General features: G+C 40.4%; 5 protein-coding genes across 7 annotated transcripts in view; all 5 read right to left on the reverse strand.

Annotated features, from left to right (window-relative positions):
* The window catches only part of LOC121328789 (plexin A3-like), a 99,599-nt gene extending 55,264 nt beyond the window's left edge, over positions 1-44,335 (reverse strand). Inside the window, 7 exon segments of the mRNA XM_041273844.1 lie at positions 1,268-1,282; positions 2,413-2,447; positions 2,449-2,482; positions 3,342-3,502; positions 32,281-32,463; positions 35,164-36,448; positions 43,899-44,335. Of these exon segments, the coding sequence (XP_041129778.1) occupies positions 1,268-1,282; positions 2,413-2,447; positions 2,449-2,482; positions 3,342-3,502; positions 32,281-32,463; positions 35,164-36,351 (1,616 nt within the window). The 5' untranslated portion in view covers positions 36,352-36,448; positions 43,899-44,335.
* Positions 44,336-61,003: 16,668 nt separating this feature from the next.
* fam50a (family with sequence similarity 50 member A) lies at positions 61,004-77,285 on the reverse strand. Its single transcript, XM_041273833.1, has 13 exons — positions 77,016-77,285; positions 75,075-75,159; positions 74,118-74,217; positions 72,046-72,191; positions 71,066-71,142; positions 69,394-69,460; positions 68,596-68,657; positions 66,586-66,662; positions 65,926-65,980; positions 65,054-65,102; positions 63,891-63,961; positions 63,062-63,172; positions 61,004-62,504 (listed from the first exon to the last, which is right to left on the reverse strand). The coding sequence occupies exons 1-13, from the start codon at positions 77,124-77,126 to the stop codon at positions 62,496-62,498; spliced, it is 1,020 nt and encodes a 339-aa protein (XP_041129767.1). The 5' UTR covers positions 77,127-77,285; the 3' UTR covers positions 61,004-62,495.
* Positions 77,286-80,600: 3,315 nt separating this feature from the next.
* LOC121328768 (5-aminolevulinate synthase, erythroid-specific, mitochondrial-like) lies at positions 80,601-91,010 on the reverse strand. 2 transcript variants are annotated; one of them, XM_041273814.1, is made up of 10 exons: positions 90,921-91,010; positions 89,329-89,518; positions 88,204-88,377; positions 87,503-87,725; positions 86,996-87,180; positions 85,162-85,341; positions 83,819-83,983; positions 82,631-82,899; positions 82,235-82,397; positions 80,601-81,330 (listed from the first exon to the last, which is right to left on the reverse strand). In XM_041273814.1, exons 2-10 carry the CDS (start codon positions 89,498-89,500, stop codon positions 81,176-81,178), a joined length of 1,686 nt encoding a protein of 561 aa, XP_041129748.1. In that variant the 5' UTR covers positions 89,501-89,518; positions 90,921-91,010; the 3' UTR covers positions 80,601-81,175. The 2 variants fall into 2 exon arrangements, with proteins under 2 accessions (XP_041129748.1, XP_041129749.1); XM_041273815.1 differs by lacking the exon at positions 85,162-85,341 and having other exon boundaries at positions 90,921-91,009.
* Positions 91,011-97,409: 6,399 nt separating this feature from the next.
* Positions 97,410-101,194, reverse strand: LOC121328782 (three prime repair exonuclease 2-like). Its single transcript, XM_041273836.1, has 2 exons — positions 101,091-101,194; positions 97,410-98,645 (listed from the first exon to the last, which is right to left on the reverse strand). The coding sequence occupies exon 2, from the start codon at positions 98,624-98,626 to the stop codon at positions 97,853-97,855; it is 774 nt and encodes a 257-aa protein (XP_041129770.1). The 5' UTR covers positions 98,627-98,645; positions 101,091-101,194; the 3' UTR covers positions 97,410-97,852.
* Positions 101,195-108,687: 7,493 nt separating this feature from the next.
* LOC121328774 lies at positions 108,688-115,006 on the reverse strand. 2 transcript variants are annotated; one of them, XM_041273827.1, is made up of 9 exons: positions 114,869-115,006; positions 113,677-113,991; positions 112,763-113,026; positions 111,535-111,837; positions 111,041-111,142; positions 110,587-110,605; positions 110,403-110,446; positions 110,250-110,284; positions 108,688-109,752 (listed from the first exon to the last, which is right to left on the reverse strand). In XM_041273827.1, the coding sequence occupies exons 1-9, from the start codon at positions 114,915-114,917 to the stop codon at positions 109,612-109,614; spliced, it is 1,272 nt and encodes a 423-aa protein (XP_041129761.1). In that variant the 5' UTR covers positions 114,918-115,006; the 3' UTR covers positions 108,688-109,611. The 2 variants fall into 2 exon arrangements, with proteins under 2 accessions (XP_041129761.1, XP_041129762.1); XM_041273828.1 differs by lacking the exon at positions 113,677-113,991.
* Positions 115,007-144,179: the final 29,173 nt, after the last annotated feature.

Genomic DNA, 144,179 nt, shown 5'->3' on the forward strand with positions numbered 1-144,179 from the left:
CAACAGCATGCCTCAGCAAATTCTGAAAGCCAGGGCTTTGTGCAGCAGCAGGGCTATGGTAGCGTCAACCCTTGTAAGAGTCTGAATACGGTGAATACACCCCCCCCCCCCCAGCTGCTTCCTGTAGCTTCTCCCAGCAGCCAGCTGTGGCCAGGGTGACAGGAAGGGCAGACAATCCAGCTGCAACCTTCCACTTCCTGTCAAAGGCAGATGGAACTCTGTCCAGTGTTTTCCTGTGAATACAGCTCTCCGATTGGTTAACCCAGTGACAATGCCAATCAAGGGGTCTACAACTGGCCATCCAGCTGGCTAATTATGACATTTAACTTGACGTTTTCTGGGTTTTTTATATATAGCATACTGCATTCCAAAGAGTTGATATAGCGCTCACACAAACAGATTTGTAACACTAATGGAATCTGAAATTCCCCTCTGCACTCTTTTCAAACTGAAATTCCCCTTCAGTGGGTGACTTCAAAATCAAGCCATCATTGTGGAGCTAAACGTGTCGTATATTACCCAAGAGACATCTACTGGACAGCTGTGTGCTGTGATGTTTCCCCAATAGCAGAAGCACAACAAAATAAAAACGTGCTGGCCATGATATGAAACAATGTGTCGGGAATGTTAACCAAGTTTGCTGGAGGTGACTTTGGAATAAGCAGAGATGCTAAGGTAACTTAGGTTTACTGACGTGATAACGCATGTACAAAAGTGTATGGGAAAGGAGAAATATGGCAAACAATTAACCACAGGAACCTTGTAAAGAGAGTAGTTAGTGGTTGGTTGCACTTGGATGGAGTAACAGCTGAATAACTCATTTCTATTGCTGACAACTATAACTAGCAAGATGACAGGGTCAGGCTTTAGTCACGTAGTCTCTTGGCTCACTAGAGAACAAATAATCAGTCACAGACACATGCTGTACACAGACAGAGAGCTCCCTATTCCTCCAGGATCATCAACGTATCAGTCTGAGGGATAAGCTGATTAACTGCCTATGTTAATACTAGTGGCACGTACTGTATCTAAACAATCATGTGCAATATAGATTGTAACGTGGGCATCTGGAACTAATAAATGGTTAAGATTTGGTCTCATCCTTATAGCGAAACAAAGCAGTTAAATCCATGCTTATCTTTTATAAACCTTACAGGTAAACTATGTTAACTGCACAGTATAATATAGTATTAGGGGGCTGTGTGGTCAAGTGGTTAAAGAAACAGGCTTGTAACCAGGAGGTTCAAATCCCAGCTCAGCCCCTGACTCGCTGTGTGTGACCCTGAGCAAGTCACTGAACCTCCTTGTGCTGTGTCTTTGGGGTGAGACGTTGTTGTGAGTGACTCTGCAGCTGATGCATAGTTCACATACCCTAGTCGTCTCTAAGTGTAAGTCATCTGCTAAATAAACACGTGATAACAATGAGAAAGCAGCAGATGTACGCTGCACATTATTCTGGTATATGTTTTATACAGGAGGTTTTAATCCTCTGTATGATTTTTGCACGATTCAGATGAGAGTGCGCACTTTAAGATGCAATGCAGAGGAGCACTTCTTATGCAGATATGAACATTTTCATACATGCATCCCAGCACGTTACACACTACGCAATTCAACAGAGCCTTTAGAATTTGGAGCACTTCTCTTTCATTCGTGCTACTCAAACGTGTGCTTTTTTTTATTAACCTACTGAACATCTCTTTTAACATCTTTGAAATAGGTTTGTTATTCCTTTGGTTTTCCTAACGGAGGTTCTGGGATGAAACACTTGAGACACGCATCTGATTTCAATGAGATTCTCAAGCGTTTCTCAGAGAAGGGGTAGGAGAATCTTCTCTCTGGGTTAGCAGAGCACATTAAAGCAGTTTTTACTGTCCTCGTTATCATGCACCGTTCAGCCCAGGTTGAAATCCTGCTGCCCCCAGTACCACGTTTACATGTTCATTCAGCCCGTATGTCACAATACTGACTAATCAAGTGACGAGTGGGCGTAAATATTTACTCCACAACTGGGGCGAGCAGGTTTCTCCGTACTTTAACATTCTCGTATATATTTTTGGGAGTTTTTTTTTTTTTTTTTTGGTAACAAAGAATCGTTCGGACTGTTGGAAAGAGTCCTTTCGGTTTTGTCAACAAATTAGCGCAATCGCAGGTCGCAAGGCCTGCTGGGAAAGGAACCGCCAACAAAAGTCACTCAACTCAGGTGGGCTGAGTCAACCGATAGTTACCCTCAAGCGGGGGGGGGGGGGGGGGGGGGGGGGGGGGGGGGGGAGCGCAGAGATTGGCGGGGGATCAGCTCGGATTGGCGGGCGATCGATCCATCGCCGTGGAAACAAGAGATCGTTTGTCATGTGTGCCACAGCTCTACCCTGCACACCCCGTCTGCTGCTACTCACTGTTATGAAGGGACACACCAATCCGCAGTGCGGGTCTCCAGAACCCAAACAAAGAGCCGCACGAGTGGTACTGCCCACAGCTCTCACTGGAACCGGATCACCTACGAACAAACAGGAGGGAGAGGAGCTTAGTCAGGGGAGCCACGCGCTGGAAGTGTGTGTGTGTGTGTGGTGGGGGGGGGGGGGGGGAGGTGTCAGTTCTATTCACCAATTCAGATATAACGTACCTTTGTAAGACAACTGTTTTAAGTGAACACAAATTTGAAGTGGATTTCCAGTATTGTAGTGGCATTTTACTAAGAGTTTAATGACACCCACCTGAGCTTGTTGCCTATACACACTGTGGCTAATCAAGCTTATAGTTAAACCTGGCAGGCATGGGTGACACTGCTGTGCAATAGGAGTCTTTTCTCCATCCCCGAGCCATCCTTTGTGGAATACAACACTCCAAAAACATATTCTCTATAGCAGCGGCAGGCTTGCAAACCGGTATGCACCAGTTCTTTATGAAGACATGATTCCTGAACCACAATACTCCTTTAAACCGCAGTATTTTAAAGCATCAATCTGTTTGTAGCACTGAACCACAGAGCAATGAGAAATTATGAGGAGAGGTATTTGCTGTGATCTTTTGAAAATTACTGACGGGGAACCAAAGCAGCCTCTCTGTGTTGTCGTTTGTGGTCAGATAATCAGATGATGCGTTACATTTTCAGTGAGAAAAGCCCTTGTAATGGGGTAGGTCTCTGTTTTACAAGAGCCGTTTAAGAGTGCAATATAATTACTGGCACACCTGGGGGTTCATGCTGGGAACACTGGTACTTGGGACGAAAAAGAGGGAAACCACTCCTTTACTGACTAGAAACGTCACTACAAAGCAACAATAAGCACATAACCTTGGGCAGGGCGTAAAAACATGAGGTAATGACATGAAACATGTATTGCTTTGGTAACGGCTCTCACACCTGCTTGTCACTGAGCAGATAGATAAACCGATTGTCTGGACTGAAGACCATGTCACGCTGTATTGGGCTGCCCTCTGCAACCGGCACGGTTTCGTACAGCAGGGCATTCTGGGAAGGAGGAGGAATGCCGTCCACTCGGATCTGCAACAGAAATAATTATGTGTAAGGGTGGTAAAAAAATAATTCACTCATTTCGCGATCTAAAAATAGACATTTCAATATTTCGCAATAAAATCCACGATTTCCATTACATAAGAGTAGATGTTAAAAACGTCAATGCCGATTTGAACTCGGCTCTCGCCAAAACAGCGTCGCCACATTCAAAATTGATCCCGTTCTCTTGTTATTATACAGTAAATGTTAAATATTGAAATGCTTACCTGAAAAGCAGCAAATGCTAAATTGTAGAATATTCCTTTTAAAAAGGCTTTCCATTCCCCCCCATGACTAAATTAGCAAACGAAATAAAACAAATACGGGGGGGCATCAGACATGTGAAATTTCCCCTTCTTGTGCTGGACGGAGCGATCTTTAGCAGAAATATTTCTAATCTTTGATGCAGCTGGTGTCTTTTTCGTTGAATACATTTTAAATAAATCGTGCAGCTCTAGGCTGTGTGCGTTCAGTCGTTTACCGGAAGGAAGCGAACTGAACCGGCTGCCAGGTTCCTAAATGCAGCGTAACAGGCAGCGCGTCCGTCAGGCAAACGCTGGTTACATTTTATTTTTAAGCGATTAAAAAAAAATGTCCGTTTATTTCAACTTATTCATTCAGAAATGGGAATTTTCACGGGGGTGTACATATTACACGACAATGGGCAAATCTCACGGAAAATCCGTTCTAAGAAATTCCCAACCCGATTTTTTAAAACAGGTCAAACAAAGATGAGCAAATTGAGGGAAACAGTCCTACAGCCCTTCTCCACACTCTGCATCCATGCTGCTGTCAGACCAAGCCCATAGATAATAAATAATAAACTTAAAAACAGTCGACACCACTCTAAAAAACAAACAAAAAACCCCATTAATAAATCAATAACGGTTTGTGTTCGTATAGTTTAGTAACACGTTGCTGTTTTTTTTTTTTTTAACTCCTTACATATTTTTTTAAAAACGATTTATTAATGTTCTATATTCATCTACGTTCATTGTTTGCACCCGCAACTGTGCTTCTATCCACCTCTGCACGCTACACAGTTTTTTTTTTTTTTTTTTAAGTCCCACAGCTGAATGCAATTACTGCACAGACATCGCCAGCTTGCTCCTTGTCCTACAATACAATTTAAAACAAACAAAAATTGCTATGTTGCTATGAAAGTGAAGCATGTGATTAGTTGCGACACCCAGATTATGAAGCCGACTGTCACTTTTCCTAGTCTACAATTCTGTGCTACCCTTAATGTGTCACCAATCCTAAAACTGTATTGAAGTAAGATCCTGCATCCTCTAACGATGTTCCGCTGTGGAAATACACTCTTGTTTTCATAGTGCAGTGCAACCAGAACTGAATAAGCAGCTCCTGAACTCAACCGTAACGCAGGCTTAGCACATTAGAAACATGGTGTTTGATTACAGCAGTGCAGTCGCGTAATAATAGGCAAGCTATGTGCCCAGCCCAGCCCAGCCCAGCCCAGCCCAGCCACGCCACAAGCATTAAGATCTAATATTGCTAACTACTTCTTTAAAGAAGGCTGAAAATGCTGACGACAGCAAGAGACAGCGCACCGACCACGACAGTGGACACAAACACACACGCAGCCACGGGAATCCTGCAATGCATTCTGACAAGCTGGAGAAAGACACTTAGTGGAAACACCTGTAGAAATGAGAGAAATGCTTTACCTATTACGCGTGTTACTAGAAGTTCAGCGTACAAATAAATTCGTACATAGCAAACGGGAATTCGTATAACAATTCTTTTTGAAGAAAATCTGTATTTTTATTTGTAAGATCACTGTCTGGGTGATGTAAAAAAAAAAAAAAAAAAAAAAAAAAAAAGAAATATGCCATTATCAACATCTGATTGGATGTACACCCCATTCATTCATTGGCGGATATTTAATTCAAGTTGCAAATTAGATTATTTTAAAATCAATCAATTGACGGAACCAGGATTCCAGTTGATGAAACTTGGAACCCATAGCACTGTTTGATTAATGACAATAATAACCTCTATGATGGACTGCAAACAAAACCTGAAACACCCTCCCCTTCACTGGAAGCTAAAGCATTCACGCTACCTTGGGAAAACATTTTCTAAATACATAACGCCTTTGAAGTGAACTGATGGAAATACCAAGAAAAGACTGTCTCGGCTTCAAAAGGACTTGAGATAAAAAACAATTTTGAAAAAAAAAATAAAATATAATTTGCATGCAATAATCCTAATTGAACCTGACAGCAATAAATAAATAAATAAATAAACACATTGAATGAAAACTGGAACAAACACCCACTTTCAACTCAAAATGTAAAGCTGCCTGTGTACTGAAAAAATGGTTCACTGTGACCTAAATTCATATTTTATATATATGTGTCCAATTATTTTGCCCCTGATTTTCTCCTTAAATTAAAATGTCCAATTATTTTTTCCCCCTCACTGCAGCAATTCCCCTGCACAGCTGCTCAGGAGAACTGAAGGTTCAGCGGGTGTCCTCCGATCCCACGACCCAGCCAGCTTCCTCTTCTGCACCCAGGAACTCGAGAAAGGAGGTCAGCAAGCTACCAGCCTGGAAGACAAAGGCCAGCCCTGCAGGCTCTGAGCTCACTGGGCGCCTGATCGCCACAGGGTCCGCTGTAGCGCGACCAGTCCCTGTCACTTTTATGCCTCCCTCACCCACATGAGCAAGTTTCATCGCAAAAGAATAAGTGGTTCTGTAGATGCACACGAATCTCAAGACAGACTTGGAGACAGACAGACGCCTGCCCTGTGTCCCATCGCCACACAGCAGGGGATAATTAGTACGCCAAGCCCAGGATGAAAGAGAAACCTCTGCTTCTTTAAAATTACAGAGATGGTCTGAAGTGACAAACATCATTAGTCCTTTAATTAGATTCTTCCTCGTTATGGGTACTTGGTTAATTAGTGTTGACAAGGTGGCATCAATTAGGGCAGTGCTGGCATCGCTGGAGAGATTCGCAGATGGTGCGAGAGGGAGGAAGGGAGACAGAGAGAGAGGGGGGGGAGAGAGAGAGACCTATTTTTCACAGCTATTCTGTACAATTCTGATTAATAAGAGCTTTTGTTTTGCAGTTTTAAAATTATTTTCCATACTTCTACTAAGCATTTACCATAGCTTACCCTTCTTTGCATTTTTGTTAATATACATCACCATACCTTGCTATTCTATACAATGCTTCCCTATGCTTTACCATACCTCTGTGCTTTACAATGCTTTCCTATGGTTGACCATGCTTTCATTGTGCTTTACAATGCTTCCCTATGCTTTACCAGACCTCTCTGAGCTTTACAATGCTTCCCTATGCTTTACCAGACCTCTCTGTGCTTTACAATGCTTCCCTATGCTTTACAACACCTCTCTGTGCTTTACAATGCTTCCCTATGCTTTACCAGACCCCTCTGTGCTTTACAATGCTTCCCTATGCTTTACCAGACCTCTCTGTGCTTTACAATGCTTCCCTATGCTTTACCAGACCTCTCTGTGCTTTACAATGCTTCCCTATGCTTTACAACACCCCTCTGTGCTTTACAATGCTTCCCTATGCTTCACCTGACCTCTCTGTGCTTTACAATGCTTCCCTATGCTTTACCAGACCTCTCTGTGCTTTACAATGCTTCCCTATGCTTTACCAGACCTCTCTGTGCTTACAATGCTTCCCTCAGCTTTATTACACTATGTTTTTACTGTGGGAGACTTTTATAAGGCTTGTCAAAGTAAGCATTCACCCTCTGTGTATTACTGAGGACCCTGTAAAACAATATACTGTATACAGCTCCCGTTAACACAGACTCTCAATTCTAATACAGCGATGGCTTTGCCTCACCTAGAATTTTAGCAAAAAACAAAGAAAGAAAAATATCCGAACATAATTTAGATCTTGTATCTAGCATCACGCAATAGGTGTCACTGTTTCATGTTCGATTTCAAAAAGTCACATATTTCAGCAGGCTTCACTCGACACTACGAAGCAAAATCTGGTATGGTGATGCTAAGCTGCTGGCCAGAGCTGTAGAATATTTTATTCAGACCAGCTGCAGACAGGGCCCTGCACAGTAAATCAGCTGCAGTGTGATGTATGCAACCCTGTGAACTGTGTTTTTAATCCCTGACTGCTGCCGAATGATGGCAGCTCTCCCGAATGGCCAGGAAAGCGATGATCGATGGCCTTCAAGCAGAGAGCCAGCAAGGCAGGCCATCCGTCCGTCGCGATGCAGGACTGATTTATATCGTGAATCAGGAGGTCTAGATTTTTTATTTTATTTCTTGCATGTTTAGCCAGGAGGATTCCAACGTAGGCTGACCCCTGAAAAATATACCTGCTAGCCCACAATGGAGCCTGCCCCCAGCGTTAAAGAACAGAGGTCTGGTAAAGCATAGGCAAGCATTGTAAAGCACAGAGAGGTATGGTAAAGCATAGGAAAGCATTGTAAAGCATGGTAAAGCATAGGGAAGCATTGTAAAGCACAGAGAGGTCTGGTAAAGCATAGGAAAGCATTGTAAAGCATAGACAGGTATGGTAAAGCATAGGAAAGCATTGTAAAGCAGAGAGGTCTGGTAAAGCATAGGCAAGCATAATGAAAAAGTAAAGTAACTGATAAACTGAAAAGTCACTGCTCTAATAATTAGCCACAACCTTCGGCTTCTGCCTTTTTCAGATAGCACAGCAGAAATACAACAAGGAACGACTTAGCTGTTTACAAAACTATTAAAATAGTGAGTTTTCTTTTATCACTCAAAATTTTACTTATATATATATATATATATATATATATATAATATATATATATATATATATATATATATATATATATATATATATATATATATATCTGAATTGTTTAAAAAAAAAAAAAAATACTTTAAAAAAGAACAAAAAAAAAAAAAAACCTAAAAAACACAGCCTCCAGCGAAGGATTATCCCCTTAACAAAATTTTCCAGCCGTGTGCTCCAACACGCTGTGCACATTTCCCATGCTTTAATTCAATTAGCCCTTGATCCTTTCTCAGTGAGATCAGTCTAAAAGCATTAGAGGGCTGGAGGCCTATCCAGTGGTTAACGAAGGCTATAAAGTTGCGTACAGTAAAACACTCTCTTTGTTCTGGCCCCACTGCGAATGGAGATGCAACCCTCCTTCAAATCTGTTAAAAGTGCCATCTGGCGACCTTTGACACGACCCCTGGCTGAAGCCCATGACTCACCTCCTGCTGCTAAGCAATTGAAACAAGGGGTCTGAGAGTGTGTGTGTGTGTGTGTGTGTGTGGGGGGGGAAGGGTGGCAGTTATTACTATCAATGTGAGGGCAAAATTTGAGAAAATGTCCCAACAAATAACTCCTGAAAAACCGAAGTTGTGGGACAGTCCCCACTTTGTAAAACATTTTTTTCAGAACTAAATATGCCTTTGAAAAACAAACAAACAACTAAAAGTGCCAAAATATTTAGTTTGTTGCCGACTTTCACCCTGTGTGGTTTTTTTGTCTGACTGGAGATAGTAATATTAAATAAAAATATAGTGAGAGTCAATGAGAAGCCCCCACAAGTATAGGAATACAAACGTGTGTGTGTGAGGCAATTACTAAAAAACACAGAAGAGAAAAATAATAATAATAGTAATAATAAAATAATAATAATAATAATAATAATAATAATAAATGTTCTGTTTTGTGGGCTTACAGCTTGCTGCATTTTCTGTGAAGGCTAAACGTTTAAAATCGTCAACATTGTCGGAATATTTCATTATTAATTTATCGATTCGGGTTTTTTTTTTTTTTTTTTAAATCTTATTATGTGTTTTGCATTGCTGGCGACCTGGCATATTCAGCCAGTGTTGTTTATTTTCCACGCAGCCATATACCTGGCTACCGAAGTGTGCGTCTCTACATTAAAATGCCGATCACTTCTTCAGTTGCTTTCTGTTTTACGCATAAAATACGGTTGTTATCAGCCGCAAACACGCCACCACCACGATATATCGCGGCTGTCGGGGTCCAATCTAAATACGATCAATAACGAGGGCGGCGATATAGCGGGAGACCTTTAGAAAAACAAATACTGTACATCCTCGTTTTATCGGGGGCGTCAGGGTCCAGTATAAATCCTCTAGACAACCCGCTCTCTCTCGATTTTCGTATAAAAAGCAGCACAGCGTTTTAATTCGTACAGCGGAGGGCAATTGTTTCAACTCCGATTAATTTCCTGCGCCTTCCTCTCCTTTCTCAAAGATTACGTTGCCAACAACAACAGAGGAGGCTTGTTGCTAGGGAGCTGACGTCACTGCCCTGTGGCTTTTGCAAGTGCATTGCTGCCGCACGTGAGCACCTCGCTAGCTAAAATAAAAACCGCTTCAGCAAATATCTAATTTGCTTTGTGTTATTGTGCAATACGCGTGTAGATGATAACAGTACGATATTAATGCTTTGTAATTGTTTTGTATATTGTTGTTTGCGATGTGCAGTACAAAATAAAAATTCTAAGTGACCATGTATATTTGCAGCTAAGGCAGTTGGACAGTAAAAATGGGAAGCCAACCCGATCTATCCGTGATGTAGTATACAAGCGAGGGGCGACACAACGAGGGGTGGGTGTAATAAGACCGTTTATGCACCATGCGAGGGTGAGACCCTCACTGTAATACTTCGATGCCTGTTATTGTGATTATATATTGTTAATGTTATTCTACTGGCGCTAGAGCAGTGGTTTATTACGCAGCGTGCACGTTGTTGTGCAAAGTGTATTCTATCTGTGACGGTGTACTACTGTATTTAGATTAGGGCGATTCCAATGAAATTCTCGTTTACATGTGCGCCATGGGTTTTGTTATACAGCCACATGTTTGGTAATCTTCCAAGAGGGTAATGCTACTGTTCAGTCTTTACTTGTAATGATTAGAGATTACAGAATAATAATAATAATAATAATAATAATAATAATAATAATAATAATAATAATAATAATAATAATAATAATAACAACCAGTAAAACAACAGTTTAACCATCGTGTTTGGGCACAAAGACGGTAACCATGCAGGTTTAACAAGTACTCATAAATGAGAACATGTGTAATGCATTTAAAATGATTTAATGCCGTGTCTTTCCTTAGGAGGGAGCAGTCGCACTGTGGTCAGTCGTCGGTTTGTCTTGTAAATGTCATTGTGCACAACCTGACAGTCATTTGCAGTCTGAGTGAACTATCCATCACGAAAATAAATACCGTAGTTTGACGCCGCCCTCGAATTAAAGACGCCCTCGCATTGACGCCGCAGTCATATCAGCTTTATAATAAACGCTGCTATCAATAAAGAAACATTAAAGTATTTTTTTCTCCTCCCCCCTACTAAAAAAAACACACAAACACACACAGCCTAAACAAACGCGCAACACTGCATATGTACATGCAACGCCCCCGAAGAGACGGGAGCGTCAATCCAGCACAGAAATTAATAACTAATGCACACACACACACATACTAAACACATTTTAATTTATGGTAGTGCAGTTCTGAAAGAAAATGCAAAATCAGCTCCGTACAGAGCAGCAGCCCTTCTGAATCTCTTATGGGTGGTTTCGTTGTTTTGCTTTTTTCATTTGTAATTCCCGTACAAATAAAAACAATGCGCTTGCTATCTATGAGAAGATTTAGTTTAGGGTTCTCTTGCAGAGAAATTACAAACAAGCAAGTTACACTGAGAGAAAAAATAACCGAGTAGGATATATTCTAGTTTTTACAGAAATCAAACTGACATTCTGAGGTAATTTTTGGCGCAGGAAAAACATCTACGTCACACTCTTGGATTTAGTTGCAACACCAACATTGACCCGCCCCTTAACAACCAATACACACTCCTGATTCGCTGGTACAGCACTCCCCGACCGTCCAACTCCCACCTAATAGGCTCTCGGTAACTGTCACCGATAAATTTACTGTAGTCAAAGTAGTTTAGCCACACACGCTGCTGCATACAGGCAGGCTACCGTATTACAGAAAATAAGCAACCGCCATACTTCTAAAATGTCATAAATCATGTAATAAAATATTGCAGCGTTTCAAAATCGTAGCATTATTAACAAAGGTCTTCCACGTATAAAGGCCAACCTATTTTAAGCGCCACAGTCATTTTGATACATTTAAAACCGTCACCACCATTACATACCATAACTATGTCAAAATTCTCAATGTTTTATATATATAAATATATATATATACACACACACACCATGAAAATGCTACTGTGCTACACTGAAAACAAACAAACAAAAAGAAAAATCAATATGAAACAACAACAGTGTAAAACAGGGTTGCAGACCTAAATATGGGGTGGCCAAGTAGTGTGAATGGGGTGTAAGACTCCTGTTCCACAGCAGTTTCACCCATTCCAGGTTTTACTAGGAGCCCGATCAGCCACAGTGTTGAGGTAACAAGCATAGGTGTGTTTTATTAAACTCACAGTAAAACCAGGAATTCAATCTGGCTAACTAGGTCCTGATAAAAAGTGACCACCTAGTTATGGTTTAATACTAACAGCATTATTATTATTTTGCATCTCAATTACACCCCAAAAATACAATTGCTTGGTACAAAATGCAAAAAAAAAAAAACATGCTTTATATACAAAGTATTGTGGTAGACTGAAGATTTACTTTGTCCGTACTGAAGGCAGGCAGGGAGAGATGAGTGCTTCTCAGTAAGGATTAAGGACATTGTCAGAAAGTGTAACACGTCTGCTTCTCAATTGCTGGTACCTGCTAGTGGAGCTCAAGCCCTGGGTTAAAGCCAAGGGACTGTCAACATGCTCTAGAAAAGTTAAAAACGCAAATTATGAGGCAGACACTCATGGCTCCCTGGGGCCCTGTCGCAGTCCTTGTAAATGTGTTGAACTTCGTCAACGACCCCTAAGAGACGGCAGCTAATTAACTCCTGGCGTACCGCAGGCCAGCGTCTTTGCTTGAATCGAGCGATGGTTCAGAAGAGACGCTTCTTCAAATTGATTAAAAAAAAAAGACCCAAGTAGGGTTTTGAGGTTTCAATATTAGTGTGCTGCTTTTTTAATCTCTTTCTTTCTCAAACCCACTGCCCTCCACACTGCAGCTCAGCACCCTAACCAGAGCTCCTCAAACCCACTGCCTTCCACACTGCAGCCCAGCGCTTTCTTTATCTAACCACTGAGCTCCTCAAACCCACTGCCTTCCACACTGCAGCCCAGCGCTTTCTTTATCTAACCACTGAGCTCCTCAAACCCACTGCCTTCCACACTGCAGCCCAGCGCTTTCTTTATCTAACCACTGAGCTCCTCAAACCCACTGCCTTCCACACTGCAGCCCAGCGCTTTCTTTATCTAACCACTGAGCTCCTCAAATCCACTACCTTCCACACTGCAGCCCAGCACTTTATCTAACCACTGAGCTCCTCAAACCCACTGCCTTCCACACTGCAGCCCAGCGCTTTCTTTATCTAACCACTGAGCTCCTCAAACCCACTGCCTTCCACACTGCAGCCCAGCGCTTTCTTTATCTAACCACTGAGCTCCTCAAACCCACTGCCTTCCACACTGCAGCCCAGCGCTTTCTTTATCTAACCACTGAGCTCCTCAAACCCACTGCCTTCCACACTGCAGCCCAGCGCTCTCATTCTTTCTTGCGCTATTGAATATTGTCTATGTGTCTGTAATAAATCTGCTTACAGTGTTCTATTCAAGACACACATATGCATTTACTTTAGTGTTGCAAAAAGTTCATTATAACTTCAATTGAATTGATCGATAGGGTTTGAAAATTCATTTAAAATGAGTTTAAAAACAGGAGGGATTTACCAGCAGCTACAGCCCTGACAAAACGATTAAAATACAAAATCTCGAAAGAATGCCTCTGTCTTCCTTCTCTGTCGAACGAGCCAGGATAGTGTTACCGGAGCTCAAATTCCTTAGAGGCAGCTTTCCAGGGTAGAGCTGGGAAGGAGAAGAGGGTCTGTTAAATCTGCAGCCCCTCTTTGTGGAAACTTCACCTGCCACAGTCCTGAGGGGGAGCTTACAAACTTTATTACCCAGAACAAAACACAGCCAGGCAGCCTTCGAATAATCCGCCAGGGACAGACAGGGGCTTGAACCCTGACAGCAAACTTCTTCATTATCTAAAACATGCTTTCTGTCTTAGTTTGCGCTCAAACCTGTTGTAGTTGCAACAACTCGGAAGCAGTTAAAACAACTATATATAATAACTATTATAATTTAAAGTTCAATATTGGGTACACATGTACAGGTCAGCCCAGCCAGACTGGAGTCTCCAAGCCTCAAGCCTGCTCTGGGCTCGAGGACCACCATTTCTCCGAGAGGGCTTGAAGGAAGGAGCAGTTCATCTCTCCATTTTTTTTTTTTTTTTTTTTTTTTGCAGTTGGTCTGTGTACAGTGTACTCAGCTGTGCTATTCATCCGCTGGTAACTAATCTAATGAAGGTGTATTGAAAATGCAAGGTTCATGATTGAAATGAAAGATTTCATGTCAGACAGCCATTGGAAACATCTTGCAGCTCGCGTCTGTTTGCTGTAAGAGAAATCCACAACCTTCGCTGTGAAAGAGCCTGTCCTATACGCGTCTCAATTGTTTTTTGTGCTCTGAATAACTCAATTGTGAGCCATCTGGAAAGCTGAGATTTAATATTGTTGTTCTTTTGTTTTGTGACAATATAATATAATCTAATATCTTTATCGATAAATATATATATATATATATATATATATATATATATATAATATATATATAGGCTGGACATGGCTGGCTTTCAAAATACTCAGTGCTGAAGTTAATTGCCACCCAGTAGTGTTAAATTTAGAAGCTCTAAAAATAAAACTGAATACATTCCATGATAATCGTTTGGACAAGAAGTCTTTCTCGAAGTCTTTAAAAACTTTGAAACACACTCATAATAACATTGTTCCAACCTGAATAAAAGTATATGGAACTACAGAGACTGAGGGTGAATCTTTTTATCTTTGTTGCTACTGTATTTAGACTCTCTTTTTGTTTGTTTTTTTGTTGTTTTTTTCAGACGTACTTCAAAACAGCCTTTGTAAAGCAGTGCTTTCATTGTTCTGCTAATAGTGCTGGTATATACTTCAAATGGACCCACTTCAGTCTCAAAGGGGGGAGATAGGGAGGGGAAAGGGGGGAGATAGGCAGTGGTGACAGGTATTGTTCAATGCTAAGCACACAGATGTGAGACACCTATAGGCTCATCCATGTTTAAATAACAAAACACCTTGTGTCAATAATCCTTCCTCCCCCAAAGCACTCTGACCCCAGACACACTCAAACTGCCTGCCCCAGGGGCAACACCTGGGACAGCACAAGGCATACGCCTCCATCTCCTTTCAAATTCATTGGAGCCATTCCCCGTCTCTCCGCACCAAAACAAAACCAGAGGCCTACAATGGAAGGGGAAGCCAGGGGCTGGATTAACCAACAGGGCTGGGGGAGAAGGAGGGGGATTAGCTTTCAGTTGGTGCCCTTGCACCACCTCCTCTTTAACCCAAACACTCATTTCAAGCAAGGGGAGGATTTACAGTTATTAAAATATCGGAATGATAGAAAGCCAGACTATGGCCTTGGGAACACTAAACTCGACTCAGAAGCAAGTCTAAAAAAAAAAAAGCAAATGTAACAACACGTCACACAGTTGCTAAATCATATAAAAAGCATGCCAAGAATTATGGCTATTTAAAAATATTAGCAGAAAAATGACCTTATTTCAACCCCTCTCTACTGTAGGCAAAAACAGCCAGAGAGAGAGGGGGGGGAGAGAGGGATAGAGGGAGGGGGAAAGAAGGGGCGAGTGGGGAAGAGAGAGACAGGGAGGGGGAGGGAGGGGAAGAGAGAGATAGAGAGATAGAATTACCAAGCAGGGTACAACTTTCTGTGAAAAAATAATATAAGATCAATGTGATTATCGTGATCATTCATTTGCACTGATAATCAGTAATTGACGTTTTCTTTGTCGTCCAGTCCTAGTTGTAAATATTGTACCCACCTGTTCTCTCTTGCTCTCCATGCTCCTTAAGCCTGATATGTTATTAGCTGCTGTTACTATTTCATGTATTCTGCATTATCCACTGTATTTATTGTACTATTTCATGTATTCTGCATTTTCAACTGTATTTAAAGTATTATGCATTGTGTTTTTTACTGTATATCATTTATTATGCATTTCTCTGTATTTAAAGTTATGGATTTTCTTGTTACTGCACTTGTAAAGCATTTTGTGATGGTGGTTCACTATGAAAGGCGCTATATAAAACAGATTAATTGATTGATATTTACATTTTCCGCAGGTTAAAATATATTCTGGGAAGCTTGCCATCACAATATTATTCCCGTTAATATTCATACGAACATAAGAAAAGTTTGGGAATGAGAAAAGGCCATTCGTCCTATCGGGGTGGGGGGGTGTCTAATTAAAAAGCCTAGAATTGTATTTTTTTTTTTTTAAATGGTGCTACTTAAATTCATTTCTGCCTTCTCGCCCTCATCTCGGTGCTTAAATTGAAGCCATGACGGAGGTCAGCTTCATCTAACCCGTTTAGGATTTCAGAAACCACTCAATTAAGTCTTTACAGTTTTTCTTCCTAAGAGATTTCATTCTTTTGCACCAAAGAAAGGGGGAGGGGGGGCTTTTAAAACACATAAAACAACTTCCTCCAACCCTCCCCCCTCCCAAAACAACCCCCCCAGGGAAATCCAAGACAAAAGAACAGACCCCCTTCAATGTTTCACTGCACGGAGCTGGCCTCGGGTGTGGGGGGGGGGGTTACATAGGAGAAGACTAGCTGCCATTCCCCGACCCCCGCCCCCCCCCCTCAAGAATGGTCAGCATCAAAGTGCACTCTGTCTGAACTTGAAGCCCAGAGCGCTCTGAATTCTGCCAAATGGTCTCAGGAAAGTCAGTGGAGGACATATTCAAGTTACAGCTACTGACAATTTGGATGAGTGTTATTCTTAACATGTACGATTGTGAAACCAATAAGAAACAAAGGGGATCTGTTCTACTGATAAAAAAAAACAACCTATCTGCAGCAGATCTGACATCACTACACTGCAATTGCAATGCAACGGTTCTGTATTACACTGAGGGGCGATGGTTGCACAAGCATAGGGCAGCTACAATGGGATGAGGTTGCCATTGTACAATGGGACCACAGTGTGCTAACTACTGTACGCTCCTTCCCAAATGATCTTCAGCTGTGGTTAATAAGCTTTGTGGTTTTTTTTGTTTTGTTTTTTTGCATAGCTTCTTCAGGGAATGAGAAAACAAACAGGGATTTTCAAAGGGATACTGATTAGTTTCAAGACAACTTGAGAAGCACGACACAGCTTCAGAGAACACAACTGAACTGGAAAAAACAAGAACAAAACAAAAAAACCTTGCCAAACTAAATTGTGGTCTACAAAATTACTAAATTTATATAACTTATGATTACAAAACACAATATTCTGTAATTCTAACCTGAAACTAGGCTGGTGTTTTTTGTTTTTTTTTGTTCAACTCTCAGGAGTAACAAGCAGATTATGCCCAGCTGAACTGCAGCAGAATCCCCGGGACAGACCCAGGATTTGCGGCCTAATGGCTACAAACGCGTCAGTGTGCATTTTTCGCCCAGGGACGACCAAAGAAACTAAACAAAAGCAACGGTCACAATCAAATCTTTTGAGAGACAGCAAGGCTCCAGTGGGAATTCACAGTCGCGTTGCAGCCGTATCTGTGTGTCTGGGGGTAAAACACTTGTGTGGTGCTTTAAATAAAAACAATTCAATTACCACCTGCAAATGTCTTATACACCATTGGGGGTACACGTGCGTGTGTGTCTGTTTGTCTCCTTCTGTGTCGGTTTGTCACTGTCTACGTATGTTTGTCTGCCTGTGTGTGTCTTTCTATCAGTCGGTGTGTGCAGGTCTGCCTGTGTCTGTTTGTCAGTTTGTCTGTGTGTCTCTCTGTATCTGTTTATCAGCCTGTGTCTGTCTGTCTATTTCTTTCTGTGTCTGTCTGTCTGTGTGTGTGTCTTTCTGTGTCTGTTTGTCAGTCTGTCTGTGTCCCCAGAAGGAAGGAAACTCTGACAAAACCCATCTTATGAGGTCACAGGCCAGGTCCCTGCAATGTTTAAACAGACATTTCAAACAGAACAATACAGTAGTATTTTCTTCAGCACTCATAACCGTCACTGTTGTATTATTGTGTTGCCCTCCCCCCACCCCCCCCATAAACACTGTGTGCGTGCGTGTGAGTGTGAAAGTGCGTGTCTACGGTTTATAATTAGTTTTTGTAGTAAAGCCCAACTTCGCTGAATCATTCAAGAGCATGCATACTATACACGTGAAGGCGCCACATTGTTGCAATTTGAAAACAGTTTGCAGGGAACACACAGGCCCCCAAAATAATAAATACAAGGTAATGACGTAGAAATGCCTTTCGTCCTGATGTTTAACTGCCTTCCACGTTGAAACCTGTTTCTTTCGTTTTCTGTCTCTAACCACGAGCTCCTCCAACCCACTGCCTTCCACACTGTAGACCAGCGCTTTCTTTCTCTAACCACTGAGCTCCTCAAACCCACTGCCTTCCACACTGCAGCCCAGCGCTTTCTTTCTCTAACCACTGAGCTCCTCAAACCCACTGCCTTCCACACTGCAGCCCAGCGCTTTCTTTATCTAACCACTGAGCTCCTCAAACCCACTGCCTTCCACACTGCAGCCCAGCGCTTTCTTTATCTAACCACTGAGCTCCTCAAACCCACTGCCTTCCACACTGCAGCCCAGCGCTTTCTCTAACCACTGAGCTCCTCAAACCCACTGACACTGCAGCCCAGCACTTTATCAAACCACTGAGCTCCCAAACCCACTGCCTTCCACACTGCAGCCCAGCGCTTTCTTTCTCTAACCACTGAGCTCCTCAAACCCACTGCCTTCCACACTGCAGCCCAGCGCTTTCTTTATCTAACCACTGAGCTCCTCAAACCCACTGCCTTCCACACTGCAGCCCAGCGCTTTCTTTATCTAACCACTGAGCTCCTCAAACCCACTGCCTTCCACACTGCAGCCCAGCGCTTTCTTTATCTAACCACTGAGCTCCTCAAACCCACTGCCTTCCACACTGCAGCCCAACGCTTTCTTTATCTAACCACTGAGCTCCTCAAACCCACTGCCTTCCACACTGCAGCCCAGCGCTTTCTTTATCTAACCACTGAGCTCCTCAAACCCACTGCCTTCCACACTGCAGCCCAGCGCTTTCTTTATCTAACCACTGAGCTCCTCAAACCCACTGCCTTCCACACTGCAGCCCAGCGCTTTCTTTATCTAACCACTGAGCTCCTCAAACCCACTGCCTTCCACACTGCAGCCCAGCGCTTTCTTTATCTAACCACTGAGCTCCTCAAACCCACTGCCTTCCACACTGCAGCCCAGCGCTTTCTTTAAACCACTGAGCTCCTCAAACCCACTGCCTTCCACACTGCAGCCCAGCGCTTTCTTTATCTAACCACTGAGCTCCTCAAACCCACTGCCTTCCACACTGCAGCCCGGCGCTTTCTTTATCTAACCACTGAGCTCCTCAAACCCACTGCCTTCCACACTGCTCCTCCTCTTGCTCTACTCATTCATTCTTTCTCTTTCCTTCGTTCCCTGACCTCCCCTGGGCCGATGTGGTTTCCAGACAGAGAAGTGTCTCTTTTGCGCAGTTCATAAAAGGGAGCGGGGGGGATGATAAAACCGAAGCACACAAGGGGCTGTAAATGCCCTGAGCATGAGTCTCCCGTATGGTTTCTGTAAATCAGTTCTGGCGGGGCTAGGGGGGAAGAGGTATGTAGAGGGGTCGGCAGGCTGCAGAGGGACAAAGCTGGGAGTTCACATCAAAGAATCAAAAGCATTTTTTAATGTCGACCGGTCAAAACTCAGATGACGACTTCTTTAGTTTATTTCATAAGGTAGCTGGATAAGAAACACCAGCAGCACTGTGTGTTTAGCTCATGTTACATAGATTGTATTGTTACTGTATTTGATGGGATGGAAATAAAACTCTGATTGCACAGCAGTTTGATCCATTCCTGGTTTTACTATGAGTTTAATAAGACACGCCTGAGTCTGTTACCTAGACATTGGGGCTAATCAAGCTGGTAGTAAAACCTGGAATGGGTGAAACTGCTATGCAATAGGAGTCTTATTGCCATCTCTGATGTTTGTAATTATTTTGTGTGGCTCTGTTGATCCAATTTTAATCATATTCTTATCATTTTTCTCTAAATCTGTCAAAGCCACGCAGATTTCGCACAGCCAAACCTTAAAAAAAAATCAATGGCAAATGTTTCAAAAAGACGACTTTTGTCTAACAAATTTAAATAATTTTAGAGCGACAAAATCCAGAATCGCCATCCATTCTCATGCCAGAGCGTATCAATCTCATTTATACAGGCTCCTCCATGTGCAAGAATCCCTAAGCACGTTACAAAAACAGACAAGACGTGAGCGAGCGAAAGAGATGTGTTGCGATTTAAAAACACTGACAGATCCAGCGTTCCGGATATAATTTGGAAGCGACTTCCAAAGTCCTCGCTCTGAAGGATTTGAATGCAGTTTTTGGAATAACAAATAAGGCCACAATTTGCTGATCTCAAAGACTCTCATAATCTCCAAGTGATTATAAAACCAAAATATTTCAGAGGAAATTCATAATTTTTTTTTTGTTTTGTTTTGTTTTTAAAAGGCAGTTCTAAATGACACTTTTAGCATTTCAGGGCTTGGACTGAAAACCCCCATCTGGCTGATCCCTAAGAGCCAGTTTTTTTTAAACAGCAGCCAAATAGCACTGAGGGTTTAAGGAAAGAGCCAGAGGTACGAAAAATGCAGCTCAGAAGCCAGAGAGAGAAATGTGCAGGGGTAGCAAAACACGACACAAAAAAACCCACGTCTGCTTCCACTTAAATTACTTCCAGCTTTCCAGAGACTGGATACTAAAGACAGCAGCTTGTGTAAGAAATAGAAAGATCAGAACGGAGAATGATTGCCTGTATTTAGAGGGGGGTGGGGGGGACGCTGTTAAGGGGGTGCCTGTCAAGTCGTGTTGGGCTTCAGCGAGTGGAATGAATAGCATAATAAATGAGTTCTGCGTGTGCAAATCAATAGTGGATACAAAATTATCACGGATATTCATAATCTCTTAAATCTAATGAGTTACTAGATGGGTTAAATGATTTATAAAAAAATCAGCTACCTACTGAAAATATATATACACACACACACACTGACACACACACACAGCATCAAAAGAAACTTATCACTATTATAACATTTATTTTCGAAACAAAAAGGTATACAAATGATGGACACTGATGAAATGTTTCTCTTTTTATTCACTCGAACGTTCATCCTTGCTCACGACACGCTGGAGTGGCTGAAGCTCTTAATCACCTAATTAGTGAGACAGTTGATTGGACACTGGATACAGAGTGATTTCAGCTATTGAATTGCAAGCTTGAATAAAAACAATAAATAAAATCACAGAAAAAAAAAAACAAGATGCCACGTCTGTGAAGAGAGCAGCGCCTTCGTGCGATCGGCATGTTGGAGGCTGGACTGGGGCAGCGCGCTGTGGCTCACAGTCTTGGGCGCTCACAGCCAGCGATTTCAAACCTGGCGAGACGGTATAACCAGACCCACTCTGTCAATGACAGGCCACCAACCGGGAGACCAAGAGTCACAACACCAGCCCGAGATCGACAGATCATTCTGCAGCATCTTCGTCATGTCAACTGTTAATCAGCACAATAAAAAGTCACTGCGCCTGCTCTGAAACAGAGTTTGTCATTTTTCGATCACATCTAGTGAATTTTATCCATATATAAGTGATACGTTTCTTTTGATGCTCAGTTTATATATACAAATATAAATAATATTTTTCAATTTAGTGTTGACATTTTTAGTGACCGCGGATCAACCAACTTTTGGAGTCTCTCCTCGTTTTTATCTAATAAAATTACGGGTGTTTAGATTCATGTGAAATAGGTATTATATTCACCCCCTTTTTTTTTTAAAACTTTTGGGCAAAAGAAAACTACGGAGTAAATACTATGTGATATTTCCGTAGTTACGAACTTTAAGACCGGAATACTCCTCACATTTTGGAGGTTATCTTTGGAACAGAAACTACAAATATAAAAGAACGTGAAAAACTGCTGAAAATTCTGGCCTGTAGTTGGTTAAAACCTCATTATAGGAGCAAAAATAGATTGATCTAATGCCCTGACATCCTTACACTCCGGGCAATAGTCTCCCTCTGACATGTGATTGGATCACAACACTGTCAGTCCCGCCCCTTTTCAAAGGACCGCCTTTCACCTCTACTCCTCACAGCAAGAGAAAATGGCAGAACGTGAAAACTGCTGAACAGCGATTCTGTGACGTAACAGAAAATGAATTACAAAAATGTACCCCGAAAAGAAAGCTGCTCCAAATGCTAAAAACGGTGATTAAAACGTCACTGTCACGGTTTCCGGAAATTAAAAACAAACTCGACGTTAACAAACTTTACCGACAGTGAAGCTGTACTGTGCAGCCGTCATCCAAAAAAAACATTTTATCGCCGCCTCCAGAAAGTGCTTTACTGGAAAGTGTGGTTAGACAGTGTCAACAGTCAGAGCACCCCCCCCCCCCTCTCAATACTCACGGGGCATGGCCTAGTTTAAAGTGTCTATGCCTGTGTGCATGAAATCTACTTTCACTGATGGGGACGCACTGGAATATTTTACAGAAACCAAACATGTTAAAATAAAATAAAATAAAACGTAAAAGCATTGTATAGCACAGAGCGGTGTGATAAAGTACAGGGAAGCATTGTAAGCACAGAGAGGTGGGGTAAAGCATAGGGAAGCATTATAAAGCACAGAGACGTATGGTAAAGCATAGGGAAGCATTGTAAAGCACAGATAGGTCTGGTAAAGCATAGGGAAGCATTATAAAGCACAGAGAGGTCTGGTAAAGCATAGGGAAGCATTATAAAGCATAGAGAGGTATGGTAAAGCATAGGGAAGCATTATAAAGCACAGAGGGGTATGGTAAAGCATAGGGAAGCACTGTAAAGCACAGAGGTCTGGTAAAGCATAGGGAAGCATTGTAAAGCACAGAGAGGTGTGGTAAAGCATAGGGAAGCATTATAAAGCACAGAGAGGTCTGGTAAAGCATAGGGAAGCATTGAAAAGCATAGAGAGGTATGGTAAAGTATAGGGAAGCATTGTAAAGCACAGAGGAATGGTAAAGCACAGGGAAGCATTGTAGAGCACAGAGGGGTGTGGTAAAGCATAGGGAAGCATTGTAAAGCTGAGAGAGGTCTGGTATAACCTTGGGAAAAATACTGTAGAAAAATTTTATGAGGCCTCTTTCACTGCTGTAACAAAGTGTTTGGTATTACTGACTGGAACATCTGAACTACTAAACACTGAAAATAGAAACCCTAAAATAATACTAATAAACTCTGTGACAAACGTTTCCACTAGAAGTCTTTCTCAGATGTTCCTATAAATTTGTCTATGGTAATCTAGAGGGTTTTTTTTTTTTTTTTTTTTTAAAAGAGCTGCCATTTTTAGATATCAAAGGGTTTGGTATTTATAGCTACAGCAGCTATGCAGCAACGCTGTTTGCAGTACTATTACAGTGTAACATACAATAGCTAGCTATAGCATATCATAATGTTTGCCATTGCTAACTATAACCCCTATTCTGCAACACTGAAATTGGCACTGCTAACTATAGTAACCTTGCCATAAACACTGTGTTTGCTATTGCTAAATACAGAAGCTGAAGTATGTAAGAGTTCAGCGTTACTTAATACAGTAAGTCTATCAAAGGGCTGGGTTTTCTTAGCTATAATAACACACAGGGTGGTCAGAATATCCATTTTATTCAGGGGTTTAATTTGAGCCGGATCGCACCAGATCTCGGATCCAGCAGTTTGTTTGACAGGCGAAAATTGTAGAGTTTGGAAATGATGTATCATATGAAAAAAAATATATTTCTGTTCATGCAAAAAATAGATCAGTAAAATTAGGACTAGGAACAAAGCATTACTTCATGATAAGCTCCAACACCCTTCTGTTCACAGGTTACCCCCCTGGCTATACAAACTCATGTGTTTGGAAACGCTACCTAATGTTCAGAACAGTACCTTCCTATAGTGCTTTGTGTTACTAACCAGCTAATGCATTTTTTTATTTGCTCAGTAAGCATGCTTATAGCCCATATGTCTCTAACCCTCAAAACCAAATCTTATTTTAAGATCCAGATCAGCTTTGTCAGTCGGGTGAGATTTGAATGATTCAAGAAGCATTTTGCAACCCCATTTTATGCATTTAAAACATAGCCACGCTAAATATTTAATGCAGCTTTTTTTAAAAATTGATGTGCCGACGTTGATAACATAACATTTCTTCCCACGGCCAGCCAAACTCAGGGCCCACGTTTTGTTCAATACTGACTTAAACTGGACAAATGACCTCACTCCGGTCAAATCATGTGACCTTTCACCTCTGCTGGCCCCACCTACTCTTTCTTTGCGGTGGTGTTGTCCTAAATATGAAAGTACAGATTTTCATAAACAAGAATTCTACGAATTCCGACTTTATTTGTATACTGAACTTCTAGTAACACCTGGAACGAGTCAGGCATAATTTCCACAAGAATTGCCACAAAGTTCTCCATCTTGTCAGGATGCTTTGCTGTATTCCCGTAGCTGCGTGTGTCAGGGGCTGCGTTTGTGTCCACAGTCTTAGTCGGTGCGCTGTCTGTTGCTGTCGTCTTCGTCACCATTTTCAGCCTTCTTAAAGAAGCCGTTTGCAATAGACGACGTTACTAATGCTCTTTTGCATCAGGAGGACTAGTGAATCAGACAGGCGTGCGGGAGATGGGAGTCATGTGACTTAGCTTACCTACTCCCACCTCGACTACACCACTGCTGAAAGGGTTAAACTGCTATGCAACGTGAATCTTATTCCCATCCCTGTGGGAGGTTAGTCCTGATGCGGGTTCAGTAGATGTATTTCTCATCTATGCTACTAGAAAACAAAGGGCACAAGTGTTTTCCATTCCACAAAAGGCGTCTTGTCAGTGTGCAATTCTGTCTCTATCTCTCTCTCTCTCTGTCTGTGTGTCCTGCTCCCAATAAAGCACTCACTAAAACTCAACACCAAGGGGCTCCTTAGACACTGGTCTCTACTTTCTTCTTCCACAGCTCAAAAGTTTTGCATCACCTAGAATTCTAGGACTGAGACATCATTTAAAAAACTACATGAGCATCAGAAAATAGGAGGCACTTTTTCTCACAGAGAATAGTGAGGGTCTGGAACCAACTCCCCAGTAATGTTGTTGAAGCTGACACCCTGGGATCCTTCAAGAAGCTGCTCGATGAGATTCTAGAATCAATAAGCTACTAACAACCAAACAAGCAAGATGGTTGCCGAATGGCCTCCTCTCATTTGTAAACTTTCTAACATAGTTCATACACGCACACAGGCCTCCACGAAGAACGCGTGGGTCAGGAGATTGTTAATTGAGAAGGGAGGAGGAGTCAGGAGATCTCTGAGATGAATCAAGGCAAACTGTGCAGCTCTGACCAAAAGTATTGCATCACCTAGAATTTTAAGATAGAGACGTCATTCAAAAAGAAATAAATAAACTATATGAACATAGTTTAGATTTTTTATTTAATATCATGTAAATCAAAGAAAAACTACAAAATTATATCGCAAAAGTCTACTAGAAGCCGTAGCAGTAGCGCAGTATTTCAGGTCAGACTGTGAAATGTCACATGTTTCAAATGTTTGTCAGTTTTTTCGTTAAGTATATGGAAGACTACAAAGCAGTGTGCGATTCCATATGTTAACGCTACATTATTCATCAGGTTTCATTCGACTTTACGAAGCAAAATGTTTTCATTCTATAAGGTGATGAAAAACCAGCACTGTGGTTGTTGGAGTGTGATCCGTTCACATCTCACAGACTATCTTTGGGAGAGCAATGAGAAATGTTCTGTGTCAAAGTTTTTACAGCCGTCCAATTGAGGAATCAATCCGTTGCTACAGAGATCGGACACACCATCTAGTCCCAGATAACTGCGCTTCCAAGACCCCAGCTGCCAAACTAGCAAATTCCATTTCCGCAAGATTTACTGCAAACAGATTTCTCTGAGATCAAATGCTTTTTTTTTTCCAGCTCTGGATAGACGATAAATTACAGGCACAGCCTTTTGCGGCAGAGTCCTGATTTATGTGCACGAATTAGAGTGGATTTCATTTCACGTCTCCCCCAATTTGAGCAACAGTAAAGTTGAGTTCACTGCATCTTTCGCGATTGGACCACAACTGAGCCAGGGAACTCCAGCGATAGATTGTTTACTAAAGCTTAAGACTACAGCTCTGGCCAAAAGTTTTGCATCCCCCTATAGAACGGACTAACGTTGCTTCATAAAGTCAAATAAAACCTGCTGAATAATGTTACGTTAGCAACTGTAATAGATCACATAATGAAGCGTAGAAAGGTGTGTAATTCAGCTGTAATTGGTCAATTACGCAGTGCAATTACAATTACACAGGTGCGCCAAAGTTCAGCTACAGTTCAATTATATTTTAATGCAATTGATTACAATTATTTACTACTGTACATCCTCTTCAGTGAATCATTCTCCTCACAACATGCCTGTTGAAACAGCCCTGGCTTTGCAGACAGATTTTACAATGAGAAACAGCATGATGATGTCATTCCTTTTCAAGGGGGGTGATGATGTCACTCCCTGGAGGTCAGCGTAAAACAGATCGCTGGGCCAGTCAGAATGATCTCATGGTGACTAGGTGCCCTTTTCTGTATTGGAAGCATTTCAGAACCGTGTCTCGTTTTCACACTGGGTGCAGTCTGATTGAGGTCACAGCAGTGGCAATGGTTTGGATTCTGGTATTAATTTTCAATCTGCAAATCATCTGCAAAGCACACATGTGTGGAAGGAAAAGACAACTGGAAAGATAAATTGAACCAAAAAACAAAAATTTAGTGACAAGTGTTTCCAGTAGAAGTCTCTCTCAGAGTCTTCAACAGAAACACTAAAAGAAACTTCATAAATTCAACAGCAAACGTTTCCACTAGAAATCCTTCTCCGCGTCTTCAATGGAAACACTAAAACAGACACAGACACTAGATCTCTGGCAATATCGCTAAAAATCTTGTAACTTGTCAGTGAGTGAGTCGCACAGCTCCCCTGTGGAGTACTGTGCTGAGGGAGGAAGTGAGAGAGGGCAATTCCGCGCCATCTCCGAGCAGCGAAAGCTGGTTTGTTTTTTCTAGCTCTGCCAAAACAAACAAGCAGTTTAGGAGGAGAGAGGCGGGTGCCTTCTTTCCCCAAACACTGTGTGATTTTTCTGGGCACTGCGTCACTGGATCACTCCAAAAGGGATGGAGTGTGCTTGTGGTTAGAGAGAGAGAGAGAGAGTGTGTGTGCTGGGCTGTAGTGTAGAAGGCAGTGGGCTCAATGGCTAGAGAAAGAAAGAAAGAATCAATCGGTGAACAGCGCTGGTCTGAACTGCAGAGTGGAAGTCAGTGGGTTTGAATAGTGCAGTGATGTATTGCAATAAGGACTGTATTCAGTGACTTCTCACTCTGAAAGGATCTCCTTGTTTATGGAGATGGGGAGAGCGCTGTAGCACTGCTGAAGGAGACCTCGAATTAAAACACGCTGTGAACTGGAGGACAGCCAGACTCGCACCTACTGACAAACACCAACAGAGCTGACCAAAAAACACACAACAAAAATAGCTGTGTTCATGCATTCCTGATAATATTACCAGTATCAACTGCAAGGTTAGAAACTCACACTGCAGCTATGAACAAAAGCTTTGCATTGCCTAGAATTTTAGGATTGAGACCAGTGCTGTAGTCAAGGGGATACGCAGGTAAACAGCGTTTACCCACTTTTAATTTGGGCAATACAGCGTTTGCCCACTGTGGCGTGAGCAGGGGGGCGTGGTCACTGCACTGCAGGTTCTCTTTGTGTGCGGGAGTGTTCTGTGATTGGTTGTTTGTGTTCTGTTACTGTTCTGTTAGGCACACTGGACCTGCAGGATTGCGCTAGCAGCCTTCATCCCAGCCCACAAAAGGACTCTCACAGAACTGTCCATGTGAAGCGCATCCTCGGGTCTGTGAACAGCACCTAAGGGGGGCCATAACTGTATGGGGGCTCTGGTTGGCTGAGAGTCAATAACACATGTATCTGTTCCTGTTTATCTGTTCAATGTATCTGTTCAAACCCACTATGTCAGTTTTTCGTTACGTATGTGGGGAAAACAACAAGGTGGTGTGTGATTCAGTATGTTAACAAGGGAACATTATTCAGCAGCTTTCACTGGACTCTATGAAGCTGAGTGAGTTCATTCTATATAGAGGGTGTGTGATTCAATATGTTAACAAGGGAACATTATTCAGCAGCTTTCATTGGACTCTATGAAGCTGAGTGAGTTCATTCTATATAGAGGGTGTGGAATTCAATATGTTAACAAGGGAACATTATACAGCAGCTTTCACTGGACTCTATGAAGCTGAGTGAGTTCATTCTATATAGAGGGGGTGCAATTCAATATGTTAACAAGGGAACATTATACAGCAGCTTTCACTGGACTCTATGAAGCTGAGTGAGTTCATTCTATATAGAGGGTGTGTGATTCAATATGTTAACAAGGGAACATTATTCAGCAGCTTTCATTGGACTCTATGAAGCTGAGTGAGTTCATTCTATATAGAGGGGGTGCAATTCAATATGTTAACAAGGGAACATTATTCAGCAGCTTTCACTGGACTCTATGAAGCTGAGTGAGTTCATTCTATATAGAGGGTGTGTGATTCAATATGTTAACAAGGGAACATTATTCAGCAGCTTTCACTGGACTCTATGAAGCTGAGTGAGTTCATTCTATATAGAGGGGGTGTGATTCAATATGTTAACAAGGGAACATTATTCAGCAGCTTTCACTGGACTCTATGAAGCTGAGTGAGTTCATTCTATATAGAGGGGGTGTGATTCAATATGTTAACAAGGGAACATTATTCAGCAGCTTTCATTGGACTCTATGAAGCTGAGTGAGTTCATTCTATATAGAGGGTGTGTGATTCAATATGTTAACAAGGGAACATTATTCAGCAGCTTTCACTGGACTCTATGAAGCTGAGTGAGTTCATTCTATATAGAGGGGGTGTGATTCAATATGTTAACAAGGGAACATTATTCAGCAGCTTTCACTGGACTCTATGAAGCTGAGGGAGTTCATTCTATATAGAGGGGGTGCAATTCAATATGTTAACAAGGGAACATTATTCAGCAGCTTTCACTGGACTCTATGAAGCTGAGTGAGTTCATTCTATATAGAGGGGGTGCAATTCAATATGTTAACAAGGGAACATTATTCAGCAGCTTTCATTGGACTCTATGAAGCTGAGTGAGTTCATTCTATATAGAGGGGGTGTGATTCAATATGTTAACAAGGGAACATTATTCAGCAGCTTTCATTGGACTCTATGAAGCTGAGTGAGTTCATTCTATATAGAGGGGGTGTGATTCAATATGTTAACAAGGGAACATTATTCAGCAGCTTTCATTGGACTCTATGAAGCTGAGTGAGTTCATTCTATATAGAGGGGGTGTGATTCAATATGTTAACAAGGGAACATTATTCAGCAGCTTTCATTGGACTCTATGAAGCTGAGTGAGTTCATTCTATATAGAGGGGGTGTGATTCAATATGTTAACAAGGGAACATTATTCAGCAGCTTTCATTGGACTCTATGAAGCTGAGTGAGTTCATTCTATATAGAGGGTGTGTGATTCAATATGTTAACAAGGGAACATTATTCAGCAGCTTTCACTGGACTCTATGAAGCTGAGTGAGTTCATTCTATATAGAGGGGGTGTGATTCAATATGTTAACAAGGGAACATTATTCAGCAGCTTTCACTGGACTCTATGAAGCTGAGTGAGTTCATTCTATATAGAGGGGGTGTGATTCAATATGTTAACAAGGGAACATTATTCAGCAGCTTTCATTGGACTCTATGAAGCTGAGTGAGTTCATTCTATATAGAGGGGGTGTGATTCAATATGTTAACAAGGGAACATTATTCAGCAGCTTTCATTGGACTCTATGAAGCTGAGTGAGTTCATTCTATATAGAGGGGGTGTGATTCAATATGTTAACAAGGGAACATTATTCAGCAGCTTTCACTGGACTCTATGAAGCTGAGTGAGTTCATTCTATATAGAGGGGGTGCAATTCAATATGTTAACAAGGGAACATTATTCAGCAGCTTTCACTGGACTCTATGAAGCTGAGTGAGTTCATTCTATATAGAGGGGGTGTGATTCAATATGTTAACAAGGGAACATTATTCAGCAGCTTTCATTGGACTCTATGAAGCTGAGTGAGTTCATTCTATATAGAGGGTGTGTGATTCAATATGTTAACAAGGGAACATTATTCAGCAGCTTTCATTGGACTCTATGAAGCTGAGTGAGTTCATTCTATATAGAGGGTGTGTGATTCAATATGTTAACAAGGGAACATTATTCAGCAGCTTTCACTGGACTCTATGAAGCTGAGTGAGTTCATTCTATATAGAGGGTGTGTGATTCAATATGTTAACAAGGGAACATTATTCAGCAGCTTTCATTGGACTCTATGAAGCTGAGTGAGTTCATTCTATATAGAGGGTGTGTGATTCAATATGTTAACAAGGGAACATTATTCAGCAGCTTTCACTGGACTCTATGAAGCTGAGTGAGTTCATTCTATATAGAGGGGGTGTGATTCAATATGTTAACAAGGGAACATTATTCAGCAGCTTTCATTGGACTCTATGAAGCTGAGTGAGTTCATTCTATATAGAGGGGGTGTGATTCAATATGTTAACAAGGGAACATTATTCAGCAGCTTTCATTGGACTCTATGAAGCTGAGTGAGTTCATTCTATATAGAGGGTGTGTGATTCAATATGTTAACAAGGGAACATTATTCAGCAGCTTTCACTGGACTCTATGAAGCTGAGTGAGTTCATTCTATATAGAGGGGGTGTGATTCAATATGTTAACAAGGGAACATTATTCAGCAGCTTTCACTGGACTCTATGAAGCTGAGTGAGTTCATTCTATATAGAGGGGGTGCAATTCAATATGTTAACAAGGGAACATTATTCAGTAGCTTTCATTGGACTCTATGAAGCTGAGTGAGTTCATTCTATATAGAGGGGGTGTGATTCAATATGTTAACAAGGGAACATTATTCAGCAGCTTTCACTGGACTCTACGAAGCTGAGTGAGTTCATTCTATACAGAGTGTGTAATTCAATATGTTAACAAGGGAACATTATTCAGCAGCTTTCATTGGACTTTATAAAGCAAAATGAGTTCATTCTATAGGGGGACACTAAACTTTTGACCACAGCTGCAGTTCTGCATCTAGTCCTGGGTTTCAGAACTTGAGGTATTGAAATTAGCAGGAATTGAAGCAATCTGGCTGCAGAATCTGGAGTTTACAGCCTACAATCCAATCTGTAACTGAGCATGCTGTAGGTGTGACCAAACATCCCAATTTCTATAATTCTTTGTAAAAGTGCTCCATAAAAAGCATGGCAAAGTGAAAGCATGGTAAAGTGAAAGCATGGCAAAGTGAAAGCATGGCAAAGCATGGGTAAACAGTTCAACTCTTTCCACTCCGATGTTGGACCCTGTCCAACATCATCAAAAAGACGTCAAGCACAGGTCTCTAGTCGTGTTTTCTCCGGAAAAAGCCGAGAGAACCTTTCAATGGCCGAGTGAAACCGATAGCAGCCGGGAAAAAAAGGGGCGTGTCTGAGCAATACACACAGCCCCTGCACCACAGAGATAACACAGACACAAACAAAGGAGAGAGCTGCTTCTGCATCCAGCGCTCAAAGAATATCACAGACACCTGCAGAGCATTTTGAGATTTTATAGTAATAAAATTATGACTCGGATCACATTATTGAGGAGTTTGGTGATAAAACGAGTGATCAGGAGAGGATTTATCAGTATGCACGTCTATAAAGAGGTATGTGAAAAATACAGCGAACAAGGGCTGGGGCTTGGCTGGAGATGCAGTGCCGAGTGTGCTGTTGATATGCAGGGCCTTTAAACCTGTTTTACTGTGAAGAAAAATACTTTTAAAACAGCGTGTGTGAAATTAAATTGGACCTGACGCGCCTGACAAGCGCTGAATAAATGGACCGCTAAGGGTTAAAAGCTCAGAGGTACAAGGTAAGGCATATTTAAAAAAAAAAAAAAAACACACACACACACACACACACACACTGCAAACCACGATAAACTCTGGTAAATGCATTGCAGAACCACGACGAAAAAGCATAAGGAAACTGCAAAAATACTGTACAAATTTACAGTGGTGAACTTTTATAAGGGGGCTGGATGTACCCAAATATACAAAGCATTCACACACACCAGCTCTGTTGCTGTTCTTGGTCTTTATTAGTGAGAGAAAGTGTGAATCTCAAAACGTCTATGTTGATCGACTGAAAAATACCAGCTCACTTAAATAGATCACAGACCCAGAGCCCCCTGTCTGTGTTTTGGGTGCCTGTGCTGGACAGCAGCCAGTGCTACTGCCTCTTACCTTTCAGTGAGCATATTAACTGTACAGTAAAACCCATCACCCCTACCTTTTTGAGGTGCCCGCTGCGTGTGCCCACAAACACCACCGAATGCTCCCCATAGGTGTAAGCGGCGACGGCTGCCATCCCATCCATCCGGTCCTCAAAAAGAGGGGTCCCCTCGATCACACGGAGACCCCCGAGGGGCTGGTTCAAGACCAGACCACAGAAATTATCGTCTATTTGCATTGGCTGAAAAAAAAATAAAAATAAAAACAAAAACCGTAGCACAGCGGTTAGGAACAGCAGCAGCACATCGGAGATGAAAGTGGATGAATCTCGAGTCTTTGCTAGCGTTAAGGAGACCTGCTGTTTTGCAACTCAAAAGGGAAAAAAAAAGTTACAAGCAGGGCTTGAAACCCTGCACTAGCCTCAGTCCTGGGTTTAAGAACTACCCTAATTTAGGTACTGAAATGATCAGTTAATTCAAGCTGGTTTCTTCAAAATGATACATTCATGATTAAGTTATGGATGGCACCTATATGTTCAAAAAAACTATTATATAAAAACTGATTTTAGGCTCAGAGAGCGTGCATATTTTCGAGGGTTGTTTGTTGACCCTCCTCTTAGGTTTTGGGTCTATTTGACCCAACTCTCGTTTCCAATCAGCTTAAATGCTGTTTTACTTTTCTGATGACTTTTCCTAAGTTGGTCATGAACTTCTACACAGAAAACAGAACCTTTGGGGTGTTTTTCATTTATTTATTTTTAAGAACAGGTCATGCGTACAAATAAGATGTTCTGGTCACTGTGACCCTTGGCGTTTGTCTATGCAGATTTGTGTGCAGGAATGAAACAAACTTCTTCAATTTGTTATTTTATTATTATTATATTTGTATTATTATCTCTGGAAATGGCTGCACCTGTCTGGAGATATTTATAAACAAAAAAACAAACAGTATATATCTACAGGGCAGAGCCTAATTTTCCCTGTCAGTATTGCAACAGCGTCTCACTGGTAAAGACACTCCAAAATGAGGAGCTCCCAGGCTGGCAGTCAGAGAAGTTTTATCACAGCTCCTGGACTAAAAGAGCAGAAAAGACCTTTGCAAATAAAAACAGTTCATCAATTTAAGGCTGTTTTGAATGAGTTTGAAATTGCATCGGGTCAATATGACCCAAAACAAAACAGATGTACCTAAATTCTGAACATAACAGGAGGGTTTAAAAGCATAGGAAACTGTAATAAAAATACTGCAGAATATAAATATGACAAAGGAAAAGCATTGTAAAACTCAGAGATATGGTAAAGAATACAAAAGCAATATCAAACGATGGTAAATGCTTAGTATTGCCATACGGATAGCGCATTACTGTGGCAAACTTTTATAGATTTATAAAAGTGTTTTGTAACTGCATTAAAAGAGTATTGGATAATCACTTCTTCCATCAGCTTATGATGGTTTCTGAAGGGATCTGGGGGGGGGGGGGGGGTTAATTTTTTTATATACGTTTTCGTACTGCCTCAGTAACTTTTCTCTATTCCCGTAAAAAGCACAAGTCTCCAAGCAATAACAAGCAGACACGGTTGCCATGGAGCCATCTCTTAAAATGGCACTCAGAGATTGCCAACATCGTAAAAAAAGGAAAGAAATCTGTAAAATTGAGACAACCTTCTCTTTAAAGCAAACCTCTGGAAAACATGAAGGACTTTGAAAACCTTCCCCCTTATTTTTAACCCTTGCATGGAGATGGAACCTAATGTATATATATATAATATATAATATAATATAGGTATATATATATATATATATATATATATCATATATATATAGATAGAGAGAGAGAGAGAGAGAGAGAGAGAGAGAGACTCAAATGCATGATGATGGATGCCATTTTTGAAAAAAAATGTTCAGTGATATTTATTAGGTGTCCAAAATGCTTTTCTAAAACATATTTTCAATATTTTATGCATGAAAGAGTTAGTCAACATGACAGCCAAACTACAAAGTGTGTGCATATCATTCCAAACGTAATACGCAATACATTTGGAGTAAAAGGAACATTTAGAGCACAGTTTCTTAACATGGATTCGACTTCGCTAACTTCCCCTCGAGTCTCACTGCTTTTTCACAACATGACCATCCACTTAGACACCAGCAGTCTGTGACTGACCATTACCCCCGCCAGGAGAACTGAGGACCGCAAGCGAAAAGAACAAGTGTTACCTCTACAGACTTTAGAAAGATCTTCCCTACCTAATATCACTTCCGTTTTCTCTCTATTGGGAAAACAACGGAAGTTGTCCCATGCTTTCCGCCAAACTCCTTCTCACTGACAGACTGTTCACACGTAGCCCTCACAACGCCACTGGCTGTCTGTCTAAGAACATAAGGAAGATAATGACTCTAATCTCACCCAGTTCCTAGAAGCCGACTGATTTCAGAACTTTGTGCTCAGTGATTCTGCCTCAACAACATGACTAGGTAACCCATTCCATCCCCTCACCACTCCCTGTGTGAAGAAGTGTCTCCTTCCCTCTGTCCTGAGTCTATCTCCATATTCTATGTCCTGTGTACCGTGCGTCAGGCTTAGAAGTTTGTCTTGGGTCAATTCCTTTTAAGATTTTAAAGACTTCAATCAAGTCCCCCTGATCCTTCTCTGATCTAGGAATTTGTCAGATTTCCTGAAACTCCTGGCTCCTGGTCATTTAAATATTAATAATAATAATAGACTTCATTGAGGGGAGCTCCTCCCCAGGACTGGGTGCAGCAGCAGAAGCAGGGCTAGTGTGAGTTTCTAACCCTGCTCAACTCCTGGCTCCTGATCCTTCCAATAACCTGCCTAAACAAGGGGAGTTCTGAAACCCAGGACTGTGCACAGAGCTATTTTCTAACCCTTATGTTCTTGTGTTAATGTGGTGACCAGAAAGTTTCTTAGGAGTTAACTTACAGTATTGATGCAAGGCAGCTCTTTGTTGAGAAGCCAGGGCAGGGAGAGTTTCCCTTCCCCTCGGTAGCAGGACTGGATCCGGTCCCTCATGGCCTCGTTGACGTCGCGCAGCGTGAAGAGGCAGAGGACAGACTCTCTGGGAGGGTTGGATCGGTTCTTCTGGCCCTGGGAGAAGACGGCAAACAGAACATCCTCGTCCTCGGACAGGCCCAGAGCTTGGGCTAGCTTCCTGCCGGGCCGCTGCTTGTAGGCAGCCTGAACCAGCCGGTACTCCACCCCGTCTTTGGTGCAGCCCAGCGGGAACTCTACGTACGAGTAGAACTCGGAATCGTTGGCGCACATCCGGACGATCTTGGATGTAAAGAACTTCTCTCCCCCGGCGTCCAGCTGGGTGAGATGGGTATCCAGCTGGAGGGATAGGAAATAGACATAAGTGCGGCTGGCGAAGCCGTAGACGTAGTAGATATCGAAAGCCGGGTAGAGGGAGAGGGTGTCCGAAGGGATCTTAATCTGCGAGGAGACGAACTCGTCCTGGTAGACCAAGCCGAACATCTCAACGCTCTCCTCATCCGCGACCAGCTTCCGGCTCGACAGCGTCGGGAAGTATTCCGATTTCCCGTCGATGGATGCCCCGACGAACAAGTTGCTGCCTCCCTTTCCGGTCCCCGACTCGCTTCCCGCCACCACGACCCCGACCATCCCGTCGGCCTCTCTTGCCCCCGAGAGGTAATGTTCCTTGCGGTGATGAGGTTCCCCCAGCTTAAAAAGGTCATCCAGTCTCAGGAACTGGCACACCCCTTGCCAGGTGCTCCCGCACGCCACCAAGCGCTCGCCAACATAGTCCACCAGGAGAAGCTTGTTGACGTTGTCGGAAGGGGCCAATTTGTGGGCACAGGCCCGCACGTTGGGGGGAGGGTAACACTTGGCGTTGTCGTCTACCGGCCCCGTCAGGTGAAGCCGCAGTTCGGTCAGGTTGGCGGAGAGCTTGTAGATGGAGTTCAGGGCACCCACAAACACGTCGCCGGTCTGCTGGTGCACAGCCAGGTGGCTCAGGCTGGTACCCGAGACCTGGAAGAAGATGCTCGAGTGGGGGAGAGCAGAGCCCACGGTTGGGGGCGATGATGGGGCTCCCGACGACGTCCTCAAGAGCAGCAGGGCCAGAGTGATGGCGAGCCACCGGGGTTCCATTCTGTGCGGAGAGGTGCGGGGAGGGAAGGAGGCGTGGAAATGAACAGCTTTATGCCCGTCTGCTTTTTAGTTTCGTCCAGGGTTCAACCAAACATTTCTACGGGAAAGAGAGAAAGAGAAATGGTTTAATATTGGCTACAGTGTTATGAACGTTGGTGAAGGCGTTTGTCTGATTGACTGGATCCTTTGGATTATTTTACCTGACGGATCTTTACTTACAAGACTACGCTTCGGTCTCTTTGCAATCAGTCGCAGACAGACTGTTTTTTTTCTGGATTAACCCTTTGAGCTCCTATGTCGGACCAGGTCCGACATTACAATTTTCCATTTCCAGTCCGGTGTCAGACCCTGTCCAACATCATCAAAAAGACATCAGGCACAGGTCTCGAGTCATGGCCGAGTGAGACCGATAGGAACCGAAAAAAAAAATGGGCGTATCTGAGCAATACAGATAGCCCCTGCACCACAGAGATAACACGGACACAAACAGAGGAGAGAGCTGCTTCTGCATCCAGCGCTCAAAGAATATCACAGACATCAGCAGAGCTTTTTGAGATGTTATAGCAATAAAATAATGACTTGGATCGCATTATTGAGGAGTTTGATGATAAAACGAGTGATCAGGAGAGGATTTATCAGTATGCACGTCTATAAAGAGGTATGTGAAAAATACAGCGAACAAGGGGTGGGGCTTGGCTGGAGATGCAGTACTGATGTCCTTTTGCCTTGCAGTGCCTTTTAAACCTGTTTTACTCTGAAAGTCCCAGGCTTGTGGTATACACTGACTTCTTTTGTTGGCTCTATATAATGAGTCAGTGCAGAGGAGTTATTTCCACACACAGGCACAGCCCCAGCCCTTTGTTAATTCAACCCGTCTCCACTCCATTTAAAGCTCAGTATTAATGATCCAATTTGGCCAGTCAGTCTCGGAGCGCTGGAGGTATTGATCTCAAAGTATCCAACACTGCCAAGCTTTGTCACTCCAGCTCCCTGGCTCAGCTGGATGCTAATAAACCTTTATAGATGTCACTAACACTAATCCCTAGCACATTCCTCAATTATGCAGAGTGAGTGTGTGTGGGGGGGTGGGGGTGGGCGTGAAACAAAGTAAAGTCAGAATTCAAATAGTGGAGTTTATTAGACTATTAGGAACAGGGGTGTAACAATACACTGATGTCACGATATGATAAAGTATCGCGATACGCAGGTCGCAATGCAATCCGTATCACAGTACATGCAAGGGCTACTTGTATTATGCACACTAAGCTCAGATGATCACTTAAAGACTTTTTAAATACAAATCATCTGGGGAACTACTAGTCTTGTATTACAATACCAGCGATAGTGACCTCTATTACCATACCGCTGTTTCATGTAAAGAATCCACTGATGCACAGCGACTCTCTACGCCCCTAACTAGGAAAGGTCTCCTGTCTCACGGTTGAAACTAGCGCCGGCTTTCAGAAATCTGCAGGTTTAGGTATATTACTGAATATACCTTGAGCAATCACAATTACATCGGAGTTCAACCAGCCACAGGGCAGGAACAATGGATTTCCACCCAACTCCTGGCTCCTGATCATTTGAAACAATAATGAACAAAGCCGCAGGGCTAGTGTGAGTTTAAAGCCATAATTTCTTTTATTTTGTTTGTTTTAATAATTCAACTCCTGAAAAACAGCGCAACCCTGAAACACAATTCCAGTAAACCTTACCTCATATGTACTGGCATCATTCTTTTTGCTGTTCGGATGACAAATTCAAATCATTGTATTACAATAATGTGCCCATAGTGTCCCGACTGCATTACATCACAGAATCCTTTTTAGCCAAAGTAATCCACTGGAGATGGCAATATGATATAGTCCACAACAGAACTGCTAACCATCTCAAGCATCCAGGGACCACTCTCGCGCTAGGAAAATGAAGGCACAATTTTAGGTTTCATGCATTTATTTTTCGTAATGAAAAATTAATAGGCAAGGGGGAAGCCAGGGTAGATATTAAAATCCGGCAGGCTTTATTGCAGGTTTGCCTAATTGCGGAGGCGAGATGAGAATAGCAGAAGAATAATTATTTAAAAAGGTATTTATACAACAGATTAATCCGATGAGATGCAACATCAAGCCAAAACCGAACTGGAGGTCGTTAGACAGGGGAATGCAATACGGTGTGATATTGCTCAGTGGTCATTCAAGGACTGACTGGGTGCAGCTCTAGCTTTCAGCCAGGAGCAATTCAACCCAAAATGATGTACCGACCAGGTCTGACCAGGCTACTGTGTTTATCTGCCTGGCGTCTTGAGGAGATCACAGCGCAAGGTGATGAAAAACAAACCCTTTTGAGATCTGTAGATCACCCTAACGATCACCCCTACCCTATATTTTTTCATGCACTCAACTATATACAGAAAAAAAAATTTCCTCCTACTTTATTACATTCAAACAAACAACCTGTGTTTACAGTTTTCCCTGTAGTTTTCAATACATCACTTTGCACTCCAGCAAACAAAAGCTATATATTAAAGTGATTGTAGCTACCAAAATATTTTCAAGTTATCTGTTTCTACACTAGGTTAAAAAACACGTTCCCGCGATCTACTCTCAGAAAATCTTTCAGCATCTTCTTGGATTTTACCTATGTCTTCTGGGTCAAGTTACAGGCTAAAAGCATGTAAAATCAATACTGTTGATGGGTTAATGACAGAAAAGAAGCCACTGAACTGAAAGCACGGCTTGCAAACTGAGATTTCTGTATCGCAGTTCAGTACCGTGTTTCACATTTTAAAATAAAAATATGACTTTCAAAGCTGCAACCGATATAAAGAACTGAAGATTTACTGGAATTACTTTGGAAGCTACGATCTTCAAGGACGGTCCGGGCGCTCACATCAGCAGAAGACATTTAAACCACGATTTAAGTCTCAGCTGTAAAGGAGACCACACTTGAAAACAGATCTGGAAAATTAAATGCAATTAAAAGAAAATAAAAATTGCACTTCATAAAAATCGCAACAGATGCTGGCTCTCCCAGACAACTCCTCTCGAGCGAGAGTCAAGAGCTCTCGGTTATAAAAACAATGGCGCACCGCATGAGATCGAGGTGTCGTTTCAGAGCCACACTTGACAGAGTGGCTTCTAAAATTCCCTGCTAGCTGTTTCTGTGGTGCTTTCCCTGGCAGTGCAGGAAAGCGTGTGGGGCTGGGTGGTGTGGACAGGTGGTGAGCTAGCTTCTCCCCTCTGCAGGCCTGGGTATCTGGTCAGTCCCAAATGAAATTAGCTTACTAAGCTCTGGTCCCCGATGGGCATTCGATAGTATAATCCACAATACAAAGACAGGCCCACAATCTAATGCAATTGTCTGTCTGACAGAGAAGCCCAGGACTGAAGGGCAGGCAGGCAGGCAGGGGATGTCTAGACCAGATTAAAGTGCTCGCTCTCTCTCTATCTGTGTGAAACATTACTACTTCTAACACTGCTACAGCTATGGCCAAAGTTTTGCATCACCCTATAGAATGAACTACATGCAAGCTGCTGAATAATGTGACGTTAACATATTGAATTACACACCGCTTTGGAGTTTCCCCATCTACTCTGCCTTCGAGACAGACCTTACAGGCAAAGCAAAGCCTTCTGACAAGAAAGGCATGAAATTAACGCAGGATCTGTTACAGGTGTTACTAGAAGTTCAGTAGATAAATAAAATGGGAAATTCGTCAAATAATAATTCTTGCTTAAGAAAATCTATATTGTGTCGTTCCGGCACCTTCAGATATAGGATTACACCTATACAACCCACTCTTACTAGAATTCCAGACTCTCTATAAAAAAAACTAGATTCTAAAAGGGCATCTCTATTTCTTGCACCCATATGCATCAATCTCCAGCCCCACCCCCTAAAATAAATGGGCTAGGATCAAACCATAAATGCCAGTGTAGCACAAGAATTATGCAAGGGTTGCACAAGGATAAGGGTGGATTTCATGCACAGCTAGCACAAAATCCTTGCTGTCATTTTTTTTTCTAAGCTGATTCCTTGTGTGGATCCTTAACATCAAATCAAGCCTGTTTGATTTTGTGTGTAAGGCATGCATGAAATCCTCCATTATCCTTTTTCAGGCTTCTTGCTTAAAACTTAATCACATCCTGCTTGATCCGAGCACAAGATTCTTTGGTATAGTGCAGCTAAATGCAGAATAGCACACGGACAGCCAGCAGTTTCTTTCTTAGCTGTAACTGAAAAAAAAACCTTACTGGAAAGGATACTTTGGGGAACTCCTGATCCCCGCCAGCGTGCACGATCAAAGGAGAAAAACAAACGACAGAAGAGCGATCCCGGCCAAAGAAAACAACAGATCTCGATTTGGATAAAGCCAGGCTTCTGGGCTGAAACAGTCACTTTGGAGATTTAAAAAAAAAAAAAAAAGCCAAGCCATCATAAAAAGAATAACTCGAAATCACAGCAAAAAAAATCACAGTGAAAGCATGGCAAAGCATAGGGAAGCATTGTAAAGCACAGAGAGGTGTGGCAAAGCATAGGGAAGCATTGTAAAGCACAGAGAGGTGTGGCAAAGCATAGGGAAGCATTGTAAAGCACAGAGAGGTCTGGTAAAGCATAGGGAAGCATTGTAAAGCACAGAGAGGTGTGGTAAAGCATAGGGAAGCATTGTAAAGCACAGAGAGGTCTGGTAAAGCATAGGGAAGCATTGTAAAGCACAGAGAGGTCTGGTAAAGCATAGGGAAGCATTGTAAAGCACAGAGAGGTATGGTAAAGCATAGGGAAGCATTGTAAAGCACAGAGAGGTGTGGTAAAGCATAGGGAAGCATTGTAAAACACAGAGAGGTCTGGTAAAGCATAGGGAAGCATTGTAAAGCACAGAGAGGTCTGGTAAAGCATAGGGAAGCATTGTAAAGCACAGAGAGGTCTGGTAAAGCATAGGGAAGCATTGTAAAGCACAGAGAGGTCTGGTAAAGCATAGGGAAGCATTGTAAAGCACAGAGAGGTCTGGTAAAGCATAGGGAAGCATTGTAAAGCACAGAGAGGTGTGGTAAAGCATAGGGAAGCATTGTAAAGCACAGAGAGGTCTGGTAAAGCATAGGGAAGCATTGTAAAGCACAGAGGTATGGCAAAGCATAGGGAAGCATTGTAAAGCACACAGAGGTGTGGTAAAGCATAGGGAAGTATTGTAAAACACAGAGAGGTCTGGTAAAGCATAGGAAAGCATTGTAAAGCACAGAGAGGTCTGGTAAAGCATAGGGAAGCACTTGTAAAGCACAGAGAGGTCTGGTAAAGCATAGGGAAGCATTGCAAAGCACAGAGAGGTATGGTAAAGCATATTAAAAACATGATATAGCATGTTAACTGTTGTACATTCATAGGAAAACTGCAAACGTACAGTGCAATGTACTGTGGTAACCCTTACACTACACACAAACAGGTCATATTTAATTGAACTGTTCTGTGTAACAATTTGTACATTCATGAATTAAAAGGCTATAAAATTAAATAAAGCCTATTTACTGTTTAGCACTATTTAAATTACACATAATTGTAATGCTAATATTATATTAATATATATATATATATATATATTATATATATATATATATATATATATATATATATATATAATATATAATATATATAATAAAATAACATTTGCTGTGATTCTGGTATGGACCAGCACGGCTTAATCAATTCTGCAGAACAAATAATTAAAAAAAAAAAAATAGTGGCTAGCAACCGCACCCAAATCGGACATGCAAATGTAATATCGCAATGTCCTTTCAATACACACACACACACAACTTCCAGTTAGTTATTTATAAACGATACAATTCAAACAGGACCACGGCCGCTAAACAGACTGTGGAAACAGGCTCCCGATATTAAACTAGAAGAGGACTATATAGGGAATGTGCAAGGGCGCACCGTGGAGCAGCTGTTTTCGATGCAACGGGAACATGAATTAGCCACGGACAACTGTGTAAAATGCACTGGATTGCGTTGTGTATACGGGGAATATATCTAATATAGCTAGAGATGGACAGACGAACGGAAAGACAGATAGATCGGTGGACAGCTTGCTTAAATTTAGACAGCTATAGTTTTCATTGTTGGCACACGTCTTAATTAATCGGTTGCTTTAAGTAGCCCTTTTAAAAGATGCCACCTTAATGAACTTACAGTATCCATTGAGAAAAAACGAAGTAAGAGCGTAATACAATACTGTACTATCGTCCACCCGAAAGATAAATGACTAATCTCTACCCCTCGCCAGTTACCGGAATAGACCACGAATTGATGGTACATTTATTATAGAGTGTTAGTTACCGGCAGCCTTTCGCTGTGCTGAATAGCCGTTACATTATGAAGCCTCTGGGCAGACCGTTATTTAAAGGACTACGCAATTGTATTTGTTATTGAAAGGGCTACACTATTGTATTTGTTATTGAAGTCTCTTAATTGAAATGCCATAGCACTATCCATCACCACTACCTGCTATAGTTTGCAATACAACCCTTGTGAATACATAGACCGAGATGATTTATATATATATATATATATATATATATATATATATATATATATATATATATATATATCTACTAGATATACAATGCATCTACATGATTTGCACATTTTGATTTTTTTCGCAATGCGTTACGTATAATATATATATATATATATATATTCTATATATATAGATATATATATATTTCTATTATATATATATATATTAGACAATGTTTCGAGCTTCCCAAAGAAAGCATAGCAAAGCGTAATAAAGCAAAGGGAAAGCATTGTAAAGCACAGATAGGTGTGGTAAAGCATAGGGAAGCATTGTAAAGCACAGAGAGGTATAGTAAAGCATAGGGAAGCATTGTAAAGCACAGAGAGGTATAGTAAAGCATAGGGAAGCATTGTAAAGCACAGAGAGGTATAGTAAAGCATAGGGAAGCATTGTAAAGCACAGAGAGGTCTAAGAAAGCAGATTAAAACGGTACAGTAAAATATGTTTTATTATTAAATAAAGTATAAAATATATAGATAGAGATATATGAAACACACACCTGAGTACAGTGTATCGTTTTGAACTGAAAGAGACCCTCGGCACGGCCCAGTAGTAATGTTTTTCATCATATACAAAAAATAAACGTAGTTAGTTTTCGTATGGTATTCGGTGCAGTCAAATCAAAAGCATACCATACGGAAGTCGAATGTCGGATCGAGCCTGCCTGCAGCTTACAGCCTTGGCTTATTTGTTTTTCTCCACAGAGGAAAATATATATATATATATATATATATATATATATATATATATATATATATATATATATATATATATATACGTCTTTTGTTGTTGTTTTTTTTGCAGTAGGTTTCGATAGCCAACAGGCTGTACAAGGCATGGCCACTGCAAACGAGACGCGCAGCTTGCCCGCTGTAACCCGAGCACATTGCATACAGCACTACAATAACAGCAGCGCCCCTTGCACGCGTTTCTGCGAGGAACGTGTTTTGTTTGAAATAAAACGAGGGTTTACCTTGATCCACGTTGCACCAGCTGTGTTCCACGTCCTCGAAAGCGCAACTAGATTTTTTTTCGCGTTTGAAGAACGAACAAATCTGTTAATTCATTCTCCTTGTCCGCCACTCTGTAAGACGCTGCCTTTCTTTCTGCGAGCACTGGCAGTACCTCGATCTTTAAATTCGGAATGTAACAAATTGAAAAAGGGGGGTGTTTCTGAAACCCATTCACGCTTTTATTTAACACAATGACGCTCTCTCGTTTCAAAATTCGACGCTGCTATTAGTAATGTCTTTCAATAACAAAGATATGTTTTAAAAATACGTCAAGTCGTGCTGAAACCGCCACGATTCCTTTATCATCAAGCCCCTCATACCCCCCTCCCGATCAGAGTGGTATGCTCCAGTAATTAATCAAACCATTTTCGACCACCAACCCAAGACGCTTATTCTGCAGACGGCTTTCCTTTAAAGACGACTGCGATGTCCGTCAAATAAAAAAAAAAAAAAAAAGATTTTATTTACATTAACATACAGCACGGGTACGGTTAATCAGGGGAGCGTTATTTTCTGATTATACAGTGCGTGTGAAATGATGGTGTAATGCTTGCTTTTGTTGGGGAGATTTTTCAGTATATTGTGACTCACTTCACTAGATCTAAGAAGAGGCTACTAATGCGAGCCTAGACTATCTTAAAATTACAAGTCAATATCACGATTAACGCCTCAGGGTTTATGCGTACATTTCTTATGGGCGAGGAAGCAAGCCTGCCCTGGACTGGAGGGAGCAGCCTTTCTCTTAAAAGGGGGGGGGGGGGCAGGTTATTTGCATGACAATTCAAAATAATAATAACAACAACAACAACAACAAGCCCATTCAAAATCAACACCTGCTTCATAAATGCAAATTAATGAATATGCAATTACTGAATATATAACTGCACGCGCGCTCAAGCTGAATAGACACATTGAATCACACTCCATCTGCAGGACGCACGACGTCACTACAACACCGTTTCTGTTTAGCGAATTCTCCAGCGCGAGCCGACTGGTGTCTGTGCGTTAATTGGACCAGCTGTTCGCACCGTGACGTCATTCCTTGCACCTAGACATCTCAAGGTGTGCAAATTGCAAAACACTGTTCAGCAGACCCAACATACATATTATATATCTATATATATATATATATATATATATATTATATATATATATATATATATATATATTGCTCAAAAGAGCCAGCTGCCCAACGTTTCGATACGTTTCTAAATTATGTTCATATAGATAAAAAAGCGATGCATCATTCTTAAAATTCTAAGTAATACTTTTGGCCACAGCTGTATCGTTATTATATATATATTTTCCTTTTTTAATTTAAACTGGTTTAAAGTAAATACAAATAGTTCCTATATTCTATAGCATCATGTGGTCGGTATTTCCTCAGATCACTTATAATATATATTTTATGTTCTATAATAAATAACCATTAATGGTGTTGGGAAGCTGCAATTTATTCATGACGTCGGCTGAGAGGAACGCAAAACATGCTAATTGACTTGCATGGGTGTATATCCAATCAAATCTATCTGCAAGAAAAAAAACAAAAAAAAAACATTGGTAATACAAAATAATGAATCGAATTCGTCTTGCGTGAAAAATAATGCAAACCCCACTTTGAATGGTATCTCGGCTTGCTAAAGTTAATGTTACCTGCAAAATAATTATAATTCAGAAAAGCCCCAATTTCTCTGCTTACACTTTGGACAGAGAAAGAGAAAGAGAGGCTCTTACAGTCTCTGAACAGCCTCCCTCTGCTCTGTGCTGGTGGAGCAGAGGAAGAGAAAGGGTGGCTCTTATACTCTCTGAACAGACTCCCTCTGCTCTGTGCTGATGGAGCAGAAAAAGAGAGAGGGAAGCTCTTACACTCTTTGAACAGCCTCCCTCTGCACTGGTGGAGCAGAGAAAGAGAGGCTCTTATACTCTCCGAACAGCCTCCCTTTGCTCTCTCTCTCTCTCTGTATGTGTATGCTCCTAAAACAATTTGATTGATTAGCGTGGCTCTTGCTCTTGAAAGTGGGGATGTTCTCAATCAATAAACTGATCAATCAAGGCATCGATCAAGCCGTCAGTGGATCAATCTGCTTGATTGCCATTGCAAACCCGGTTAAACCATGCAGAAAAGCGCCTCGTTTGTCGTGGCGACAGGGGAGGAAGTCTGGACACTGCGGCGCGTCACATAATGATTAAATACATTTTAAAGAGGATTAGCCTAATCCCGAGCAAGACCCATAGCCATCTCAACATGAAACAGAGACCCCTTTCTGGGACAGAATAAACGGCCCGTTTAAAATATTAGACCGTTGCTGAAGCACGTATACTATAGAAAGACAAGTGATCGATAAAGGTAATTGATCAACTGAAAACTCGCCGTTTTAATAGTTAGCTAGAACCTTTCCGATTCCGATAGCATGGTAGGAACAGCTAAATATCTCTAGTGGTTTTAAATTCTCTCTCTTAGCAATACCGTACCTCAATACAGTAATACTGACATGCTGAACAGCACTGCCACCCTTTGGCTTCAAACGGCACTGCAGCCATCGATCGATCTGAAGGATTTCAGCTGAATTTGACGGTAGAGATACACACATTTTTTTTCTTAATCTTAAATCTTTATAAACAAATTGTCTCTGTCATTAAAAGGGACGACGACCGATTGTGCGTTGTCATAGCTTGTGTTGTGCATGTTTTTTTTTAAATGCTTTATCATACCCCTGTGCTTTACAATGCTTCCCTGTTTTAACAGACCTCTGTGCTTTACAATGCTTCCCTGTTTTAACAGACCTCTGTGCTTTACAATGCTTCCCTGTGCTTTACCAGACCTCTCTGTGCTTTACAATGCTTCCCTATGCTTTACCAGACCTCTCTGTGCTTTACAATGCTTCCCTATACTTTACCACACCTCTCTGTGCTTTACAATGCTTCCATATGCTTTATCATACTTTCCCTGTGCTTTACTACACTTTGCTGTGATTTTACTGCAGGAAAACGGCATGCTAGCAAGGGGTGAGAATTGAACAGCACATTCTCATTCCTAAATGTTTCCTGTGTGTAGATCTCTGATTCTCAAAAGAGACCGTTATCGTAGAGCGTAAATGTAAGATGTCAGAGACACTCCTTTACATTGCACAGTCCACTGGCCAAGACGGATCTGAAAACACACGTTGCTTTTAGAAGAATATCTGATCCCATATTTGATCACAGTGCGATGGGGGGGGGAATAGCCTATAGGCCAATGCTTGAAGTCCGTTTGTAATCTATTATATATAGGTCATATTTTATTATATTATTAACCCTTTCAAGCACGATTACTCAATTTGGATCATCGCTTTTGAAGGAAAACGTCCAAAACACAGAATAGAGGTTTCAATGAGGGGTCTTATTTCCATCCTTGCGTTGTCAGCTTAGAACTGAAGAACAGCTCCTGAACTCAAAACACAGACCAAAATAAAACCAAAACAGTTTCACTTTGTTTTAAATAAAACCTCAACACAAAAATTTCTGGGGGGGGGGGGGGGGGGGGGGGGGGGGGGGGGAATGGGGGGGATTTAAGGTTTTAACGATCTAAGAAAGCCACCAAAAATGCAGACCACATTTTAAAGCTGCTATTTTCTTCGGTTAGGCTTCGGAAAATAACATAGCTCTGGTTTCCCATGGCGCTCACACAGAACTCCTTATTAAAAATGCCGTCTCCCTCGTTTCTTCTTGCTTTCTATGAAAAAGCAATCCCAGTTTGATGTGAATTTAGTGAAAGTGCTTTACAGATGGATTAGTTACTTACAGTGTCTGATTGAAAAGTGAGTATTACTTTTAAAACTTAACTAACTTCACTGCCTCGTTATAACTCTATCATATAGATAATGTAACGGAGGCTAGATCAGTATTTGGAGCAACAGAGAGAAAGGGATGCTCTTACACTCTCTGAATAATCTCCCTCTGCTCTGTGCTGGTGGAGCAGAGAATGAGAAAAGGATGCTCTTATACACTCTGAACAGCCTCCCTCTGTTCTGTGCTGGTGGAGCAGAGAATGAGAAAAGGAGGCTCTTATACTCTCTGAACAGCCTCCCTCTGCTCTGTGCTGGTGGAGCAGAGAAAGAGAAAGGGAGGCTCTTATACTCTCTGAACAGCCTCCCTCTGCTCTGTGCTGGTGGAGCAAAGAAATAGAAGGGGGGGCTCGTATACTCTCTGAACAGCCTCCCTCTGTTCTGTGCTGGTGGGAGCAGAGAAAGATAGGCTCTTATACGCTCTGAACGGCCTTCCTCTGCACTATACTGGTTGCAGGGGGGGTGTCAAACCTTATTAGGCAAGCGCTCTTTCATCCCACAGTGATAAAGTTTGATGAAATCCACTCGTGCGAGTCAAGTCAATCCACTTACTATACTCGCTGTACGGTAATTGCCTCTTTTGGGGAAGATGACACCGAAATTCTGAGAGGCATCAGAGACAGATACATTCAGAAGGGTCAGGAGCTAGCTTTTAACTTAATACATTTCTAATAAATATAATGGAGAAAAAAAAAAACATGGTCAATTACAAGCTCTGATAGAGTGCGTTGCAGTGAAATCAATGCCGTTTGTAATTAGAAATTAAACTATGTTGAGGTCATTTTTATCCGAGACCATATCAAATATCAGACAAGCAGCGATTATTATATTAAAAATGATTATTATTTAGATACAACAGAAAGTATTTAAAAATAGACATATTATTATTACCAGTAGTAGTAGATAAAACAGCACAATAATGATATTATTCTTATATAGAGGGGGTGGAATTCAACATGTTATGAAGGGAACATTATTCAGCAGCTTTCAAGGGAACATGGACTCTATGAAGCTGAGTGAGTTCATTCTATATAGAGGGTGTGTGATTCAGTATGTTAACAAGGGAACATTATTCAGCAGCTTTCATTGGACTCTATGAAGCTGATTGAGTTCATTCTATATAGAGGGTGTGTGATCCAATATGTTAACAAGGGAACATTATTCAGCAGCTTTCACTGGACTCTATGAAGCTGAGTGAGTTCATTCTATATAGAGGGGGTGCAATTCAATATGTTAACAAGGGAACATTATTCAGCAGCTTTCATTGGACTCTATGAAGCTGAGTGAGTTCATTCTATATAGAGGGTGTGTGATTCAATATGTTAACAAGGGAACATTATTCAGCAGCTTTCACTGGACTCTATGAAGCTGAGTGAGTTCATTCTATATAGAGGGTGTGTGATTCAATATGTTAACAAGGGAACATTATTCAGCAGCTTTCACTGGACTCTATGAAGCTGAGTGAGTTCATTCTATATAGAGGGTGTGTGATTCAATATGTTAACAAGGGAACATTATTCAGCAGCTTTCATTGGACTCTATGAAGCTGAGTGAGTTCATTCTATATAGAGGGTGTGTGATTCAATATGTTAACAAGGGAACATTATTCAGCAGCTTTCATTGGACTCTATGAAGCTGCGTGACTTAAGGATATAAAAAATAAAAATAAAAAAAAAACATTTGAAAAGCAAACTGCCTCCCTCCGAGTCCGTACCACTCGAGTCAACGTCACACGCAAACAAAAATCAGAGAATTTAAAAAATACAAATACCAGCCCACACAGTATCGCTGTCCCGTGGGCGGGGAAGGTTTACGCTGCTCGAAAGGGTCCTGTAATTGAAAAGCGAGGCTCTTTAATTTGAAGCGGGATGCGCCCAGTTCTCCAACCACAACTCCGATGCCCTGGTTTGCCTGAAGATGAGACGATAATATAATACTGGGGAGGACGACGACACTCAACAAGTTTGAGGGCTTGTGGAAGACCGAACAAAACGCGTGTAGAAGCTGTGTCTTTTAAATACACACATTTATGCCACAAGTATTTAATGTCTTTTATCTCGTTTCCATAGTTAAGCCAACTCGAGTTCGTGCCCTAATAACCTGTAACTTAACCCCAATACGTCACTAATCAAGGAATCCCGGGTCTTAGCAGCAATCTCTATTAAACCAAAAACTGTTTCAAAATATATTGCAGCTTTTTTCCCCCTTATGTCAGAACTGTAGTGATTCAAAATGGGTTATTTATGTTTAAAAGTTCTGATGCAACCTTTGAATGTAAACCTCAATCTCTCTTTCCTACTTTCATCTGAAGAAACCTTTGAGGTCTTGAAAGCTTGTGAATATTTATTATTTAGTTGGTCCAATAAATAGTATCACTTCTTTTCTGTCGAAAATATATTTAGAAAACGATTGAGTGCGAACAGCCAGTCAGCTTCCAGATCTAGCTTCTGTTTTGCATAGATTCCCGCTGGAACTTTGAAGTGCTTAACTGTGAATTGTATTTTAAATCAATCTGCCCATAAACACCGGCTTTTTCCCCTAACATTATACTCTGATAATATAAAGAGCTGCTGAAACATACTTTCTGAACCTGGTCTAGTGGCAAATCCACAGGGAAGACACGATTGGTCCAAAATTCTGTCATCAGCTGGACACGAACGATACCCTCCCTCAAAACCAGCCAATCAAACTGCCAACTCTGTTTCAGTTCTTTCAGCACCAGCCAATCCACTCGCTGCCTGCTGCAATGACGCCCCGCCTCCAACAACACGAGTCCGCCTCAATACTGCACGGACTATTCAACTATTGTACATGCCCTAATAAATTATACTAAGACCTCAATCAATAAACGTTAGCCAAATTAATTAATTAATAAAAAAATAACGGACTCTCTCTAATTTTGTCCGAGCGACCTTTTCCCTCTCCTCCGTGTCGAGTGACGCACACCTTACACGAGGGCTTGTGGTTTTCCGATTTCCTAAGACTTTTCGCCTCTCTCCCGATATTAATTTCACAATTAAAACATTTCTCGGTTTTAATTAAAAAAAAAAAAAAAAAAAACGTTTAAACTTCGATCAGAGTCATTTTTTAAAAGTAAAAATTTGTTAAAACATGGAAAACCAGACTACTGCATTGTTTCCCAACCCCTGTCCCCTGTGGCTGCTGACCGGCTTTCAATTTAATGGCTGGTCTGGGAAGTAACTTGACTATGAACGATGAATTTGCTTAATTTTTACTTGTTTTCAGCTCTTGAACAGTTTGCATATTTCCAGTTAACTATAACATTTGATAAGTAACTTGAACTGCAACTGCTTAAGAGCTGGAAACAAGTAAAAAGGTCCAATTAAGCAAATTATCAGTTCAATTAAGGGTCTGGTTCAGTAATTGAGAGATCGGTTGGAATGAAAACCAGCAGCCACAGGGGGTCCCCAGGACCGAGTTTGAGAAGCCCCGGTTTACAGGGTCGCGGTGAGCCACAACCCGGCAGACACAGGGCGCAAGGCAAGGCTACACCCTGGCAGTGGCGCTGGAACAACTTTTAAAGTGGGGGTGCTGAAAGCCATTGGACAAAACTGTAACCCCTGTATATGATAGAAGCCATGGCAACCCCCTAGTTGCACACTGGACGGGACGCCAGTCCATCGCAGGGCACCACTCACACACAGGACAATTTAGAGTGACCAATCAACCTAAACAGCATGTCTTTGGACTGTGAGAGGAAACCGGAGTACCCAGAGAAAACCCACGCAGACACGGAGAGAACATGCAAACTCCAACCCCTAGACCGGAATCCTGACACTGTGAGGCAGAAACTCTATCCACCACGCCCCACGCCCACCCTTTTGTAGAGGTATAAAACTATAACGTAGCTTCATACAGGTAGGTTTGTTCCAACTGTTTAAATAACGTACCTGAGCGGCAAATTTGAATAGAGCTTTGAAACAGATTTGAAAGTTTGACGTGCAGAACGTTGTCAGGATGTGAACAATGATGACAGAAATTGCAGGTTATTTAAAAGGTGGGTAAAGTCTAACGCTATATTCAATGTGTGCGTTATTACAAAAAAAAACCCCTAAACGTTAAGATTATGACCACCTTACAGACGCCTCCTCAAGACACACCTGTTCAGACAGCATCTGCCTCACCTCACACTATAGTATACTGGACTATATGGCACCCAACTGTTCCAGTGCTTGCATCAGCTTGCACTGGACTGCTCCATACCTCGCTGTATTCTACTACTGCTCTCAGTTATAACTACTTACTGTGTCTTGTATTTGATTTTACTCTTATAGGTGTCTGTATTCATGTTTTTTGTAATTGTAACTTGCGCTATAGAGACTTCATTTGTATAATTAATTTTTTTCTGCCCTATAAGTTTAATTGCTGTTAGTCTAAATCGCTCTTAAATGTAATTATTTGCTATATTGTTTATTTTGCTCTTATTTGAAATTGATCTTATTTTACTCTAGTTTCTGACTGTTCTGTAATGTGATATTTTGTACTGCGATACTTTGTACTGTGATATTTTGCAACAATTGTTAGTCGCCCTGGATAAGGGAGTCTGCTAATAATAATAATAATAATAATAATAATAATAATAATAATAATAATAAATTAGTCCCTTTTAATATTATAAATTAAGATACTCGTCTTTCGAAATTCACCACGTACAAGTTGGGCAACGTATGGCAGATGTGCAAATAAAATAGACCAGAATAACTATGGTAAAAATCTATTTTAAAAATGCACATAAACGCTTCATTCAACACAAACAAACACAGTATTGCCCTGTTAAGAATCTCCTTTGGTAAAACAACTAAATCCGCTATCTTAATTAGCAAAAGCCGCCGTGAACAAAAAATATCCTTCTGCAATGCATCGCAAGCTGTCTTTACGATGGAGCGGCAGATGCTGACAGTTTGGGAGAAACGCCGAGACGAAGGATTAGTCTCACATCTGGTTTTTATAACGCCTTGCAGCTGCTTAGAAAGTTAAAAACGCCCCAGACCGCAGCCCCGCTCCTACTCCTCTCCCTCTCTGTCTGTCTGACTCTCCACCAGCGCTTAAAGACGGCGATAGTCCGTGTTTGGATCCCAGTTTTTAGCATGACGTCTTACCGGGGGTGTCAGATTGAGGGGATACACTAAGTGTCTGTCTGTCAGTACTTCTGTTATGCCCCATTTATAATTATTACATCTTAACGGCACACGAAGTTATTCCGCAAACTTGAAATCATTTTCATACACCGTACCCTGGCACACAGGTCTTAAAAACAACACCAACTGTCATTACACTGCGTCGGAGCCATTTCTTGTTCTATAGTGCTCTGTACATACCGTTGATATGCGGCATCGGAATCACCGTTTTATTGGCACACTGACGTCACACACGATTTTCCAATCCCTGATACAGTAAGAAGAATAAAGACTGATATTCCAAAGGTTTGTTTTGGACAACTTGTTAAACTAACAGCTTAAAAACAGATGAAGGATCATTTTATATATCTATATATATATATATATATATATATATATATATATATATATATATATATATATATATATATATATATATATATAAATTTACGAATGGAATAACTGTGATAAAACCTTACACAAGGATACAAAATTTTGGTCAGGGTTCCTATTTTTTAGGCCAGTCCCTTATGAAAAAAAAAATAGCTTTACTTGTATTTGTTCACACACACACATATATATATATAATAATTATATATATATATATATATATATATATATATATATTGACAGCAGTTTTAAAAGTATTTTATCTAAAGATAGATCCTTATTGACAGTGTTTTGGCAGGTGTTCTTATTTTTTTTTTTTTTTTTTTTGCCCAATACAGAAAGGATAAACAATAAAGCACTGCATTATTACAGTTAGATATTTCACTGGCTGTTCCGTAACCGACTGGAGATAAACGCAGAACGTTACCGTCTATCCGGCTCCAGTTCGCTCCAGCCGCGGGTCCTTCTATAGGGGAGCTGACGTATCCACTTCACTGACAACGCTGTGCTGTCTGAGACCGACAGAAACACACACTACCGACCTGGAACCATGTGCTTTCAATCTGGCCAGCGTTACCAAGTCTCCAGGGGGAAAAACATCACCATTTCAGGAAGAGGCGGGGTGGGGAGGGGGGGTGTTTATACAAACTCCTTTTCTTTTTTCTAATGACGTGCATATACATTGACACGTCAATCACTAAAAAAACTGCACAACCATTTTTTTAGCTGTTGAAGTCACATCTTACCAAAAGAAAAAAAAAAAAAAAAAGCCCATAGTATTATAAGCGGACTAGGCAAATGTGAACCTGATCTTCCTCAGCTACCTCACAGCTGGAGACGCTGCCATTGGTTGCTGACCTTTAAAATAAATAAATAAATAAATAGAAATAAATAAAAAAGGGTAACTACCTGTTTTGGTGCTGCAGGCTGGGCAGTGCCATGGTAGGTACCAGGTTGTGCAGAGATGGCGTTAGGAGATCGCGTGTTATATGTGGAGGCTGCGCACACAGTCTAGGGAGGTGTAAGCCTGCTACTTCTCTCCTCTCGGTTTAAAATAAATTTGGGTTATCTGTAGTTTCTTTGATTACACAATGTTAAATAAAACATCTTAAATTATGTTCATTCATATATATATATATATAAGATCCTAAATTCTGGGCGATGCAAAACTTTTGTCCAGAGCTGTACATCTTGGCAAAGATCTCGTGTAATGAGAATCCTAGCCTTCCTATGTAAAGCCGTGGATGCATTATGACGATGATTATTAATTTTAGTTCATATATGTTCAGTCAGGTCCCATCTTCACACACCCAACAAAAAGCTTCCCTTTCTTCCCCCCCCCCCCCCCCCCCCCCCCTGAAGACTGCAGCTACTTTCTTTACCCTTTCTGTATATTAATTCCATTGGGAATGCATATCTTTTCACTCCTGGTACATTAGATCTGCTCAGTAGAATTCATGCCTTTTCTCAACTGTATTCATTAAACACATGCCAGCAATTAGTCACCTAGCAACTACCTTTGGCACATGGCATGTTGTCTGCATCTGGATAATCTCCTGACGTGCCTCAAAAACTCCTCACCTTTTTCCTGAAAAGTGGCTTTTGATATTACTGTATTCATGTGCTCTATCTTTTCCAGTCATGGAGAGTGGGGCTGGGTTGCCTGCTTCAATATGGAATTATTATCAGCTCTAGGCCTGCCTTTAACTGGGCTTCAGCTTGCCTGGAGAGCCCTAACCACACTAAACAGCCTGTCATAATCTTTTGAAATCCTTTGACAATGTAACCTTTCAAATCTGCTCACCCATCATTTTTTTCTTTCTCTCTCTCGTTGGCATGACAATAAAAAAGGAATTGTGTTGCCAATGCACATAGATGGCATCAACAACTAAAACATATAGAGAAAACATATCTTTTAATACCTCTATATTGAATAACTCCCTCCCTCCCTGTACATTAAACAGAATCCCTCCCTCCCTCCCTCTATATTAAACAGAATCTCTCTCGTTTCAATCTGTCACTTTGAAATCAGACTTATTTATTTAAGTTAGCAGCTGATCAAGATCAAAGCCATTTCAATTAGGACTCTGCCTGTTTGTCAGTCCCCGTTAGGACTGCAGGCTCTCAGAACTCATGTTCTCAATAACAGCAAAAGAAGTTTGTAAAATTGTAATTGTGACATAAGGCAGTGGGTTTGAGGAGCTCAGTGGTTAGAGAAAGAAAGCACTGGGCTGCAGTGTGGAAGGCAGTGGGTTTGAGGAGCTCAGTGGTTAGATAAAGAAAGCGCTGGGCTGCAGTGTGGAAGGCAGTGGGTTTGAGGAGCTCAGTGGTTAGAGAAAGAAAGCGCCGGGCTGCAGTGTGGAAGGCAGTGGGTTTGAGGAGCTCAGTGGTTAGATAAAGAAAGCGCCGGGCTGCAGTGTGGAAGGCAGTGGGTTTGAGTAGCTCAGTGGTTAGGGTGCTGAGCTGCAGTGTGGAAGGCAGTGGGTTTGAGTAGCTCAGTGGTTAGGGAAAAGCTGCAATATGGAAGGCAGTGGGTTTGAGGAGCTCAGTGGTTAGATAAAGAAAGCGGGCTGCAGTGTGGAAGGCAGTGGGTTTGAGGAGCTCAGTGGTTAGATAAAGAAAGCATTGGGCTGCAGTGTGGAAGGCAGTGGGTTTGAGGAGCTCAGTGGTTAGAGAAAGCTCTGAGATGCAGCGTGGAAGGGGGTAGGTTGAGTAGCTCAGTGGTTTGAGACAATGTCTCCCTTGTCACTGTGAAGACGGCTCCAGCTGTTCCAGTGTGTCAATGCTGCTGTAATTGGATTGACCCGACAGCACAGGAAGCTGCCCTGTTGAATTGGCAGCCTGGCTGCTGGTAAACAGCACTTGGCTCAGCTCACCCGCTCTGGTGCAGAGAACCTTCTGCTCACAAAAGTATTTCCCTAATCCATGTGTCTCCTGGAAAAACCCACTCCCACACCCCTGCTGCTTTCACTCCATAGAAAGGGGAGAGGGTGGGGTTTGGAAAAGTTCCCTTTTTAATTTCTTTTTTTTTCTACCGGTTTCAAAATGCCTGTCAACTCACCACTGATGTTTGCAGGTATCGAATGCTTCCCAGTGGTATTATGCAAATATCATGTTCTTTCTATTGTCTGTTAGTTCAGGGATGGGAAATAAGACTCCCGTTGTAGAGCAGTTTGATCCATTCCTGGTTTTGCTATGAGTTTAATAATTCATGTGAGCGTGTTACCTATACGCATTGTGGCTAATCAAGTTTGCAGCAAAACCTGGAATGGGTGAAATTGCTATGCAACGGGAGTCTTATTTTACGCCCCCCCCCTGCAATAATATACGTCCTAAAGGCAGCGTTTAAAATAAAATTCGGAACCTTATTAAAACGTCCATGCTTCTGTTAGCAAACCCAAGGCAAAAAATATTTACCAAAGTGTGTGTTATATGTGGCAAGTGTTCCCAATTTTCCTTCCAGTCCCTTGAGGATCGTGAGATATAAATTTCCCTTTCGTAATCCTTATATATATATATATATATAAAAAACTAACTTTGCCACAGGCTGTGGGTAGTGCTTCAGCCAGGACGGTAATAAAGTTTCCAGGCGATTCTGTTGTTTATTGCCCGCACAGATGTTCGAGGCTGCAGCCTGACCTGACTCGTCTCCCTGCTGACCCGCCAGACTGTGGGACAGAATGCAGGGACGGTCTCATTGATCCATGCCTACTTTCCCTTCACACTCCAGATGCTACGAGATGCCAACAGCAGCGTAGTTTAATGCTAAATACTGTGAGGCAAACAGTGTGGCTTAGTAGTTACAGCTGAGGATTGGGAAGGAGGGAAGCAGTGTGGCCTAGTCTAGTTCATAGAGCTGAGGGACTGGGAGAGAAGGAAGCAGTGTGGCCTAATACTTAGAGCTGAGGGACTGGGAAGGAGGGAAACAGTGTGGTCTAGTCTAGTGGTTACAGCTGAGGGACTGGGAGGGATGGAAGCAGTGTGGCCTAGTCTAGTGGTTAGAGCTGAGGGACTGGGAGGGAGGGAAGCAGTGTGGCCTAGTCTAGTGGTTACAGCTGAGGGAGGTAGGGAAGCAGTGTGGTCTAGTCTAGTGGTTAGAGCTAAGGGACTGGGACGGAGGGAAGCAGTGTGGCTCATATGTTAGAGCTGATGGACTGGGAGGGTTGGAAGCAGTGTGGTCTAGTGGTTAGAGCTGAGGAACTGGGAGGGATGGAAACAGTGTGGCTCATACGTTAGAGCTGATGGACTGGGAGGGAAGCAGTACTTAGAGCTCAGTGCCTAGGAGATACTACACTGCAGACTGGAGATGAGAAACTGGTAGACATGGAGGCGACAGCTGAACAAAATTAAGCTCGGTTTTCTGTCTTCTCTGCGGCGTAGTATTTTCCAAGCTCTGAAAATAACTCCAAAGTCTTGCGTGGCAGTGGTTCGGTGACACAGAGGGACCACAGGCATGCACGCACTGGAACGGGAAGGCATGCAGTCAGTATAATCTGCTGGCAATAGCAGCAGCAGCAGCGAGGCTCTGGAAAGCATTTTAGCTTGAGGTACAGTCTCAGGTTTCTCTATATGTTAACATGTCAGTAACGTACATCCACCATCACCACGACCGGACATTCAAAATAAGAATTGGAAATGTCAAAAAAGAGTTTAATGACAATTGGTGAGGTTTAACACCTGTATGTCATTAGGGAAGCAAAATTAGGCATCCTGGTAAAGTATATTGCATTTTGGTTTAGTGTGCATAATAACTTCCTGTGGTCTTAAGATGTAAATGCTCAACCAGGATCATACGTGAATTGGAACTGTTGTTTTTTTTTTAATGCTTTCATTTCGTTTTCCTGTTTTTTTTTTTTTTTTGCTGTTGCTTTAGTTATTTCTTGAAGCCTGCTCCTGCCAGGACCTCCCTTGTAAATGAGATGCGTGTCTCCAGTGTTCGATCCTGGTTAAACAGAGATTTGTAAAAATGAAAAGTGTGAGACAGACAAACACACCTCTTTCATATCCTCAGAATCACTCTCGAGTAACGTCTGCTAAACAATGTTAATGCCAAGTTTCATCGCAAATGGATATATGGATTTCCAGTTATATATGTAAAAATGTGCCGTGTTTACAGGCTTACCTCATCAGCCAAAACGCTTGATCTCCAATCCAATTCCTCTGAGGACGATCTGCTAGACTTCTTTCTTTTGACTTCGATCTGTGCAGCAGGTATTAGGGACCCCAGACCCTGACACCCCCACACTGTAGATTAATACTCCCTGTGCTGCAGGTATCAAAAATAATTAAAACAGGTGAAAAAAACAATGAAAATCATTATTTTCCTAGTTTCCAGGCAAATATCGAGGGTGAAACTCAGGGCCAGACAGAAAAACAGCTCATATGCTTCCACTGTTTGTGAATATGATTAAGTTATTAATAAAGTTCAGTATGCTAAAAGAGACAACTTCATATTACACTAAAGTTTATTTTGTTATTTACATATATCATATATCAAATCTTTATTTTTGTATAGCGTCTTTCATAGTGGACCACCATCACAAAGCGCTTTCCAGAGGCAGGCTGTGAACGGTGCATTATATGCAGAGTCACTTACAATAGGACGCTGATTTAACATCTCATCGTCACGCAGGAAGGAGCACAAGGCGATGAAGTGACTTGCTCAGGGTCTCACACAGTGAGTCAGTCCTGGACTTTAACCACTGGATCACACTGCCTCCTTCATATGTATCCATGAAATGTAAATATCTACGGATTTTATTGGCAAAAAATCAGTATTTTCACAGTACTTTAGTAGGGTCAAATTTTGACTAAAAAAAAACAAACAAAAAAACCTAGTAAGGTTTTGTATTAATATGTGTTAAACTCAGGATAAAGGAGATGAATTCCAAGTATAGTTTCCTAGTGTTTAGCTCTGCATTGTAGCTCTGGGGCAGGGTTTAAAAGTCACGGCAGAAGGTCATTAGCATCCTGTTTCACGTCGACATCTGCTGAAAAGGAGGCTTATGGGGTTCAACACAGTTCCACAGGCATGCCAGTTTAGAGATGGAGGCTCGCATCACAAAAGCACAGCTCCAGTGACAATTGAAGTTTTAAGAGGGCAAGGGTCAGGGAGAGGGCCGTTTCGCACATACAAGCGACGGACAAAAATGAAACATTTATGACCAAAATTCGAAGTTGTAGCACGACAGCAAATTGTAATAAAGCACAGAGAAAGCATTGTAAAGCACAGAGAGGTATGGTAAAGCATAGGGAAGCACTGTAAAGCACAGAGAGGTCTGGTAAAGCATAGGGAAGCACTGTAAAGCACAGAGAGGTACGGTAAAGCATAGGGAAGCATTGTAAAGCACACAGAGGTATGGTAAAGCATAGGGAAGCATTGTAAAGCACAGTGAAAGCATGGTAAAGCATAGGCAAGCACTGTAAAGCACAGGGAAGCATTGTAAAAACAGAGTAAACTAACCCTTATAAAAGTTTAGCCACAGTAAAAGCACAGCAAAGTGCAATACAGCACAGTGAAAGCATGGTAAAGAACAGGCAAGCATTGTAAAGCCCAAAGAGCATATTAAAAAGCATTGCAAGCCATGATGAACTATAGGCCATGGTAAATGCATAGTACAACCACGGTAAAACTGCATTAAACACTGTGGGGGAAACAAGTAGCCAAAACCTAAAGCAATTCATGCTCTAGAAATACCCAGGTGCAGATGGGACTTCATGATTTAATTCCTGCAAAGTTCAAACCCAATCGAATCAAATTACATCCACAAGCCATTAGGCAATAGCAGTAAGAGGTTTGAGGTTTCATTTGAATAATTCCCAGACAGCACAGAAAATTTATCTCATGTTAATTGGGGCCAGGCTAATTAAGAGAGACAGCAGGACTAATGCAGCAACATCACTAATATTAGATCAGTTTGAGAGTCAAAGCTTTTTGCATCAGTGCCGGGACGGCTGCAAACTCACAACTAGATTGTTACAATTGCATGCAGAAAGCTGCAATGTGTCTATTCGTGTTTCAAGAACATACAAAAATGTATTCATCTTCACCACTCTCTGTGTGAAGTAGAGTCTCCTTCAGCAACATGATTAGGTAACCCATTCCATCCCCTCCCCACTCTCTGTGTGAAGAGTCTCCTTCAGCAACATGACTAGGTAACCCATTCCATCCCCTCACCGCTCTCTGTGTGAAGAAGTGTCTCCTGCCCTCTGTTCTGAGTCCACTTCATTGCCAACTTTGTGTCCTCTGGTCCTGGTTTCTGTGTAATGCTTAAAGGGTTAACTGTCAAGTCCTTTTAAGATTTTAAAGACTTCAGTTCAAATTCTGCCTAACTCTTCTTTGTTCTAAGCTTGTTGAAAAGTGCACACCATGAAAATAACTAAAAAACAGACAGTATTATAATTCTCACACACAAATATATTTGTTGTCCCATCACTAATTCTTGTTTTTCTGGCGTTTGCAACCACTATCTTGGTTTTAACACTGATATTTGTGTTAGTCTGCCATCTTGTGGATGAAAGCAGAACTACAATACAGACTTTATAAAGCCACACGTTAAGTCCTCAAAACACTCTTACTCTATTGTACAGGAAACAACAATTTCCTTAAATACTGTATTGTCTACTGTATCGCTCTACTCAAACTTAAATATATCACACAGACTATTCTGTTTTCAACAATTTCTACATCTTAAAAAAAACAAATAAAAAATGTCATTTTCACAACAGTGTTTATTACATAACAGCTTGCTTACCAAAGGTTAAGGAGGAAACATTGAAAACAAGAAAACTTTACAGATAATTTACAGCGTCTCTCTGCATGGTTTTAGTTATACAGGTTGGTAATTTCATTCATTAAAACGTCTCTATTTCAGGATACACAGTGCCGATCAGAAAGACACTTGGGGACAGTAACATTACCTAACTTGCTACCGTAGTTTTGTGAAACTGATCATACATAAATTTACCTGCAAAAAAACCAAAAAAAAAACAGGGTTTCAGATGTACTGGGATTTTCCGGTTGTCCAAATTATCAGAGATGCATCAGTCGTTCTCCAATGTGATTTTAAGAAGAAACATGCGTTCAGTTCATTGTGAACCTTGAAAGGATTCAAGCTGCCATTGCCATCTAGGTTCAGTAATGACGCTTAATAAACTATTCACTCAGCCTACCCGAGTAATCCAGGGATCCTGGGTATACCAAGGGAGCACCCCCCCACACCAGCGCCAGGCCAAATTCAATTGTTCTAACAAAGTGGCCAGGCTGAATGGTTCAATTAGGTGTTAGTATACCGAGAATCAAAAGAAACTTAACACTATTAGAACATTTATTTTTGAAAAAAATTAAGTATGTAAATGATGGACATTGACAAAATGTTTCTGGTTTCTTTTTAATCATTTGATCCTTCATCCTTGCCCACGACACGCTGGAGTGACTGAAGCTCTTAATCACCTAATTAGTGATAGAGTTGATTGGACTCTGGATACGGAGTGATTTCAGCTATTGAATTGCAAGCTTGAATAAAAGCAATGAAGAAAAACACAAAAAAAAAAAAAAAAAACATGTGCCACGTCTGTGAAGAGAGCAGCGCCTTCGTGCAATCGGCATGCTGGAGGCTTGACTGGGGCAGCGCGCTGTGGCTCTCCGTTTTGGGTGCTCACAACCAGCAATTTCAAACCTGGCGAGACTGTATAAGCAGACACACTCTGTCAATGACAGGCCACCAACTGGGAGACCAAGAGTCACAACACCTGCCCAAGATCGACAGATCATTCTGCAGCATCTTTGTGACGTCAATTGATAATTAGCACAATAGAGGGTCACTGCACCTGCTCTGAAACAGATTTTTTTGATCATATCTCGTGAATTTTATCCAAATATAAGTGATACATTTCTTTTGATGCTCAATATACTTGGTTACAAGACCAGGTGATCTAAGTAGAATAAAATGTTAGGAGTCAAAATGCTTAGAGCTACTGGTAGCTTTGCAAACAGAGGCGTTTAATGTGTACAGCGACACCCACGCTAAATAAAACAAAATACAGACCCCAAAAAGGTCAAAGCATGTCACAAATCCAGTTCAACTTCAATCTTTTTTCATTCATGGTTACAGTTTTAGAAGAAAGAAAGAAAAAGGACAGCACTTGCAGGATTAAAAAAAAAAAAAAAAAAAAACGGTCCACAGACTTTTTTTTGAAGATTCCTTTATCGGATCTGAAAATACCAAACAAAAAAAAGCGTTTTAGGAGTTGTGCAAGCATTAAACTGGGACAAAAAGGCACAGAAGAGATCATGCGAACATGTGCTTGGGATTCACAGTAAGTTACTGCTAACATCACTTACAAAACAATGTGGTAATATCAGAATTAGAAGAGCATGAAACCATATAGAAACAGGCAAGTGTGTGCAAAAATGTTAGACCACTTTGTGCTTTAATTAGGCATCTTACAACTTCAAAAAGTTCTTTTTACCAGTTATGGCGCTGTGTTCCTTTTCTCTCACTATGTTAAATGAATTGCACGCGTAGCCTAGCCTAGCCTATCATCCATTAAATTAGACAATCACTAATCTGCCAATTCTGACAGTTTTCCTAGATTTTTGGTTCCAGTGGTTTCATCTCACACGCACAGCAGATCATGAGGTGTTCTCATAGATGTGCACACTGCTGTATGTGACTGGCTGAAGTGCGGGAGTAGGGACAGTTTTAAACGTGAGGCGCGTACACTGCATTGCATTTCATGACAGTGGGGTGAGGAAGCCTCTCCACGTACCGTGTATTTATCCCACTTCTTCTCTGGGTCGTAGGGTTCCCACCGGCTAGCTGGAAAAATGTGCTTGTTCTTCTCGTACCAGTTCCTCAGCACCACCTTACCAGCGTGAGACTGCAGAGAACAAGGAGAGCGGTTCAGTTAACCCTTTGCGGTCCTGTGTCGGACCAGGTCCGACATTACGATTTTCCCTTTCCAGTCCGATGTCGGACACTGTCCCACATCATCAAAAAAGACGTCAAGCACAGGTCTCGTCGTTTTTTTCTCCGGAAAAAGCCGAGAAAACTTTTCAATGGCCGAGTGAGACCGACAGGAGCCAAAAAATAAATAAATAAAAAAGGGCACCCTGTGCACCAGAAAACACTGACACTAACAAAGGAGAGAGCTGCTTCTGCATCCAGCGCTCAAAGAATATCACAGACATCTGCAGAGCTTTTTGAGATGTTACAGTAATAAAATAATGACTTGGATTGCGTTATTGAGGAGTTTGATGATAAAACGAGTGATCAGGAGAGGATTTATCAGTATGCACGTCTATAAAGAGGTATGTGAAAAATACAACGAACAAGGGGTGGGGCTTGGCTGGAGATACGCAGTACTGACTGTCCTGTTGCGATTCAGTGCCTTTTAAACCTGTTTTACTCTGGGGAAAAATTTTAAACAACACATGTGAAAATAAATTGGACACGACGCACCTGACAAGCGCTGAATAAATGGACCGCTAAAGGTTACTCTGTCTACCAGAGCTAGACATCATGCCCCTTTCTCTAACCCCTGGACCACCAAGCCTCTTATTTATTTATATAGTGTGGAAGTACATCTTCAGTCTCACCTCATCTTTCTCCACTGTGGCGTCGCTGAGCAACCTGACATCCTCGTGCACATCGAAATTGAACAGCGGGCCTGAGGAGGAAACAGCACAGTGTTCACTTAGCAGGGATGTTCAAAGGCATGCTTGCCAAGGGCTGTTTTTGTGGGGGGGTGGGGGTCGGGGGTTGTGTTCTCGTATCTACCGACAGGGTCAGTTCCATGGTTTCTAATCCCTTTTTTAAAAATCAATTCCTAATTCTAATTCCAATTCCTCGAAATGAACCGGAATTGACACTTCTGGAGACGTAACAATAACTCATGGGATTGTTCACCTGCTTTCATTCGAAGCCAGTTTGAATGACTAACAAACGACGACTGCAGCGATTTCGAGCCACTGCGAGAGGCTCGTTTTAACAGAATACTGCGACCTGCGATTTGGATCAATGGTGGCGTGTTTGAATTGATTAACCCTTTGCGGTCCTGTGTTGGGCCGACGTTACATTTTCCCTTTTCAGTCCGACATCATCAAAAAGACGTCAAGCACAAGTCTCTAGTCGTTTTTTCTCCGGAAAAAGCAGAGAAAACCTTTCAATGGCCGAGTGAGACCGAAAGGAGCCGAATGAAGCTGTAAAAACAAAAAAGAAAAAGGGCGTATCTGATAGCCCCCCCCTGCACCACAGAGATAACACGGACAAAATAAAGGAGAGCGCTGCTTCAGCATCCAGCGCTCAAAGAATATCACAGACATCAGCAGAGCTTTTTGAGATGCTATAGTAATAAAATAAGGACTTGGATCACATTATTGAGGAGTTTAGTGATAAAACGAGTGATCAGGAAAGGATTTATCAGTATGCACGTCTATAAAGAGGTATGTGAAAAATACAGCGAACAAGGGGTGGGGCTTGGCTGGAGATACAGTACTGAGTGTCCTTTTGCGATTCAATGCCCTTTAAACCTGTTTTACTCTGGAAAAAAGTATTTAAAACAGCACGTGTAAAATAAACAGCGTGTATGAAAATAAATTGGACCCGATGCGCCTGACAAGCACTGAATAAATGGACCGCTAAGGGTTAAAAGGGAAAGGGATTCGGAATTGATTTTAAACAGAAATTGACCCCATCCTACCTAGCTATTGATTTAACCCCCCCCACCCCCTCTAAAAAGGAAAACCAAAAAAACACTTACCACTTTTGCCTCTGGCTTTGGTTACAATGAAATCATAGAAGCTGTGATGCTGGAAAACAAAAAACACATCAGTTAGATTTTAATAAGCAGGCTAGTTTTAAGTTGTGACAATATATAGCACAATATGGGATTCAAATGCGTAACACATCGGTGATATAGAAACAGTAGGCACTCGCGTGTGGAAATGTTAGACCGCTTTGTGCTTTAATTAGACAACTTCTAAAAAGTCTCCTGCGTTTTACCGTTTGTGGCTGTGTGCTCCTTTTCTCTTGCTGTTTGAAATGAATTGCAAGTGTGGCCTACTAAAGTCATCTATTAAATTAGACTCTAATTTGCCAATTTTGACATTTATTTCGAGATTTTCACCTGTAGCAGTTTGATTTCACCTGCGCAACAAATCAAAACTATAGACGAAGAAAGAAACTTTACGGCACTAGGGAATCGCCCTTCACCAAACATTGGTCTGCTTGACTTTCTCTAGGTTAGATTTTTGATAGAGCGCATTGCATTATATCAGCGCTGGGACACACACAGGTTTTTCAAGTGGGAAAATTATTTACAAATGTTATTTGAATAGTCTGTCATGTTTAATTATCTGGAAAACAACATCATTCATAACATATTACAGTAAAAATAAATCTCAGGAATGAAATAAAATATCTATTAGAGGAGTAACTCTTCTCTACAGTTGATTTATTTTAGAATTAATGTATGCATTGGTTGCCATTTATAAATCCCACTACATGAATGAAATACAAACTTGCTCATTTTTGCAACTGGATAGATTGTAAGCAGAGTTTGCTTGAATACTGTCCCAGCTCTGCATTACAGAGATCGCTGGGTAGGTGAAATTAAAGGACATTTTCACTTGCATGTGGAATGATGAGATCTTCCTTGATGTACATCAGCTGCTCCACCCCAGCAGATCTGAAAAAAACATTTTATAATAAAGAAACAACTTTCAAAATGTATATTATGACAACGGCACACGTATAACAGAGGATTATGTGACAATACATTGCAGTCACTGATTAGACCGTGTAACAATTTTTATTTTTTTTTGTTCCCGGATAGTAAGTGTGGCCAAAAGTTTTGCACCACTTTTTTAGGATTACAAAAATAAGCTATAGCACATAATTTAGCTATTTTATTTAACATTAACGGAACTACAAAATGATATTGCTACTGGAAGCCACAATAGTAGTACAGCACTTCATGTTAGATTTAGAAATGTCACTTTTTTCAATTTTTGTCAGTCGTCATTAGTAGATGGAAAGCTACAAAGCGGTGTGGAATTCAATGTGTTAACGTTATTCAGCAGATTTAATTCGACTTTATAAAGCAAAATTAGTTCATTCTATAGGGTCATGCAAAACTTTTGGCCAGAGCTGCATATTTACTACAACGACATTGAGATGATGGCTGGGTCTGTTGAATTGCTATAAACAGATACTGCCACTGTATAAATAACACAGTCAAACATCCAGCAGTTCAAGTTAGTCTCGCTAGTTTATCACTGCCCGTTTTAATACCTGAGTTCGCTGAAATCTTTCCTCATGATCTCCAGCGCTTTCTGCAAGAACTGCTGCATCGTGTTGCCCTTCTTCATCTAGAACACAGAGAGACAGAGAGAGAGGGAGGGAGAGCAAAGACGCACACGACAGTCACTGTTACATCGCTTGCTGATTCACAAAATCACACACATTCATGCAGGTGAATCTGGGCTCCCACTAAGAGTTCAGGAACTGTTCCAGTTCTTTTAGACCTGTTCTAGTTCTCTGTGTAACCTAGACCACAGGGTCTTTATGTTAGCAAGCGCTTGCACCACCTAGTGGACAGCGGTGTATTTCCAATACACAAGGTCCTAAAGCTGCACACAGCTAGATGGTGCTGTGTCTGATCTAGCCTCAGTTACGTAGGTCTATGAATTATTTATTTAGGCTAGTGTTTGAGTAACTGCACTGGGAGCAATTCGGAATGACTGCAAACATCACAGAAAGGTAAGGGAACAACAAATAAAACTTGTTTGTCCATGGCAAGCTCAACCAGCATAGCTATCATGGCATACTTCAGAGGCATACCATTCCATCAGGATTACGGCTAGTTGGGCAGTCCTTCATTCTTCAGCAAGATAATGACCCGAAACACACCTCAAAGTTGTGCAAGAACTATCTGGCGAAGAAGGAAAGTGAAGGACAACTCAATCTAATAACCTGCCCAGTCTCCAGACCTCAATCCCATAGAACTTGTATGGGACGAACTAGACAGAAGAGTCAAAGCAAAGCTACCCACAAGTGCCCTACATCTCTGGGAATTGCTGCAGAACAGCTGGGAAGACACGTCAGGTGATTTCCTGCCGAAACTTGTTAACGGAATGCCTTGTGTTTGTGAGGCTGTTATTAAGGCAAAGGGTGGCTATTTTGAGGAATCTAAGATTTAGAGACAATCTTCTTGAACATTGCTTTGATACTCTTTATGTTTTGTTTTGTATATTGTAACGTGTGTTTTCATTTTTACAGAAACGTATATGACGTAAAACATTGTCAATTATGAAAAAAACCTAGTTTCCAGCAAGTGCACTCAAACTTTTGACTGGTACTATATATATATATATATAATCTGGGCAGGTTTTCTAGGTGTCTTTACATCATCGATGGAGATCTGGAAACACCCGTTAATCTTGACTAATGAAGCCAAGAATTGTTGCAGTTAAGTAACTGAGAGCTTGGTTGATATGAAAACCAGAAGACCCAGTAGCTCTCCAGGACCAGGTTTGGCGCCCCCTGGCTTTTAGCAACCAATAAACTCTTTGTTATACAGTGAACTACATTTTCAAGTAACTAAAAGCACTGATCAGCTGTGAGGGGGTGGGGGGGGTTGTTTCTGACATACCTGTTAATTCATATATTAGGGTCTCTTTTAACCCTTTGCGGTCCTGTGTCAGACCAGGTCCTACATTACAATTTTCCCTTTCCAGTCCGATGTTGGACCCTGTCCGACATCATCAAAAAGATGTCAAGCACAGGTCTCTAGTCGTTTTTTCTCCAGAAAAAGCAGAAAAAAATTTTCAATGGCCGACTGAGACCAATAGGAGCCGAATGAAGCCAAAAAAAAAAAAGACGTATCTGATAGCCCCATCCACTACAGAGATAACACGGACACAAACAAAGGAGAGAGCTGCTTCTGCATCCAGCGCTCAAAGAATATCACAGACATCTGCAGAGCTTTTTGAGATGTTACAGTAATAAAATAATGACTTGGATTGCATTATTGAGGAATTTGGTGATAAATCGAGTGATCATGAGAGGTCTATAAAGAGGTATGCGAAAAATACAGTGAACAAGGGGTGGGGCTTGGCTGGAGATGTCCTTTTGCAATGCAATGCCTTTTAAACCTGTTTTACTCTGAAAAAATAATTTTTTAAACAGTGCGTGTAAAATAAACTGGACCCGACTCGCCTGACAAGCGCTAAATAAATGGACCGCAAAGGGTTAATGATCCATTATACTGCATGTCACGGGTTTGTTTTTTTTATTTATTACCTTCACAGTCCTACGATGCCCAGATCCATCCCAGTAGCTGAAGGTGATCTCAATCTCCTCACCTGAAACACAAAAGCTACTTCAGTCACACGGTCAGGGTTTATTTAGCAGCATTTAGTAGCTGTGCATCCATCCAGGCAATCGCTTGCCAAATTCTGATTTAGCATTTCACTTTATCAGTTCTTGTTCTACACTATTCTGCAAATAATGTTGTCCCCATTATACTAAAAGCTTTAATTTAGAATTTACACACACGGCAGGGGATGCAAGTTACCAACGCAGAGATTGAAGTAAGACTCCCATTGCAGAGCAGTTTGATCCATTTCTGGTTTTTACTGTGAGTCTAATAAGACCCACCATGGCTAATCAAGCTTGTATTAAAACCTGGAATGGGTGAAAAGTGCTATGCAATAACAGTCTTATTCCCAATCCTGCTTTATGAAATTCCAAAGCTTGTAGCATACAACTAGCCTAATATTCTATTTGCACAGTGAAGTGTCTTTGAAGCCAAGGGAACACACATCCACTTTTTCAGCAACAGTAGCTTGAAACCTGGTTCCAGGAGACCACTAGGATACCCAGTCTGAGGCAATCGTGCTGTATCAAACCCCAACTCTCCTGACGTTCCAAAGGAACAAACAGCAGCATGCAGAAGCTCTTAGACAATGATCATGTTCGATTCCTGCTGCTAGGTCTTTGTATGGGGCTCAGATACAACAACAGAGGTGGATCTGGGCAGGAAGGTGCGTCTGTCATGCCTTTGTATGCTAAACCATGGCCTAAAGCAGAAAGCCTTACTCTTGATCTTCTCTTGCTTCCTCTCCCACTCCTGCCTCAGCTCCTCTCTCAGTCGGTTCTCCTCCTCCTGCAAAAGGCATTTTGACATCAGAACGATCCTGATCAAACAGACAGACCAAAGACGCGGGGCATAGATGGACGATTACGTCCATCTGTAACCAATTTCTGACAGGCAGCTGTGGTGCTGAACAGAGTCCAAATCAAGTTTCATCACAACTGCATGAACAGTTCTAGAAATACACATATGGACAGACATGTGCCTCCAAATATATATGTACATATATATATATATATATATATATATATATATATATATATATACACACACACACACACACACACACACACACACACACACACATAATATATATATATATATATATATATATATATATATATATATATATATATATATATATATATATATACATACATACATACATACATACACACACACCCCTTGTTATATCGTGTGTGTACACACACCCCTTGTTCTATTGCCCCTCGCTATACTGCAGATTCTGATATATCGTGCTCCTTGAGTTGGCTCCTCATTTCTACTGTCTAACTGCATATGCCTTAGCTGCAATATACATAAGCACTTAGAATTACTGCTGGTTTTATTTCATACTGCACACCACAAGCAACAAATATACAAAACAATTAAAAACAAAGCATTAACATTGTACTGTTCTCATCTACATGCCTATTGCACAATAAAACAAAGCAAATCAAATATCTACTTGTTCAAGCGGTTTTTATTGTAGCCAGCGAGGTGTTCACGTGTGGCAGCAACGCTCTAGCAAAAGCCACAAGGCAGTGTAGTCAGCTCCCTAGCAACAAGCCTCCTATGCTGGGAATGGATTATTTCAATGCAGTGGGTTTGTGCATTTGAGAAAGGCGAGGAAGGTGCATGAAGTTAATTGGAGACTGAAGTTGATGAGACGCAATTACCCTCCGCTGACCGAATTAAAACACTGTGCTGCTTTTTATACGAAAAATGAGAGAAAGCGGGTTGCGCTGATTAAAATCGGGCTTCAGATGAAAGCAGTTGAACAATCGCAGCATTATTATGATGGCTCTAAAATATCAATTCCAATTGATCTGGAGGAATTGGGAATTGATTTTAAAAATGAACTGGAATTGAAAACAGGTTATAAGGTGGCAGTTTTGTCCCACAATGCCATTACAGTAACACTAGCGTTCTCGTTATAAGAAGGAACACAAACAGCACGTAACTACGGTGCCCGACCACAGCGTTACAAAGGGGTAGCACTGTACTACAAGATTCTTAATAGACTCAATAAATTGCACCTCGATTACATAAAGGAGTAGTCAGGGACATGGACCCACAGCGAGAAGAAATACAGAGCAAGTCTGACTGTGCCTCCAGTGATCAAACCGAACAAGCCCCCAAAAATCACATTCAAAAGCTCCCTTCAAATCGAATACAACACAAAACACATTTACTCCTATAAAAAAGAATATACAGTTTAAGTGCCTATGTGCATATATACATTTTTTTCTATTTTTGTTGTTTTAAATAAAACAAATGAATACAAAATTAAATTATTAAAAGTTAAAAAAAAAAAAAAAAAAAAAGCCATGCCATTTTCTGATATCTCTTTTTGATTTTTGGTGCTTAGCGTTCTCAGGATCTCCTTGGCCTCACCTCTCTATCCCGGTCTGGTAAAAAGCTGGTATCCACGTCAGGATTTTTGCCCAGTTTCCTTTTCTTAACTGGCAAGTCTGAAAAATAAATAAATAAACAAATAAAACACAATATTACATTTTTTAAAACAATATTTTTGCATCGCCTAGAATTTTAGGATTCAGACAATTTTATTTTTTTTCTATAGGGAGATGCAAAACTTTTCAGGGTTACAAGGAAAAGTGCTGTCTTAGTTGTGGAAGATTGTCTCAGACAGACAGAGAACAGCAGACGATAAGCTACACCGCCCACAACACCGGCTCTAGCAAACTCAACTAAAACCTCAGACAAGTCCATAAACCTGATAGGATAACTGGCCATGGTTTAAACATACTTAAAAAGGAATTATATCAACCTGGATCGCATTGAAGAAAAGGAATTTTGATGAATTCATTTTGGACTAAGTTGCCAGTAAATTGTAATGTACTGTGCTTTTATTATATAACGACCTTTCGCTAATTCAGGGATGGAAATAAGCCTCCTTTTGCACAGCATTTTCACCCATTCCAGGTTTTCCTACCAGCTTGATTTGCTACAGTGTCTAGGCAACAAGCTCAGGTGTGTCTTATTATTAAACTCACACTGAAACCAGGACTGGATCACACTGCTGTGCAACGGGAGTCTTATTTCCATCACTGTGATTCACATTTCTCTGTTTAATCATGTGCAAGTCAGACAGCAGAATATTACCTGTTTAGAGGTTAATTTTTCAAGCTTTCTTTGCTTGTTTGGTTTTCTGTACATGACGTTTCATCAAAAAACAAGACCTAAGGCAGTGTTAGCAGGCGGACAGGCAGCATGTTTAATTCCATTAAACCAGGATGAAACCACCTCAAGAAAAGTGGCGTGGTGATAATGTTGCTGATGTTAACAGGTAAGAAAGAGGCTAGCGCAGTTTGAAAAGGGTTTAAGAGAGGCAGATAAAAAGCCAGAGTCCTGACCATCGTCACCCTCGCAGCTGTCAACCTCCTCTTCCTCTTCTTCCTGGTCCTCCTCCTCCTCCTCGTCCTCGGGGTTGAACGACAAACTGGCAATCTTCCTCTTCTCCTCCTCCTTGCGTTTTTTCTCCTTCTGTTTCTCCAGCTTCCTGCAAAACACAGAAGATGTGCGCTTTAAAGTGCTAAAGAACTTCCGAACCCAAGTTTCATCTCATCTCTAGGTTTACATTTATGTAAAACTGTACAAACTAGACTACAGACACCATCGCCGCTCATGGTATTAACACTAGCATCACCATAGCTGCTTTTTGAATGGCTTTTGCAATTCAAATTTTAATATCTCCGCGTATGTGAATATCTCGTGCACGTCCGTTCTTAAGCGTTACTAAATATTTGAATTAAATACTCATACGGTGTTTCAGCAGCAGAATCGTAAAAATGAATAAGTTATAAGCACTTGCTTCAACTGCCAGACCCCAAGTTTATGCGGCATACTGAAATCAATACAATATAGCAGACAATTTAGCCTGGGCTTTGTAATAATCAGTCATTGTGAAAGAACGTACTATATACTCCTGTCGAGCGCTGAAACACTAATGAAAGTCATTCTATACCTCATATATTATTACTGTTACTATTACTTATTTGATTAGCAGTTGTGACAAAATACACACATTGAATCACAATACTCTGAATAGAGGTACCACCAACAGCTGAAGCTGTGCGAGCCCCCCTGCACTCCACTACTCTCCTCAGGCAGAACGACTGGGTCACCTTGAGTGTACAGGTGTGAAAACAAAAAGTGCTTATTCTAAGCTCTCTGCACAAATCAGCGACCATCGGGACTGATGCTAAACGAAAGCTAGAGACCGTTGTATTTTACAACGCAACAAAGTACAGTGTGGATATACTGGATAAAATGGCACGGCTGTATTTTGTCAAAGGTGGTACTCACAGGTGACCTGTGGCTGTTTTTTTATAAGGTTTTGGACCTGGCAGCCATCAACGCTTTTGTTTTGTACCAGGAGTGCATAGGCAACACAATCACTCGGAGGGACTTCATTCTGCAGCTAGCCCTGGAGCTACGGCAGAAACATTTAGACACGAAAGCTGGCTGGCAAATGCCCCTCAACCTTCAGCCAGGGCTGCGCCCGCTGGCACACGGAACAAAAGACAATGCCAGGCTGCTAAATGCAATAAAAAGAGACCTTTTGATGTCTGTGCCCGTTGTGAAAAGGCAGTCTGTAGCAAATGCACTGGTACAGTTGAAAAGCGTGTTTTCTGCGTAGATTGTACTGAGAAAGCTGTAACAGAACTCTGAACACAGACAGAGCCTTTGAACTCTTTCATTCAAAGCGCTTTCACGTTGCATAAGTTGTGTTGTATTTTTGTTTTATGCTATTTTTATAACTAGTTATTTATGTTTTATAATTGTATATGTGCATACAGCTTTCTATACCTGTTTACACAGAAGTGTATTGCATAGTCTAATTTACTACAGTTTTTCATGCTTATGTATATGTGCTCGTTTTGAAAAAAATGAGAAAATATAATAATTTTCAATGTAAATACGGAGTTTCTGCTGTTAAAATGTTATGTATGATGTTCATAAATAAAATTATTAAGTTGGATCCAATAGATTGTTCTTCATTTTCATATCGAAGCCGTTTTAAAATGGAGACGCACAATTAGAGGGTGTGGTGGCTGTATGTAGCCTGAAATCTCGGCAGTTCTGCTGTTAAATTCGGCTACGCAAAAAAAAACGTGCAATATTCTGGGGTAGGGTTTGGGGTCAATCCCTTTTTTTTCAATTCCTATTCCCCCTTTTAATCGACACCAATGCATTTTACGACACAGGCTTTATTGAGCCAACAATTGCACAAACCGTTCATGCATTTCACAAGTTGCACACAGGTTTAGCTCAATAAAGTGTATGCTGTAAAAAGGAATCAGGTTTGGAATTGCTGGGAATTGGAAACTGGTTCTCAAAAGGAACTGGAAATGGAATTGAAGATAAGGAATTATCCCCTGATAGCTGTGTGAATGGAGTGTGATGTCCCTCGATTGACACTCACAGTTGCAGCTCTTTGGACTGTTCTTTCTTGGCCAGCTGCTTCTCTCTCTCTTTGATCAGGGCCTCCTGCTTGGCTTTCATATCGTTGAGAGTCACCAGACCTGCAGGGAGGCACACAGACAAAAGCTTCAAAATAGGATTGGATACAGCCAGCTAGAATGGAATACAACTAGCAGAGGCACGTCTTTCTCAGTTCTAGGCACGGAGACCGAACTGCTCCCTCCCTAAGAGAAAGGGTGCTCCCTCCAGTCCGGGGCAGGCTTGAGACATGGAGACTGAACTGCTCCCTCTGTCCCTCCCTCACCCCCTAACAGAAAGGGTGCTCCCTCCAGTCCGGGGCAGGCTTGAGGCATGAGACTGAACTGCTCCCTCTGTCCCTCCCTCACCCCCCAAGAGAAAGGGTGCTCCCTCCAGTCAAGGGCAGGCTTGAGGCACGGAGACTGAACTGCTCCCTCTGTCCCTCCCTCACCCCCTAACAGAAAGGGTGCTCCCTCCAGTCCAGGCTTGAGGCATGTTGACTGAACTGCTCCCTCTGTTCCTCCCTCAACCCCTAAGAGAAAGGGTGCTCCCTCCAGCCAAGGGCAGGCTTGAGGCACGGAGACTGAACTGCTCCCTCACCCCCCAAGAGAAAGAGTGCTCCCTCCAGTCAAGGGCAGGCTTGAGGCATGAGACTGAACTGCTCCCTCTGTCCCTCCCTCACCCCCCAAGAGAAAGGGTGCTCCCTCCAGTCCAGGTCAGGCTTGAGGCATGTTGACTGAACTGCTCCCTCTGTTCCTCCCTCACCCTCCTAAGAGAAAGGGTGCTCCCTCCAGCCAAGGGCAGGCTTGAGACACGGAGACTGAACTGCTCCCTCACCCAAGAGAAAGGGTGCTCCCTCCAGTCCGGGGCAGACTTGAGGCACGGAGACCGAACTGCTTCCACAAATTAAAACGCATCTTGTCCTTCCCATCTTACTCACCGACAGTGCTGGATTTCAGCTCAGCCTCCACGGCATCATAATGCGCAGAGAACTTCTTATCAATGTTGGACTTCACCATGTTATCCTGGAAGAGAAAGAAACACAGCTGAGACACAGGGAAACACCACAGCCTGGAAGACTGCCTTATCTGAAGCGCCAACTTTTTACATGCCGCCCCCCTCACTCAGCACACATTTTGTTGCGGATCCATTAAGTCACTATTTTGACTTTCTCAACGTTCCCCGTTGTTATTTCACAAGTAATGTGTTTTGGAATTCTGACCTTAACAGTTTTCCTTTGCGTTTACTTATTTATTTCTATTCACATCAGTACGGTACAGCTTTTAACTTGAATGTATACTAATGAACAAAAGACATGCAACACTCTGGTCTAATGGATTTAATCAAATATTTAAAACAGATACATCAAACAAAATCACAGACAATGTGAACAAAAATACAGGTCAAAGAATCACGTTTTCAGTATGAAACGTGACACGCTGTCAAAATGAAAACATTACAAAGTTAGCATCAGGTATGACCTCTCTGAGCATTAACACAATCCTGGCAGCTTTGACACATAGACCTGATCAGCCTCTGGATAGACTGCTGTGGGATGTTCTTCCGCTCTTCCTGTGCAGCTGCTGAAGGTTGGTCGGTCACGGTTGTCTCCTGTGGATGGCACTGGCGATTTTTTCCCACAGATGTTCTATTGGACTCAGGTCAGGAGAAAAAGCTGGCCACGGCAAGACCTCGACATTGTTTTCTTGAAGTCGTGAAATTGGAATCGCTGTTCTTGTGTTCATGTCTTTTTTGAATGGCTATTTATACAGATTCTTAAATCAACTAATTTTGGCAATTTTAACTCAACTCAAACATCAAACACTGAGCACCTGACATTTTTATGAAATCACATGATTCAGTATTCTGTTATCCACAGGAATACTACTCAAGCAATCAACACACCTATCTGTTCACTATTTAAAATGTAAGCGTTTTCATTATATCTAATGACGTAAAAGTTTTCATTGTGCCTCAGCGTATGCGTGTATATTATATATTATATATATATATATATATTATATATATATATATATATGTGTGTGTGAGTGTGGTAAATATGTATACACGTTGCAAATTATTAGAATAAGCTATGATGGGCTACCGTTTTTCTTTTATCTGCTGGCTAGTGGAGAAAATGCATTTAACAGCCTTGAATAGCTACTATTAGCTGCTGCTACTATTTCACGTATTATGTAACTATCATGCATTCTACACTTTCCATTGTATTTAATGTACTATTTCACGTATTATGTTACTGTCATGTATTATGTACTTTCCACTGTATATCATGTATTATGCATTTCTCTATTTGAAGTATTATGGATTTTCTTGAATTTACTGCATCTTGTAAAGCGCTTTGTGTTCCACTGTGAAAGGCGCTATATAAAGATTGATTGAATTGGGGTAAAATGTTAAGAAGACAGAAAAAGTTTTACGTTTCTAGAGCCCTCCTGCCTCTTTTTTTTTTTTTTGAGGCGGGGACAGGGGGGGGTTCGCACTACCCGCCGCTGCGTTTGTAAATTAAGTATTAGCATCAAGTAATCCACTAGTACTAAAATATGAGGTAGCGCAACTAATACAAGGGCGCACAGTCAACTAATGAATTACTGCGTGGTTTTCATTCAACTTGCCGGACTGGCGGCACTCGGTGTCATCAGCGCTGTAATGGCCGTTCTGTCTCCAAGTGCAATGCTCAATGCGCATGACAACAATGCAACGCTGGAAGTTCAGATTTTAAATGTCGTGTTTTGTTTTGACTGTCGTTTTAATTTTAATTTCCAGCCAGGTAACCGTGGTCTGTACGTGATAAGTGTACAACAGCGCGGACAGGATTTCTCTCTTAAATGCCGTGTTTATGAGTGTTTGTTGGCGTCTGTACCTCGGCTATTTTCAGCTTCAGTTGCTGCAGCTCCTCGCGCTGTTTCTCCCTCTTTTTCATCAGCTGCATTGCACGCCCGCCTTCACTCGCAGCTCCCTTGTACTGCGCCATAGCTCCGCTCCGTCACAATCTGTCTCAGGAAATCACGGTAATATTATAACAACACGATTCTGTGGTTTTTTTTTTTTTTTGTTACAAAACACCCTCTCTATCTTGTTTTCCCGTCTTCCTTCAGGGACCAGGAGGCTGTGCGGATACACGCAAGCGCAGTAAAGCACTGCTGACGCCGAAAGGGGGCCTGAGCTGTACGGCATTATGGCGGCTTTCATGCAAGGGCGGCGAGTTTTTGCCGGTGCTGTACGGCACCAAGCTTCATCTCACGGTGGAAATTGTGGCACAAAAGTTGAGCCACAGTAAAAGCACAGCAGAGTAAAGCATAGGGAAGCATTGTAAAGCAGAGAGCCATGGTAAAGCATAGGGAAGCATTGTAAAGCACAGAGAGGTATGGTAATGCAATGGGAAGCATTGTAAACCACAGGAAGGTATGGTAAAGCATAGGGAAGCATTGTAAAACACAAAGTTACAGTAAAGCATAGACGAGCACTGTAAAGCAAAGAGGTCTGGTAAAGCATAGGGAAGCATTGTAAAGCACAGAGAGCCATGGTAAAGCATAGGGAAGCATTGTAAAGCACAGAGAGGTATGGTAAAGCATAGGGAAACATTGTAAACCACAGGGAGGTATGGTAAAGCCTAGGGAAGCATTGTAAAGCACAGAGAGGTATGGTAAAGCATAGGGAAGCATTGCATTGGTTACCTAGTCATGTTGCTGAAGGAGACACTTCTTCACACAGAGAGTGGTGAGGGGGTGGAATGGGTTACCTAGTCATGTTGCTGAAGGAGACACTTCTTCACACAGAGAGTGGTGAGGGGATGGAATGGGTTACCTAGTCATGTTGCTGAAGGAGACTCTTCTTCACACAGAGAGTGGGGAGGGGATGGAATGGGTTACCTAGTCATGTTGCTGAAGGAGACTCTTCTTCACACAGAGAGTGGGGAGGGGATGGAATGGGTTACCTAGTCATGTTGCTGAGCTCAGATTCATAAACAAGTTCTTTCTTATGTTCTTCTGTTATGGTTTTCAACCTGTGGTGCGCACTGGAAATTGTTCATCATGACAATATGATTCCTCAAACACAATACTCCTTTAAACCGCAGTATTTTAAAACATCAATCTGTTTGTAGTACTGAACCACAGAGCAATGAGAAATTATGAGGAGAGGTATTTGCTGTGATCTTTCGAAAATTACTGACCGGGAACCAAAGCAGCCTCTCTGTGTTGTCGATTGTGGTCAGATAATCAGATGATGCGTCACATTTTCAATGAGAAAAGCCCTTGTAATGGGGTAGGTCTCTGTTTTACAAGAGCCGTTTAAGAGTGCAATATAATTACTGACACACCTGGGGGTTCGTGCTGGGAACACTGGTACTTGAGATGAGATGCTTTGGTTTCCCATCTGTAACTCACAACAAAACCACTGCTTTATTCGACGAATGGCCCTGAAGATGGGTCGAGATTTTGAAACCTATCTTGAGTTCATTTAAATTCCACCCTTGTCGCTATCTTGGCTGATTTCTTTTTTTGACGGGTGTGCAGTACGTGAATGTCGATCTGATCTGCAATCAGCAGGAGTTCCATACAGCTTGCATTTACAACAACAACAACAATAATAATAATAATAATAATAATAATAATAATAATAATACATTTGATTTATAAAGCACCTTTCCAATCCTAAAGCGCCTAACATAGTTGATAAAAGACACGATAACAAAACGACAGGGCAAAGTAAAATACAGTAATAATAATAATAATTAAAAAAAAAAAAAAACAATAAAAACGCATTCAACAAAGTAAGAGACATTAACACAGATCCTCAAAAAGCTAATTTAAAAAGATGTGTTTTGGGGAAGGCTCCTATCTCCCATGGACCGTAGCTTGATAACACTATGTAACACAATTTTTGTTCCTGGGTAGTAAGTGTTATTTCCTAATTGCTTATGCCTCAAAAGTATAGAAAATGGCTATTATTCCCCACAAACTTTGCTTTTGTGACCAGGACAGTGATATTTCAAAATATCACTATTTCCAATGAGAAAACGGGCAAATGTGTGTCTTTTCGTTCACATAAAGTCAGAAAAAACAACATATGAATCCAAATTAACATGTATTTATACTAAAGTAATACAAAAATGACTACAAAAGATTTAGAAGTGGGGAGTTTTTCGAGATTTACGGTTATACTGTAAATAAAAAAAAAAATTGTTACACGGTGTAATATGAGGTCAAAGATAACCGGAGCTGGAAGACCAGCGAGTGCGGACAGGAGAGCAGACAGGAAGCGGGTCTCGCAGGTATACTGGAGCGGTGCCAGGGAGCGACTTGTAAGCGAGCAGCCCGATCTTAAAGTCAACCGGGAACTGCATTGGGAGCCAACGCAGTTTAAAAAGGACAGGTGTAATATGTTCCCGAGATGCTGTATGGGTTAAAACACGGGCGGCAGAATTCTGCACATCTTTCAACTTGTATATAACTCTCGAATAGACTTCCAGATAAAAACGCATTACAATTATCAAGCCTAGAATCAATAAAAGCGTGAGTACTAATCTTTATTTTTAATACAGCGCCTTTCACAATAAAAATCGCCACAAAGCGCTTCACGAGTTAAAATACTGACCAAATGTAAATGAGAGAATGTATGAAAATCAATAAAAACACACAGAACAGTGCAGCGAATAAAAGGAACATCATTTTAGCATTGTTTTGTTCATTTTATTGAGGCAACACAGCAACTGTAGTAGTAAATAAAGCCTAGAGAGACATGACCGATAAACTCAAGGGAGTTTGTCTGGGTACATAAATCTATTTTTGGGGTGTAAAATGAGAACGTCCTGTCTTGAGACAGTATGCGGGGGTGGTAAAGGGCTACCCCCCGGCACATGTTTTGTACACATTTTATTTGAAGAGGGGGCAATTATTTATTCAGGGATGCCAAGATACATCACAGAGGGCTGACAATGGGGAGAAATGGCAAGCTATGCAGCCTTTTCAATTTACTTGATGGTTATGATCGGCTGATAAGAGCAGAGAATGATAAAAACAAAGCAAAGCAATTTTCAGAGTACAGTGAAACTTTTAGGTGTCTGTATTCACGTTTTTTTTTTTTTTTTTTTTATTTGCTCTTATTTGAAATCATTCTCATCCATTCATCGTACTTATTACCTGCTCTTAATGGGCTTTACTTACTTAAGCAAATATTTTTAATGTAAGTTAACTGCTCTCAGTCGAACCCCCTCTCACATGTGATTATGTACTGTATTTTCCTGATTTTATTGTACTTTACAATGCTCTTATCTGTAATATGACACTGTAATCTGATATTCTGAAATGCGATACTTTACAATGTGATATTTTGTACTGTGATTTTGGATCAATTGTAAATCGCCCTGGATAAGGGCATCTGCCAAGAAATAAATAATAATAATAATAATAATAATAATAATAATAATAATAATAATAATAATAATACATATATTAATCCGTGTTTGTAAATCCTGGCCTGTGATGGTTTAAAAGTTCATCCCAGGAGCAAAAATAGATTTATCTGTTGCCCTAACATCCATACACAACGGGCAATAGCCTCAGCCTGTCATGTGATTGGTTCACATCAACGTCAGTCCCGCCCCTTTTCAAAAGGACCGCCTTTCACACTCCCTGCACTCTGCAACAGAAAATGTCTAAACACAGTTAACAGAAAATGAATTACAAAACACGCTACAAAAGAAAGCTGTTCCAAATCGCTAAAACGGTGATTAAAACGTTGACACTTATTTCTTGTAAACTGGATTATGCAGCAGTCGGCAAACCAGACGGAGACCGAGAAAAACTTTGCTATCTATGCGGCATGAACCTAAAAAAAAACATTTTCTGTTACTTATTTACTTCTGGTGTATCAGCTATATTTAAACATGATATATAAAGTCGGATTTACTATCCAAACTTATTAACTTCCAAACTTATTTTCTTGACTGATTCATGTATTAAATATGTACCGCAGACTCGGCTCATAATTAATTTTAAATTATGCCTTAATCCTTAAGTCCTAGGTGATGTACTGTGGACCGATGTTTCTGAAATACGAGCGCTCCCACTCGCTCATGAGTTCAAAGTGCATAGGTCGGCTGCAGAAGTTGCACCTGGTCTCCGATGGGGGGCTCAGGGGGAGCCCCACCTCCTCCCAGACTTCAACCAGATTATCTGCAAGACAAAAACACGAGAAGCAGTCATGAGCACATCGGCTGCACCAGCAACCCAGGGTAGGAGCAACAGCAGGTGCGGAAGTTTTTGTTTTTAACACTAATATCCTTTGCGATTTATATTCGCAGATGTTACACGTGTATCACTGTAGCTGCCGGTGTGCGGTGCCAGTAATTCAGACTGTACCCTCCCTCATTTCAACAGGTATCGCTATTGTCTTAACATTTTCCCCCGGAGGCTGGTACGAGGCACGTCTTCATGGAAGGTTTTAGGGTTCATTCAGCACAGACATTTGCAGTTATATTCTGCGTGCACGATTCATCCTGTAGTTTAGATGGAAGCTGTTGGGTGCTGCTGCGGGCACCAAAATAAACTACAACAAATCAACATGCCTGTATATCTGATTTAATAATAATAATAATAATAATAATAATAATAATAATAATAAAAAACTGTTTACTATGTGAGACAATTTTTGCAAATGTCTGTGCAGAATTGTGAATTCTGTAATAATTTCTGTGATCGCAGAACTGGAATCCTGGCAGGGTTAGTGATTATACCTGTTCGTTTATGATTAAAAATAGTGTAGCGTTGGATGTAAAGATGTATGCAGAATAAAATAAAGCAGGGGAGTAGAAAACGTTCTTATTCCGTACTGTTTCATACATGCTAACATTCTGACAATTAAATAAAGTTAAATATTGAACACTTGATTTGGTGTGTTTGATGTTTGTAAATAAGGGTTAAATTGTGTGTGTGGGGGGGGGGGGGGGGGGGGGGGGGGGGGGGGGCAATAAGGTCCTGCAGTGGGGCCCCTCTTCATCAGTCGCAGTAAACAAAGCAATGCGACAGGATCTCTAGATAACTCTGTTTCTCCAGATATAAGAAAGCCCCGCCCACTCACCCACAAAGTAGTCCATCATTGGTGGGGTGTGGTGGGGGGAGGGGGCTAGGCGCAATAGCTCCTCCCCTCGAGGCACGGTGGGGTAGTTGATGGCCTGCACGTAGATGCCGTGCTTCTCCAGCAGGAGATCACAGATTTGAGAGTTCTTCTCTGCGTTGCTCACCTGCCAGACAAGACAACTTTGCAGTAAGTGCAAAAATACAATTGGAGATAAGAAGTAACAATTTAGGGTTAAGCCAATTTGCATCTGCAATGATAAAATAATAGTGCAAGGACAGCTGAGCAATTTATAGCGATCTTTTTTTTTTTGTTTGGCTCTGTTTCTGGCCAGACAGCGTACAACTCGAACAAACAAGCTGGAGCCCGCTTGAAGGGGGCTCTCGGCTCTGCTCTTACCCGGATTGGGATGATGTGACTGGGGCAGTTGATGACAGGCAGCCCTGCATCCAGGAGCAGCTGCCTCATGTGCTTGACGTTCCTCTGGTGGGCCCTTCTCAGGTCCCGTCCCTCCTGGCTCTTCAGCACCCGCACAGACTCCAGGGCCCCGGCGAGGACCATGGGCGGCAGGGAGGTGGTGAAGATGAAGCCGGCAGCAAAGGAGCGCACCGTGTCCACCAGGGCGGCGGTACTGGCAATGTAACCCCCCACACAACCGAATGCCTTGCCTGAGAGAGACACACACACACAAGGTAAGGCTTTGTTTCAACTGGAGCGTGAGTCAAACCCAGCTTCTTATTTGTTGTCCTCTTGCCTTTTCATGGAGTTTACAATCATTGTCATTTAAGTTAATAAGTACAGTTGTCCTTGTCTCTTATGGTGTTATCTGTGTTTTCAGAATTTGGGTTTTAAATCTGGCATTCAGATGGCTCAATAATTTATAAATTACTCAAACACTGAGTTTTTTTTTTCTTTTTTAAATTGCTATGGTGGCTTTGAGTGCCTGCTGTTAGTCCCAGTTGCCTGCCATTGATATGATGATCGTATTACTTTGAATTAACAATCGAATTACCAAATTACTTTTAAGTTCTACAATTCGCGCGTGCACAGAAAGGCTCAAAAAGGCAAACGCTAACTTATTTCCTGTGACACCTGCACTGTGCCGGTTTTATGATTTTGTTTTTGTTATTATTATTATAAAACTATTTTGGACATGGCGTAAACAACACTATATAAATACAATTATATCCATAAACATACATTACGCATAAACTAGAATTTTGTTTGTTGGTAAGAGAGCGTCCAAAAAATAAAGAAATTATATGAATATCATTTATCATGTAATCAAAGAATATTTCATCTAAGATTTCGAAATGTCATATTTTTCAATTTGTGTCAATGTCAGTTTGTTAACAAGGGAACGTTATTCAGCAGCTTTCATTGGACTCAGTGAAGCTGAGTGAGTTCATTCTATATAGAGGGTGTGTGATTCAATATGTTAACAAGGGAACATTATTCAGCAGCTTTCACTGCACTCTAAGAAGCGAGATTAGTTCAATCTATAGGGTGATGTAAAACCTGTCCATAGCTGTCTGCACAACTAAAGACATGCGCCCTCCACTGTTTAACACACAAACTGCAGGGTACCCAGGGTTCCGGAGACAATGTCAATCTTGTGCATGACGGAATCTCTCTCTCCCACGCCAGCCCCTCGAGCTCCGTACAGCCCCACGGCATGGACCTCGTCCACGAACGTCAGGGCGCCGTGGCGATGGGACACGTCACACAGCTCCTCCAGGGGGCAGATTGCACCTTGAAACACAAAAGTGACATCACCACTTAACCATATGGGTACAAGTAACAGTGGAGAATTTTATTACAGCAGTGCCAGAAAATTCATTTCAGTGCCTGTTAGAGGTGCGCTGAAACTCGCAGTTGCCTTTAAGTATTAAAAAAATCGACAGGTATTAAATAAATGCATTTGTTAGCGTGTTGATTTCAAAAATCAGGAAAAACTGTCCTTCCCTCACCTTTACAACACAGTACCAATCAGTATAATAATAATAATAATAATAATAATAATAATAATAATAATAATAATCTTTATTTTTATATAGCGCCTTTCATAGAGGACCACCATCACAAAACGCTGTACAAGATACGAGACTAGGGTGTGTGAACTATGCATCAGCTGCAAAGTCACTCACAACAACGTCTCACCCCAAAGACGCAGCACAAGGAGGTTCAGTGGCTCGCTCAGGGTCCCACACAGCGAGTCAGGGGCTGAGCTGGGATTTGAACCTCCTGGTTACAAACCTGTTTCTTTAACCACTGGACCACACAGCCTCAATGGCAGCGCATTGGTCCTCAAGTGACCAATAAAAAGTGATTTTAATTTATTTTTATTTTTTTTTTAAAAAGGATTGAGACAATTAAAAAACAAAAAACAAACATTGAACAGAATTTAGATATTTTATTTGACATCAAAGCGGTATGCAATTCAAAATGTCAACGGAACGTTATTCAACCGGTTTCATTTGACCTTGGGAAGGAACATTTGTTCGTTATATAGGGTGATGCCCAACTTTCGGCCACAGCTGTATATAAGTATAAACCACCCTTAGGAAGCCTTGTAAATTCTGATCTAAGAAATCAGAAACAGGGAATACAAAGCACTCTGCAACTAGCCTACATTCAGCTCTGTATCAGTGCAATCAACAATCAGCATACCCAATTGTGGGCTGTAAAATAGAGACCAGGTATAGCGTAGAGAAGGTACTTTTGTGCTCAATTTCCCCAGACAAACCTAGTCACTAAAGTTAGAGAAATCTGTGCAGTGAATTACAGTCAACATTTTTTTAATATCATCTCAATGGAACTGAGCAAAAAACGCACCAGGAGAGAAGTGGAAAAGCCCGTTGCTGCCGTGCGTTTTCAGTTTTGATGACGTTTTTCGATGACCCTCGTTAATTAGATTTGTGTGAACTCACCGTCCATGGAGTGCACCGTCTCGAACGCCACGATCTTGGGAGTGCTGGGGTCGGACTTGCTCAGCAGCTCCCCCAGGTGTCCGGCGTCGTTGTGACGGAAGATGTGTCGCGGGACGCCGCTGTTGCGGATTCCCTGGATCATGGAAGCGTGGTTCCCGGCATCCGAATAGATCTCACAGCCTGGGAGGAAACATCAGGAGGGTTGTGGTTTAGCCATCGCGATCACTGGGCTCAAAGATCATTTGTGTTCCCGCTGCAGTAAATAGTGATACCGCACGTCGCTCTACAACTTTTTTTGTTAAAGCGTTTTATTGTGAGTAGAATCTAAGAGAAAACTCAGAGTCTGTACATCTGTGTGAGTTGCCAGTTTGAAAAAAATCCCAATCGCTTACACATAGGCGTACGTTCAATGACATTGTAAGAAAAATGATCTCTAAGGTGTGTTTAACCCTTTGCGGTCCTGTGTCGGACCAGGTCCGACATTCCAATTTTCCCTTTCCAGTCATCAACAAGACGTCAAGCTCAGGTCTCTAGTCGTTTTTTTTTTTCTGGAAAAAGCCGAGAAAACCTTTCAATGGTCGAGTGAGGCGAAGCCGGAAATAAAGGGCGTATCTCATAGCCCCGTCCACTACAGAGATAACACGAACACAAACAAAGGAGAGAGCTGCTTCTGCAGCCAGTAATAAAATAATGACTTGGATCACATTATTGAGGAGTTTGGTGATAAAACGAGCGATCAGGAGCGGATTTATCAGTATGCACGACTGTAAAAAGGAAAAATGCAGCGAACAAGGGGTGGGGCTTGGCTGGAGATGCAGTGCTAGTGCCTTTTAAACCTGTTTTACCCTGAAACAAAATTACTTAAACAGTGTGTGTAAAATAAACAGCGTGTGTGATTGGTCAGTGCTCTCTATGAAAAAAAAAGGATCCTACAGTGTTCTAATTAAACTGATTAAATGATTTTGTTGGTTCCTTGCACTTGAGGATGTGTTTTTGTTGTTTTTTTTTCCCCCTCACACAGGTTTGCATGCACAGCGCTAAACCAGGACGACAGCCACGGCAAAGTCTTCTCGTAGAAACGTTTGGCGTTGACTTGACTTGATCTGGAAGCTAACATGCTGTGCGGAGAGTTTCTCTCATTATCATTATTATACAAGCGTATAACCCTAAATAAATACTGCTTTATGCCAGTGTTTCCCAACCCCTGTCCCGGGGACCTCCTGTGGCTGCTGGTTTGCATTCCAACCGAGCTCTCAATTACTGAACCAGACCCTTCATTGAACTGATAATTTGCTTCATTAGACCTTATTTCGTTGTTGTCAGCTGTTAAACAGTGGAAGAGTTCAATTAGCTATACTGTTCTATAAGTAACTTGAACTCTGCAAGCTGAAAACAGTTAAAAAGCTCCAATTAAGTAAATGATCACAATTTGGGGTCTTGTTAAGTATTTGAGAGCTCAGCTGGAATCAAAGTCTGCAGACCCAGGAGCAGGGTTGAAAATCCCTGTTTGAAGCAACCTGGCCATCTGTCTGTTCCACCCACTCCTTTCCTTCTCACTGCTGCGATGTCACTGTAGATGTAACTCTCTGTAACCCTACCTTGTTGCATCCTAGTTCCTATTGTATTTTAGGAACAATATTATTGCACGTACTGTAAAGTAGACTGTATTTAAATATGAAGCTTTAAATTTAAATATTGTAACCCTGTGCTGCCCTGTAACACCTGTAAGTCGCCTTGGATAAAGTTGGCTGCCTAATTAATTAATTAATAAATAATAATAATAATAATAATAATAATAATAATAATAATAATAATAATATTCCCCTGGTCTCACCTGGAAGCATCTTGGCCAGAGTGAAGAGAGTGGAGTCGTTCGCCACGAAGCAGGAGGAGAAGACCAGAGCGCCGCCCTTGTGGTGAAGGCTGGCTAACTCCTGCTCCAGATCCACGTGGAATTTACTGGTGCCAGAAATATTCCTGGTGCCCCCGGCTCCCGCACCGTACTGATCCAGGGTATCCCTGCAGGGGCAGAGGCGAGCGTCACGTTTAAAACCAGATGAATCCTACTTACGCTTCTCTCTCCCCCCCCCCCCCCTCCTTCTCCCTCTCCCTCTCTTTGTTACAATAGTGGAACAATCACCTTTTCGTTATTAAAGAGAAATTCATTTAAAACAAATTTTAGGACCAGGTCCTGGTCAAGGTTAAGCTTCCTTAACCCTATATATAGATGTGTAATAATAATTGCTGTGATTGTTCAACTGCTTTCACTGAAGCCGATTTAATTGACCGATATTTTTTTTTTTTGCCCCAGTTACAGACAGGCAGGTGGGTTGACACCTACCGAATGGCACACAGGACCCGAGGGTGGCGGCTCATGCCCAGGTAATCGTTGCTGCACCAGACGGACACCTGCTTGGTCTCGCCGGAAGGCTGCGAGTGATCTTCGGCGAAGGGGAAAGCGTCGGCGCAGCGGTTCACTGTCTTGAACACGCGGTAGGTGTGGTCCTGCTTCTTCTCGGCGATCTTTGTGTCGAAGAACGTGTCGTAATCGAAACTGGGCTGGTCTGCAGGAAGAAAAACCCAGATCATTAATCGGAAGGGGTTTTCAAAGCAACCTCTTTTAATATAATGTAGCGAACTAGGTTAACGCTGGCAGGCGCCTCACACAGGGCGAGGCAATCCACACACAGGCGGAGGGAGAACCCGGGACCTCTCGCACTGAAGCACTGCGCCAATACCGCTGTACAAAGGAGCCGGCTTCAGTGCGAGAGGTCCAGGGTTCGCGCCCGCCCTCCGCCTGCGTGTGGATTGCCTCGCCCTGTGTGATGCGCCTGCCTGCGGGAACCGAGATCGCTACAATAATTTCCATGGGACTGAGCAGCAATGGAGATAGTAAGCAGAAGTGACTTCATCAGGAGAGAACTGTTCCATGTTAATTATTTTCCAAGCTCAGGGGTTCCCAACCCTGGTCTTTACCTCATCAAGGGGAAAATAATCTTGTAACACGTGAATCGTTTGGAATATCTGGCGAAGCAGCACTACCTCTGCACATGTTGTCTTGGATGCGGTGAGACACGGGAGCTGGCAAGGGGCACACGCCCCCTAGTGGCCAGCTGTGCTGCACATCCTCCTGGACCTCAGCGGTGGCCTGGACCGCGACGATCTCCTGGACGAAGGGACACCTGGAGGACATGGTCACTGCGACAGCCTGAGCGCCTGCAGAGGGGAACCAAGATTTAGAACCAGGAGCAGCAGTGGAGCTTTCTCTCATTTTACACGTCCTGCCTTTGACAGCGAGTGCTATGCTTTGTTATAGGGGTTTAATGATACCATGTGTAAAAAAAAAAAAAAACATTAATATTTTAACATGTATTTTTTCCTCAGATTAATACATGTTGTGAAAATAAATATATTTTTATAAATGTGTACATTCAGATATAATTTATAAATCTAGTTACAAGATTTAACATCTAGCTAAATATTTAACTGAATCTTAAATCTCTTAACCAGATTTAACATTATGCTAATCGGGGCATAGGGACATTTCAGCATTACAAGAGCCAATCAAATCGCGTGAAAGCACAAAGCGGGCGGAGCTCATTTGCATACAAACTCCAGATTTATCTGGCCAGTTAAATATTTAGCTAGATGTTAAATCCTGTAACTAGATTTATAAATTATATCTGAATGTGCACATTAAATTTTTTTTAAAAAATTCACAACATTTCTAAATATGTGGAAAATACAAGATTTAAGGTAAACTAGAAGAAAATGACATATTAAAATATTAACGTTTTGTTTAGGGTGGAAGCCCTACGACCCAGAGACGAAGTGGGATAAATACACGGGACGTGGAGAGGCTTCCTCACCCCACTGTCATGCAATGCAATGCAGTGTACGCGCCTCACGTTTAAAACTGTCCCTACTCCCGCACTTCAGCCAGTCACATACAGCAGTGTGCACATCTATGAGAACACCTCACGGTCTGCTGTGCGTGTGAAATGAAACCACTGGAACCGAACATCTTGGAAAATGGTCAAAACAACACAGGCAAATTAGCGAAACTTCAAAGTCAGTCAATGACGAATTTGAAAAAGCATAGAAACATGTTCGTCACCAGGCACGTGGTTTTGCAGATGCAGGTGGAAGCTGCCGAGGTGTTCTTACCGGTCGGGGTCGTCTCTGGTGCCCTCTGGTGGTTGGTGGCGGTAGTGACCAGGCCGTGGGACAGCATGACGGGGCAGCGGTCAGCGAGGCTGAAGAGCGACCGTCCGGCTCTCCTCAGGAAGGGCTTGGACGCGCTGGTCAGGAACGGACAGCGATGAAAGAAAGACGCCATGGCTGGAGCCGTCCTTCACTGCCGAGTGAGGAACGAGGTGCACAGAGAGTGTGGAGAAGGAATTTAGAGGGGCAAACCAAAAGGAGGTTATGAGGAGGCTGCGCTTATAATACTGAAATTCAACCATAACTATAAAACACTCAACAGCTTAGAAATACTAGAAGAAACTTAATACATTAAACATTGTACATGTATGTAGTTTAATTTCAGCAGAAGTGGCACTAAACAGCTTTATATATAGTTACATTGTGAGCAATTGTGTTATATATATATATAAAGTTAAAATCGTGACATTTTTAATTTAAAAAAAAGTTAAATAACCGTGATTAGGTATCTATACTGTGCACAAAATTATGCATTGAAAACACACGCACACACATACAGCTAATTTTACCAATTGCTGTAAAACAGAAATGCTGGTTAAACATCCTCAAATCACACATCGTTTGTCTCAAATACGTGAGGGGTTTTAATAATGACGTATTATCAATGTGATTGTTCAAAAATAATAATAAATAAATGTATAGACTACAGCAGTGGAAATTCGGATACACTGCATTTGAGTTTCACTTCTGGAGGAGAACCAAACCAGCGACACAAAACAGGGGACTTTATCCACCCATTGAAACACACAAGAAGTGTTGATAGCTTGAAATACGGTACTAGGCATTGCATGGGAGTGCTAACATCGTGTAACAAATTATTATTATTATTATTATTTATTATTATTATTATTATTATTATTATTATTATTATTATTATTATTAACAAAAAATATTATTATTACACATGTATTTACAGTATAATCGTAAATCTCGAAAAACTACTCACTTCTAAATCTTTTGTAGTCATATTTGTATTACTTTAGTATAAATACATGTTAATTTGGATTCATATGTTGTTTTTTTCTGACTTTATGTGAACGAAAAGACGCACATTTGCCTGTTTTCCAATTGGAAATAGTGATATTTTGAAATATCACTGTCCTGGTCACAAAAGCAAAGTTTGTGGGGAATAATAGCCATTTTCTATACTTTTGAGGCATAAGCAATTAGGAAATAACACTTACTACCCAGGAACAAAAATTGTGTTATATAGTGTAATCAACGCAATGCGTTTCATAAAGAATATTGTATACGTAAATATGGAGTAGGTACACACATGTAAAAAGCGGGGTTCGCTGTATTTTATAAGTATACACACACACACACACACACACACACAGCCTGTGCATCGGAAACTACAATCGCTGATGTACAGCGTAGTGAATGCGTCCAGTCTGGGAGACCTGCACTCCGTAGAGAGGGGCTGCTCATATATAGGGTGAAGGTGGTCTGGGGGCGCCTGTGTCCCCAATCCATTCTGGACCAGCTGGGCGCAGCAGATAAACACGACGCTTATCCGACTCCGACAGACACACCTGACGCCGTGGATCCACTCCGCGCGGTACTGAAGCAAGCGTGGAGGCGACAGATAATGGCAATGAAGGCGGAGCGATGGTTATCTAAGAATTTTTACTGGTTTTGGAGAAAACAGTTTCGATATTAGTCGTTCATTTTAAAGAGCGTATTATTTTTTAATACACGTAATATATATATATATATATGTGCAATATATATATATATAATACCATTTGCTTTAAGAAATTCTTAATACGTATGCCTACAGAACGTGTAATCTTTATAATAGTGTTTTTCCATCTTAAAATATTAATTACATGCACACAATGTATGATAATATATGTAATATAATACAAATTATAATTATGTTTTGAATACAGAATCTTGATGCTATATCGTTTTCTGGTGTGTATCTATTTTCGACCCTTTTTTTCGTTGAATATTGTAAAAGGCGGTTTGCCTACAGTTGAGGTGGGTTGAAGTCAAACCTTGAACACGTTGACTTTTTAAATTATTTTTTTTGAAGAATTGTGTGTGTGGGTAATATACACACATCTATATATATATAATATATATATATATAGAATATATATATATATATATATATATATATATATATATATAGTAAACAACAGCTCGAATTTCTGACATACTATGAAGCAATATTTGGATCGTGTTAAATAATAATTCAAAATAATTTTAAGACTTCTGAATGGACAACTGAGGACGAACGTGCTTGATTAAACAGATTGTTTCTCCTGAGGCTCACGAGTGTCACCTCATGTCCACTCCACCCCCCCCACAACCTCATTGGTAACCACATTTCAAACAGAGGTGACCTTAAAATCTTTCAAGAGTCTTGCCAATAGTAAGGTTATCATTCCAGAAAGAATTCGCACGCTTTATTTTTATGCTTAGTTGTCTATGATAATTTTCTGCTAATAATAACAATTAATAAAAAATGTAAATAGTAATGACGCCTTTACCAAGTATTCGGTGTCCTCTTCATAAGCCACAGGAGAAAAAGTGGACCGCAGCTAATCTAAACATTTGGGTCTTAGAAAACAATTATAAATAATATAATAATAATAATAATAATAATAATAATAATAATAATAATAATATTCTTAAACAAAATCACTACTGAGCAGAATATTTGTAAGCATATATAAACCCAAACAGAATGCAGTATCATCATAACTATGTGACCCACCTGTTCTCTCTTGCTCTCCATGCTCCTTAAGCCTGATATGTTATTAGCTGCTGTTACTATTTCATGTATTGTTACTATCATGTATTCTGCACTTTCCACTGTATTGTACTATTGAAATGCTATTTCATGTATTCTGCATTTTCCACTGTATTTATGAGCTATTTCATGTATTCTGCACTATCCACTGTATTTATTGAGCTATTTCATGTATTCTGCATTATCCACTGTATTTAGTGTGCTGTTTCATGTATTCTGCATTATCCACTGTATTTAGTATGCTGTTTCATGTACTCTGCATTATCCTCTGTATTTAGTGTGCTTTTTCATGTATTCTGCATTATCCACTGTATTTAGTATGCTGTTTCATGTATTCTGCATTATCCTCTGTATTTAGTGTGCTTTTTCATGTATTCTGCATTATCCACTGTATTTATTGAGCTATTTCATGTATTCTGCATTATCCACTGTATTTAGTATGCTGTTTCATGTATTCTGCATTATCCTCTGTATTTAGTGTGCTTTTTCATGTATTCTGCATTATCCACTGTATTTAGTGTGCTGTTTCATGTATTCTGCATTATCCTCTGTATTTAGTGTGCTGTTTCATGTATTCTGCATTGTCCACTGTATTTAGTGTGCTGTTTCATGTATTCTGCATTGTCCACTGTATTTAGTGTGCTGTTTCATGTATTCTGCATTATCCACTGTATTTAGTGTGCTGTTTCATGTATTCTGCATTATCCTCTGTATTTAGTGTGCTGTTTCATGTATTCTGCATTGTCCACTGTATTTAGTGTGCTGTTTCATGTATTCTGCATTGTCCACTGTATTTAGTGTGCTGTTTCATGTATTCTGCATTATCCACTGTATTTAGTGTGCTGTTTCATGTTAGAGATAGAAGGTCACAACAGCTGGGTTCAGGTAGGCAGAAGCAGGGAAAAAAAGAAACTTCGTCAACCACAACCACCAGAAATCAAAACAACCAACAGATTTGAGTCACTTCAGAATTTTGATGAGCAGAACCAACAACAAGAGAATGAAAGGAACAACATCCAGGATCCCATTGACAGTGGTGACCAGACAGCAAAAAGAAGGGAGGTCATGATTGTTGGGGACTCCATATTGAGAAACACAGCAAGTTCAATTCGCAGTTTGGACCCCCTTACTACAACAGTGTGCTGCCTTCCGGGAGCCTCAGTCAAGCACATCACTGAAAACGTGGACAGGCTCCTAGAACGAACAGGAGACGACCCGGTAGTAGTCGTCCACATCGGCACAAACAACATTGGAAGAGACAGACCAAAATCCCTGCAAAACAAATTCAGAGAGCTAGGAAGGAAATTAAAAGAGAAAACCAAAACTGTGGTATTTTCTGGTATACTACCCGCACCTTGCAAAGGACCATATGGACAGCTGGAAATAATTAATCAAAACGCATGGCTGAAGACGTGGTGCACACGGGAAGGCTTCACCTATCTTGATCATTGGACCACATTCTACAACGAGGACTATCTGTATAGACGGGATGGACTGCATTTAAATAACAAGGGAACTAGTCTACTCGGAGAAAAGATCCTCAAGCAGGTTCGGAAGCATTTAAACTAGAAAGGAAGGGGGGAGAAATCAACAAAAAAACAGAAGGGAGACCGCATCAAAACAAGAACAACAACTCAGGTAAGACAACCATTAAATGTATTTATCTAAATGCTAGAAGTATCAGAAACAAAATTCTAGAACTTGAAGCTACTGCACTAACAGGTAACTATGATGTGATAGGTGTTACAGAAACGTGGTTATCTGAGAGTGATGGGGACGAATATAATATTTGTGGGTATACACTGTATAGGAAAGACAGGCAGGACAGAAGAGGAGGAGGGGTAGCGCTATACATAAGAAACAGTCTTGAAGCCCAGGTGTTAAACCTGGACAAAGAAAATAAAACCGAATCAATATGGGTCAGAATAACAGACAAAAATTCAAAAGGCATAATAATAGGAGCATGCTATAGACCGCCAGATTCAGACGGTGAGCACAATAATCTGTTATACAATGACATTAGAAATGTGTGTAGCAAAGGAGAAGCCATACTAATGGGGGATTTCAACTTCCCCCAAATAAAATGGGAAAACCCAGTGGGTAGCGCGAAGGATGAAATAGAAATGGTGGAAATGACAAATGACTGCTTCCTAACACAATTTGTGAAGGCACCCACTAGAGGGGAGGCATGCCTTGATTTAGTCTTTTCAAATAACGAAGATAGAATAACTAAAACAGAGGTCAGAGAACCACTGGCAAACTCAGACCACAACATGGTCTCATTTGAAGTGTTTTTTAAAACCCCAAAAGTAAAGACTAAAGCTAAGGTTTACAATTTTAGAAAAGCAAACTATGAAGGTATGAAACAGAGACTAACAGAAGTAGATTGGAGTAAAATAGAGAAAACACCCACAGAAGAAGGATGGTTGTTCTTCAAAAATGTAGTACTAGAGGCGCAAAACAATTATATCCCTAAAGTAGACAAATCTAAATGTAAAACTAAATTGCCAAAATGGTTTAATAGATCAATTAAAAAAAAATATTCAGCGAAAAAAGGCACTTTACAGAGCATTAAAAAAGGACCAAAAAGAAAGTACGCAGAAAGAGTACACAGAACTGCAAACGCAAGTCAAAAAGGAAGTTAGAAAGGCCAAGAGAGAAATAGAAATGAACATTGCTAAGGGAGCTAAAACCAATTCCAAAATGTTTTTCCAATATTACAACAGCAAGAGAACATTCAAAGAGGAGATTAAATGTTTAAGAGATACAAATGGCAAAATCGTAGATGAAGAAAAAAAAATAGCAAATATGTTAAATGATTACTTTTCACAAGTTTTTACAAAGGAAGATACTGACAACATGCCCCACATGTCATCCAGTTCCTATCCAGTTTTAAATAACTTTAGCATAACTGAGGCAGAAGTGTTAAAGGGACTAGGAGCTCTTAAAATAAACAAATCCCCTGGGCAGGATGAAATCCTCCCAGTAGTACTCAAAGAAATGAAAGAAGTAATTTACAAACCGCTAACCAAGATCATGCAGCAGTCTCTTGACACAGGGGTGGTACCGACAGACTGGAAAATTGCAAACGTAATACCGATCCACAAAAAGGGAAACAAAACTGAACCAGGTAACTACAGACCAGTAAGCCTGACTTCTATTATATGCAAACTTATGGAAACTATAATAAGATCCAAAATGGAAAATTACCTATATGGTAACAGGGTACTGGGAGACAGTCAACATGGTTTTAGGAAAGGGAGATCGTGCCTAACTAACTTGCTTGATTTTTTTGAGGATGCAACATCGATAATGGATAATTGCAAAGCATATGACATGGTTTATTTAGATTTCCAGAAAGCTTTTGACAAAGTCCCGCACAAAAGATTAATTCTCAAACTGAACGCAGTTGGGATTCAAGGAAACACATGTACATGGATTAGGGAGTGGTTAACATGTAGACAACAGAAAGTACTGATTAGGGGAAAAACCTCAGAATGGAGTGTGGTAACCAGCGGTGTACCACAGGGATCAGTATTAGGTCCTCTGCTATTCCTAATCTACATTAATGATTTAGATTCTGGTATAGTAACACACAAAAGTAGGAGGAGTGGCAAACACTGTTGCAGCAGCAAAGGTCATTCAAAATGATCTAGACAAGATTCAGAACTGGGCAGACACATGGCAAATGACATTTAATAGAGAAAAGTGTAAGGTACTGCACGCAGGAAATAAAAATGTACATTATAAATATCATATGGGAGATATTGAAATTGGAGAAGGAATCTATGAAAAAGACCTAGGAGTTTTTGTTGACTCAGAAATGTCTTCATCTAGACAGGAAGCTATAAAAAAGGCTAACAAGATGCTCGGATACATTGTGAAAAGTGTTGAATTTAAATCAAGGGAAGTAATGTTAAAACTGTGCAATGCACTAGTAAGACCTCATCTTGAATATTGTGTTCAGTTCTGGTCACCTCGCTATAAAAAAGATATTGCTGCTCTAGAAAGAGTGCAAAGAAGAGCGACCAGAATTATTCCGGGCTTAAAAGGCATGTCATATGCAGACAGGCTAAAAGAATTGAATCTGTTCAGTCTTAAACAAAGAAGACTACGTGGCGACCTAATTCAAGCATTCAAAATTCTAAAAGGTATTGACAGTGTCGACCCAAGGGACTTTTTCAGCCTGAAAAGAAACAAGGACCAGGGGTCACAAATGGAGTTTAGAAAAAGGGGCATTCAGAACAGAAAATAGGAGACACTTTTTTACACAGAGAATTGTGAGGGTCTGGAATCAACTCCCCAGTAATGTTGTTGAAGCTGACACCCTGGGATCCTTCAAGAAGCTGCTTGATGAGATTTTGGGATCAATAAGCTACTAACAACCAAACGAGCAAGATGGGCCGAATGGCCTCCTCTCGTTTGTAAACTTTCTTATGTTCTTATGTATTCTGCATTATCCGCTGTATTTAGTGTGCTATTTCATGTATTCTGCATTATCCACTGTATTTAGTGTGCCGTTTCATGTATTCTGCACTTTCCACTGTATTTAATATATTATGCATTGTGAGTTTGACTGTATAACATTATGCATTTCTCTGTATTTAAAGTATTATAGATTTTCTTCTTGTTACTGCATCTTGTAACATGCTCTGTGATGGTGGTCCACTATGCAAGGCGCTATATAAAATAGATAGATTGATTAACTAAATTCAGTCACAGAAAAGGGAAAACCTGCAAAGACATGGAATTTGTGGAATTGCACGGCCCAGGTACAATGGGACGGATGGAAAATTGAAGGATTAAATGATCATTGTGCATTTGATCACACAACGCGCATTTGCGAGTACATTGGCTCATCAGGTATGCAATGCTTGTAAAATGCATGGATTACATTTATGCATGAACTCTGCGTGGTTCTCATTACACTTTCTCAAAACTCAGTTTTTCTGTTATTATGCGATACATGTCTGTATGTTAAGATGCTTTGAGTTCAGGAGCTGCTGTTCAGTTCAAGCTGCATACCATAGACCTCTGCAACACAGGCTAGATCAGCCCACCTAGTCCATCTAGTAATGTGCCATTTTTTAATCAAGTTTCGCTGGTAATACACTAGCTGTGCATTAGATGGTGCTGCCGCGTACTAATATGTATGATTACATTATAATTAATTTTTTATTGTAATCTGAAAATAAGTAAGAAATTGAGTTTCAAATGTGCAAATAATACCTTATTTTATAAATTCAATGTCATTGGGTTCTTGTTTATTAAAAACATTTTTATTTTATCGATTTAAAACACGATTTACTGTACCTGATCTCCAGTAGTTTATTTTGAAACACATACAAACTTGCTTTCCAATCTGTTAAAATACACTAAAATTGAATAAAAACTACACGAGATTTGATTTAATTACCATTGCACACTGCAGTGCACGTGTTCATCTGCCATTTATAACAGTATGTTAAAAGCCTATATATTCCCCCCAGCATTACAAAAAAAAAAAAAAAAAAAAAAAAAAAACAGTAAAAAAAGATTCATATTTACTAGTACTGTAACACTTTAGTTCAATATGACCATTACATTGCATCAACAGTGAGGGGACAAATAAAAACAAGGATTTACATTTCATTATAAAATTCCCACTCAAAGGAAAGTCCCTGATAACTGTCCATGCCTGATAATCGGTGCGTTTCTACAGAGCTAGCCCAATCCCAAAGCCTGGCTCGATCTCACCGCCTTCACCTGTCCTTTGGGTGTACCTCCATTCTGAACTTCTTGGGACGTCCTTAGTGGTTTTCGGGGGCTGGGGTTGTACATAGGGGGGGTGCTTTCCCAGGGGCGGGCGTTCAGATCAGCCCAGGCGAGCAGGTCACTGGCCTGGCTGAGAAACACTGCGATGAGGGTGCTCACGTCTGCTTCAGCGCAGTGAGACACAGGGGGGTAGCGCCGGTAGAAGCGCTTGTAGAGCGCGGCTAAGCTGTAGCCTCTGTGGTTCTGCGGGGTTTGGGGGTCCCAGAGAATATCTCGGAGGGCTTTGTAGGAATCGGCGCAGAAGACACCGGGGGGGAGATCCGAATCCTGGCGCAGGAGCTCCGTGCGCAGGAGAGGAAAGTCGTAGAGGAAGCCGTTGTGGGCCACCAGGCACACCGGAGGGGCCTGCCTCTGCAGGAAGCCGTTGACGAGAGACACGGCCACCTCGTCGAAAGCGGGCTTGCAGTTTTCGGTCAGGTTCTCGTTGCTCAAGCCACTGAGCTCCAGCGCACGTTGACAGACCAGTTTGTGTGGGTCGGCGCAGAGGGAGATCTTGTCCATGACCCGGGGAAGCCTGGGCCCCTCTCTGCCCCCTCCAGGGGGGTGCTCCAGGGAGAAGCGATGAACGGCAACCAGGCAGAGTTCTGTCACTCTGGGACGGTCGTCTCTGAGCCCTGTTGCTTCCAGGTCCAGGAAGACAAAGGTCTGGAAGGGTGGTGACATCTGGTGGCAGTTGGGGGAACTGCATTAAAAAAAAAAAAAAAAAAAAAAATTAAAAAAATAAAAAAAGGATCTAGATTATAACTCGTGTAACTTTCTTTGCAGTATAGAAGTGTGTTGTAATGTAACATTCACCTGGTCACTACAAGTCAATTCCAGAATAAATTTTTTACATTTTATTTTTTTATAGGAATGATGTATTTAATACTGGGAAATGTTTTTTTTTTCTTTTAGACGACTTAAGAACAGCTATATTGTACAGAACTTTGCATCGTGAAGCCTTTCTTAACTGTTTGAACAATATGACTGTATTCAGCATTGTCTGTGATTCAATGCCACCCTAGCTTAAAATCTGGTTTCCCATGGACTGCACAGCAGCGGAACCTGCATGCAATGGATTGATCTGTCTTGGAAAGCTGACATGTTAGTTGTGATTAGATTAGGCGTCTTTGAAAACGAATCCTATGTTTGCTCTCATTAGCATTACAACACTGTCAACGCTATCTGCCCAGCTTTTGTTTACCAGACTGGTTTATTTTCTCTTTGTTGTCTTACAGGTAATATCACATTTTACTCGGGTATAATTGCACAGTAATTTTGCAGATTCCCCATTGTACTCTGCATCCACTAGTTTACCCTGGTATACCACACCTCTCTGTGATTTAGAATGCTTGCCTATGCTTCACAATGCTTCCCTGTGCTTTACCATACGTCTCTGTGCTTCCCTATGCTTTACCAGACCTCTCTGTGCTTTACAGTGCTTCCCTATGCTTTACCGTCCCTCTCTGTGCTTTACAATGCTTCCCTATGCTTTACCAGACCTCTCTGTGCTTTACAATGCTTCCCTATGCTTTACCAGACCTCTGTGCTTTACAATGCTTCCCTATGCTTTACCAGACCTCTCTGTGCTTTACAATGCTTCCCTATGCTTTACCACACCTCTCTGTGCTTTACAATGCTTCCCTATGCTTTACCAGACCTCTCTGTGCTTTACAATGCTTCCCTATGCTTTACCAGACCTCTCTGTGCTTTACAATGCTTCCCTATGCTTTACCAGACCTCTCTGTGCTTTACAATGCTTCCCTATGCTTTACCAGACCTCTCTGTGCTTTACAATGCTTCCCTATGCTTTACCAGACCTCTCTGTGCTTTACAATGCTTCCCTATGCTTTACCAGACCTCTCTGTGCTTTACAATGCTTCCCTATGCTTTACCAGACCTCTCTGTGCTTTACAATGCTTCCCTATGCTTTACCATGCCTCTCTGTGCTTTACAATGCTTCCCTATGCTTTACCACACCTCTCTGTGCTTTACAATGCTTCCCTATGCTTTACCACACCTCTCTGTGCTTTACAATGCTTCCCTATGCTTTACCACACCTCTCTGTGCTTTACAATGCTTCCCTATGCTTTACCACACCTCTCTGTGCTTTACAATGCTTCCCTATGCTTTACCACACCTCTCTGTGCTTTACAATGCTTCCCTATGCTTTACCACGCCTCTCTGTGCTTTACAATGCTTCCCTATGCTTTACCACACCTCTCTGTGCTTTACAATGCTTCCCTATGCTTTACCAGACCTCTCTGTGCTTTACAATGCTTCCCTATGCTTTACCACGCCTCTCTGTGCTTTACAATGCTTCCCTATGCTTTACCACGCCTCTCTGTGCTTTACAATGCTTCCCTATGCTTTACCACACCTCTCTGTGCTTTACAATGCTTCCCTATGCTTTACCACGCCTCTCTGTGCTTTACAATGCTTCCCTATGCTTTACCACACCTCTCTGTGCTTTACAATGCTTCCCTATGCTTTACCACGCCTCTCTGTGCTTTACAATGCTTCCCTATGCTTTACCACGCCTCTCTGTGCTTTACAATGCTTCCCTATGCTTTACCATGCCTCTCTGTGCTTTACAATGCTTCCCTATGCTTTACCAGACCTCTCTGTGCTTTACAATGCTTTATCCCATGTTGCTATGCTTTCAATACGGTGAACTTTTATAGGCGATCCCCATTTGAGTATTATACCCCCTTTTTATCAAAATCAATTTGCCACTTGTTTGCGTTATCGACAATATAGGTGTTACCAAATTCCACCGTGTTGCAGATACTATGGTTTCTTCAAGCTTTATATATATATATATATATATATATATATATATATATATATATATATATATATTATATATATATATAATGTAAACATTTGGAGTGTACAAAATGATAAAGCATGATGTAACTTAATGTGTAATGTTCTGTAAAATATATTTAAAAATCGGATTAATAAGAAAAGCGTTTTCTTTATGTGAGTCGATTATGACTTCACTGCTTTAACTGTAGCAATTTACTGACTTGTGAGTGTTTTTTTCAATCCGAATGCTGTCGTTCATATAGAAGATACTACACGGCTCGATATTGGCTTTAGTTTAATTGCTTTTAACAACGCGTTAGAAGTAAAACTTACTTACCTGCACTGGAACTCGGGCTGCTGCAGGAGACTCTAGATCGGACTCTCAATACTGAGGATAACAGCAACAAGCTCGGGCATATCCCTGTTGTAGCTCCACCCATTAACGTGACGTCATACGGCTGTACTCAGGGATTGTGGGAAGTGTAGTTTTTGTATTGTTATGCAACGCAGTAGGCAGGTCGGTTAATTACCGCATTACTTCAATTTGGCGACGCCGTCGAATACAATATAGTCATATATCAGCTTTACAATAGAGACCGCCCGCGAATAAACGCCGCTATCAATAAAGAAACATTAAGGTATTTTTTCTCCCCTACTAAAAACAGAGTAAACAAATAAACGCACAAGACTGCTGTACATGTAACTCTCCCGAAGAGACGGGAGCCTCAATCTAGCACGGAAATAAGAACATAAGAACATAAGAAAGTTTACAAGTTAGTAACTTATTGATCCCAAAATCTCATCAAGCAGCTTCTTGAAGGATCCCAGGGTGTCAGCTTCAACAACATTACTGGGGAGTTGATTCCAGACCCTCACAATTCTCTGTAAAAAAGTGCCTCCTATTTTCTGTTCTGAATGCCCCTTTGTCTAAACTCTATTTGTGACCCCTGGTCCTTGTTTCTTTTTTCAGGCTGAAAAAGTCCCTTGGGTCGACACTGTCAATACCTTTTAGAATTTTTAATGCTTGAATTAGGTCGCCACCTAGTCTTCTTTAGAACATAAGAACATAAGAAAGTTTACAAACGAGAGGAGGCCATTCGGCCCATCTTGCTCGTTTGGTTGTTACTAGCTTATTGATCCCAAAATCTCATCAAGCAGCTTCTTGAAGGATCCCAGGGTGTCAGCTTCAACAACATTACTGGGGAGTTGATTCCAGACCCTCACAATTCTCTGTGTAAAAAAGTGTCTCCTATTTTCTGTTCTGAATGCCCCTTTTTCTAAACTCCATTTGTGACCCCTGGTCCTTGTTTCTTTTTTCAGGCTGAAAAAGTCCCTTGGGTCGACACTGTCAATACCTTTTAGAATTTTGAATGCTTGAATTAGGTCGCCACGTAGTCTTCTTTGTTCAAGACTGAACAGATTCAATTATTTTAGCCTGTCTGCATATGACATGCCTTTTAAGCCCGGAATAATTCTGGTCGCTCTTCTTTGCACTCTTTCTAGCGCAGCAATATCTTTTTTATAGCGAGGTGACCAGAACTGCACACAATATTCAAGATGAGGTCTTACTAGTGCATTGTACAGTTTTAACATTACTTCCCTTCATTTACATTCAACACTTTTCACAATATATCCAAACATCTTGTTGGCCTTTTTTATAGCTTCCCCACATTGTCTAGATGAAGACATTTCTGAGTCAACAAAAACTCCTAGGTCTTTTTCATAGATTCCTTCTCCAATTTCAGTATCTCCCATATGATATTTATAATGTACATTTTTATTTCCTGCGTGCAGTACCTTACACTTTTCTCTATTAAATGTCATTTGCCATGTGTCTGCCCAGTTCTGAATCTTGTATCGATCATTTTGAATGACCTTTGCTGCTGCAACAGTGTTTGCCACTCCTCCTACTTTTGTGTCGTCTGCAAATTTAACAAGTTTGCTTACTATACCAGAGTTTAAATCATTAATGTAGATTAGGAATAGCAGAGGACCTAATACTGATCCCTGTGGTACACCGCTGGTTACCACACTCCATTCTAAGGTTTTTCCTCTAATCAGTACTTTCTGTTTTCTACATGTTAACCACTCCCTAATCCATGTACATGTGTTTCCTTGAATCCCAACTGCGTTCAGTTTGAGAATTAATCTTTTGTGCGGGACTTTGTCAAAAGCTTTCTGGAAATCTAAATAAACCATGTCATATGCTTTGCAATTATCCATTATCGATGTTGCATCCTCAAAAAAATCAAGCAAGTTAGTTAGACACGATCTCCCTTTCCTAAAACCATGTTGACTGTCTCCCAGGACCCTGTTACCATATAGGTAATTTTCCATTTTGGATCTTATTATAGTTTCCATAAGTTTGCATATAATAGAAGTCAGGCTTACTGGTCTGTAGTTACCTGGTTCAGTTTTGTTTCCCTTTTTGTGGATCGGTATTACGTTTGCAATTTTCCAGTCTGTCGGTACCACCCCTGTGTCAAGAGACTGCTGCATGATCTTGGTTAGCGGTTTGTAAATTACTTCTTTCATTTCTTTGAGTACTACTGGGAGGATCTCATCTGGCCCAGGGGATTTGTTTATTTTAAGAGCTCCTAGTCCCTTTAACACTTCTGCCTCAGTTATGCTAAAGTTATTTAAAACTGGATAGGAACTGGATGACATGTGGGGCATGTTGTCAGTATCTTCCTTTGTAAAAACTTGTGAAAAGTAATCATTTAATATATTTGCTATTTTTTTTTCTTCCTCTACGATTTTGCCATTTGTATCTCTTAAACATTTAATCTCCTCTTTGAATGTTCTCTTGCTGTTGTAATATTGGAAAAACATTTTGGAATTGGTTTTAGCTCCCTTAGCAATGTTCATTTCTATTTCTCTCTTGGCCTTTCTAACTTCCTTTTTGACTTGCGTTTGCAGTTCTGTGTACTCTTTCTGCGTACTTTCTTTTTGGTCCTTTTTTAATGCTCTGTAAAGTGCCTTTTTTCGCTGAATATTTTTTTTAATTGATCTATTAAACCATTTTGGCAATTTAGTTTTACATTTAGATTTGTCTACTTTAGGGATATAATTGTTTTGCGCCTCTAGTACTACATTTTTGAAGAACAACCATCCTTCTTCTGTGGGTGTTTTCTCTATTTTACTCCAATCTACTTCTGTTAGTCTCTGTTTCATACCTTCATAGTTTGCTTTTCTAAAATTGTAAACCTTAGCTTTAGTCTTTACTTTTGGGGATTTAAAAAACACTTCAAATGAGACCATGTTGTGGTCTGAGTTTGCCAGTGGTTCTCTGACCTCTGTTTTAGTTATTCTATCTTCGTTATTTGAAAAGACTAAATCAAGGCATGCCTCCCCTCTAGTCGGTGCCTTGACAAATTGTGTTAGGAAGCAGTCATTTGTCATTTCCACCATTTCTATTTCATCCTTCGCGCTACCCACCGGGTTTTCCCATTTTATTTGGGGGAAGTTGAAATCCCCCATTAGTATGGCTTCTCCTTTGCTACACGCATTTCTAATGTCATTGTATAACAGATTATTGTGCTCACCGTCTGAATCTGGCGGTCTATAGCATGCTCCTATTATTATGCCCTTTGAATTTTTGTCCGTTATTCTGACCCATATTGATTCGGTTTTATTTTCTTTGTCCAGGTTTAACACCTGGGCTTCAAGACTGTTTCTTATGTATAGCGCTACCCCTCCTCCTCTTCTGTCCTGCCTGTCTTTCCTATACAGTGTATACCCACAAATATTATATTCGTCCCCATCACTCTCAGACAACCACGTTTCTGTAACACCTATCACATCATAGTTACTTGTTAGTGCAGTAGCTTCAAGTTCTAGAATTTTGTTTCTGATACTTCTAGCATTTAGATAAATACATTTAATGGTTGTCTTACCTGAGTTGTTGTTCTTGTTTTGATGCGGTCTCCCTTCTGTTTTTTTGTTGATTTCTCCCCCCTTCCTTTCTAGTTTAAATGCTTCTGAACCTGCTCGAGGATCTTTTCTCCGAGTAGACTGGTTCCCTTGTTATTTAAATGCAGTCCATCCCGTCTATACAGATAGTCCTCGTTGTAGAATGTGGTCCAATGATCAAGATAGGTGAAGCCTTCCCGTGTGCACCACGTCTTCAGCCATGCGTTTTGATTAATTATTTCCAGCTGTCCATATGGTCCTTTGCAAGGTGCCGGTAGTATACCAGAAAATACCACAGTTTTGGTTTTCTCTTTTAATTTCCTTCCTAGCTCTCTGAATTTGTTTTGCAGGGATTTTGGTCTGTCTCTTCCAATGTTGTTTGTACCGATGTGGACGACTACTACCGGGTCGTCTCCTGTTCGTTCTAGGAGCCTGTCCACGTTCTCAGTGATGTGCTTGACCGAGGCTCCCGGAAGGCAGCACACTGTTGTAGTAAGGGGGTCCAAACTGTGAATTGAACTTGCTGTGTTTCTCAATATGGAGTCCCCAACAATCATGACCTCCCTTCTTTTTGCTGTCTGGTCACCACTGTCAATGGGGTCCTGGATGTTGTTCCTTTCATTCTCTTGTTGTTGGTTCTGCTCATCAAAATTCTGAAGTGACTCAAATCTGTTGGTTGTTTTGATTTCTGGTGGTTGTGTTTGAGGAAGTTTCTTTTTTTCCCTGCTTCTGCCTACCTGAACCCAGCTGTTCTGACCTTCTATCTCCCTGGTGGCTTTCAGTCTGTTAGGGGTGATGCAGACTTCCATGAATTGTGGGTGTGCCAGTTCCTCAAGATCCTGTTGCTGTCTCACTTCTTCCAGCTCCATTTCTAGCATACTTACTAGTTTATGCAAATCCTGGATCGCGCGGCACTCTACGCACACTTGGTTTAGCTCCGCTGGGTTTTCTCGGATTTCCCACATCAAGCAGGTGTCACAGATTACTGGCTTGAAGACCATGTTAAGGTTTTTTTTTTTGAAGTTTAGTTTCTTCTGCAGCCGTCAACCTGCTTTCAAACTGCTTCTACTGCTCTGTACTTTTCCACGCCTGTACTTCTCCCACTCGCTGTCGCTGGGAAGACTGCCTCGTTTAACTGCATGGTTCTGCTGTGCTCTTGGCTCCTCCCATCGCCCGTGTCTCAGAACAGCGCTGAATTTGAATCAGCTGCTCCGAGTTTCAGCTTGTTTGTTATCAGAAAAACACACGCGGCTGTTTGACTTTGAGCTGCTGCTGTGTTTCCCCAATGTCTTCTGTTTTCTGATTAAAGCAATTCAAGATGCAATTTCTCCTTTCTGCTTCTAAACTGCTCTGTACTTTTCCACGCCTGTACTTCTCCCACTCGCTGTCGCTTCCACTCGCTGCACACACACACACACACATACTAAACACATTTAATTTTATGGTAGTGCAGTTCTGAAAGAAAATGCAAAATCAGCTCCTTACAGAGCAGCAGCCCTTCTGAATCTCTTATGGGTGGTTTCGTTGTTTTGTTTTTTTCATTTGTAATTCCCGTACAAATAAAAACAATGCGCTTGCTATCTATGATAAGATTTGGTTTCAGGGTCTCTTGCAGAGAAATTACAAACAAGCAAGTTACACTGAGAGAAAAAATAACCGAGTAGGATATATTGTAGTTTTTACAGATATCAAGCTGATATTCCAAGGTCATTTTTGTCCCGCCCTTAACAACCAATACACACTCCTGATTCGCTGGTACAGCACTCCCCCACCGTCCAACTCCCACCTAATAGGCTCTCGGTAACTGTCACCGATAAATGTACTGTAGTCAAAGTAGTTTAGCCACACACGCTGCTGCATACAGGCAGGCTACCGTATTACAGAAAATAAGCAACCGCGATACTTCTAAAATGTCACAAATCATGTAATAAAATATTGCAGCGTTTGAAAATCGTAGTATTATTAATAAAGGTCTTCCACGTATAAAGGCCAACCTATTTTAAGCGCCGCAGTCATTTTGATCAGTTTAAAATAAACGCAGCGGCGCCAAATTGAAGTAATACAGTATTTATTTTGTGTGTGTGTGTGTGCATATATATGCATATAATATGTAAAAGATAAGACAACAGATGTCTTCAGGATGGGTACTGGTGAATCATAAATCTGCAGATGGTTTAATTATAAAAGTAAAAGACATATTTAGGAGGTTTTGGTCTCAGTTCAGCTCCTCCTACATGGCACAAGACAACCCCAGCTCAACGGAGGAAGCTGGTAGTCAACAAAGTGCAAAAGCAGGAGGAGAGGATCAGGTGTGTAAAGGCCGTTTTCCAGGCCAAGCAGGGAGAATGGATGAGATGGGAGAGTGTGGACCAACGCAAGATCGGCTGGCAAGACCTATGGACAATGGAACAGAGCAGGATCAGTTTCCTCATCAGATCAGCATATGAACCTAAACCTTTGGGTGGTGAGGATCCTTCATGCCCTTTATGTTCATCACCTGCAACATTAAGGCACATTTTGACAGGATGTAAGATGGGTCTTAGCCAAGGACGGTTTACTTGGCGCCATGACCAGGTGCTGCGAAGTTTGACCTTAGCATTGGAAGACAAGCGTAACCTGACCAATAAGTTGCCACCAGTTCCATCAAAGCATTACACACAAAATACATTGTTCCTCCATTCAGGAGAGCAACCACCAAGAAAAAGCCTCACCCAGGACAACTGGAAGCTGCTGGCAGATGTTGGTCGTCGGCTAATTTTTCCACCTGAGATTGCCACCACTAACCTTCGACCAGACATTGTCTTGTGGTCTGGATCAGCACACCTTGTTCATCTGGTAGAGTTAACAGTGCCATGGGAGGATGCTGTGGACGAGGCGTAAGAGAGATAGAAACTTCGGTATGCTCAACTAGCTACTGAAGCGGAAAAGCGAGGATGGAGAGTCCAGGTTTACCCAGTCGAGGTGGGTTGTCGAGGATTTGTGGCCCACTCTACAACCCGGTTTCTCAGAGATGTCGGGTTCAGTGGCCAAGAGTTGCGTCGCACAGTGAAGAACTTATCTGAAGCAGCAGAAAGGAGCAGCTACTGGCTGTGGTTGAGACAGAAAGATTCTGGATGGGGAACTCAAGCACAATAGAAAGAAAGCAACGCTGATGTACAGGTAAGTAAGCTGGGCTGAGCTGAGTGGGGGATGGGGGGGGTGTTGTGTGATGCTGGGACGCCAGAATCACTGTTGAGCCCGCTTGAGGTGTCGTGGGCTAGTCAACAAAACACAGAGCATGGAAGGTGCCCACTTGAAAACCCCAGAGATGTACCCTACTTAGCTCAATCCAGACGGTTGTCATGCTGATGCGCTGGGGAGACCACACTGTGGTTGATCCCCGGAGCCAGCATCGCAGCCGATGTGTGTGTATTGATGCGCTGGGGAGGCAAAATGAGCTGATCCCTGGAGCCAGCATTACACTTCAGCAATCAACACCAGACAGAAGGATATCTACATCATCAGATGGAAAACAACGCAAATGGATGGAGATGCAGATGGATCACATTAGTTCATAAGTTCATTCAGTTCACTGAACATTCTTGTGCTGCGTCTTTGGGGTGAGACGTTGTTGTGAGTGACTGCAGCTGATGCATCGTTCACACACCCTAGTCTTCCATCTTGTAAAGCACTTTGTGATGGTGGTCCACTATGAAAGGCTCTATATAAAAATAAAGATTATTGTTATTATTACAGACAGTGCGATAAGCAGAGAACAATATTATAGAAAAATACAGTGTGTCACCAAGAAAAACACAAACAATAAATCCATATAAAACCAATTAGGATGTTTTTATTTGACAGCACATCACTCAATATCTAAGTGATCCACTACAGATTTTCCATTAACAGGTCACCATAATTAAGACTGATCAAAACGGTCATTTTAAAATCACCATTGTGCAAACTGCAATATTGTACTTCAGAAAGGATGTAGTGCGTATTAGTAAGGGTACGGTTCGTTAACCAGGCGAAAGCAGAGGATAATAATACAAACACTGACCATTATAAAAACACAAAACATGTTGTCTGTGCAGGGGAGGGAACATCGGAGAGAGAAAGACCTGTATAACAATCTCTTTACTTTCCATACCATGGTTTCAGTTAGCTACTGCAGGCTAAAAACTCTCAATTGTGTCACGCTCTTTGTTCAAACCAGCATACTGTACGCCCACCTGGCGTCAGGAAAGTCCATGTATGGCCCGCTTCACTTCTGTCCATTACTCTCCATTCCAAACACTAAAACTGTGTTCCCACTCCTGCACAGGCAAAACCAGAAAGGACAGACGGGCAGACACACACAGATATCTGAAAGATAGCAGGGCATTACTGACCCTGTTTCACCTGTAAATGATGTGTGAATTACCCTTAAGAAAGACTACCACAGTAAATGAGGTCGTGAGCAGTGAGCCGAGGATACAGATAATAATTGGGCACACTAAATTGGGGAAAAAACGGGGGGGGGGGGGAGTTGGCGACGACTAAATTTAAAAAGTAAAAAATTGAAATGTCGTACAGGTGATTTCCACGCAGAGCTTAGGAGCAACTCTCAGAACTGCTGTGGTGACACACGACTGACTACGTTTTATACGAAGGTACTTGGTTTGAAACACTTTAACTCCACTTGAACTAAAGACGATTTGAGTTGAGTTTCACTTTATAGGAAACAGTCCTCCGTTTAAGGCGATTATGTGACCGTGTTGCTTTTGGCGTATTTTTCATACGGCTGCTCGGGTAGTGTTTCCTGCCTGAACCCTAGCCTGGCATTCTTGCAGGTTTAATGCAGTTCAGTGTGGTTCATAATTCCATGTTTGCAGTTTAAACACTAAGGTGACAACTGAGCCCCTGCATCCTCACTTAATAAATCAGACTCCGACCCGAATTTCAAATGCCGTGAAAACGCTTTGTCAGTGATCCCATAGGATGTCTGCATAAACACAGATCTCTCTTTCCGGATTCACAGTCGCACGGTTCTGTTGCAGGAAGTCAGAGTTCAGACTGGCGTATGAGATGTCATCTTCATTCCTCTGTTGAGACACCCCTGTGTCCTATATGGGAAGAAAAAAAAAATTTCTGTGCATATATATAGTCTAAATATTTTTATATATAATAATCTCTAAACCCACACTGAGGGAACAGTAAAAAACAGTAAGGGTGTTTAGCAAATTGCTTATTTCTTTGCAAGGTGCAAAATGCCTTTTTTTAAATTTAATTTTTTGGCAAACATCGGAAGAATTGTATGAAGTCGCATAGCAGTCGGAATTTCATAGCAGGTCAGATTAGGTTCAGATATTTGTAATTATCATCAGAGGTGAAATCGATCACTAAATGTTTTTAAAACATGTGTGATCGGTCAAAACTCACACTTGCAGAGCCACATCTGAAACAAAATTAACAAGATTTAAAAAATCATTATACGAACGGCACACTGCTAACGTCTTGCAGACCGCATGGGTTAGGCCCTGGGGATGATCAAGTTCTTCGTAATACTAAAAGTAAATTTGCAAACATTTGGACCAATGTTTTGAAAATGTAGTTCACTTACTGGTGCTTTTACAGCAGGCACTGGTTCCAGCTCATCTGAAGACAAACAAAACTGCCTGTCAAGTTTTCTTTATAGCCTACGAATGCAGTATAAGCAAACCGAAGACTCAAGGAGCCTCACTTCATTTTAGGACACAGAGAAAGGGATACTTACAGATGTGGTCAGGCTGATTTTGTGGACAAAGGTCACGGACACTCCTATGGGAAAAAATGCATGCATACAGTACAGACATCAAATTAATGCTAGAATAGAAAAGGGGCTATTTTGCAGGCGCTGTTAGGTTTGAATTTATCATAAAAATGAAATAGCACCTCCCAAACATAGAAGGTATCCTTACCCGTTTGGCTCCTTTCTTCCTAATGGTGCAAAAAAAAAAAAAAAAACACTTAGGGAAGCATCTTAGCGTCGCGCAGTACACTGAAGTCAAGAAGCAAAGCACTGCGCATTAAAATGCATGCGACGCTGATGTGCTTCCCCTGTCTCATTTCAGAAATTCTGCCTGAAGGTGCCTTTTCAGAATTCTCTTTTCTTTTCTGGAATAGTTAATAAACAGCTAAGAAACGAAACACTGGGAGAATGCGGACAATATATAAACTAATGCAAAATATTTCCCAGGTTATAGTCTTCTAAAAGTCTGCCGCAGTGATTTTGCAGTGTTCCCATGCCCTTTCAGCGATTCATACAGTTACCACAGTTGCTTTACCATACCTCCCTGGGCATATACTTCACTCTGCTATGCTTTAACTATGTGAAGCTTTTCTCAAGGTAGTCTGGTGAAGGGGCTTGCTTACCTTGTCTGTTCTTCCACACATACAGAGCTGCCGCACACACTAGAACGACCAGCCCTGCTGCCAAGCCAGTCCCAATGACAACCAGTGTATAAAAACCGGACTCTGAAAAGAGAGAGTCCAATTAAGGGTTAACTGTGATCATATCTTTCAATTTTCTGGTTTCAGTTTTGTCACGTGACATGTGACACATTTTCCTTCACTTCGCTTCCTGCACACGCTAGTAAAAACAGACCTTGTTGACTATCCAGTTGGATAGTTTTTGAGCTGCGAGGACACAAGCTCCCCCCTCCTTAAAAACCTGCTCGCCACAAAATGTGCCACCCTGTGAGCCCAATAAAACAGAACAAAAGCTACTGCAACAGCAGCCTATAAAATTGCCTCTATTTTAGCACTAGCAGCAGCATTATCACTGCTCCACGTGAAAGGAGAGCTTGCCTAGGCTAACCAGTGCTCAAATGTATCACCTCATCTGCACTCAAGCACAGTGGACTTACTTATGATTGGTAAATACTCTGTGATATTAACAGGAGCAGACTGTTCTGTAAGTACCCATCCGGTCTGTGACTGTGTGTAATAACGGCACGAGTACTCCCCCTGTTGGCCGGGCGTTGTGTTGCAGGCGAAGTTGAAGGTACAGCTCTTGTCTCCTGCAGGTACGCTCTGCTCCTGCACTTCCTCGCAGCCCCGGTAAAGAATAAACCAGCCAGGGCTCTGATATGAGCTGCTGAGGCTGCACTGCAGTGTCACATCCTCTCCTCTCACAGACACAGAGCTGCTCACAGACAGAGCGGGAGGGGCTAGGAGAGGAACACAACACAGATGGCTGGTTATTACACAATTACTGTTCCGATATTACTTGCATGCAGTCACAAAAACAGGACTGGCACCTCGATTATCATGAATCTTACCATTCATCTTAAACGGTATAGATCTAACCCGAAGACATCACCTCAAATTTAGCTGGACTTCAAATGGAAGCCGATTAAAATCAAGTTCACAATATGAATTTATTTATTTTCCATGCAGATATAGACTATAATAGTCTGCAGAGGTTAGTTACTAGGATACATAACTCTTTAAATATATAATATTACTTTTAGATTTTACACCCTATAAAGCAGGGGTCTCCAATCCTGGTCCTGGAGGGCAGGTCCCTCCTGGTTTTTGTTCCAAATGTACCCTAAATTACTTAATTGGACCAAATAAGTGCTTATTAGAAGCATAATTGGTCCAATTAAGTCAGTGTACAGTTAGAACAAAAACTGGAGGGATAAAGACACTCCAAGACTTATTCACTGATTTGGATCAAGCTGTCCACAGACAAGGGTTGCTGATGTGGATCGTGCTATATATATATATATATATATATATATATATATATATATATATATATATATATATATATATATTATTTTCACAACATTTATAAATCTGGGGAAAAAATACAAGATTTAAGTTAAATCTGGAATTTTTTTTTTTTTACACGACACCCCATAGTTTGTTCACTCGTTTCAGCCCGATCAACACCAATGCCCCTCACCTGACTCATTACCTGATTTCTAGAGAGAGCCTGCTCAGAATAATTTGGCTCCTGCAGCACTAAGAGGAAGCATTTGAATGAAGTTTACATCAAGCAGAAATTGTTGTCAAGCCAACGAGGGAAAAACCGCAGAACTAAAAACAAACGATAAACTTTTAAAATGATCTCTACCGCCTGCAGACCTGTGATAGTGATTGAGACAGGAGAGCTGGTGCTGGAAAACTCCTTCCCTCTGACAATCCTGCACATGTAATTCCCGTTGCTATCGGATGCGTTCCTGCTCCTGATATAAAACGTGCCATCGCCGTTCTCATCCAGCAGCTTTGTGTTGTGCATCAGGAGGTAATTGACGTTGTTCAGAGTTTCTGTCGTCGAGCAGTTCAGCTTCACAACGTCTGGCCTGACACCTCGGACACTCACAGCAATCTGCGGTTTCTTGAAAGAAGCTGAGAACGAAGGGGCAGTGTTTTTTTCTGGGTGGCAATTTGTTTGCTACCTTCTTCCATGTTGATCTTTTAAACCAACCCAGTCTCACTAGAAAGACGTTAACATATACACAGCCTTTTTTCTTTATATATATTTTAGAGGTTTCGGGTAAATATATCAAGAAAAAAGGCAGTGTATATTTTAGCACTGGTACAACATGCCCATGTACGGAATTAAAATAAATTTACTAAATACTGATAACTGTTTTGTAACAATGTAATTGGTTTAAAAGCAACCAAGACTATCCATAAACTAATGTTCGCGGAAAATAAATATAAAAAGAGAATTTCGACAAAAGATGTGTTTGAAAGTGAAAACGTTACCTCTCTCGTGAGAATGGGTTGTTTAAACACTGCTGTAGCAGTCATCACAAAACCACTTTTAGGTTCATTTCTTACCCCCTCAGCACTGGCGCTATTATCACTTGGTCATTATTTCCACTGCCCTCTTTTATAGGAGTGTTAATCATGGGTTGAAATCCATTTTGTTGCCTCCAAGACTATCACACAATTTATAGTGCTGAGGTAGAACACATAGAAATTAAGCACGTCTGGTAAATGGAACGATCCGCAGGAGGACGACAAGAGATAAAGGGATCAACGCTTCCTACCTGAACAGATGACTCCGGCATCCTCTGCATGTCTACAGTTATGTTCTCCCCATTCTCGCGATGCACAGTTAAGCAGTGATTGCTCGCTTCCTGTACACACTACATCATCCAGCCAGATTTTTCCAGTCCCTTGTCCAAAGTGTGCGTTTACAGGAGCAGATACCGCATTGCCACAACCCAGCTCTCTGCACACAACCTGGGCATGGGTCCTAGCCCAGCCATCATCACACACTGTCCCCCACTGGCCGTCGTGATAAACCTCGACTCTCCCAGAGCAGGACGTGCTCCCACTGGCCAGCCTGACGCTTGAGCTGTCTGGGATTTAACATGAAGAAAAAGCTTTCTCTATTTAGTAGGCTGGCTATACTTACTACCCCATTTCCACCCTGCTTTTAAAAGCTGAATTCCTTTAGTTTGACAAATGAGAAAATCGCACTTTGGTTTTCTATAAGATTATAAGATTGATGCAGCAGTTGCAGAGTGGGTATTTCTGAAACCACCACTTTTTCTTTTTCTTTTTTTTTTTAAAAGCAAATGCTGTGATTGAAAAAGGACATTAGTTATGTAAGAAACAACCCACGACAGGATGTGTGGTAAAACGATTTTTACAGCACGCCCTGGAGTAGCTTATTTTGCTTATAAAAATGGCTACATTTTTTTTTTAAATAAATTACACAAAACTAGCTTTAAGGAGAAAAAAAAAGAAATATGTTATGTATCCATCCACTGGGAAAAAACAGTCCCTGAAGACTGTTTGATTGTAACGTATTTTGTACTTTTTTTTTTGCCATAAACATTACATCGAACATTGGCATTTATAGTAACATTTTCAAGATAAAATGACATTTGTGAATTGAAAGCAGACTGATTTCCCATATCTGAGGGAGGATTCAAGGAACAGCCAAACACTGCACTGGCACTCTTGGGAGGGGCTTCTGAGGATTATTATTATTATTATTATTATTATTATTTTTTGTAGGAAATGGTCCTTTTCAGGCTTTGCGATCTTAAACAGAAGCTGACTGACGGTATGAAGCTTAACTTCCCTAGAGTATAAGCCAGCATTAGAACCACAAAAACTCTAAGCCATGGTAAATAATGACAAAATAAGATCAAATCAGGTAAATTTAGTTTTCTGAAACTTCAGAAATTGTACACCATAAGTGTGTGAGATATATAATTAAATACTTACGAATAAAAGGCAAAAAGAGAACCATCCCAAAAGCAGAAGAGAGGATCATTTTTCCTTTTTAAATGTAGTTCTTCCTTCAATCTGTCAAATCAAATCAAACTATCAGCAGGCTAAACAATCAAACACTGACATCAAAGCTCAAAGTGTCACTGCCTGCAAAAGATCAGGGGACCTATCCTACTGTCGAATGGAGAAGTTGGCATTTCCCATTATTTTGTAATACAGCTAGCTGGATTACGCCACTCTGTGTTACTGGCTTGGTGTTTACAAAGAGGAGAGTTCGGTATTGCAGACAATATATTTTAAGCAAATATAAAGCACGAACAGAATGCAATACATAATGTGCACAATACAAATCGACCCACAAAAGAGAATGTTCAAACGACGCCATCTGCTGCACGTAGGTAGAACTGCATGGTTCAGAAACGACTTGAAGGCGAGAGAATTCCATCCAAAGTGCAGGATTTTGTTAACACCGCGCCTCTGATTTCAAAACGCGCGTTTGCAATTTAATTGGTTTATCTGGTAACACCATTTGTTTGGTTTCCAGGTATTTATTTAGTAAATTTAAAACCTGATTTACTGCACATGATCATCAATAGTATATTTTAAAATACATTAAAAAAAAATTAGCACTCCTTGGGAAAATGTCAATTTTAAAATAGTTTTATACATTTAAACCTTTAACATTATAAATAAACCTAAGCTAAACTTTCCTTTATTCATTAGAATAAATATTGTGAAATCACACAGGATGTGCACTGAGTGAAAAATAAATTTATTTGAAACTGTCAGATTCACACATACTCTTTTATTCATATATATATATATATATATATATATATATATATATATATATATATATATATATATATATATATAATGCTCTGAGCACTCAAACTCAGGGGAGAAGTTCAGGAGGACAGAGATGTTTCACACTCTTAAGTGGATTGTTCGTGCACTGGGCTTGCACTGTATCCAGATGACTTTTAAACAATAGAGAAAATCAGACTCATTCGATTTGAAGTTTTAACGAATCAGAGTTGTATTAGCACCCCTTCGGTTTAGTAAATGCTTCAAAATGGATTGATCTAGTTAGACCTCGTCGAATCCCAGCTTACAGTGGGAGGTCCAGTGCCTTAACAGGTATGATAGCATTAATACTTCAATGTGTTTATGGTTATAACATGTTTTGTCCTTAAGGTATGCATTCATAAAGCTAAAAACACCCACCGCTAAATCCTAGAACATCCAATGTGTGTGTGTGTGTGTGTGTGTATATTATATATAGTGATAGATCCTGCAACTCTCACGTTCATTGCCCCCTTAAAACAGGACCTAGGACACAGAAATTGAATTTTAAGCACTTGCACGCTATTTGTAATAATCACGAGAACAGAAAATAACCAAACACAAAATAACCCCTAGCTCTAATCGAGCACTAACTACACCAAAACGAATATCCTACCTACTACCGGACAGATAGGCTGTTTACCAGTTAAACAAAACACACACTAAAGTTCACACATAGTACCTTTTTGCCAGTTGCACACACTCACAACTGGGCTCTTCTCACTACAGCCTCAAGCACATTGGCTGCTTTCTTTAAATACCCTGCACCTTAACACCAGGTGCAGAGGATAACTAATAATAAAACAATTAAACACCCAAATGTGCATTCTCACATGTCTTTTGGCAAGAAAAACAATCCCTTCCCTGCTGAATTAATTTATATACACACACACACACACACACACACACACACACACACACACACACACACATATATATATATATATATATATATATATATATATATATATATATATATATATATATATATATATATATAAAATATATATATTAGTGATTAAAATCATTCTCCACAAACGTAAAAATATAAATACCGTATTTATTTGTATTTAGGATCACTCTCCACAACTAAGCATAAATCCTATACCTTATAGCAACACATCAATATAAAATAGATTCAAATAGTTCTTACCTTCCAAAAAAATCTATGGAAATGTAGAACATAATGTAAGGACAGGAACTGTCTTCCAAGGCAAAGACTTCTAATCAGCTTGATCAGAGATCTTCAGAGCATGGATCACATCAGCTTGTGGATAGTGATAGCTGACTTGGGTTTTACCTCAGTTTTTATAGTTTTTGCTTCACCCTTTACGTCAGAAGTCTTAATTAAATCTTAAACATTAATATGCCTTGACAGCTCCTGTCCTTCAAGTGAATAACATTTTCAAATACACCCAGTAACTCTTTCCAATGAGCCATCATCCCATAATCCACCTCCCCTACATTCCCAAAACAGGGGAGGTGAACTTCTGCACTGATGCTATTCTCTTTTGGTACCAGAGAGTTCCTGAACACAGCATACAAGGGAATACAGTGCAAGTATATAAGAATACATATAAAGAGATGCGTTTAATATATAACACCTACTTTGGTTTAATTATTCCAATCCTGGGTTAAAAATATATTTCCCTTTTAACATCAAAAGACATCCTCCTTATTAGGTTGGCTTTATTACATGCATAGACGTGGTTTAACAATTATATCCAACAATTAGTAGAGGCTGCTAGAAAGTTCATAGCAAACTGCTAAGCCTGCAATTATATATCCAATTATTTTCACTTAAATCCAGTCAATCAAAAACATATGAGTCCCATTTTAGCTATTCAATGCTTTAAATGTTCTTACAAAAATTCTGTTCAGGCAAGTTTCAGATCACCTGCTTTTCTGCCAATGTCACTCATCATTAATAGAAGATTCTTCTGGAAGCATATTCTCAGACGTATGGCATTCTTACTAAATCTATATATGGTCCTATGCTATTGCTCCCTCTCGCTTGTTTTACCAGGTCTTCATTAATTACTATGATTTAATGAATCCAAAAACAGTTCACCATTTACTCCCTTTCATGTACCAGAAGGTGTTTCTTAACAAGATCAGCCATCACAGAAACCGTTGACGTAAAACTCCTGACCAGTAGATCTAGCTTCAATTGCCAAGAGTTATTTTCTCCAGTTACCCACGTGCCTGGCACCGTTTCATTTCAAGCAAAGACAAGGTTAACAAATGGATTACATTCTCTTCAGCAGATCCTACTATATGCCTGGCACAAACTGGCACCATTATGCTTTGACTGAAGTTTTTACTTGAAGTTAATTTCTGCACTATTCTCTTATATTCAAACTTCTGTTATAATAAAACATTTACACTTATATTCTGTTTGTATTATTCTAGAATACCTGTGTTTCACTGAATGGCTACTTTCAAATCAAGCTTCTCTAAATAAGAAACTTGATGCTCGCACCTGCCTTTCTGCTCAAGGTTATAAGCCTTGGCACCAGTAGCTCAGACTAAGACAAGCTTAGCTCATTTCACAGGTGTCTTTGGGTCAGCATGACCCCAACCTAGCTCCCTTTTTACTCAAAGATCCAAGAATATGTTTTACTGTTATAACAGAATAAACAGGAATATAGAATGCTTTAACATAACTATAGGTTAATACAGAGCATATTACAACGTTATGTATGAACAGTGTGTTTTAACAATGTGTTTAATATTTATTTTATATTGTTTAAAACACAGTACAATTATTACAATATTTTAACACACATGCAGTTTCACAAATGTTCAATTTGCATCCCAAAGATCAGTCTGCTTCCAGTAGCTGTCACAGTCTTGGGTCAGTTTCTGCTCTCAGTGAGTCTGTCAAAGCCATCACAGGTGTGTCTTTAAAAGCCTGATACCTGCAAAAACTTCAATATTGTTAGCAGGGCTTTCCTCTCTACATTCCCATTCCCATCATCAGTGGGAAGACTTCAAATAAAGTAAACTGTTTCTATCAAAGAGCCATCTATCTCTACCGCATACACCTTTCACTCAAAAAAGATGACTGCACATTATAAAAGGGAAGACAGGTTTTAGGTTAATTCATGACAAAACACTTTAATTTTAGTAAATACATTGCAAAAACGTTTTTACCAAACCTTTGAATAGGTACCTTTGTGCAACCTAACATTTTAGAAATGCAGTTACTTTTTTTGGTCATCAAACAAGAAAGTTCATGTCTCTTATTATTCCCATTCACAAGTACCTGAACAGGAATCACTTTTGAGTAAAACCAGTACAGCGTGCGCAAAAACATAACTCTTAAATCCTAATTTCTGAACACCCTGTAACTAAAACGTCTAGCCAGTATCTCTCACGCTGAACTGTCCTGCACAAACAAGAGGAACTCGCACAATAAGAAGGAAACGAGAGCCTTGCATAATTTACTTTTTTTTGCAACTACTCTGTACAACCAAATACAACTTGCAAAATCACATTCAAGCCACTGCTTAAAAAATCTACATTGGATCCTGATGTCCTGCCTGATCATCGTCCAATTCCAAATTTAACTTTCCTTGCAAGTCTTGGAAAAGGTTGTTGTTGCTCAGTTGTTTGCATAGCTCTCTGCTAATAATCTCTTTGAAAAATGTCAATCTGGCTTTCGTAAACAACACGGTACACTCATAAAAGTTGTTAATGACATCCTGCTGAATGCAGATGAGGGGCTGTTATCAGGGATTGTCTTTTTGGATTGATCTGCTGCGTTTGACAACACTGATCACATAATTCTTCTTGATCGCCTTGAGAAAACTATTGGCATTACTGGCACAGTACTCTCCTGGCTGCGGTCCGACTGAATTTGCGTCCTCTGGAGGATCAAAATCGGCTTCTTCTCTTCTTGTTTCAGGGGTTCCAAGGGGTCAGTTCTTGGTCCTGTACTTTATAATTTGGATATGCTACCAATGGGTAATGTGATCAGACAACATGGTTTTAATTTCCTACCCAGATTTATTTTAAAATGAGTTTCGATGATGTAAATGTAAACTCCAGACTGTCAACTTGCTTTGACAAAATAGGGGTCTCGATGTCAATTTTTATTTATTTATATTTGTTTTTTTGCAGTTAAATGCAAATAAAACTGAATTTCTTCTAATTGGCTCCAAAAGCGACCAATGACCTTTGGCAGCCCCCCTCATTAGCTCTCCACAAGCTGTGAAAAATCTTGGGAGTCTATTTGATTTTACTCTTAGCTTCCAGCATCACAGTTCAACTGTAGTGAAGTCTGCTTGTTATCAGTTCAAGAGTACATCAAGTCAGTTTGTATCTTGCAGAATCTGATGTAGAAATTTTAATTTATGCGTTTGTTTTAATCCTGTCTGGACTACTTTAACGCACTATTGGCTGGTCTACCTTGTAAACTTATCACTCGCTTACAGCAGGTTCAGAATACAGCTGCACAAATTCTGACAGGTACAAACAGATTTGAACATATTACACCTGTTTTTGCCCGCCTGCACTGGCTTCCGGTTACGTACAGAGTTATTCTTAAAATGTTATTAATGACATTTAAGGCTGTCTCTGGAAACGGCACTGCTTACATTAATGATATGCTTTTCCCTTCTGTCCCTGGCCGCCAGTTGAGATCTGCTGATGCTGGGCTTCTGCTGATTAAATGATAAAACGCAGCTCTTGTGGTGGAAGAGCCTTTTGTCATTATGCACCTGTATTGTGGAGCAATCTTCCAATTGAAATCCATAAAGCTGACTCAATAAAAACATTTAAATCAAAGCTTTATGCAGAGGCCTTTTTGTAGACTGGGATGGCCTATTTTAGAATTGTGTTAACATTTATTTTATTTATTTATTCCCATTTGTTTTTGGATGTTGTTTGATATTTTATTGTATATTCTATTATTGTATATTTATTTATAATGTGAAGCGCTTTGGGATGCCTTAGCATGAAAGGCACTATACAAAATAAATTTGATTCAGTTGGCTTGCAACCCCCCTCCCCAAAACAAAAACCAAAAATCTGTATGGGGTGCCATGTTCTTAAAAAAAGCGTTAATATATATATATTTTTTTAGTCTTTTTTTTCCAGATTTAGCTTAAATCTTGTATTTTTTCCCCAGATTAATAAATGCTGTGAAAATAAATATATATTTTAATGTGTACATTCAGATATAATTTATGAATATTGTTACAAGATTTAACATTTTGCTAAATACTGAACTAAATCTTAAACCTCTTAACAAGATTTAACATTTTGCTAAATATTTAACTGGCCAGCTTTTTGCTTTCACGCAATTTAATTGGCTCTTGTAATGCTTAAATTTGCATATTTCTCAATTTGCATTAACAGCCAATCAAATCGCGTGAAAGCAGAAAGCGGGCGGAGCTTATTTGCACACAAACTCCAGATTTAGCTAAATGTTAAATCTTGTAACTAGATTTATAAATTATATCTGAATGTACACATTTAAAATAATAATAATAATAATAATAATAATAATAATAATAATAATAATAATTGATTTTCACAACATTGTAAAACTGGGGAAAAAATACAAGATTTAAGTTGGCACTCCATACGAAAATAAATCCATCTGCAGCGAAATTTTAATCAGTAAAAAACGTGTATTATTATTTTCCAACAAAACATATTCTACCGTTATTTTAAGACGACTGTGAACGAGCCAGTAAATCAATAAAATAGCAGTATATCCAAACATTTTAATAAATCAATTACCGGTACGCAATAACATTGATCAGTTTGATTAATAACTTGATTTAGTTAATACTGAAACATATATAAACGTACTCTATTTTAAATGTTAAGAGCTAATTAATCACAAAAACGTACTCATCACAGGCATTAACTGAATTTTTAAATGAATGTTATCAAGTACAAAAGTTAGTATGAAAATGTTTCTACAAAAGAAAAACCCCATTCCAGCACCTCAGAGCTGAGCCCGCGGTACAAATGCATTCAAACTCCTGCAGCTGCCTGTTTTGTTCTTTATACTTTGCAAAACGTATTCTTTGGTAGCGGATTCGATATATCGTAATTTTATTAACACTGAACACGCTGTTTACATCTGCCAGCAGCAGAACTTCTCTAAGGACTAGTTTAGCATCGTTTGTTTTTTAATATGCTTTACTATGCCTCTCTGTGCTTTGCAATGCTTCCCTATGCTTTACCAGACCTCTCTGTGCTTTGCAATGCTTGCCTATGCTTTACCAGACCTCACTGTGCTTTACAATGCTTCCCTATGCTTTACCAGACCTCTCTGTGCTTTACAATGCTTCCCTATGCTTTACCAGACCTCTCTGTGCTTTACAATGCTTCCCTATGCTTTACCAGCCCTCTCTGTGCTTTACAATGCTTCCCTATGCTTTACCAGACCTCTCTGTGCTTTACAATGCTTCCCTGTGCTTTACCAGACCTCTCTGCTTTGCAATGCTTGCCTATGCTTTACCAGACCTCTCTGTGCTTTACAATGCTTCCCTATGCTTTACCAGACCTCTGTGCTTTGCAATGCTTGCCTATGCTTTACCATAACTATCTGTGCTTTACAATGCTTGCCTATGCGTTACCATAACTATCTGTGCTTTACAATGCTTCCCTATGCTTTGCCATGCTTTCACTGTGCTTTATAACACTTTGCTATGCTTTTACTTTGGGAAACTTATTATGAAACTAAACACTAAAGCTGCTATTTACCAGTATGAAGCACAGCTAGATAAAGCCCCCCCCCCAAAAAAAAAAAAACAGATGAACTGTTTATGAACAAAGCACCGTGAGATCCAACCCTCTGTTTGCTGGATTCTCCTGCGAAGAAAAGAAACAAAAAAAAAAGCTTTAGACTAAAGGTAACTATTACAGTAAAGCGTAATTCAGACAGCTGAAAGACCGATGTCAGCAGTTACTGTATGAAAGACTGCGTTCTTCACTCTTACCTCTACGCTGTGTCTTCATTTCTGTCACGAGCACAGCAATGATCATTCCAATCAGACCACAATGCAAAGATTTTATAATGTTAGGATTTAAAACAGCGTATTTTGCATTTTTTTTTTTTTTTTAATTCTGGGAGTAGAAGATTCCAAGACATAGCCTCCTATAGTGCAACCTATCAGGTGTCACAAACACTAACTTAGTCATTGTATATGCAGTGAGTTTGTTAAGAATATTCATGATTCAATACTAGAAAAAAAATCAACACTCAATGATAATTGAATCACTATACCAGGTTCATTTGTGAACCAGTGCAGAATCATACATACAGTGGCTTGCGAAAGTATTGACCCCCCTTGGCATTTTTCCTATTTTGTTGCCTTACAATCTGGAATTAAAATGGATTTTTTGGGGGTTTGTACCATTTGATTTACATAACATGCCTACCACTTTGAAGATGCAAAATATTTTTTATTGTGAAACAAACAAGAAATAAGACAAAAAAGCAGAAAACTTGAGCGTGCATAAGTATTCACCCCCCCAAAGTCAATACTTTGTAGAGCCACCTTTTGCAGCAATTACAGCTGCAAGTCTCTTGAGGTATGTATCTATAAGCTTGGCACATCTAGCCACTGAGATTTTTGCCCATTCTTCAAGGCAAAACTGCTCTAGTGCCTTCAAGTTGGATGGGTTCCGCTGGTGTACAGCAATCTTTAAGTCATACCACAGATTCTCAATTGGATTGAGGTCTGGGCTTTGACTAGGCCATTCCAAAACATTTAAATGTTTCCCCTTAAACCACTCAAGAGTTGCTTTAGCAGAATGCTTAGGGTCATTGTCCTGCTGGAAGGCGAACCTCCGTCCCAGTCTCAAATCTCTGGAAGACTGAAACAGGTTTCCCTCAAGAATTTCCCTGTATTCAGCGCCATCCATCATTCCTTCAGTTCTGACCAGTTTCCCAGTCCCTGCCGATGAAAAACATCCCCACAGCATGATGCTGCCACCACCATGCTTCACTGTGGGGATGGTGTTCTCGGGCTGATGAGAGGTGTTGGGTTTGTGCCAGACATAGCGTTTTCCTTGATGGCCAAAAAGCTCAATTTTAGTCTCATCTGACCAGAGTACCTTCTTCCATATGTTTGGGGAGTCTCCCACATGCCTTTTGGCGAACACCAAACGTGTTTGCTTATTTTTTTCTTTAAGCAATGGCTTTTTTTCTGGCCACTCTTCTGTAAAGCCCAGCTCTGTGGAGTGTACGGCTTAAAGTGGTCCTATGGACAGATACTCCAATCTCCGCTATGGAGCTTTGCAGCTCCTTCAGGGTTATCTTTGGTCTCTTTGTTGCCTCTCTGATTAATGCCCTCCTTGCCTGGTCCATGAGTTTTGGTGGGCGGCCCTCTCTTGCCAGGTTTATTGTGGTGCCATATTCTTTCCATTTTTTAATAATGGCTTTAATGGTGCTCCGTGGGATGTTCAAAGTTTCGGATATTTTTTTATAACCCAACCCTGATCTGTACTTCTCCACAACTTTGTCCCTGACCTGTTTGGAGAGCTCCTTGGTCTTCATGGTGCTGCTTGCTTGGTGGTGCCCCTTGCTTAGTGGTGTTGCAGACTCTGGGGCCTTTCAGAACAGGTGTATATATACTGAGATCATGTGACACTTAGATTACACACAGGTGGACCTTATTTAACTAATTATGTGACTTCTGAAGGTAATTGGTTGCACCAGATCTTATTTAGAGGCTTAATAGCAAAGGGGGTGAATACATATGCATGCACCACTTTTCCGTTATTTATTTTTTAGAATTTTTTGAAACAAGTTATTTTTTTCATTTCACTTCACCAATTTGGACTATTTTGTGTATGTCCATTACATGAAGTCCAAATAAAAATCCATTTTAATTCCAGGTTGTAAGGCAACAAAATATGAAAAATGCCAAGGGGGGTCAATACTTTCGCAAGCCACTGTATTGCAGAGTTCACCCCCCTAGTCTCTGTAAGTTGCTTTAGATGAAAATGTCTGCTAAATGACTCATTAAGTATTTAGCGATATGTCATCACATCACATTACCTTCTGTTACTTCAGGCCAATGCTTACTAAATAGTGAACTGAAAGGCCTTCCTAAAAATAGGACTTGGTACCAACAGGTATAGTAGCCCCTGCTGTAAGCTTTACATCAGTAAATGTGACTTTGTTATCAGATGCCTCTGCGTTCTTCATTTCAGCGTGATTCGATTCACCCTGGATGTTCAAACAGAATGTCATGTTTTTGTAGTCCCTGGCTGATGAACAGGTAATGCTATTTCTTCCAGCTAGGTTTAACAGTGTTTCCACTGAGATCACTGGCACATAACATTGTCACTTCAGCTGTTAAAAGTGGCAACTATGATGCTATTTAAAAATTCCTCTCAATAGAATGGCACTTTAAAAAAAATAAAATAAATAAAATTTAGTTGTTGCCAATTTTTTACCCTGGTTTTTTCCCCAATTTTGTATGCCCAATCTGTATCCTCAGCTCACTGCTTGCAACCCTCCTCTGACTTGGGGAAATGATGGCTGGAGCATGTGTCCTCTGAAATGTGCTCCTGCCTAGCTGTTGTTTTTCACACTGTGGCTGCCAGACCTATAATGCTGGAGGACAACACAGATCTGATGGCTCCACTGCAGAATCACATGTGCCCTGTTGGCCACAGGGGTTGCTGGTGTGTGGTAAACTGTGGATTCCCCTGCTGACCTAGGCTCTCCCTACCTGGGTGATGCTTGGTCAATTGTGCTCTGCCTCCTAGGAATCCCTGGTCATGCTCAGTAGTGACATACCCTGGATTTGAACTTGAAATCTTCAGGCTATAGGACACATCCTGCATGCCACATGGAGTGCCTTTGCTGGATGAGCCACTCAGGAGCCCCCTAGGATAGCATGTTTAATGCTATGATGGTTTACAAAACTGATCCAAACTCACCCAGCCAATTAAAACCCCAGATTTCAGTGCATTCCAAAACAACTTTTTTTGCCGTTTAGTGTTGTCTCCAACTGACACATTTATATTGCACAGTACATATAATAATAATAAAGACCCAGGGTGCAGTGTGTATATTATAAATATCAAAGCAATGGAGCTATTACAGAAAAATATATTGTAAAGCTAGTTACAGCACAGGAGAATGCAGTGATTACCAGGGGAGGTTGTGTAAAACACCAATTGGAGTTTGGTTATGCTTTAAATAATAATGACAGATTCAAGTTCAGCTGGTTTGAAATGCCTGGTGAAATAGCATATTGCAAGGGCAATTTATGCACAACATTGCTTACCAATCACAGTTATATTCACAGGAGCAGATAGTTCAGTAAACACCCATCCAGTCTGTGAGTGAGTGGAATAGCGGCACAAGTACTCCCCCTGCTGTTTCTCTTCTATGTTAGTTAGAGTAAAGGTGAAGCTCTTGTCTCCTACAGGTACGCTCTGCTCCTGCACTTCCTCACGGCCCCGGTAAAGACTAAACCAGCCAGGGCTCTGATATGAGCTGCTGAGGCTGCACTGCAGTGTCACATCCTCTCCTCTCACAGACACAGAGCTGCTCACAGACAGAGCGGGAGGGGCTAGGAGAGGAACACAACACAACACAGACAGTGAGGAGTTTTTGTTGTTTTGTTTTTTTTATAATAATCTCAATAGTAGTCAATTAAAATACCTTTTTTATTCAGTGATGGTGATCAGGGGTCAAGCGCTCAAGTGTGGAGCAAACAAAACTGACAAAAACAGAAGTAGCTAAAATGTACCTGTTACTGTCACTTGCTGAGCGGCGCTGGCATTTGAAGACTGTCCATTTCTGGACACCCTGCACGTGTAGTTCCCACTGTTGCTTGTCTCTGCTTTGATGTGAAATGTGTTGCTGCGAGTCTCAGCCACTTTCTCTTTATTTTTAAACAGGACAAAGGTGTCGTTACTGTTCTTTTCACCAGCCCAGCTACACTGAGCAAACAGCTGACCTGATTTCACATGATTCACTATTGTGTTAGGTTTCTTTGAGGAATCTGGAAAAAGAAAAGAAAATTCATGTTTATTTCTCAAATTAATAAATGCAAATAAAAGAAGAAGTAATGATTTATCAGCTTCAAACTCTGGGAGTAAGTTAGTACGAACCTTTTTAAATCCTTTTTTCAATAAACTCCAAATTAGGTGTCATGATTTTAAGTACAACTCTTGTATTGGGAAGAGTACAGTAGAACGCAATTATCAACTATTTTAATTCACGATTTAAAGGACATAGAAATGTTAACTAAAAATGTATTCAAATTGATTAAAAAAAAAAAAGTTTTCTGACCTGAGCAAACAACTCCAGCATCCTCTCCATGATTGCAGTGACTTGTTCCAACACCAAGAATTACACACTGCATGACAGAGGACTCTGAGCCTGTACAAATGGAATTGTTCACCCAGATAGGACCGGTCCCTCGTCCAAAGTGTGCTGATCCTGGAGCAGACAATGCGTAGCCACAACCCAGCTCTCTGCACAAAACCTGGGCATGGGTCCTATCCCAGCCATCATCACACACTGTCCCCCACTGGCTGTCGTGATAAACCTCGACTCTCCCAGAGCAGAACATGCTCCCATTAGCCGGCCTGACGCTTGAGCTGTCTGAGGTTAAGCATAGGATATTAATCATTGTTTCACAATTCACCAAAACGTATAACAATCAAGCTCTCATATCAAGAGTAAAACAAGTTTGTTCAGTTGTCTCAATTAAGCTCCCAGTACACAGTTAATAGCCTCCCTCTGTAAAGTGCTTTGGGATGGTGGCCCACTACGAAAGGCACTATATAAATAAAGATGCTATATTATGTTATTATTATTATTATATTATAATCCACGTCATAAAACAAGCACCACGCAATGCTGCTCGATTGTCAGTTTCTGCTTGAGGGAAGCCCAGGACTGAATGGTTAGATGAAACATGAGGACAAATGCTTGAACGAAAAAGAGGAACGTCTGCTGTAAAATAGCTTGAAGGGTAAGTTGCTTCAAATGTTTTTACTATTTCATGGTGTTTTTACTCATTCTGAGTGATGGGAATGGGATGAGAAAGGCTGTTTAGTTCCAGCCCTTCGGGTTCTCCAGACAAGCTGAATTTCAGAGCAACAGAACCTACAAGAACGGTGCAAACCCCATGCAATGGAATGAGGAAATTAAACAGCATTAAGATTTTTCAATAAAGTTACACCTTTATTAAACATGAAACTTTAACACAATCTGACAACACCTCCTGCTGTACTCTTGATGTTGCTTGGTATTAACCAGGCAGAACTGAAGATGCTGGTCCATGAAATCCTAAGTTATTAGTCAATGAAATGACTCAAGCAGTGGGCACAGGACTGAAGTTGCACGAGTCCAAGTACTGTATCAGAGTGAAAGCTTTTATTGTTCCACGGTGCTATGAAATGCTTGGACTATCCCAGTAGGGTGTAAGTTGATAAAATCAGCTTCTTTCATGAGAGCAAGACTTCTGTAATTACAATCACAAGCCATCAGAAATAATAATTTCTAAATTAAAGACTCACCAAGAACCGGCAACAAGACAAGTCTCCAAATTATAAGCAGTGACATCATTTTTGTAAAAATCAATGTTGCAAAATGTCGTCTTGCTTGAATCTGAAGTTTCCAAAAATAACGAACTGATTCCCAATCGACTGATGCCCAATGTTATACCAAACCACGATATGTGTGTCAAATCATTTCAGGACTGAAAAGTGCTGCTCTTAGTCGTTGTTTAAGCAACATGTATCTGTTGAGATGAGGAAGTAACTTTGAGCCTTTTGTGATGATCAGAATACTAAATCTGTCATTTGCAACAACTAAGCTAGAATGAGAAAGGATGTTTAGTTCCTTGAGAAGACTCTTTCTGCTATTTTCAAAATGTCTGCTCTAGTACACATTGTCAGACGGCTAACACAGCAATAATGATCTCAAACCCCAGTGAACTAGAGCAGCCTTTTTGAAAAGAGCTTTAAAGTTATAAGTGTAAAAAGTTGATAGAACAATTAGAAATTAAACAAGTCTAATAAATGGAACGATCCACAGGAGAACAACAAGAGATAACAAAGGGATCAACGCTTCCTACCTGAACAGATGATCCCAGCGTCCTCTGCATGTTCAGTCATGTTCTCCCCATCCTCACGAAGCACAGTTCAGCAGTGATGGCTCGCTTCCTGCACACGTTACATTATCCAGCCAGATAGGCTCCTGGAGCAGCTACAACACTGCCACAGCCCAACCCTCTGCACAAAACCTGGGCATTGATCATCACACACTGTCCCCCCACTGGTCACCATGACTAACCTCGACTCTCCCAGAGCAGAACATGCTCCAACTGGACAGTCTGATGCTTGAGCTGTCTGGGATGAAACACAAAAGTCTTTCTTTATTTCACCAGGATTACTAACTACTCAGGCACTAAAATGCCCCCTTTTTCCCTGCTGAATTCCTGAAGTTTCAGAAATGTGAAATTGCTCCGGTTTTCTATACAGATTATCAACAGTGCATTCAGATTACTTACTGATCACTACTTCATTATGGGCACCCCTGTAAGGGGACCATTAACACTTAGCGGTCCATTTATTCAGCACTTGTCAGGCGCGTCAGGTCCAATTTATTTGACACACACTGTTTAATTTTTTTTTTTTTTTCCCCCAGAGTAAAACAGGTTTAAAAGCCACTGCATATCAACAGAACACTCGGCACTGCATCTCCAGCCCTGCCCCACCCCTTGTTTGCTGTATTTATCACACACCTCTTCATAGTCATGCATACTGATAAATACTCTCCTGATCACTCCTTTTATCACCAAACTCAGATCCAAGCCATTATTTTACTACTATAACATCTTAAAAAGCTCCTCAAATGTCTGTGAGATTCTTTGAGCGCTGGGTGCAGAAGCAGCTCTCTCCTTTGTTTGTGTCCGTGTTAACTCTGTGATGCAGGGGCTGTGTGTATTGCTCAGATACCCTTTTTTTCAGCTTCTTCTGGCTCCTATCGGTCTCACTCGGCCATTGAAAGGTTTTCCTGGCTTTTTCTGGAGAAAAAAACGACTAGAGACCTGTGCTTGACGTCTTTTTGATGTCGGACAAGGTCCAAATTGGACTGGAAAGGGGAAATTGTAATGTCGGACCTGGTCCCACATAGGACTGCAACTGTTCACACTATCACCCGAGCAACTGAATAACGAGGAACTTCATTTTATACTCTTTGTCAATTACGAAGCATGAGAAATTAAATACTGAATCGCTACCCGACAGACCCAAGAACAAAACAGAGTTTGCCCATCCAAACTGGCAACACCAGCAACCCACTCAGGGCTACAGTATCGTAGTTTTCAGAGTACAACTCACAGGATGGGGTGAGGACGAGGATGATGGGGTGCAGAAGTGTGTTATCACAAGGCTGCGTGGTCCAGTGGTTAAAGAAATAGGCTTGTAACTAGGAAGTCCCCAGTTCAAATCCCAGCTCAACCACTGACTTGCTGTCTGACCCTGAGCAAGTCACTTACCCTCCTTGTGCTCTGTCTTTGGGGTGAGATGTTGTTGTAAGTGACTCTGCATAGTTCACACAGCTTAGTCTCATATCTTGTAAAGTGCTTTATGATGGTGGTCCACTATGAAAGGCTCTATATAAAAATAAAGATTATTTTTATCTATGATCTGTTTTTCAAATTTGACTCATGGGAGCACATGCATAATGATGTGTGATGTTTTATTTTTGCTAATAGTACCACATTATTTAAAATTGACATCCCATTCATCATAATAGTAACTAATAATAGTTATTAAGAATTCTAACTGCAGTAAAACTCTGATTGTCGGTATTTCCTCACCTTGCCTGTTCTGTAGCGTATCTTCCCCATGCAGTCAAAGGTAATGTCCCCTAATCAGGGCTCTGTTGCTTAATTAGAAAGCTACAGGCATCGTTTCAAAGTGTTCACTCTTTAAATTACCTTACGTTAAAAAGAGAACTCATCATTTTAAAAAGTTACAAAACCAAGAAAGAAAAAACTAGACTGCTGAAGAGGCCATGTGCCGTCCTCAATATTGCAAAACCTCCTGGACAATCATGGCTTGCGATTCTACAGTTATGTTTTTTTTTTTTTTTAAACACTGTTTTACCCACAACTCACATTGAGCAAGTGCAGCCTTACACCGATTACAAACCCTTCCGAAGAGCAAGAACATCCTGAGTTGATTTGAAATACATCCAATCAACTCAAACTTTATAACCTTTATTTTATTATATATAAAATTATATATATATATACAATATGTATGTATATATATATATATATATATATATATATATATATATATATATATTTAAAGGGGGGAATAAACCTACAAGGATGTTCGTCATTATGCTGCCTGTTGGTAAGTTATAAATTAATAAATTAAATTTAATGGATTTTACTAGTTTTTTTTATAATAAGATGGCTCAGAGAAGTAAGCAGGTTCGTTATGTACAGGTGTTCCCTTAGTCCATTCATCAGCACTGAACTTTCTCTCAACAAGGGAGAACTTTAACTGAAGTGATGGTTTACAGAATCAAAATGCATTTAAAAACCATTCCAATAGAACAAAAAAAAAAAAAAAAAAAAACATAATTTGTTCCTTTTCACCTAATTGTTAAATTACAGAAATTTAGGACATTTGTTTTATCAGTTTAATGGATGGAAATTAAATATACCCTTACTTAATATTCTCTTAATTGAATGTGCTGGGGTTGAACATGCGTTATTTAATTTACTATTTTCCTGATTAATTGATTTTTTTAATTGTTTTTTTTATGCATGTATGGAAAGTGCCTGCGCTTCAAAAAAATAAATAAATAAATAAACTGAGTGGAAGGAATTCATTATTCAATGTTAATTAAATACAATTATATTATATTATATATATATAATAGATATATATAGAGATATATATATATATATATATATATATATATATATATTATAGGGGATTCAGGGGATCCCCTAGATTAAGGCTTAAGGCTGTGTGTTAAATTAAATATATAGTTTTGATCTAGAATTCTAGGGGATCTCACATTTAAGGCTGTATTTTTTTTGGATGTCACAATTTCTGTGAAATGTACCTATTGCCGTTTAATATGTAGTTTGCTGTGAAAATTCCCATTTTCGAAAGAATAGTGTAAATACATTTTTTTTAAAATCAGTTAAAAACACATATAGCAAATGTTTGCCTTACTGACGCACTATATTTTGCATTTAGGAACCTGGCGGCTGGTTTAGTTTGCTGCCTGGAAATGATTGAACACACACTGCAGGTCATTTCTTTAAAATGTCTTAAACCAGCATTTAAATATTTAGGAACATCTGCTATAATAACTTGGGAGAAAATTAACAATTTTGAATGTGACTACGCTATTTTTTTCTGCTTAAAGAAATCAAGAAATACCCTGAAATACCTATTTTTAGACCATGAACTGCTGTAAAATAAACTCTTTTATTCCATAAAAAAATAAATTAAAAAAAACAGCCCTACTCCAGTTTATTTGTCCACAGAGGGTGCCTACGATTATTTACCTTAAAGTACTGAAATGGGTTACAAATCATCCCCAATCATCGAACCAATAGCAATTTGATTGCAGCTCAAAGTAGATGTAGGTGACCATAGAAATGAATCACTGTGGGTATAATGTAAGGGGGATTAAATATCTAATGGTGTGTAAAAAGGAAGCAAAATGGTTATGTCAAAAATGTAGTCATGATTGTTAAGTGCAAGAAGTATATACGGTAAAAGTCTGAATATTGAATATTTACTGTGGACATTTACTGGTACATCTCTAATATATAATACCCTAGAGAGCATCACTTTTAATTCAGACACAAAATGTATTGGTTTTCAATCACGTGATAAACACCCACAGTACAGAAATGTTCATTAATGATCAACAAAATGAGAATACGTTAAAAAAAAAAAAATGAAGCAAAGCTGGTACATTCGTATCTCAGAGAAACTGGAGAGGAACAGGAAATTAAAACAAGGTAAAGGCAAATCACCCAAATAAAGCTGAAGCACTAATGGATAACGACACAGAACGACTGTACAGCGCTGAAAAACGACGCTTAACAAAACACCCGACTGTACCCCTGAACCTCGTCTTCTTTAATATTAGCATCACAAGGGTATAAATGTACAGTATTACAAAAACTAATAGATGGGCCTCTTCAGTGAGTTACAGGAAAACAATTCCATCTCGGGTTTCTGTGACAGTTTATAAACCGACCTTCGCTCTTGTAATTTATGCCATCACAGAAACCCTAGATGGAATTATTTTACTGTAACTCACTGAAGCCACTAATATGAAAAAAGGCACTTTAAAGAGCGTTTAAAAGGGACCAAAAACAAAGCACACAGAAAGAGTACACCGAACTGCAAATGCAAGTCAAAAAGGAAGTTAGAAAGGCCAAGAGAGAAATAGAAATGAACATTGCTAAGGGGGCTAAAACCAATTCCAAAATGTTTTTCCAATATTACAACAGCAAGAGAACAGCAAGAGGAGGTTAAATGTCTAAGAGATACAAATGGCACAATCATAGAAGAAGAAAAAAAATAGCAAATATTAAATGATTACTTTTCACAAGTTTTTACAAAGGAGGATACAGACAACATGCCCCATATGTCAACCTGTTCATATCCAGTTTTAAATAACTTTAGCATAACTGAGGCAGAAGTGTTAAAGGGACTAGGAGCTCTTAAAATAAACAAATCCCCTGGGCCGGATGAGATCCTCCCAATAGTACTCAAAGAAATGAAAGAAGTTATTTACAAACTGTTAACCAAGATCACGCAACAGTCTTTTGAGACAGGGGTTGTACCGACAGACTGGAAAATTGCAAACGTAATACCGATCCACAAAAAGGGAAACAAAACTGAACCAGGTAACTACAGCCCAGTAAGCCTGACTTCTATTATATGCAAACTTATATATATGGAAACTATAATAAGATCCAAAATGGAATATTACCTATATGGTAACAGTATCCTGGAGACAGTCAACATGGTTTTAGGAAAGGGATATCATGTCTAACTAACTTGCTTGATTTTTTTGAGGATGAACATCGATAATGGATAATTGCAAAGCATATGACATGGTTTATTTAGATTTCCAGAAAGCTTTTGATAAAGTCCTGCATAAAAGATTTCAAGGAAACACATGTACGTGGATTAGGGAGTGGTTAACATGTAGAAAACAGAAAGTACTGATTAGAGGTGAAACCTCAGAATGGAGTGTGGTAACCAGCGGAGTACCACAGGGATCAGTATTAGGTCCTCTGCTATTCCTAATCTACATTAATGATTTAGAATCTGGTAAAGTAAGCAAACCTATTAAATTTGCAGAAAACACAAAAATAGGAGGAGTGGCAAACACTGTTGCAGCAGGAAAGGTCATTCAAAATGATCGAGACAAGATTCAGAACTGGGCAGACACATGGCAAATTACATTTAATAGAGAAAAGTGTAAAGTACTGCACACAGGAAATAAAAATGTGCATTATAAATATCATATGGGAGATATTGAAATTGAAGAAGGAATCTATAAAAAAAAGACCTAGGAGTTTTTGTTGACTCAGAAATGTCTTCATCTAGACAATGTGGGGAAGCTATAAAAAAAGGCCAACAAGATGTACAATGCATTAGTAAGACCTCATCTTGAATATTGTGTGCAGTTCTGATCACCTCGCTATAAAAAAGATATTGCTGCTCTAGAAAGAGTGCAAAGAAGAGAGACCAGAATTATTCCGGGCTTAAAAGGCATGTCATATGCAGACAGGCTAAAAGAATTGAATCTATTCAGTCTTGAACAAAGACGACGACGCGGCGATCTGATTCAAGCATTCAAAATTCGAAAAAAAAAGAAACAAGAAACACAAATGGAGATTAGACAAAGGGGCATTCAGAACAGAAAATAGGAGGCAATTTTTTTTTTACACAGAGAATCATGAGGGTCTGGAACCAACTCCCCAGTAATGTTGTTGAAGCCGACACCCTGGGATCCTTCAAGAAGCTGCTTGATGAGATTCTGGGATCAATAAGCTACTAACAACTAAATGAGCAAGAAAACTTTGTTTGTAAATTTTCTTATGTTCATATATATGAAGAGGGAGGATAAAACACCAATAATCAAGTGGCTGAGAGAATCGGTTTCACATATTTGAAGACAATCGGTGTTTCACAAATCCTTAACTCAAGCGTTGTTTAAATAAAGTTTTTAAAGTCTGTTTTGAGTAGGTCACTAATCAAAAAAATAATAATTAGCAAGGGCAAATGTGTTACTGTGTGTTTATTGGCAATGAAAATGCATCCATTGGGGGAAAGCTTATGTAAAAACATGATCACAGGTTTCTTAAGTAACTAAGATTTTTCATGTAAACATTAAAATCTGTTAAAAGTAGGAATAATGACTGCATTAATCACATGAAGAAGAACAGTTATATGCTGTCTGGTACAAGTAGATTTGATTAATTTATGATTTTAGTTTTACTTTTATAGTTTCAATATTTTACTTGAAATTTAATATTTGAAAACGTTTTGTTGAGTATATAGTACTGACGTTGTTCTTATCCATCGTATGAAACATTTTGCTTAAAATGATTTTAAAAAAATGGATGTAAGTTTTAATTGATAGGTTAGGCCTATTTGGTAATTTGCCTTCTATTTAGCCTGTGTTTATTTATAGGTGTACTCCTTTCCATTTTGTAATTATAAATGTGCAGATGTGGCTGCACTAGTTACTTGATTCATGTTTTCGGGTAATAATCTACTAATATTTATTTGACCAAAACGAGTCGTCGCCACAGTTCAGAAGGAAAATTATTATTCTCTTCCGGAAGTAGTACAAATTTTTCAAATTTGTCAGTTTTTCACAACTACAAAGCAGTGTGTAATTCAATATGTTAATGTAATATTATTCAGCGGGTCTCATTCAACTTTATAAAGCAACACTAATTTTACAGGGTGATGCAAAACTTTTGGCCACAGCTGTGGATATTAAATTAGTGTCAATGACACAGGAGAAGCATATTGGATTACGGGTTTTAAAAAAAGAAATTGGCCAGGTTTTACAGATCTAAACGGGCAGTGAAAATTGTTCACCTGCTATATTTAGTTTACAGTGAGCCTTTTTTTCTTGTTTCTTGCTATTTCTTTGCATGACTCTTAATATTAAATACTAAACTACCAGTGACCAACTGCAAACAAAACCACAGCAGATTACGTTTTGAAAAGAGGAAACCAACTTTTACCTTCAGGCCTTCTGCTGCTGCTTATATTAACCCAAGCACACACATCCATTTTTACACTGAACAAGTTCTGTCACACATTAGTTCAGATTATAGAACAAGGTTTCACTGTATATCAAAACTGTTGCACAAAAAACAACTCTGGAAAACATGAAAACAATATTAAAACCATTTATGATGTGAAATTTTCTAATTTATATATATATTTATAAGATATATATATATATATATTAATATATATATATATATATATATATATATATATATATATATATAACACACACACACACACACAGTGCCTATAGAAAGTCTACACCCCCTTTCAAAATTTTCAACTTTTGTTGCCTTATAGCCTGGAATTAAAATACATTAAAAGTTTTTTGTTTTCTTTCCATCTATCTACACATCCTACCCCACAACTTCCAAGTGAAAAAAAGATTCTAGAAATTTGTAGAAAATGAATTAAAAATAAAAACTGAAATAGCCTGGTTGGATGTGTCCACCCCCTTGTAATAGCAATCTTAATTTTTTATATTAATAGTTTACACTCCTGTACAGAGTGTATATGTTCTAACAACCCAGTCATAATAATAAATTATGGCAACACCATATGATTTATAGCAAGACTAGGGGTGGGGATTGTAGTGCCCATGTTTCCACACACAGACCCCTCACTTACTAAATATCTTGGTATCCTTGAATAGATAATCATCTCCTCTTTAAAAATACTCTGAATCCTATAATGAGTAGTCCCTCACAAGTTCAGTGGTACTTTACAAATGATGCCATTTCTGAATTGCTTCAGCAGTGATTTAGAGGACAGATCTCAAACGATTTAAAAAACAAAACCATAACAAGTGCTCTGGCTTTTCTGTTCCATACCACATCACGGATCATTATCGCTGTTACCTGTTTGACAATGTGGGCAATAATCCTGACACTATCAGTGCTAACCCTAGATCCCGTTTCTATGTGCCTGACAGTATTGATCACACGGGGAACTCCAGATCTGGACCCAGGTTTACAGCCTGTATAACTCGAGCGTTCTACTCGTCACCTCTGCTTGTTTTTTTTTTGTTGCCTTTTTCAAAGGTTAAATGGAATTATTTGTTTTGCTAAAATCGTGCCAACATTACTAATTCTACTGCATCGCACAGGATAGAAAAACGCATTAATATTGGATAGGTTGTTGTACAACACTTAAAATACAAAAGGGATAAGTTGCTCTCTGAATTCAATTGGTGTACCTACAGTACCAACCTATTTTTGTACATTTTGAAAAGAGCTTTGAAACAGACTTGTTAAAAAAACAAAAATTATCTATATATATATATATATATATATATATATATATATATATATATATATATATATATATATATGACAGGTACACATTATTTGTCCAAACATCGTGTTGTAGCAACACCTAGGGATGAGAAACGCTATATTTTTAGGAACCCCGCTACTTACTCTTTTTGTTTCACATATTGCAAAGCACTCAATCAGTTCTCTTATGATATACACTGATCATTAAAATGGCATTGATTTTCAAAAATAAACAGGTCCGGTTGTTCAAATTAAAGACAGCGATAATAACAATAATCTTTATATAATGCCTTTCATAGTGGACCACTATCACAAAGCTCTTTACAAGATACGAGACTAGGGTGTGTGAACTATGCATCAGCTGCAGAGTCACTCACAACAACGTCTCACCCCAAAGACAAAAAAAGCACAGTAGAGTTGGTGAAAACCACACGCTGTGCTCTTCGTGCGGCTGACACATCTGCTGATCACTGACTTGCCGGTATACAAAGGACGCTTCACTGTGTCTTTTTACTTCCATGATGGTCGTGTGGTGTTGAGTTGGGGGGGGGGGGATATACAACTAATAAGCCTATATTTCTGCATAGGCAAATGCATGCTCTTTATTGGACTACTGTATTGCAAAGCAAAAAAGTTAATGCAGGGGGAGCTCAGGTCTTTGCAAAAACTAATGCATGCTTTTGATTGGACAAGATCATTACTAAGCAGGAGGCTGCTAAAAAAAGATCATTAATGTGATCTGAAGGTAATTGGATTTATTGATGTGCACATGTATTGTCTTTACAGCTATGTCCAAAAGTTTAGCATCACTTACAATTTTAGGATTGAGACATTATTATTATTATTATTATTATTATTATTATTATTATTATTATTTTTATTATTTAAACTACATTAACATAATTTCGATATTTGATTTAACATCATGTAATCAAAGAAACTACAGCAAAAAATATTAATTTTGGCCATAGCTGTACATGCTGCATCAATTAAAAAAAAAAAAAAAAAAAATTCCTCATTTTATTTTAAGATTTTTTTAAACTTTACTTGCTTTTCCTGTGATAATAACGAATTTACGTTACAGGCCAACACGTGTCTGGCACCTCAGCCCACACCCTAGATCCCGTTTCTATGTGCCTGACAGTATTGATCACACGGGGAACTCCAGATCTGGACCCAGGTTTACAGCCTGTATAACTCGAGCGTTCTACTTGTCATCTCTGCTTGTTTTTTTGTTGCCTTTTTCAAACGTTAAATGGAATTATTTGCTTTGCTAAAATCGTGCCAACATTACTAATTCTACTGCATCGCACAGGATAGAAAAACGCATTAATCTTGGATAGGTTGTTGTACACACTTAAAATACAAAAGGGATAAGTTGCTCTCTGAATTCAAGTGGTGTACCTACAGTACCAACCTATTTTTGTACTCTAGACCAAGTCATTTCTGATTGTTTTAAGTAATCCCGATGCAAGAATTTCAACCCAATTTAACACATGTAAGATATTTCTTGCTTCTTTTGACTATTAGTCAGTGTTTTTACCCAAGGTTTTTGATTGCTGTCCCAAAATGATCGTATTGTATTCTTGACAGTCGCATGTCACTAGATGCAACACCAAATAGCATAACCAGTCAGACAGGATCAATGGAGTGATGAAAGATCTGGGGAAGGGTCACAAAAACAAATGCTCAAAAGAACCTAAAGATATGAACAAGGGAAGCAGGAGCCTGGATGCATCTTGGCTAATTTTACTTTAAGTAGATGAATACGGTGCAAAACTTTGAACTACTGTAAAACAGGAACATTTCACGAGCAAGAAATGTTTGCTGATTTTGCGTTTATTAAAAATCCGCAAAATGAATGTGCCGTGAAATATATTATTCACACATGTGCCGTGCATTAAAAGAAAAAGAAGCGCAAAGATTTATTGCAGCAAAAATGGACCTTGAAGGCCATTAGTTAAATTAAGCTGCAGCAAAAAAATTCTGTTTTACAGTATATCAACCCATAAATTACAGGAAAGGTATTCAAAACCAACCTACCAAGTCATGTAAATGATATGCTCCCAAGTGTACATTCCTTACAGCTAAATTCACCTGAGTTTAAATAGCTGCTTAATTTCATTTTTTAGAAAGGATTAAAAACAGCTGATGTGATCTTTATTGGCTACGAGAAGCTGCCCTGCCAAGACTTGTGTGCAACATCAACATGTCTGTAATTATAAAGAACAGCAGAGGTAGAAAACTTTGCATGTTACAATTGTGCACATGCTGACCGATGGGGTTATTGTGCAATGTAAGACATAACTTGACCCACACTTAAAGGCCTGTATACAAATTAAACAGTAGCTTCACATTTTTTAAACATTTTCCTTATGATGTAATGGTGTTTGTTCCGAGTGGTTCAGATCCTGTTACACCATAAAATGCATGCAGCCTAATTATATATAAAAGGTATTTGCAATAAACAGCAATTACCTAAAAAGGAGAAAGGTGACAGTCCCCGAAAACAGCCAGATTAATTAGTACAGAAGATGCTTTCTATTCTCATGATCTCAGAACAGAACAAAACAAACACAGCGCAGCTTTCATACTTGCACATTTAAAAGATTTTTTTTCATATTTTTCACTTTCATTTTTTGGTTGTCAGTGGTTTTAGGTTTGTTTAAATATATACATGGCGTGACACCAGGCTCTTCCAGGCTGGGGTCACACATTCTCAGATGTGTTGCTAGCTATTTGCTTTGTAGTTAACTTATAAGCAAATACCTGCTCCTGTTGAAAACTGCAAGTATACATACAGTAGGCATCTTGATACAGCAAAATATGTGAAGGGATCCTTCCAGAGCTTGATTGCTATATTTCCCATTTTAATTAGGCTAACCTATGAGAATTTACTAAGCAACAGGCAAAAGACAATTAAAGATGATCTCATCGGGAAAAAAAAAAAAAAAAAAAAAAAACTTTGAAGTTGACAAAGCTCTGACAATGATTTGGGATGATCCCAAATGTTCAGTTAATTTTGCAGCTATATGAATTCTAAGTCTGACCTTAGTAAATCTTAGCTCAAACTATTTTCTTTCACGAGTAAGCGATTTGTTGGAATTTAACTGGAATGTAAATTAGTATGGTAAAGTACTTTTCAGAAGTTTTATGTAGTGCTGTTTTGTTTTGAGTAAGGTAACTAATTACAATATCATATTGACAGAAGTACAGTTGTTTACTTGTTACTTTTCATGCAGAATCTAGCTTATCCTGTCTAAATAATTACCAACCAGAGATGTAGAATTTACAAGAAAGTAATTGGACTACTCACTGGTAAACAATCAGATTACTTGTTGATAAGTAATCAGAAATCTGGATTTGTTGTGTTTAGTTATTTGCATAATTTTCTGTCATGAAACCAAACAGCTGCTTTCTGAATGTATACATTTTTCCTGAGGTTAGATTTCTTCCACTTTCAGCTGCAGCACATATTCAACACATATTCATATTACTTCCTCATTTCAACAGATACATGTTGCTTAAACAACGACTAAGAGCAGCACTTTTCAGTCCTGAAATGATTTGACACACATATCGTGGTTTGGTATAACATTGGGCATCAGTTGATTGGGAATCAGTTCGTTATTTCTGGAAACTTCAGATTCAAGCAAGACGACATTTTGCAACATTGATTTTTACAAAAATGATGTCACTGCTTATAATTTGGAGACTTGTCTTGTTGCCGGTTCTTGGTGAGTCTTTAATTTAGAAATTATTATTTCTGATGGCTTGTGATTATAATTACAGAAGTCTTGCTCTCATGAAAGAAGCTGATTTTATCAACTTACACCCTACTGGGATAGTCCAAGCATTTCATAGCACCGTGGAACAATAAAAGCTTTCACTCTGATACAGTACTTGGACTCGTGCAACTTCAGTCCTGTGCCCACTGCTTGAGTCATTTCATTGACTAATAACTTAGGATTTCATGGACCAGCATCTTCAGTTCTGCCTGGTTAATACCAAGCAACATCAAGAGTACAGCAGCAGGTGTTGTCCGATTGTGTTAGTTTCATTTTTAATAAAGGTGTAACTTTACTGAAAAATCTTAATGCTGTTTAATTTCCCCATTCCATTGCATGGGGTTTGCACCATTCTTGTTGTATGTTCTGTTGCTCTGAAATTCAGCTTGTCTCTAGAATCCGAAGGGCTGGAACTAAACAGCCTTTCTCATCCCATTCCCATCACTCAGAATGAGTAAAAACACCATGAAATAGTAAAAACATTTGAAGCAACTTACCCTTCAAGCTATTTTACAGCAGATGTTCCTCTTTTTCGTTCAAGCATTTGTCCTCTTATTTCATCTAATCATTCAGTCCTGGGCTTCCCTCAAGCAGAAACTGACAATTGTGCAGCATTGCATGGTGCTTGTTTTATGACGTGGATTATAATATAATAATAATAATAACATAATATCTTTATTTTTATATAGTTCCTTTCATAGTGGGCCACCATCCCAAAGCACTTTACAGAGGGAGGCTATTAACTGTGTACTGGGAGCTTAATTGAGACAACTGAACAAACTTGTTTTACTCTTGATATGAGAGCTTGATTGTTATACGTTTTGGTGAATTGTGAAAAAATGATTAATATCCTGTGCTTAACCTCAGACAGCTCAAGCGTCAGGCTGGCTAATGGGAGCGTGTTCTGCTCTGGGAGAGTCGAGGTTTATCACGACAGCCAGTGGGGGACAGTGTGTGATGATGGCTGGGATAGGACCCATGCCCAGGTTTTGTGCAGAGAGCTCGGTTGTGGCTACGCATTGTCTGCTCCAGGATCAGCACACTTTGGACAAGGGACTGGTCCTATCTGGGTGAACAATTCCATTTGTACAGGCTCAGAGTCCTCTGTCATGCAGTGTGTAACTCTTGCTGTTGGAAAAAGTCACTGCAATCATGGAGAGGATGCTGGAGTTGTTTGCTCAGGTCAGAAAACTTTTTTTTTTTTAATCAGTTTGAATACATTTTTAGTTAACATTTCTAAGTCCATTTAATCGTGAATTAAAATAGTTGATAATTGCGCTCTACTGTACTCTTCCCAATACAAGAGTTGTACTTAAAATCATGCCACCTAATTTGGAGTTTATTGAAAAGAGGATTTAAAAAGGTTCGTACTAACTTACTCCCAGAGTTTGAAGCTGATAAATCATTACTTCTTTTATTTGCATTTATTAATTTGAGAAAAACATGAATTTTCTTTTCTTTTTCCAGATTCCTCAAAAAAACCTAACACAATAGTGAATCATGTGAAATCAGGTCAGCTGTTTGCTCAGTGTAGCTGGGCTGGTGAAAAGAACAGTAACGACACCTTTGTCCTGTTTAAAAATAAAGAGAAAGTGGCTGAGACTCGCAGCAACACATTTCACATCAAAGTAGAGACAAGCAACAGTGGGAACTACACGTGCAGGGTGTCCAGAAATGGACAGTCTTCAAATGCCAGCGCTGCTCAGCAAGTGACAGTAACAGGTACATTTTAGCTACTTCTGTTTTTGTCAGTTTTGTTTGCTCCACACTTGAGCGCTTGACCCCTGATCACCATCACTGAATAAAAAAGGTATTTTAATTGACTACTATTGAGATTATTATAAAAAAAACAAAACAACAAAAACTCCTCACTGTCTGTGTTGTGTTGTGTTCCTCTCCTAGCCCCTCCCGCTCTGTCTGTGAGCAGCTCTGTGTCTGTGAGAGGAGAGGATGTGACACTGCAGTGCAGCCTCAGCAGCTCATATCAGAGCCCTGGCTGGTTTAGTCTTTACCGGGGCCGTGAGGAAGTGCAGGAGCAGAGCGTACCTGTAGGAGACAAGAGCTTCACCTTTACTCTAACTAACATAGAAGAGAAACAGCAGGGGGAGTACTTGTGCCGCTATTCCACTCACTCACAGACTGGATGGGTGTTTACTGAACTATCTGCTCCTGTGAATATAACTGTGATTGGTAAGCAATGTTGTGCATAAATTGCCCTTGCAATATGCTATTTCACCAGGCATTTCAAACCAGCTGAACTTGAATCTGTCATTATTATTTAAAGCATAACCAAACTCCAATTGGTGTTTTACACAACCTCCCCTGGTAATCACAGCATTCTCCTGTGCTGTAACTAGCTTTACAATATATTTTTCTGTAATAGCTCCATTGCTTTGATATTTATAATATACACACTGCACCCTGGGTCTTTATTATTAGTAGTATTATTATATGTACTGTGCAGTATAAATTGTGTCAGTTGGAGACAACACTAAACTGCAAAAAAGATGTACTGGAATGCACTGAAATCTGGGGTTTTCATTGGCTAAACCCCAATGTTTCAACAAGACATCCTCTATTTAAGTTTTTTTCTTTGTGTCAAAATATGTATAGTAGTAACTGGACAGTACTGGACCCCTTGAGTTGCACCTTCTTTCCTTTGCTGTCTTCCACAATCAAATCCCTCTGGTCACAGGCACATTCTTCTGGGGTTTTTGTGTGGAGGCATTTTTGTACATTTCGCCACAATTCTGTTTTAAATCCTCCGTATCTTAACTGCCATACAGCTTTAAATCCAGCTAACAAGCCTCCATCCTGATTGTAGTCTTGTTTTAAATCTCGCAAGGGGAGTCTCCAATAGAAATGCAGGACTGTGCTGTCACTCAGTAGCTGGGGCAAGTTTAAAGTATTAAGAACGAATCAACGATAGATACAAGTCAGGAAGGCGGGTCATTGCCCAGCAGCACTGGGAAATGTATTTATTATTATTTTTGTAGTAGGTGTTATTTTTTAATGGGTAAAGGGTAAAGGGTATAGTCAACGTGAATTGAATAACCGTTTCCACAGTTTTTCTGATGTTTT

The sequence above is a fragment of the Polyodon spathula genome, chromosome 16 (assembly GCF_017654505.1).
Source record: "Polyodon spathula isolate WHYD16114869_AA chromosome 16, ASM1765450v1, whole genome shotgun sequence".
NCBI classification, from domain to species: Eukaryota; Metazoa; Chordata; class Actinopteri; order Acipenseriformes; family Polyodontidae; genus Polyodon; species Polyodon spathula.

Coding starts and splice junctions, on each gene's coding strand:
- fam50a (XM_041273833.1), bottom strand. CDS start 77,126: ATGGCGCAGTACAAGGGAGCTGCGAGTGAAGGCGGGCGTGCAATGCAG. Junction 75,160..77,015: donor TGAAGCTGAAAATAGCCGAG/GTACAGACGCCA, acceptor TTTCTCTTCCAG/GATAACATGGTGAAGTCCAA. Junction 65,981..66,585: donor AAAGATTTCAGCGAACTCAG/GTATTAAAACGG, acceptor TGTTTTTTTCAG/ATCTGCTGGGGTGGAGCAGC.
- LOC121328768 (XM_041273814.1), bottom strand. CDS start 89,500: ATGGCGTCTTTCTTTCATCGCTGTCCGTTCCTGACCAGCGCGTCCAAG. Junction 88,378..89,328: donor ACCAGAGACGACCCCGACCG/GTAAGAACACCT, acceptor TCCCCTCTGCAG/GCGCTCAGGCTGTCGCAGTG. Junction 83,984..85,161: donor GACGGTGCACTCCATGGACG/GTGAGTTCACAC, acceptor TTGTGTTTCAAG/GTGCAATCTGCCCCCTGGAG.
- LOC121328782 (XM_041273836.1), bottom strand. CDS start 98,626: ATGTCACCACCCTTCCAGACCTTTGTCTTCCTGGACCTGGAAGCAACA.
- LOC121328774 (XM_041273827.1), bottom strand. CDS start 114,917: ATGATCCTCTCTTCTGCTTTTGGGATGGTTCTCTTTTTGCCTTTTATT. Junction 111,838..112,762: donor TGTCTCAATCACTATCACAG/GTCTGCAGGCGG, acceptor TTCCTCTCCTAG/CCCCTCCCGCTCTGTCTGTG. Junction 110,285..110,402: donor AAATCAGCCTGACCACATCT/GTAAGTATCCCT, acceptor GTTTGTCTTCAG/ATGAGCTGGAACCAGTGCCT.